Source organism: Amblyomma americanum, chromosome 2 (assembly GCF_052857255.1).
Source record: "Amblyomma americanum isolate KBUSLIRL-KWMA chromosome 2, ASM5285725v1, whole genome shotgun sequence".
Classification (NCBI taxonomy): domain Eukaryota; kingdom Metazoa; phylum Arthropoda; class Arachnida; order Ixodida; family Ixodidae; genus Amblyomma; species Amblyomma americanum.
This window is the reverse complement of record NC_135498.1, coordinates 108723972-108844097: the sequence shown is the minus strand read 5'-3', so window position 1 is coordinate 108844097 and position 120126 is coordinate 108723972. Positions and strand designations below refer to the sequence as shown.

Below are 120126 nucleotides of genomic sequence, written 5' to 3'. Positions count from 1 at the left end.
AACCCCACTTTCCGACCTCAAAGGCGCCAGTTTTCCGAATACATTTGGACCAAAATTGTAGGCAACAGTTTGTCGTACAGCGTTCCTTGTAGTATCATACGATTTCTCGTTGCGTTTAGCTTACATTCGCTAGTCAAGTTTGAGGCTAGCTTGCAACAGGGATTCGAACCGATTACATAAGCGCATTCATTTGTATGCCTTTTTAGACTCTTTACGGGCGCCATTATGGAGCGGTTGTGGTGTCCATCGAGATTTTCGACAAACACTGCGTTATTTCCTTTCCGGAGGCATACGTACCATCCCGGAGAGGGCAGGTAAGGGGCCGGTTGAAACAATAAAGTTTTTCTGAACTGAACTGTAGTATAATTGTGACGCAACCGTCCGTCGTTCTAGGTAGTGTCATACGATTTCTCGTTGCATACAGCGTACCTCTTAGTTTGGAGGCTAGTTAGAGACAGCACGTGAGCACGCTCAAGGGCCCGCTGAAGTTAAAAAAAAATTGAACAATGTGCCACTGCTATTTTTTCAAGACTTAAGCTTAAGAAACCCTCAGTGCTGCAGACGATATGCGACAAAAAAACTCAGAGCTACCTGCATCCTGCAGCTTCCTGCCAAGCTTTTGTCCTCTGTGTTGAGAACAACTCGCAGGAAGTGCAGTGCCTTCCAACGCAGTGCACTTTTTCAGAGTGAGCCTTCTGTTTACTATTCCATAGCACTAGCCGCGTTATTACATGCAAACCGGTCTTTTTAAGGAACACCTCCATGAAGTTAATAAAATTAGGAAGTTTGAAACAGAGCGATATTTTTTTCCAAACAAACTGGTAGTACCATCGGCTGTTAGTTATACACTATAATATTTTTCACCCTTATTTGGCGTGAATGTCGATAATTTTTTGCACCCAAGCTTTAAGCGTTGTGTGTTCACATACTGAAAATTCAGGCTTCCAAAGCGTGACTCACAGAAGGATTAACGCTTGGCAAGTGTGAGTGGAGGCAATTTTTTACACGCTTGTTTTAGCCGTGATGAGCTTTCAGCGCTAGCGCTTGCCATGCGTGACAGGCTATCTCCCGAGCGCTGAACGCGAAATAGAGGATTTTTATTTACTTGATGCAACATTCTCCTGCTCTGTATGGGATAAAACATCATTTAAAAGAGAGCTGAAGAAGGTCATTCTTGTCGTGCGGCACTTATGGGCTTGGCGGCTGCTTGTAGAATACTGATGACTACCACTAAAAGCTAATTACAAAAATTAACTTTAAATTTTAAATTTAGTCATAAGCAAACGAAAACCGGGCGCTGGGAAAACGTAACAAAAGATAGCTAGCTTTTTAGAAAATCAGAGTGCGGTTAATGGTAAAAGTAGAAAGCAAAAAATTAAGACATACTTTCTATAATTCGTTGGCTACTCTTGAACATTTGTACTTAAGGCACATATTGCGTGCTTACGCACTGCTCAAGACCGGCAATTCGTCATTGCGTGCTATGCTGAATGGAACGATTACGGCTTTACAATAACGTGTTTTCTCGCGTATAAACTGAATAACAAGCCGATTTCTAAACACCTAATAAGTGGCCTATTTGCGCTTATTCACTGTCGCATTTGCAATCTTGGCATGAGCCTGAAAGTTCCAAGAAAAAGTTAATCTTTTGTTTCTGTTTAAACTATGTAGTTTCAAGACAACATCTTCCTACATATGGACTGAGTAGCTAACGAAAGTTGTGTAAGAGGAGGTCATCTCATTTCAACATCGTTTAGATGCTGCATTATGAAAATACCCGTACCGTAAAGTTGATAGGTGTTATGTCATGCCAGGAAACAACTTTATAGAGCGCGAATTTGTTAAGTAGTTTTCTGATGAACCCAAAATCCGACGAAGGCAGTGCAAAAGAGAATGTGAGAGCGAGCGACGGACAGAAAGGCAGGGAGGTTAATTAGGCCGCACCCGGTATGCTAACCTACACGTACGAAGGAGAACGGAGGGAGAGATAGAAAGGGGGAGAGCAAATGGAGATCACTTTTCCACATGTCCGTTGGCCAATACTTGCAGGGTATACAGGACACACACTGATAGTTCACAATCCTGCACACAGTCCGCAGTCCTTTAAGAGCTTGAAAAGTGCTTTCAAAGCTGTCCTCTGCGATGGGGGCTTACTACAAGGGCCCAGAATCATAGCTTCGGTAAGAAGCCGAGGATCTAAGCGACGGGCGGTTGCGGTCAGGAGGGCTCAGTCACGCTGAAACCGAGAGCAGTCAAAAATAAGGTCTTCTATTGTTTCGTCGCACCCACAATTTTCACGCGCAGGAGAGTCTGCTATAGCAACTAAGTGGGAGGCATTTGTAAACGCCAAACCCAGCCACAGGCGACAGAACAGAGTAGCATCGCAGCGGGAGAGGCCGGACGGAGGACTGATTTGAAGTAATGGGCCTAGGCGGTGCAGATGGCATGTGGAGTTGCCAGGAGAAGCCATAAAGTTAAAATCTCTTTTCGGCCAAGCATTCGCAGATGTCTTGCTGCGTCGGCTCTTATTTGTCAACGGTATCTGGAAAATGTTGGCACTGCCGTGAATCGCTCGAGCTGCAGCGTCAGCTACGTCGTTTGCGACAATGCCACAGTGTCTCGGTATCCACTGGAAGACGAAGTCATGACCCTCTTCTTGCGCACGGCGTTAAAGACGTCTTAATTCAGCTACGAGTTGATCGTTATCGCCATGGCGTAAAGCGGAATTAAGACATTGTAGGGCTGCTTTTGAGTCGCAGAACACAGCCCATTTGTGGGGTGTTTGTGCACCGATGTACTGCACAGCCGCACGAAGAGCAGCCAATTCTGACCCGGTGGAGGTTGTCCGATGCGAAGTCTGCTGGATAATACTGGTCCGTCTCGCACGAATGTCCACGGCATAGGTTGAACTTGTACCTGAGACCGAACCATCTGTATACACATGAGTGCGGTCACTATATGATTCGTGGAGTAGGCAGAGTGTCAACTGTTTAATGGCCAACGCCGATAGGTTCGTTTTTTTTTCGTTATGCCCGGATGTGCAAGGTGCACGCATGGCTCTCGCAGACACCACAGCGCAGAGGAAAGCCGTGCTGCCGGGGTGAACTGCGATGCGATGGACGACTGGTGGGCTGCTATAACCTTTGAAAACGCTGCGTGTGGTCTTTGACTCGCCACTGACACAAGGTGGTGCTGTGGAATCCTTGTTAGATGCCGTATGCGGTTCCGCAGGGTTTCAAGGGTTATATACGTCGAGAGTGGGTAATCCTGGGCGATTGAAATGGTAGAAACTGTTGATGCGCTGCGAGGGGTACCCAGGCATGTGCGAAGTGCCTGACCTTGTATAGTCTGGAGGGCACGCAAATTCGTCTTGCATGTGCTTGAAAGCACTGGTGCACTATACCACAAAAATCCCAAAAATAGTGCTCTGTACAATTGCAACATCTATGGAATCGACGAGCCCCATGGTTTTTCGCCAAGAAATCTGAGCAGGTGCGTGATAGAGATTAGCTTTTTCGTTACAAAGCTGCAATGCGGGCTCCATGATAAATTCCGGTCTATAACAGTTCCCAAAAAACGATGAGAAGCATGATAGGCAATGGCATGGTCGTCAATAGTTAGCAGATAACGAGTCGTATTTTTGCGTGTCAATGCCACTATAGCGCACTTTACGGCTGACATGCTCAGACCTTTCTCTCGGAGATAGGAGGAAATTATGGTAGCAACTATAACAATATGGTAGCAACCATTGCTACACTCTGAAGTTTTGCTCGCACCTGGAGACGCATCAAAGAGGAGGCCCAGATGCAGATGTTGTCGTCATACATAGAGATATGGACGGTATTAGGTAGGTACTTCGGAAGTCTGATAAGTGTTAGATTAAACAAAGTAGGACTGAGCACTCCGCCCTGGGGCACGTCCATGTAGGTGTAATGCATGGGTGTGGAGCCATCTTCACACATAATAAAGAATGTCCTTCTGGTCAGATAGCTTTGAATCTACCTATACATCCGTACACTGATTCCAACAGCCTCTAGCGCATCAAGAACGGCCTCATGTGTCACGGTATCGTATGCACCTTTGTCATCAATAAACTGTGACGTGCACATGCGCTTCTGGCGTTTCTGTTGCTGTACTGTGGACGCAAGATCAATGCAGTTGCATATAGAGCAGCGACCCCGTCAGAAACCTGCGATGGCTTTAGGATACACGTTATTAGGGTCAAGGTACCATTCAAGACGCGCCAGAAGCATTCTTTCCATGACTTTTCCCACACAGCTGGAAAAGGCTATTGGCCTGTATGATGCGAGGTCGAGCGGGGGTTTCCGTGGTTTTAGTAATGGTATCATGTGGATTTCCACTGGGGAGGAATAACTCCGTCTTGCCACGAGTGGTTTTAAAGGCTGAGTAGCTCTCTACGCACGTCGTGGCCAAGGGGGCACAGCGCAGCATATGTAATACCGTCTGGACCTGGTGCAGACAAATGCTTACTTTATGCAAGGGCAGCATTAAGTTCCTCACGAGCAAAGACAACATCCATCGATGAATCATGCGATGCAGGAGGAACACGCTGAGGACCCGAGGTAGTCACTGCACCCGCGATTGTCGGGCAGAAGTCAGTTGAAACTTCACTCTGGTGACGGTTTTGGTGTAGAGCCAATGCATAGAAAGGGAGTCTTTGCTGTGGCAGCGTTCGGAGCCCCCGCACTGCCCACCAAATGATGGCCATCGGCTTTCGAGGATCCTGAGATTGAGAGAAGGACTTCCAGCGCTCTTCCACCAGCGTGTTCATTTGTCGCTTGATTTTTCTCTGCAAACTAACGCGCCTCTCTGAGGTCCCTTACGCATTTGGTCCGTCTGTAACGCCTTTCTGCACGCTGACGAATAGCACGTAGGTGCTCTAATTCGATATAAAATTCGGTGCGCATTCTAGTTGACGTGACGAAGCCTCTAGCAGCCTTCATTGCTGTTGCTGTAATGTCCTCCAAACTGGAAGTGAGGGCTTCTTTGCACGCTTCTTCCATTCGAGTTTTAAAAGCCGTTCAATCGATGTGCGCGTTTTTAGCTGGGCCGGACGCTCCATTTCCTACAACCAGAGTTGGGCAAATGCCCGCATTTTTACTTTTCCTCCCTCGCTCTTACTTTTGTATCCATGGCCTCCCTCACTCTCGGCCTCATTTTAAAAACTTATATGGCCCTCCTTAATAATCACTTCGAAAAATTTGCTTTCCCTCCTTCGCCCTCACATCGTCGGCCCTCCGTCAGCCTCACCCTCGCTAGCAATCGTTTTAAAACTCAATTTATTTTTGCTCTCGGCAATTTCTGGCGATATTGCTGCATAATAAACTTACAAGACAAGCCCTAAAGGCACAATTTGAAGAGAGACAAGATTCATATATTGTTGTGTGTGTGCCTATGTGTGTGTTATTTGAGCTAATGCGTGAGACAAAACCGAGATAGTTACGAGTTTAGCCCCAAAATATTAGTCTTCTTTTACTTCCTTTACATGTGCCCTGCACTTATAAAATTTCATTGTTAGCTATATGGACTGCTAAGATGAGTCAGTGCGTTGTTGGGTCCGTGTCGTACAAAAACTTAAGTAGGCCAAGAATATTTCGAAAACAACGCACTAGTGTTTACCATGACAATTACAATAAGAGCTAAGCAGGGAGCAGACTCATAACCACGAAATTTTGTAGGTCGCTTAATTACCATTACCCGCTGACACTGCGACCGCACTGGGAGTTCTGAATTTCAATGCTTCTAACCTCTCGACATTTCGTGCGGTTTGCTGCATGCTTGTCGGATGACGCTTCCGTTCGTACAAGTGGAAGACAATGAAGGCCATTATTTCAAACTACTACTCAAAGCACCGTGGCCTATCCCCCGCCGTTTGTTTGTGATATTAAGCCTGAGAAGATCATCATCATTGTGAGAGACTGGTAGTTTGACACGCGTGATGCGGGTATTTGAAGAAAAAGACGACATTGCAAGCAGAGCTAGAGAGCACGACAATTTGTACAGTCAGTATGTTAAGATTTCTTCGAAATTATTGTTCATCTGAGTGAAGTGTATGAACCGACTGACTTTAAACCGGAGTGGCAATCCCTCTTGGTGATGTGCTCAGCCTTACCGCGCGTCTAGTGCTCTGTGGCTCTGGCTTTTTGGGATGTGTCTTGTGGCATTTCCTAAAAGCTTTGTAAACAATTTAATTAGTGTAAATGGAAGATATTTTCAATCCAATAAACACCAAACTTTAAAAAAAGCCGTGGCGATAACATAGTGGTCTGAAGCAGCAGCCAGAGGAAATGATTTTTTAGCGCCGCCGCGGGTTCGGATCCCGCTGCCGCAGCTATGAACTTTTATTTCTTTAGCGTCTTCCCTCGGTGCAGTGCCGGCTTTCCGCTGCAGTGAGGCTCTTAAGCTGTCGCTTGAATTAAAACATTATTCAGCTCACTTTAAAACCAGACTGGTCCCTAAAATGCAGCATTTGGGCTGAATAAATGTAATCACTAACCACCCGAGTCTGGAGTGGACGATTCGTGTGGTTGCCATTTTGGTGTCCAAGCGATTCCACTCCACTGAAAACCGGTTATCTGTCTGTCCGAAGCCTGGTTCTAGCACATGGGCTACCTTGGTCACGTGACGTTGTGACGTCATCACAATCTTCGCACTGGACTGTGAGTAAACTGCCCACCGTGGCTGTTCAATTAATGACTAGTCGCGAGAGATTCCTCAGGAACAAGATGGGTCTCACAAGCCCCAGAGATGGCAGCATCTGCCTTGACAGTGCAGTGGTACGTAGCTTAAGCTACGCGCCACTTAATTAACTGCGGGTAATTAACTGCTTCATCTCTGTGTCAGGAGCGGAATCAGGACTCCCAGGGATTTTTGAATGCATAGATTTAGAGAATGACCAATTCTACAGCAGTACAAGTCTAAAATGTTCCAATATGACGCAAATTTTCATAATATGATATATCAATTAAAGTAAGCCTGTTAAAGTCAAGCAATAACATAGAAAGTCAAGATAAACCATGGAATACCAGGGCTAATGGTGCTACTGCACGATAATTAGTGGTTAACTTCAAGCTGCCGACCGTGATTTCTTGCTTGCATGTCTACGCATTACCCAAACGCTGAGTGTCAATTCCCTATCATTCCTGGAAGAAATTTTCTTCATAAAATCAGGCGGGCGATTAAGTAGTCACACGTCTCACCAAGGACAGAAATAAACGCAGAAAAAAGCACTACAACGTTTTGGCTTGAGCACCTCTTACAATGCAAGGTCTGGCGAGCGATGATTCAGACAAAGGTGGTTGAGGTACTATTTTATTTCCATGGTAAGACTTCAGTGGTTGGCTTTACCCACCTGACTCTGCGACTCGGCGTTCCTCTACCGCAATTCAAGCGAAAAAAAAATGTAAAGATACGACTGCACTGAACTACTCACAGTTGAATGAAAAAAAAATTCCCATCAATGCCGCTAATAAGATGTTCCCTGCTTCGATTTGACAGTGGAATTCAGTAGAAGCATTTTATGCGCTGCAGCCAGTTCTTTGAAACCTCTTTGAGCTGAAATCAGACTTCGTTCGGGAAACAAGGCTTACTTGGAAATTCAACAGCTTTACTGGGTATAATTTCTACATGTTTACTGTACACTCTGATCATCTGACAGACTCGGGGCTGATAATGAAAATGTTGATTGCGGTACCACGGTTCCCGTTGGACCGACGGCCACCCGCACGGCCCGGCTGGTGCCCCCTTGTTAGCACTATATACAGGTTTTTTCACCTAAGACGTCACTCAATTCTTAAAAATAGGCTCGTTTAGTTAGAAGAGCGCTTTTTTCGGGATAGCATTGTCAGCGGTGTCGTGCATCGCGGCGACGGAGAAGGCGTGCGGCTCCCCGCCATTTGTGTTCGCCATTTGCACTTCCAGAATGCAGAAATAACGCCTTTCACAGGGACCTTCACGCTAAAACTAGCACTTTAAAGCAGGAATTCATAACGGGCTGCACAGACAAAAACATTATCCCAGAGAAACTGTTCGGGCCACCACCCTCGGCCTCAGACAGTGCATCTTTCCTTCCCACACTCACCTCATCATGTCTTCCCTCCCATGTCCTCACCTCAACATGTGTTTCCTGCCTCACCCTCGTCCTCACGAATTTTCATGCGCCCATCCTCTCTCATCCTCACCTCATCGACTGAAATCTTCATGAGGTGAGGTTGAGGACGCCCTCATGAGGGCTCGCCCTAGTGAAGATGCCTACCTCAAATATTCATTGAGCAATGCTATTAGGTTTTATGTGTATAAAGTAAAGCTGATTAGCACTATACGAACGCGGAGAAAAACAAATTTTAAATTTGAGTGGAACTTCCTGTTGATAATAAGTTACAAAAATGGTTCCCTAGAAGAACAATCCGAGAAAAAATATAAGATGAAGAAAATAGGCTTATGATAAATCTTTGATGCCGTTTTAAAGGAGCGCGTGAACACTGCTATATGAAGTCAGGCCGGATTGAAACGCGAGCACGCATATGCTGTACTTTTCCACTTTGCAGGTAGATATTTCCTTATTACCATTTTATGAATATATACTTCGGTATACCTTTTGTCCTTCAACATGACTCACGCTAGTTGTCCGCGAGTACACATGCAAGATTCTTTTTTGTTGGCAGGCGATGTTTGACTTTTATTCCTGCCTGACTGCATACTTTTCTCAAAGGGGAGCTCAAGAAAATCCCGTAGGCCTTTTTCGCGCATGTAATTTCGACTATATACCAGTACGTCCTACCATTGTTTAAATAAAGTCACCGTGTACGTGATGCCCTTTACATATTATACCAAAAACAAAGCACCAAGGCATTTTGTTTGATGTGTCGGGTTGCAAGTTGACAATTACATAGGACTCTTGGCAGCATACCGGCTGCTTTCGGCCGCTCCACGAAATGCATGAGCCAGCGATGCCGGCGGGTGAAACCTGACAAAGACAAAATTAACAAAATAAAGTGGTACCTGGTGGAGTGAACCGTTCACAAATCCGAATTAGTGAAGGAACTACAAATTTATAAAAATCATTTATTTGGCGCAGCCTAACATTGCGATTGCGGCGTTAATTGTTCGTTATACATGGCTCAAAAATCAGTAGTGTTGGCAGAATGAAAAGGTTCAGAATAGCGCATGAAACTTCGGTTGTGATAAATGAAGACAGAAGTAGGCTAGACTCGGTGCCTGCACTAGTCGTGTCAGGCACCTCTTTTCTCTGCAGGTGGTCGCATGGGAGCGCGTACTCGGAGCAGCACCATTGTAACAGAACCCAGCACTGCCTTTTGGATTGGCTTAATTGAAGACTGCTGTGGCGGGAACACACTGGTAGGGGGGGGGGGGGGGGTAGAGTCATAATAGCGTAGACAGCTGGCTCACGCTGTTTTGCAATGTGGGTCGCGCAATAAGAATAAAACGTGGTGGGTGCAAAAAAGAGCTGTTTGTTTTATTCCAGTGCGAGGCACTGAATGTCGTGATATGGTTGCAGTCGCGGGTTGCTATCATTGAGGTATATCTGGTGGAGTTTGCCCTCCATTGCTCTGATTTACGCAGCTTCAAGAAGGCGACATTTCTACAGCCTGATTGCGTTGTTTAGCACACGAACCTCGGTGATTAGGCGAAAAGATGCCTGTGTGCAAAATGCACCCAGGACGGCAAGAACCACGTTAGCTGAGCACCACATGTGCCTCGGTACGGAAGATAATGTAGTCTGTGGCCAAGGTACTGCCACCGTACAGCCTCGCGAGTCAAAACTTTTGTTGCGTGCTTCCTGTTTGCAGGCGGAAAAAGGTCCCCTGAATATGACCGTAAAGATTGTGCAAGCAATGTGGTTGTCATCGAGATAAGCGGTATCAGTGCGACTCTAAAGTCACGTTGTCAATGTTCTTCCAGAAAAAAGGTCATTGCGTAACGCAATTGATGCCTCACTCTGTGGGAAATACTATACGACACGTGAACTGCAACCTCACATGCTGTTCAAAATCACACTTTTTAAAAACTAAACACACAGCAGTACTCAAAAACAATTTTCGTACTCACGTTACGCTACCAGATGGATTCAATAAGAAATGATACAGCCGTTGCCATTCACGTAAATAATAAAGTCAATAATTAAAACTTTAGTCAGGCAATTTCGAGTGGATGTTTACACTGACAATTTTGAGGCTGCCACCTATCTGGCGAACTCCACTTAGCCAATTTCTCTTCGCACGTAACATTCACAGACATTCGCCTAAAAATTTCCAACTCTAGCCACGTACTTTATTGATACAAGGCAGTAAGTACTCGCAAAAAACTTCTGCCCAGAGTGATGCAACTACTCCGTATGACATTTTTATTTCTGTTCTGAAAAGCCGAAATTTAAAGGTAAATAAAAATTAGCTCCCTCTGTTACTGCAAAGTGATGTTATCAGGCCTCGCGGCTGTCATTATTCAGCTACAGGCACCATGAATGCAAGCTGTTAGCACTTCGCTTTCAAAACTTACCTAACGCATGACTGCTCCAAAATCGCGTGATGCTTAGCCTCAAGATCAGCCAGGCAAGAACCTCATCCGCTAAAAATCAATAGGAGGGATCCCTTCACTACGGTGCCACCCGCAGCCTACGCGCAGCATTTGTACCGTAAATCCCAAATGCCAACTCATTTTGTTAGTCTCTGCAAACTGTGTGCAAATATAGTTTATGATTTTTCTTTCTGGTCGTTTCGTTTAGTGCACCAAAGCGGCGAGGACCTCTAAATTGATATTTGCACAACGCAATATGCTTCTAGACGTCGCACAAATCATCTACAGTTCTGTATCGGGCTTGCGTGATAACACGATAACAATGTGCCTGACATGCGCAGTGCGTAAACCGCGCTATCACGAAGGCTATATATATATCAATGTCCTGCAATAAACTTGATTCTTCTTGTTCTGGCCTTCATGCTGTCGAGTGCCGTCATTGCGAACTGATACATGGTGTCAGAAGTGGCCAGTTGGGCGTAGCTCGGAGCGCCATGGACCTGCTGAAGCCCCCGGAACCTTTTCAGCTCTGCGGTAACCTGTCGCAGAATTGGAAGCGGTTTAAGCAAAAACTGGAACTCTTCATCAAGGCGACCACGCCAAAGGACGACCCAAGAAGCGGAGCAGCGAAAGCTGCACTCCTGTTGAGCGTTGCCGGAGACGAAGACTCGACGTCTTCAACACGTTTACGTTTGGTGAGCAGGAAGACAAGGAAGATTACGACACCCTGCTCCGGAAGTTTGAAGTATACTGTGCCGAGGTAAGCAATGAAGTGCATGAGCGGTATGTTTTTCGCTCGAGAAAACAAGAAGACGAAGAGCCGTTCGAAAGATTTATTAGAGACCTCAAGAAGCAAGCAGCGCAATGCAACTTCGAAGGACTGCACGATTCAATGATCAGGAATCAGATCGTCTTTGGGACGAATAATTCCAAACTGCGTGAAAAAATGCTGCGGGAAAAGGGCTTAACGTTGTTAAAGGCTGAAGAAATGTGCAGGGTAGCGGAATCAGTGGCACAAAGAAATCAGGTCTGGGCCAGGCCCGGTGACAGCATTGACTCCGTCTCTCGCAGTAGGGCATCGTGCCACCACTGCGTAGACCGGCAAGAGACCAGTGCAGTAAACGGTAGTTCGTACCGGTGCAAGAAATGCAACCGACGGCACGAGCCGAGGCAGTGTCCTCCTTACGGAAAAAGATGCAACACTTGTCGAAAGCTGCATCACTTTGCGATTTGTTGTCCGGCCAGGGCGGTCGTCAACGAAGTCGGCGCACAGTTCAATGATGAGTTTGATGTTCTTGACGTCTGCATCGACAGCTGCATTACTGGTGATTGGACTGTCGAAGCCAAAGTTGGGGGTCGTAAAGCATTATTCAAGGTGGATACCGGAGCACAAGCAAGCCTCTTACCATTTTCGATGTACCGGAAGTTGAAAACTGCCGAACTGAATCCTACGAGCTCTGTACTGCGAGCATACAATGGAGGCATCATCACCAATTTCGGAATAACAGTCCAAAAAATAACCGTTGGAGATGCTGCAACTACAGTGAAATTCTACGTGGTGAAAAATGGACGTCGTGCAATACTGGGGCTTCACGCATGCGAAGCTCTAGGCCTTGTGCAGCGCACAGTGGACACTGTCAGCACTTCTGCTGAGTACGAAGCGATCAAGCACTTCAGGCACGTCTTTGAGGGTTTAGGATGCCTAAAGCAACCATACAGCATTGTACTACAGACAGATGCTACCCCAGTCGTCCAGCCAGCGCGGCGGGTGCCCCTGTCTTTGCGCCAACCGCTTCGCGACGAGCTTCAAAGAATGGAGAGAGCTGGTATCATCACAAAAGAAGATGGACCTACCGACTGGGTAAGCCCTTTGGTTTTGGTCAAAAAGAAAGACGGCAGTCTTAGGGTGTGCATGGACACGAGAAGGATCAATGAGCATATAAAGAGGCAACACTACCAGCTTCCCAGGCGAGAAGATATTGAAGCAGAATTGACCGGCGCTTGCTACTTTAGTTGCCTAGATGCAAACTCTGGATTTCACCAGATACCCCTCGACGAAGCAACATCAAAAATTTGCACTTTTGCCACTCCTTTCGGTCGATACCGTTACTTGCGCCTGCCGTTTGGCATTTCATCGGCACCGGAAGTTTTTCACAAAATGCTGAGTCAGATGTTGGACGGGCTGCCAGGCGTTCACGTGTATATCGACGACATTTTGGTGTGGGGCACTACACGTCAAGAGCATGATGAACGGCTAGTAGCAGTTCTGAAAGCTGCCGAAACAGCAGGATTGACACTAAACGCCGAAAAATGCAAGTTCGGTTTAACAGAGGTGCATTTTCTGGGTGACGTTATCGGACAAAAAGGAATTTCCCCGAAGCTTGTGCGCAATCTGTTGGAAATGCCAACACCAAAAAGCAAAACCGATATACAGCGCATGTTAGGAGTGATCAACTACTTCGGAAAATACGTGCCAGTGTTGTCAGAACGAACAGCGATGCTGCGAGCGCTTATCAAACCGCAAGTCGAGTTCGAGTGGACCGAAAACCACGCGAATGAATGGAAATGCATCACGCAGGCACTTGCGACATCACCCTTGCTAGCAATATTTGACCCCAAAAAGAAAACAAAAATAACTTGCGATGCGTCCAAGGACGGCGTCGGAGCGGCGCTTTTACAGTGTCACGGTGGTCACTGGCGACCGGTGGCATATGCTTCACCAGTCTTAACACCACCGGAGCAGCGTTACGCGCAAATTTAAAAGGAGACGCTGGGCATTCTGTTCGGTTGCGAGAAGTTTCATCAGTTTGTGTATGGACAAACGGTCATTATCGAGACCGACCACAAGCCACTTCTGTCAATCGCTGCTAAAGGAATTTGTGACATGCCCCCACGATTGCAGAGATTTTTTTTAAGACTTCTCAGATATGACTATGTTCTACAGTACGTTCCAGGGAAGCACCTGGTCTTGGCAGACATGCTCTCACGATCGACTACACCCGGGGGTGTCGACAATGCTGGTGCCACAGAAGACGTCGAAGTTCACGCACTACAGCTCCTGAACGGCATGGTCACGCTAACAACTCGGCAAAAACTGGCAAAGGAAACTGCTCGTGACTGCTACTTGCAGACTGTCGTCAGCAACTTATCAGCAGGAAACCCAATTCAAGGTGAGCTGAAGCCGTTTTCATCTGAACTGTCCGTAATCAACGGAATTCTGTTCAAAGGAACAAAAGCTGTCATACCTAGAAGCATGAGACAAGAAATGCTAATAAGAATTCATGCCGGCCACCTTGGCTTAAACAAATGCAAAGAAAGAGCAAGACTTCTCGTTTTTTGGCCAGGCTTGAATAACGACATCGCAGTGCTTCTCCAAAACTGTTCTACATGCAGAAAGTTCGCGTACCAGCAAGCCAAAGAACCGCTGATAATGCGCCCGGTGCCGCAGTGTGCGTGGTACAGGGTCGGAGCGGACATCTTTTGTTTTGGGGGAAATTCTTACGTTGTCGTATATGATGCTCTTTCCAACTTCCCAGATGTCGAGAGGCTTCCAGACACAAGTGCAAGAAGTGTTGTTGCGGCTCTCAGTGCTATGTTTGCTCGATACGGCATTCCTATCGAACTGTGCACTGATAATGGACCACAGTTTTCAAGCCAAGAGTTCGCAGCCTTCGCTAAAGAGTATGATTTTGCGCACGTCACGTCTAGCCCACACTACCCGCAGTCTAACGGCCTTGCCGAAAAAGGTGTGCAAATTGTCAAGCGGATAATGAAGAAAACTCAAGACGCACGACACGACTTCTGGCTAGGCCTTCTGGCCTACCGATCAACGCCACTGATTGATGGTCAATCCCCTGGCGAGCTTCTTCAAGGCAGGCGCCTTCGATCTAATCTTGGCGGTATCAAGACTATCGAAGTCAAGAAGCACCGCCAGACGCCCAAAGGACAGCCGTTGCCTCAACTAGGTAAAGGTCACGTCGTCAGGCTGCGAGACACAACTTGGTCACAGAAAGGAAAGGTGGTCGGGAAAGCTGCCCCGAGGTCCTACCACGTTGTAACTGAAAGTCGTCGTGTTCTTCGGCGCAACAGGCGACACCTGCTTCATTCCAGCGAGCAGTATGCGGAAACAAGTGACGATGACACCGACGACGACTGCGCAGACGAAGCTGACCGAAATGCAAGGAACAGTCCAGGGAGTGTGACACCGCAGCCTTCTGGCACTATAAGTGCAGCACCCCAGCAGCCTCCGGGGCTCTGTGACCAACATCTAGCCCACGGTGCCACGCCTTCGGCTTCGATTACAGATCCAGAGCAACCCACAAGTGTCATCAGTCTGAGGAGGTCGACTCGTACCGCGAAGCCTCCCCAACGTCTTCGTTATGACGCTGCTTTCAATCAGTTATCATGAACTTGAACCACTGTCTTGTGCTAACCTTGGAAGTATGTATCGGGCTTGCGTGATAACACGATAACAATGTGCCTGACATGCGCAGTGCGTAAACCGCGCTATCACGAAGGCTTCTCTCATACCCATGCATAAAAATGAAAGCAAATTTCGAGCGCGCTCTTCTAACCCATTGTGAGATTTTGCGACCGGTTCAAGCACAGGTAATCTGGCCTGCGTGTTACATCATCTGAAGATCTTTACGTTATTATAATGTATAAGTATGTAATTAAAAGAATAATAATAACATTATAGCTTACTGCGATTACTGCACCGGATTGTGTACACTTTTAAAGCACATGTCACTGTTTACTAAGTATAGGGTTGGTGTTGAAATCACTCGTCTCTGCTTCGAAGGAAGGCAACAGACTAGCTCAGTACCATATGAATGTTTAGAGGTTTTAATTTTTCAATTGCAAAAGGTACGTCGGTGCGCTCTGTGCAGTTGGATTGTTGAGCAAGGCGGCCATTATGCTCGCGATAAAGTCCAAAAATTAGATGAATAATTCACTAATACTATGTAATAAATTTTTCCTTTGCATTTGAGGTTGCAAAATAATATTGCGAAGTTGAAGTCCGCCAACACTGAAGGCAAGCCCTCTTTTTGAAATTTTTTAATCGAGAATGTAGTCCGAAATAATTAACGCCAGAAGATCGCATTTGAAACCTCGTTGTGTACGCTTTCCCGAATTACGTGTTTATAAAATGGCGTCGCTGAGCGTGGTACTTTCGCCGGAATCAAAACTTCTACACCATCAAATCTACGAATTGCGTCTGTATTCAATGCATACCAAGGGCCAGTGCCAACATTTTTAAATTTTGCCACGCGGGAAAGCTAACCCAACGCGGTTTGAAGGGCACAATTTTGACGATCGATATTTCGAACCATATTGCCAGCTCAGAAGAATTAAAACCGAGGCGCTCACGTTATATGTTGACGGCCTTCAATTTCACAATATATCTTTGGTATTAAAATTAGGAACATGAAAGTAGTTACTAGATAATATTCATTATCCCTGGAAATATTTATCCACATAAGGTACATAATGTCAGCCTTGCTACACAATCTGCCTACACAGACTCCACCACTTATATTTTAGTATTTGAGATCAACAAAAAAACTCATAGGATCGATACAACCATGAAACTCAAGGTTCATCGATAGCTCTTTAGTCGGGTAATTTTGAGCATATTTTCTGGAGCACTGGTGTAGTCGTCATGTGATGCACCCATGCACTGGCAGGCGGCTGTTCGAAACAGAGCCACTCGTAGGCTGGTGCAACCCAAGTTGACCGGCGCAACCGATCGGTGCTAGCTACCGCACACACCAATTACGCCGACGGAGCACGACTACAACGAGAAAGCCAGGGACGAGTGCTGAACAGCTATCACTGTAAAATCAGTAAACGTTAAAAAAATGAGCCTGTATACTGTGTATTAAATTGAAACTAAAAACTGCAATCGGATTCCGTAGCAAGAGAGGGCGGGTATAGGGTCACTACCTTCAGTTTTATTACCAGAAAATTTCTCGCCGAGTATAGTTCATGCACGAGAATCATCGGTTTGAGATCGGGTTCCTTTTCGATGAACCGTGGGCGCTGCCGTATAAGCGCTGTACCCGTGAAGCATTAAGCAACGCAAAGTCAGACTGTTCTTGTTGAGTCTACTCAGGCAGCCATCACACGATATTAAAGGGCCCCCAAGAGAACACTATCCGATTGGGTCCTAGGTTGTACCGTCCACTTAATCGAAAGCGAGCGCTAAGTTATTCAGACGCCGTGGAGCTGTTTGCGCTTCAATATGAGTAGCCCTTCAAGCAGGTTCGTGGAAATTAAAACTATCTGCGTAAAAGCAGTACTTAATGCCGTCCCAACCAAGAATCTTGCGTGAAGCCTCGTAGTGAGTCAGATAAGCACAGGTTAGTTCTGCTTAAGCATGCAGCCAAATGGAAGTAAGCATGAGGGTGAACTTTGCAAAACCTAGCATAGCAACAGCCCATGTAGAAATAAACATCATCGCGACTGCGTTTCGAGCCCGCGGCAGCGCGAACAGATAAGCTTCGCTGGCCGCTCTGCTATCGCCACAGCTTTATTTTTCTCTTAATTGAATGGAAATAGTGCCGAAAAGAAAAGTCTAAGAATGCTTATGCCACAAATTACCAGGCCACCTTACCCCTGCATGACCCCTCCTTCCAAAACATCAAAAGTCTGGGAGGCACACACATTCATCCAGATAGGGCAGTCAGCTAGGCGGCTCTTGCAAGGCAGCATATCCTCCGCGCAGCAAAGCGCATTGTTCACGAAACAAGACTTCGACAACCGTCGTGATTCGGCGTGGCAGTTCATCATGCGGCTCTTCAAGAGACAAATAGTCCCAGCGACATAAATAGATCACTAGCAACAACGCAGTTTTTCTCCACAGGCAAAAAACGGATACTCTAGGCTGTGACCTCAATGTCCTTTTTAATTGTTCGTTGTAATATATCCCAGAAGAACAGAGCATCAATGCACAGAATAAAACAATGGTCAATTGTCTCCGGTGTACTTCCCAGGCGGCAGTTCGCCGACCATGGCGCAAGTGTCTCCTTAGCATGAAGCCATGCCTTCACAGGCAGCGTAGACGAGCAGTTTAAAGAAGAATGTTTTTTCAACAGAAGAAACGCACATTAGCGTAACACGTTTTAAAAACTGGTGTCAAGGAACTCCAGAAAAGGTTGCCGATACAACGGTACACGGAACAAATACTATATAAGTGCCTGAGTCATCTGCCTTCTGGAGAGGCTATACATGCAGGTAGTCTAAAGAAAGGTGCACAGTGAGGAAATTGAAGGTGTCAGTAATTTCCACAAGGAATCCCCATGAAAGCCCTTCACGAGTGTGCCCTGTCGGTGCGAATATGAAAGGCAAATGAGCACTGAGACGCCTAATAAGCACAGCTACAAAAAAAGGGTGGTTTGACGATTTGAAAAACAAAAAAAAATGCGAAACGAGCTGATGCACGAATAAGCGAACAAGGCCCATTCCACCAGACTGTAGAGAAAGAAATAAGTTATCGCGATGCATGGGTTCTTATTGGGAACGCCATACGAATGTAGCAAACGTTCTGTGCATCACCTGCACTTTCTTCCTCGCAGTGGAGAACTTGCAAGACATAGGCATGTTTTGCAAATAAAAAAATGGTGAAGACTTGAGCCCGAGCAAACTGACCCTTCCCTACCCATTCAAGCCTGGGTTTGTCGCCTCATGGACACAATCTGTGAATTCCAGTAGGAAGACGAAGTGCTTCTCTTGCGGAACGCATCTCGCCCGTCTCTGTGTTTTTTTTGGACTTCTTACTGCACCTGTGGGGTCTACCGCCCCCTCCATCGCGGTGATGGATGTACAACACCCCGAGGATCCTCCCGGTTCCCGTTCACCCGCGGACATCGGTTCGCGGAAGCGAGGATATACGTCGAGTGGTAGCGAGGACACAGAGCTGTACTGCGCATCAGGTGACGAGTCCTCGGAAGACAGCTTTCGACTTGTCCAGTACCGCAAGGCCAAACGATGAATTATCAACTCATCTTCGGCGTCCAGCTCGGACACTGTGAAAACAGCTCCTCAGCGATGGCCTCACTCCATCCTGTTTGTGCCACAGAACGCTACCGACAACCTGCGCGTCCTCAACAGGCAAGCACTCTCCGTGTATCTAGAAAACACCGTGCCAAATGAGATCAAGGATGTTAGGATAAACACTAGGCGAAACATCCTGGCAATCGATGTGATGCACCCGAGCGCACTGACCATACTACAACATGTAACGCAGCTGGGAAACATCCAGGTCCGATCCATCGTGCCAACTAATGGTGCCACAATAACAGGAGTCATATATGACATTGACAATGAAATATCTAATGCAGACCTACCAATTCTCATAAAACCAGCAAGCGAACACAACGTGATTGTACATGTTGGTCGCCTCGGCAACTCACGTTGTGTGAGGATAACCTTCAAAGGCCTACGTGAAGGTCGGCCACTTTTGCTACCAGGTTCGACCATTTATTCCAAGACCTGTGCAATGCTTCAATTGTCAGAAGATTGGACATGTGAAGGGTGTTTGCAGAAATTCGGCCGTGTGCCCTCGATGTGCCGAACCCCACTCAGAAGACAACTGCAGCGCAACCACGTTGAAGTGTCCTAACTGTCAAGGTGTTCACTGCGCCTCTTCCAAAGACTGTCCCCAGATCAAGAAAGAGATCACCATTCTTAAACAAATGGTGAGAGACAACTCTACCCACAAAGAGGCCGCGGTGAAAGTACGGCGAAGACGACGTCACCGACGAAGGTCTTCACGGCCGAAGACATCAAGTTTTCAGGAAAAGTTACCTCTTCAAGCATCATCATCAGCGGACGTTTCCAGCACTCCGAACACCGATGTTGGAAAGGTGAAAACTGCCAGATATCTTTCCACAAAGGAATGGCCGCCACTTCCGCGTACACGACCGCCAGAAGAGCCGCAGAAGAAGCCGCCCCCAGAACAGCAAGGTGCTGTATCCGAGGAGTCGCGGAATACAGATGAGCAAGTGATAGCACTTATTAGGCCTTTAATGAATGCCATTCGCGTGCTGCTAAGCAACATGCACACACCGTCTGCCAGAAGTGCGCTTCAAGTACTGGACGCTCTGAGTCCGGTGCTTGCTACCCTTGAGTAGATCATGGCTCCACAGCCTTGGTCTTTTAGGGAAGAGGTCCGACAAGCAGCTATTTTTCAGTGGAATGCCCGCGGACTCAAAGCGCGCCTTTCGGATTTCCGTCGCTTCGTGTACGCCATTATGTTTCCCATTATCGTCATTTGCGAGCCGAACTTATCGAACAAAATCAGGCTTTCTGGATATGAGTCCTATATGTCGTCAGCTGTTTATGAAAACAGTAAGGTTTTGGTGTTTATTCGCCGTGACCTCACCTACACTCATCAGCCTGTATCTCCTAATGACAGTAATCAATATACATGCATAAACGTAAGGAAAAAGAATCTGGCCTTCACTTTTGTAGGCGCCTACTTATCTCCGTCAAGTCGATTTGATTACAAAAGACTACAAGACATCATTTCCTCAACTTCCAATCCCTGGGTCATCATTGGAGATTTCAACGCCCATCATACACTCTGGGGAAGTCGGATCATCAACGCAAGAGGCAGAGCTCTGGTATCTTTCGCCTCCAGTAATGAACTTTGGCTGCTGAATGATGGAAGTCCTACGTTCTTACGTGGCTCCAAGTACAGCCGCTGTCTTGACTTGGCTTTCGTCTCACGAAGCCTAGTCAGACGTGCAGGGTGGTTTGCGGACATAGAGACGCACGGAAGCGACCACATCCCCACGTACATCAAGATGAGAGGATTGACCGCTTCCAAAACACAGGATACGATCCAAAGAGTGGACTGGCCTAAATTTCAGTCTATTATGGAAGCACACGGCGACGCCAATTCATCTTTCGACTTGGAAGAGGCAATCAAGAGCGTGGTGCAAGACACTATGTGTACTCTAACATGCTCCTCGAAACTTAATGATTTTGATGTGGAACTTGAACGACTACGAGCAATCCGACGACGTGCTGAACGAAGGTACCGACGTACGAAAACAATGGACGATCTACGGACCACCAGGCGCACGCAAAAGAAGATACAGCGCCGGTTAGACAAGCTCGAATCGCAACGTTGGGTTGCCTTATGTGAGTCGCTAGATCCACGCAAGCCTTTATCGCAACTATGGAGAACGGTGCGCGGGCTGCGAACACTTCCCGTACAGCGATTCCCATTCAAGGCGCTTTCCCTCTCTCAAAAGAGATCGGAGATTGACGTGGCAGAGGATTTCTGCGCCAGATTATCCGGCCAACTCACAGCTACCAACATTCCATCGCCTTCGAGCAGCTACCCGCCACCACGTGATTTCCGGTTGGATCTACCATTCTCAATCCACGAACTTCAGGCAGCATTAGCTTTGTGTAGCCGCACATCAGCGCCAGGACCTGACGGAATTTCCTACCGAGGTCTGTGTCACCTGGGGGAGTGAGCGAGAGGAGTTCTTCTTGAGGTGTACAATGAATCTTGGAGAAATAGCATGCTACCAACAGCCTGGAAGACAAGTCGCCTTGTTCCACTGCTGAAGCCTGGCAAGTCGCCGTTGGAGCTCTCATCATATCGCCCGATCGCTTTGGCGAGCTGTGTGGGCAAAGTAATAGAGAAGATGGTCCTAGGACGCCTGGAGTGGTACTTGGAGTACCACAACACCTACCCAGATGCCATGGCGGGCTTCCGACGCGGTCGATCATCGATCGATAACGTCGTCGACCTGGTGACCTACATTCAACATGAGAAATGCCGTAAGCGTCTCTGCGCATCCTTATTCCTCGACGTTAAAGGGGCGTATGACAACGTTACGCATGAAGCCATCCTCTCTGCTCTCGCAGAGGTAGGAGTGGGTGGTCGGATGTTTCAATGGATACGGAGCTATCTATCCATGCGATCCTAATTTGTAAGCACTGAGGAAGGCCATACTTCTCTTCACTATAGCTACCGCGGCGTCCCCCAGGGCGGTGTACTTAGCCCCGTGTTATTTAATCTAACACTAATTGCTCTCCTTGAGCACGTGCCAACCACAGTCAGGCTATCAATGTACGCGGATGACATCTGCATATGGACATCTGCAGTAACACGCCTACAGTTGCGAGCGAGAATTCAGAGAGCCGCCACACAAACTGTTATCTACCTCCGTAATCGAGGCCTGGAAATTTCCTCCGAGAAATGCGCACTAGTGCCATTTACGCGCAAACCCATGGCAAACTACAGTGTAATGATAAATGGCCAAATAAGTCGATGGGTTCGATCGTACAAGTTTCTAGGTGTCATAATCGACAGGGATTTGTCATGGAGCCCACAAATATCATACGTGAAAAAACGGTTGACAGGCATCTGCCACCTGTTCAAGTTTTTCGCTGGCAAGACCTGGGGAATGTCGCCTAGTGCTATGTTATAACTGTACAGGGTGCTTTTACTAGGATTTCTGCGATACAGCTTGCCAGCAATAAACAACACAGGAAAAACGAATCTACGCACAATACAGTCTCCAGGGTCAAGTGCTTCGGATCTGTCCAGGCCTGCCTCAGAGTGCTTCAACAGTGGCTACGACAGCAATCGCTAGAGACCACCTTGTCAAGACCCACATTGAAATTGAAGTACTCAGGACCCATATAAGGCATCTAGCCCGGAATCCTCGTCACCATTTAGCCTCTCTACCAGCGGACAGGCCACACACATCTTTCAGCCAAACGATAACTGCATATGAAGAATCATTGCCAGCTTGTTTCACTCCGGCTGCGATACCTTCGATCCCTCCATGGTGCCTCGCTCAGCCAAAAATCAACCTCGCAATACCTGGTATCTCGAAAAAAGCTGATCTGTCATCACCAGCCCTTAGACAGCTCACGCTACTACATTTGTACGAGAACTACCGTGACTCAACGCATATTTACACTGATGGATCTGTCCTTCCAAGCAGCTCCGCGGAGGCAATTGTCACTCCAGCGAAAGCTACAACAATCAAATTTAAGACGACACACGCGACAACATCGACGGCAGCAGAGCTCGCAGCGCTCTTAACTGCCCTTCATCACATTGGTGATGAACCGTCACACAAACGGACAATATTCTGCGATTCGAAGCCGGCACTGCAGTCTCTGCTGTCCCCTCTACGACGCGGACCGCACGAACAACTAATGTTCCATATTACAGAGAAGTTACACCATATAAGTGATGCCGGCCATGAAATAACGTTCCAGTGGCTTCCAAGTCACTGCGGGATTATCGGCAATGAACGGGCGGATCACGCTGCCCGCTCAGCCCATACTGAGGAGCGCCACGTCCCAATTCCTCTCTCTAGAACTGACGCGGCACGGAAGCTCCGCCTACTTGCTCGGCAGTAAACCGAGTCGCAATGGAATGAGCCACAATTAAGAAATACGCGACTGTACTCACTTGATCCAACATTAAGTCTTCGAGCGCCATCACAGCTTCGCCGTAGAGACGCCACGCTTTTATATCGACTTTGGTTGGGTGTTGCCTTTACTAAAGCCTATGCCTTCCGCATAGGGATGACCGACACCCCAAACTGTGACCACTGCGGCCATGAAGAATCAATTGGCCATATATTGTGCTCCTGCCCGCAGTACAGTCCACAGAGGGCATGCCTTAGCCACGAACTTGACCAACTGGACGACCAACCGCTATCCGAAAAACGAATTCTAAAACATCGAAAGGACCTACCGTCGCAGAAGAAGGCCGTGCAAGCGCTTTTGCGCTTCTTACAATCTACCGGCCTGTGTGAAAGACTTTAACTGGAACGCCTTGTGTGTGTGTGTCTCCATATGTGCACGTTCCTTTTTTTTTGCGTTTTCCTCTCTGTCATCTTTCTAACCCCTATCCCCCATCCCCAGTGTAGGGTAGCAAACCGGAGACTCACATCTGGTTAACCTCCCTGCGTTTCCTTCATTCTCTCTCTCTCTCTCCAGTAGGCTTCTCTGTTGCGAAATTGATGAAGAGGAACCCCTAGGTAGTGAAGGGTCCCGCACTCCCAGCTTATGCCACCATAATGATTTGGCGTTGTACCCCAGTGGCCCAACCTAAACACCCTGGATTTATCTAGATTAAGAGCAGCACCTGATACCTCGCAAAACTATGCAGTCTAATGTAATGCCTCAAGCACACTCATTTTGTCAGAACAAAATAGGGCGACATCATGTGCATAGGCTAAACTCTTAATTTCACATTGTGCCGGGAGAAACCACGGAAAGTTGCGCCGTCAATAACTCGGAGGTAAAGGGGTTGAAGATAGGGGGCAAATAGCAAAGGCGATAATGGACAGACTTTGCAAACACATAATTTCAATGGAATAGGCTTGGTTTGGTCTTGGTTAGCAATTATCCTTGAATAGGAATCCTTATAGCAGTCGTATGCACCTGAAAAAAAAACATCTTCAATATTTGCATGCTCTAGGGCCGCAACTAAGAAATCGTGACGAACTTCATCAAAGGCCTTACCAAGGTCAGTCTGAATTAGAGCTACTTGGCCAGTCTCATCTGATTCTGTCTCTACTAGTGAACGTGAAATATGAATATGGGTTTGGATGCAGCGGCCTCTGATACCGCAGACTTGATGAGTGCCTATGAAGTGAGTGACAACTAGCTGCAGACGACTGCAAAGAACCTTTGAAGAAGTTTGTAATCTTCATTACAGAGGGAAATTGGACGATATCCCCCAACTCTTTTCAACCCATTTGTATCTGTGCTTTTGAGCCGCCGTGATGGCTGAGTGGTTATGGCGCTCGGCGTCTGGCCCGAAAGACGCGGGTTTGATCCCGACGCGGCGGTCGAATTTCATTAAAGGCGAAATTCTAGAGGCCCGAGTACTGTGCGATGGCAGTGCACGTTAAAGAACCCCAGGTGCTCGAAATTTCGGGAGCCCTTCACTACGGCCTCTCTCATTGCCTGAGTCGCTTTGGGACGTTAAACCCCCATAAACCAAACCAAACCGTATCTGTGCTTTTGGGAATTAATATAGTATGGCAATCATAGAAAATAGAGGCATAAAATCAATATCGTAAGAAGCCTGGAAAACCTACATCAAGACAGGCGCTTGGCAAGTGGAAAATGTTTTATGGAACTCGGTAGTAATGTCATCTGGGCCAGGAGATTTATGAGCCGTCATGTCAGAAATGGCAGATTTAATTTCGTCCAAAGTGATAGGTCCCTACACTAGAGCACGCTGCGTATCGTCAAGACGGCGCAAGGCTCCGAATAAACGACTGTAATCTGATCTCGCATTTCTTCCGGCACAACCCCCAAACAGCTCGGGATAATAGTAAAGAAACCATCAACATTACCAGGACCATGGCTGTATATGCAACCATCATGCTGAATTTCCAGTATTTCTTTTGCTAGAGCAGTCTGCCTTTCATCACTCAGGGCCCGACGAGATGGTTGCTCATCCAGAAACCTACGGGCCCAAGATCTTATCAAGGCCTCTTTGTATCTTTCTGTTTCAAACTGCTTAAGCTCTGCTTTTGCGGCAGTGATATCTTCAACATAGGCACCTGGGATAATCCTCTATAACTCATGTAGCTCAACCAAAGTACTGCCGCGCTCTCGACGGTGATGTCTCTTCAAAAACGCGATTCTTGCTGAGGCTTCAATAGCAATGTTTTTTGTTTTTTGTAAAAATAAGTCACATTTTTGCAAACACTAAGATCACCGCGTGACCATGTGTCCTTCAAGCAAGTAGATACAGCACGTTTGAAGATTTCCTCTGAGAGCAGGCAGCTATTCACCTTTCACAGCTCCCTTCGAGGATGGACTATGCGCCGACTGTACCTCTCTATTTGAAGAGACACCATGCAGTGATCACTGAGGAATACGGGCCGCACCCCGTGACCAAAAATGCTGGATAACACGTCTGCTGAAATGTAAATCCTGTCAAGCCGAGCACTACAGTAGCACTGAAAATGAGTGAAATGAATGTTATGTCCTTTATCTTAGAATCCACCAGGTTGTATTCGCATGCCAAATCAGTAAGGCACCACTAGTGTCGTAACACTTCCTTTACACTGCTCGGTCTTCATCCCTACAAACACAATTGAAATCACCCAACAGGATAATTTTACGATAAATGGAAAAATGGTCGACTACTTACAGGAAAAATTGGCTTCTATCACGCTGCTTTACAGGGCATAAACACAAACAATTCGCCACTGTACACCCGAAATTGCGAGGTCACAGCAGATAAATTGCCCGTCATCATCTTTTGTGCCATACGACACTGTAGTAATCGCCAGTGTGTTGGCCAGGAATAGCATGCACGCACCTTATAAGCCTCTTGAGTGACTAACGATAACATGGAATTTTGACAAAAAAGGCTCAACAGAAGCTTCAGTCTCCTCATCAGAAGACAGCTTGGCTTCCTGGATAGCTGCCACACTCACACCCCATTTGTTTAAAAGATGCCGTAACTGATGTTGCCTTCGACGAATATCCAAACCCCTAATGTTAAGGGTAGCGACCTCAAGTGATGTGACGCCCGCCATTTTCGGTGCTTGTCTTATTGAAGGCCATCCCTTGTACATAGGTGGCCGGCCTGCAAATCGGCGGCCTGTAGGACAGACATTGCCCTTCGTTTTGAGGTTACCTTTCCCAATGCCATCACACCAGGTGCCTTCTGCTCATCGCCATCGACACACACCTCGATCACCATCTGCAGGACGCTTCAAAGGTGGGCTGTTATCCATGACCTCTTCTGACACAGCCAAGGCTTCGGCCCATGAAGTCGAGTGGACCACGTCGCTCGCAACCACGCTGACAGCCGACGGGGCGCTGAACACACTAGAAGCTGACACTTCAGGCGACACACTGCTCCACTCCGGCGACGAAGGGGCATCGCCGGCGCAGAAGGCATGTCGCACATTCACTGGCTGAAGAGCCTGCCCTAACTCTGCAGAAGGGGCGTTCTGCTGTTGTTATCGCTGGGCGACAGGTGTCTCCTCAGCAGCACGCACGGGACTCAGACGATGCTATCGCCGCAAACGATCACGCCTCGTGTTAACCTGAAACACCTTGTTGTTGTTGTTGTTGTTACCCTCACACAATGGAACACCTTAGCGCCGTCCATTGCACATCGTTGTCTTCAACTTCTGCTGCGGCCCAAACTGAGCAGGTCAGCTTAACCTCGATCTGAGCTTAACCTGAGCCAAATATTGTCGCCAGACGTGCCGACGACTCAAGAAAGGAAAACCATGAGCTAACCAGGCTAAATACATGCTTTCGCACGCCTACTTGGATTAACAACGTTGAAGCTCTACAACTCTTTTTCCGTTCATTTTTCGCCACATGTAACCAAAATGGGCACAAATATACGATACCCTATGTGAATTTCAGATTTTTTAAAATATTAAGTTTGCTTGTACTGTTGATGAGTATTTACAGTTAACACCGTCGTGAGGTCATCCCAAGGGCGTTAAATAATTAAGGCGGCAATGGACAAGATTTAGTGTCAGCAGATCCACAAAGCCGTGCTATTTTCGTTCTTTTAGATGCCAAAAACCTATGAAAATAAAACTTGAACTGCAGTGTGAATATATATACTAGAATGTTTATTAGAAAAATACCTTTCGAAAACTACTGCACGTGAGCATTGAAAGTCGGGAGATTTATTGATTCATCCGCATAGAACAGAACCACAGTGCTGAGCTATAGCAGTCACTCAAAAAGTGAAAGCTGAGAAAATCAACTTCAATTCATTCCTTCGATGACCTCGCTTATTGCCTAGTACGTTTATGGAAAATAAATACAATATTAAAACCACCGGAAGGCCAGATCTCTTTTCTCTATGGTGATACTAAGATGGTGGTGCTCCGTCGTCAGATACACGCGGAATCCGTGATGCTCTAGGGCCATCAGCGCATTGATTCGCTCGCAATATTTTTCGAACACACGTCAAGAAAAGAAAAGCTTTAAATTTCTACTTGATATTTTAGTATATTTTTGCCACAAGACAGAGAAAGACATGTGGAATATAATTAAATAAAATATCTGTGTTTTAGCTCTGGCTAAAACTGGAGTGACGCGATAGCTACATATGTCTGAGTGCAACTCGCTAGTTGAATTGCAAAGTCGGAGGTCGAAGAAGACGAAGTGTCCCTGCTAAGGTCGCGCACATCGCTCCAGTGAAATATCTCGCCATCCGCGTAAATACAGTATTGTGCGTTTTATTCGCGAATACTTTAAAAAAGTTCCCCACCTCAACCGCTGGCTCATTTGCCGTGAAACTGCACACAGAGCTTGCGTATTATGGTAACTTTTGTATCGTAGCAAGTTTGACAACAGTACTTACTTAGTTGAGCCGTGCATGATGCGAAAACATAACCGTCTACGTAGAGACCGGCAACCAAAACCCGCAGACGACGCTTTTTCGATAAAGGGCGGCAGTGGCGGCTTCTTTTTTCGGCAGTCGAAAGCGTCACGACAAGGCCGCCGAGGCGAGCGTTGCAAGAAGCGCGGGACCTTTGAATACGCCGTTCCGGCCGTTTCGTCTGCTTCAACTGAAGCGCTTACAACATTTTCGGCTAACTCAGAGGGAAAAAAAATCAGAACAGCTGATTTAACGAGGCTTTACCTTTAAAAGAATATTGTTTACAACGCTCGTCCCGGCGGCCTTGTCGTAACGCTTTCCACTACCGAAAACAGATGGCGCTACTGCCGCCCTTCAGCGAAAAAGCGTCGTCTGCGGGTTTTGGTTGCCGGTCTCTACGTAGACGATTATGTTTTCGCATCATGCACGGCTCAACTAAGTAAGTACCGTTGTCAAACTTGCTACGATACAAAGGTTCCCATAAGACGCAAGCTCTGTGTGTGTGCAGTTTCCCGGCAAATGAGCCAGCGGTTGAGGCAGGGAAATTTTTTATAGTGTTCGCAATAAAAACGCACAACACTGTACGTTCCTCATATAAAAAGAATTGACTTATCATCTGAAGAAGCTCCCGAAGCTCATGCGCCGTCTAACTGGGTGGTAGTCAGCAAATGTCCTTCAGTCATCCCGGCAGTTGGTCTGTGCTCTGAGGCTAGGCCTGGCGCCACCGGTGACGTGCTGGCAGAGGTGTCTTCGCCGGCGTCGATCACGGCGGCTTCAGCAACACCTCTTTTGACAACTGAGCCTGGGTCCCAGCTCCTGGTTCCTGCTCCCGCTCAATCAGCGGCAGCGCACATCCCGCCTTCTCCGAACGCACCTAAGCCCGTGGGCGATCTGCCCTCTGGGCGGATCTCGGCAATGGCTGCCCAGCCTTCTCTGCTGGATGGGGCTTCAACCGTGCTGCGTTAGGAAGAGAGCTCTCCGATGGACCTGTCTTAAGCACCTCCATCCGTGCCACAAGCTTCCCGCAGTTCCCAAAAGCGTCCATCAGGGGACACTGCACAGAATTCGTCTTTTGCCAACTGCAGCTCACAAGGCAAGCATTCCTGCACAGAGTATGCCAACCAGGTTGTGGTGCCGACATCGGGATCGGTATCGTATAAAGTAGCCGTTAAAGCTCTGGCAGACAAAAGCCTGACAGACATTCCGAACAAGCTTCTTCTGGCGAACATGGACTCGTGTCTTGGGACCGAAGGTTTTCGTGGCTTCACGGCTAGAACGAAATCTAATACCATCGCTGTGTGGCTCCGGACTTTGGCTGCTGTTGAGCGTCTGGAAACGCTCAAGTGCATATCGAATTTTAAGCGAGATCTCGCTGCCGGTCCAGGTGTAACTAGTAGAAGGTTCGGACCTACAACGCTATGTTGCTTACAACGTCAATGTTGCCGAAGACTCACCGTATCATCCAAGCGCGGTATATGGGAAAGGGGCGCTCGTGCTTCGTCACACTGCAATGTCCTCCAACTCTTCTTGAACGACTTTACTACTATGGCTGTATTCTGCGGCCTCGCCCTTACAAATCGAGTGCTGTTATTTTTCTACAGCTGTTTCAGACCTGGCCACATGCGCCGATCCTGCCCTTTTACAACGAAAAATGAGGCTCGGCCACAAGGCACACCGTCTTACAGGTGCGGACTTTGCAAGACTGATGACCACGAGATCACCTCTCCAACTTGCCCCACAAAACAGAAAGCAACTGAGAAGGTTCGGCGTGGGATCCGTAAGCAAGTGCCTCCGAATGCAAACAGAGCCCCGATACAGACATTCAACAGGTCTGTGGCTCTACAGTGGGATGAAGACGACTGGCCCGAGCTTTCTGAGCCCAGCCCACCTGCAGCACCTGCTGAACAGTCGTACAGTGATAAAGTGCGCAAGAATCGCCGTCTCCTTCAGGCTACACAAAAACACAGCATACTGAAACCTCTGCGTGAGGACATGGCAGCAGTTGACGACCAAATTGCACGCCTTTTAGCCGGGGTCTTTAAGTTACGGCAACGCCGTGAACTGCTTGCTCGCCGTAGAAAACCAGCGGAATCCCACTCCACGCAAATCAACGCTGCGTCGCCTTCGACTACGTCCAGGGCTCATGCGTTTTTCGCCGACTCTACCAGGGCTTCTGTAGCATAACTCAACAACATTCCTCCTCCGATTTATGATAAACCGGTTATCTAACCTTACATCAGCTCTATAACAACGCTTGGAAGCCTAATAGAAAACGGCGAGTACACGTTGTTGTGTTGTGCTCCAATGGAATTGCAGCGGCCTCGCCACAAAGCTGGGAGAACTCAAATCTCCACTTCGCATGAACAAGATCCAGGTGTAGGCCCTGGTACTGCAGGAGAACAATGCCTAATTGCCATCCATTCCAGGCTTTAATAGATACATGTCTCCTTCAGTGAACGACCGTCGTGTGCACACTGCTGCCGCTCCGGGAAAAGCGGCGGTGTACGTTGATGCGCGTTTTCCTCAAGTTCGCATCTCTCTAGAAAACTGGTGCACGTCATATGAAGAGGTAGTCGCAGTGGCTGCGACGCTTCCCAAAGTAACTGTTGTGGTCATCCCATACTATGTAAGAGCCGGAGGTGGAGCTCCCTTCCGCATTAATCGGGGGTGGTTATTATCTCTACGACAACACCCTGTGTGGCCTGTTTTAGTCGGTCGTGACTTTAACGTCCATCATCCGGACTGGAGGTACCCACTTCAAGCCCCCGTGGTAGGCGTGTGCGGGATGCATTCGCGGATGCGCTGTTTGTTTTACTCAACCATCCAGATTCAGCAACGCGGAGTGTGCGCCATGCTCACAGTCCAACATATGCTCCGGACCTTGCGTAGTGGTCAGGACCCGGCACTCCCTCGTGGCATCGGGAGCCAGACTGTTGGGGTAGTGACCACCATCCTACAATCATCGGTGTTCATCCATATAGGACCCACCAATTACGCCGTAGGTGTTCTGTGGTAAATTAGGCCAGCTCTCGCTCCACCGTCGAAGATCTCCCGCTCTGCAACATTTACGCTACTTGTGGACTGTATACAAACTGCGCTGAATAAGGCTACTGCTGTCACCTGGACTGACGTGAATCGCCCAGCGCCGGGTGCGAGTCTGCTTAACCTGTGTGCTGTTCGCCGACAAGTCGAGATGGCATCTTCCCGAGACCCCACTTCTGCGCAAGAACGGACAAGGCTGAATTACCTTACTGCCGACGCTTGCAGATATGAAAATGATCTCTCGTGACGGCAGTGGCATGCGTGGTGTGAGCAGCTCTCGACAAAGTCATCGAATGCTGCTCTCTGACGAGCGTTCCGCGCAATGAAACGTAGTTCCCATCGTCCTGTTGCAGGGGCCACAGCATGCTTCGCAGCTGACTTTTCTCCGGATGATTTCGCCAGAGAGGCAGCGCGGAAGTTTTTCTCCAAGTATGATGTGTTGCCTCCAAGGGTGATAGGAGCCCCCTTGGCTGCCATTCCAGCATATGTCAATAAGCGTTCATTTACAGCCGACACCGAGGGAATTGCAAGCTCATTTTCAATGCCCGAGTTGCTAGCAGCAATAGATGAGGCCCGTCGAAGACAGCGCCCGGTCCGGACTCCATTCCGTACGATGTTTACACGAACTTAAGTTCCGCTGTATTGCTTGAACTCCTCGCATCCATTAACGAGGTTGAAGGATAGAAGGGATCGTACCAGAAACCTGGAAATCGGTTATTGTGATCCCCACACCAAAGCCGGGCAAGCCGCCGACAGACTCGGAAATTTCCGGCCTATATCGCTTACGCCAACTTTTTGCAAGGTTAGCGAAAAAATGCCTGCCACACGGCGTTTGGTGGCTTGAGCACCATGGTTTCTGCCATCCCGCCCAACTGGCTGTCTTGGCGTCACCAGTTATGGCCTCAAGTCGCAGCTACAATGTACGTACCGTACTGGTCATGGACGTTGAAAAGGCGTACGATAATATCAGTCATTCTGCATCCTGGAATCGCTAGATATGCTGCATTTCCTTGTTCGAGCGCGTAATTTTGTTCTTCCTTGAAGGCCGGCACTTTGCTATACGCCTCAGTGGTGAATCCAATGGATCATTTGTGCCTCTTCGCGGAGTTCTGCAGGGATTGGTGTGATCACCAACATTATTTAATATCGCATATATCCCCCTGGCTTGGCGCTTATACGATGTCTCTAAGATTAAGTTCTTGTTGTAATACATGCTGATGACAAAACGATGTGCAGCACTCACAACGACCTGATACTCAAGCAGCAGGCCTACAATCAGCCATAAATATTACGTCAACTTTTGCTTCTTCAGTTGGCCTTTAGCTTTCAGTGAGCAAAACCACGTTTGTGTCAGTCGCCAAACCTATGGGCGCCGTAAGCTCACTGCAACACCAATTCGTCTCCTTCTGTCCGGACCTCTAATTCTAGAAATTTTGACCGTAAAAATCTGGGGCTTAACAATACACGAGTCAGGAACAGGTACTGCTTTGCTTTTCCTGGCTAAAAAGCAAGCAAATCAGGCGTTGGTCTGATGAGACGCATTGCTCTTAAAAAGGCCGGATCCCGCTCTCATGTTGCGCGATAGTTAGTGCGGGCGGTTGTGCAAGCACGCCTCATTTACCAAGCCCAATTCCAGCATTTGATGAGTGCTCAATGGGATCCCCTGGAGGCTGTTAATCTAGAGGCAATGAGGGTCATCAATTGCCTTCCCCGCATTACTCCGATAGTGGCGCTCCAAGCACATACGCAGCTGAATACACTACATGAGCTGGTGCAGCAACGACGCCATGCTCGCCGCCCAAAGTCAAACCTTACACATACAACGTGTGCAGTCAGGGCATATGCTTCATCGCACTCCATTCTACAGCCGCCCCCGCAAGTTCCTCTCTGGCGTTCTGTGCAGCGAAGCGACAACAAACCAACTGATCTACGTCGGGCATCATCTACCCGCGCGGAATTTTTGTTTCGCGACCGTATTACAGAGCAAGACGCCAATCTGCCGGATGGCTCCATCGCTATATACGTTCACGCAAAAATCCAGGCCTGCGAAACAACAATGGCAGTTTACTGTCCTTGCAAGCCTGCCCTGAACAAAACTTAAAGGTATCGCCTCTCAGAAACTCCTTCCTCCTCCTGTGCGGAGATGCTTGCGGTTCAAGAGGCACTTTGCTCGGCGGCCGTGGTTCCCATGCTACCTACGGCCCACATTGTCATGCTTACTACAACGCGTCAGTCGCACCCCAGAAATCTGCCAAGGCATCCATCGTCTAGCGGCACGCATCCCGCAGCAAATCCGTATTGAGTGGGTCCCGCGTGACCTCCTGAGCGCAAAAATCCAAGCAGACTCTGCGACCCGCCTTTCGACCCCAACCTCGCCTTTCCCTCGAGTCCTCACTTTGAATGGCACCACCCTCCTTTTAACAAGAAATGAACACCTTCGGCGCCGCACACGGGCTCTGGTCCCTCAGTGTGCGGTAACCCTCCCCTGAGGTCTTACCTGTGCAGAGGAGGTTGCGCTTCGGATGATACGGGTCGGGGTTGCCCTAACCCCAGCTGTGACACGCAAGTGGCCGCATTTCAAAGATTTATATCCCCACCCCGGGTGTCTAGTCTGCAAGATCAGAGACTGTGAGGTGGATATCCGCCACCTGTTGTCGGGTTTCCCGGCGCTTAAGCCGACGAGAACTCGGCACCAGGGGGCGATGGGTCTCTCCCCGGACAATCCGGATTCCTATATTGCCTAGATACAGGGTCCATATCATCGTTCACTATTTCATTTCATTACATCAGCCCATTTATTTTCATTTATTTAAGCATCCTCCTAATTTCTCATTTCATTACCTTTATGCCCTGAAGCATAAAGGTAATGAAATAATGAAAGCCATAAAAAATCGCAGTCTTTCTTCTTCTTCTTCTTCTTCTTCTTCTTCTTCTTCTTCTTCTTCTTCTTCTTCTTCTTCTTCTTCTTCTTCTTCTTCTTCTTCTTCTTCTTCTTCTTCTTCTTCTTCTTCTTCTTCTTCTTCTTCTTCTTCTTCTTCTTCTTCTTCTTCTTCTTCTTCTTCTTCTTCTTCTTCTTCTTCTTCTTCTTCTTCTTCTTCTTCTTCTTCTTCTTCTTCTTCTTCTTCTTCTTCTCCAAATACTATTTTCTCTGAACTGCGAACCGCCGGCAAGAGAAGAGAAAATGATCTATTGTTTCATCTTGCTCACATGATACACAAAGGTTTGTCGCAGCGAACCCACATCTTCATAAGTACAAATTTAAGTGAAGGATTCTGCATCGCAGAAGCGTCATTGACACCTCACAAAGCCTTTATTTACACCACCGAATATTCCATGGGAATTTCAAGTGGCTAAAATCTAGGGTATTTAGCAATCGATCACTCAGGTTGGCTGAAATATGTTGGAAGCGCTTGAAACGGGAAGTTTCTAACAGAAAGAGCTGAGGGACGGGAAAGATTACAGGAGCGCTGTGAGCTGACCTTCCCAATAAATCAGCCACCTCGTTAAAATAGACGCCCGAATACCCAGGTGCCCAGACAAAGCGGATCTCACGGACTGTGCGTGGAACACAAAACCTAAGCGAACGATTCAATAAAGATTTTCCCGAATTTTGGAGAGAGACTGGAACTGAAAGGCAGTCGGCAAGAATAAGAACCCGTGCCACATGCCGAGGAAGTTTGAGGAGAGCCAAACCAATGGCCAAAAACTCTGCGAAGAATATAGGAGTATAATCTGGGATACGAAGGAAATAGCTCCAAGCCAGCTCCTGCGAATATATCCCAACCGCCGCCTTCTCAGAGCTGTCGGAGGCATCAGTGGAGATAACAGTATAAAGAGAAAAATTCTGTAGGTGTTCAGAAAGGAGACCATTTAGGATATTTGCGGGCATATGTTTCGCATGGGACGGGAAAATATGGTCATAATAGAAGACGGGGTCAGCCTGCGTATCTGGAACTTGTTGCAAGGAGATCAGATTAACCTGAATTGGGGCTAACAGATTCTGCGTGAACCTAACTTGCGAAAGCGGATAGCATGGCCAATTATTAGTGAAAAACAGGTGTGGTTGGGACAGAAAAATGGGACTACGAACGCCGGGGCCGGGTTAAAGGCCCCGAGGAATGTACGCACTGTTAGAAGTTGGAAGCGGGAAAAGAGATCGGGGATACGGGCTTCCAGATAAAGGACAGCGTTAGAAGCTGATTTTGGGAGCCCGAGGCATACCGTAGGGAGCGCCTTTCAAGTAAAGCTAATGGCTTTAGCTTATAGTTTGCGCTACCAGAGAACAAGGCACAACCAAATTTCAGAATCGGTCTCATATAACCCTTATAGAGCAACAGTGACGTGTCACGACGCATGGTAAACTTTTTATTGGAACCTCGTGTCAACCGGCCCAGAGCAAGTTCCCCTTTAATAGCATTATTCTTAATATGTTGTCGCCAGTCCAAGCTTTGATCATAAGTAACGCATAGGTATTTATCGGCTCCACCGGCGGAATTGGAGTGGAGTGGTATACTAGCGAGATGTGCAAAGGGGTGTCGGGCGGAAATACCAGCACGCCACATTTGCTGAAATTAAGTGATAAATTAATTTGGTTCAACCAGACTTCAGTAGCATTCAGGTATGCCTGCTCTGTTTCGCTGGGCGTTCCATCTTAACTTTCGTCCTTCTTGACACAGCGCATGCGCACAGAGCATGCGCACCACTGTTGAAGCTCGGTTTCGCCGGCGCGCCGGGCCGCCGGCAGCAACAGCTGCTCCGCACCACGTTACCAACCTGCGTGACCAACCACGTGATCAACGGCCGCACCACGTGATCAACCCACGTGACCAACGGTGCCGCCACGGAGCTCAAGTGGTGCCACGCTGAAGGGTCGAAGAGGTAGCGTAGTGTAGTTATCACTTCAATAATGCGGTAAACCGAAAAAGTTGACCAAATTCGTCCGTCTGTTTGTCACGACCCCTTATGATTCCCGAAACTAACCACTTTAGTGAATAAAACAGAAACCAACTGGATCTTTGTCGCCAGCTCGATATTTGAGCACCCGATCTCAAGAATGGTTGCTAAAATAGTGTAACATATAGTAAAACACTAAAGCTGTGGTGACGAACAAATATTTAAGGCAACGTTGCAGATTAAGCAGAAAATATCGGTAAGAAACTCTCTGATACTAATACCACCGAGCAAGAAGCAGAAAAGGACGAAAATATTGCTCTACACATTTAGTCCGCTGCCTGTCACTGCTGCTGGAATGCATCCTAATCGATTGCCTATTGAAGCCCCATATATGTTACTTTTGCTGTCATCCTCATACAATGGCACATGCCCAAGCATGCTTTCGAATGTCTGCTCGCATTAACTACGTTGAAACCCTACAACTTTTTTTTTGTTAATTTCCCACAAAATGTAAACATAATTGGCACATATCGTGAATACTGTATGCCAATTTCCGATTTCTTATATTAATATTGCTTATACTCTTGCTGAGTACTTGCAATTACAGCTCAAGTACATTTCACTTGTCTCTGGTTTCACTCTTTGTACAGCCGCGTGTGTGAACTTTCAAGTGAAGCTGCAATCGGTTATTGGGTGTCGTTTTACAGCTTAATTTAAATTGATCATACGAGCTGGGAAACAACGCTCTGAAAAGTGACTAGTCCCACTGACACATTAAGAAGGTTTGTGGAGATGCCATCTTGAAGCGGCCATAAAAGCTATCGCAATTTTTCTCTATTATCTTCTGAAGACTTCTTTTTCTGTTTTTTTTTTACCTTTTATTTGGCCTATAGGACTATAATAGCTATAGTTTTTGTTACCGCATCTTTATCACTTATTTTCATGGCAGGCGGTTGCGTGCTTATAAACAATCTTAAATGTTTTTATTTAAGCATCATAAGGATTCGATTTCGGTCCAATCACACGGCCGTTGACCAATAAATGGGCCCTGTACAAAGCCGATGAGGCGCTGATCGCCATCTCAACCGCGTCGGCAAGAGCCATTAGGGTCTTGGGCTGATAACTCTACCTGCTTTGTTCCAATCACCCGCTTCTTTCCTCTCAGTAAATGTTTATCCCAGCTGGTAAGACCAAATAGCTTTGAGCGTGATAAGTAGGGCGGCATATCCTCCTTCCAATGAACAATGTGCGCAGCGTACGCGACGCGTCGCCATGCAGGCTGCATACGATTTCAAAAAAATGTGTCCTGTTCTTTGACACCAGGGCGAGCTTAGCTGTAAATTATACCTAATTACTGAAGCGCACATGATGAAGTGTCGCCGCGAACCGTAAACGAAAAAGCATTGGCGTAAACTATCAACGCGAAAGATGCTGTGATGAAAAAGGTGGTCCCAAGATATTTTACTTGAACGCTTAGAATCAATTTCGGCGCAAAAAAATCCGGAAGGTACGCACGTTTGATGCAATGAAGTGGACGTTGAAGAAGGAAGCTGCTACAGGACAGTTTGCAAGAAGAACGAAGTCGGCAATGCATTTCGAGGAGCTGCCCGCGGAAGTCGTTTTGAAGATATTCTCCTATCTTTCGCAAGCCTGCCTAGTTATTGTCGCCAATGTGTCAAAGAGCTGGAAAAAGCTGGCGTTCGACCCTTATCTGTGGACTGACGTGCGCATCGACTCACGGATGCAGAGTGCGCAAGATGTCCGTGACGTCCTGGACAGGGCCACCATGATCCGGAAGTTGGACGTCTCGGGAGGTACTGTTCACCTCTCCGTCGTAGCTTCGGCCTCAAAGCAATTCTCTCGATTAAGTCATTTGGCTATTGAGGGCCGTGCGCTGTCACATCCTTCCATGCCAGACATCTTGCGAAACTGTCCATCGCTGACTGGTATAACCCTCTGCGGTGAGAACACTCTGCTACCTAATGAAATACGCGTGCTTGAAAACCTCGGCTCCCTTAAGGCGTTGAGGGCACACCCACTTCACATCCAGGACGAAGGCATCCGCCAGATTTCCGCCAGCTGTCCCAAGCTCCAGCGACTCATGTTCAATTCAGATCGGATATCTCGCAAAGACACGTGGGACTGCTTGCATTGCTTGCGATATCTCACTCGTCTTTATATCACCGAAATCTCAACGGCCGGGCTTCTGCATGCCTCCAAGAGCTGTCCCAACCTCGAGTCGCTCTCAATATGGATTATTCACAACAAGAATGACGTCACCGCAGCGCAGGCACTTCAGGGATTCGTTAAGCTTAAAGTACTAACCGTAAGCGGTGAATGCGGTAGCGGGTGGTTTGACGCCGCCTTCAAGACGCCACGATGGCTCGAGCATCTGGACGTGCCTGGACTTACCATGAAGCGGCACCACTTTAAGGAGATTGTGAAAAGTTGCCGCGATACGCTTCGACACATTGGCATGAACGGAAGAGCGCTTGGACCCGACAGCCTAGGTATGCTTTCCGAATGCAGAAACCTTGAGAGCATCACAGTATTTGCACTTAGCGGCCTTAACTTGCTCCTTTCAAACTTTTGCAACTTTCCCAAGCTCACACGGGTGCAACTCAGCGTCACCGGATCCATGACCCATGTCATACGCCAGTTAACGCAAATAGTGGATATCCTGGACACGTCTAGGCATGGGGGCACTCGGCTGGTACTCACCGTGTACTGCTCTTCGCAGGCTTCGCAGAATGCAATGGTTCGCGAAGTATCCCTCTTCAAAGACTTTCTCGCCTTGAACACGTGCCTTTCTCATCAGCACATGCAAGACATCGAGCAACAATGCTGGCGCATCAAGGACACCAAACTCTTCTGGCTCCCCTTGGGCGGTGAAGTCATGCGTACCATCAAGACCTCGTTTCCAGCCACTATCAAGACGCTTAAGAACCTTTCGATTGCCATACGTGAACACTAAAAGCGCCAAAGACTGATATATCAAACGCGTAGAAGGAAACATGTGAAAAAATTGCGCGCAGTGGTTTCTTTCTTCATTGATAGCATGGGAGTTTTTTGGTGCAGCATAGAAACACTGCTCTGCAGTAGAAAATACGGTTCAAGCAGCTCTTCCAGGTATAATTCATCAACCTGCTATACATCAAATTCTTTTTGTCATATACGGATCCCAAAGCAGGTGCTGATACCATGAGGCACTACCTGACCTTTGCTTCATTTCTTGCAAGTATTCAAGAGCGATTTTCACTGCCTTGGAATTCCTTGCTTCCTGTTGGAAGCGTAACAAAGGCTCACATTTTTGTTTAATTTTTGGTGTTGTCTAAAGGAGTCATGGGCAAGCATGGGACATACGCTGCAGCAGGGATGCTTGTCAAATTTATTTTAGTAGTAGCGATTCCGCACTATCGCTAGAGATTATCTCACTTTGGAAGAATAGAAAAAAACATATTAGATGACTGCTTGAATTAGAAGCCTCTCTTTGGTACGGAATACGAAACAGCACCTGGACCTCACTATTGGCTGGCATTTACTGCGATATGCAGCCACTGGTGAGCTGAATCGCAGCGCTCTGTCAATGGCAAGCAATCGAACCTGCCCACTGGCTGCGATAGGCAACCAGCGGTGAGGTCTGATCACCACTTTCTTTTTTGACGAGCGATACCTAATACCAACACACAAAAAGTATCGAAAGATAGCATCGAAGATACATGTATCTTCGATACTGCCCATGCTAGTACAAAGTGCCTTAAACAATCATTTAGGCTGGACAATAACTGAAGATAGTAGCAGATCTTCGATACTGCCCATGCTAGTACAAATTGCCTTAAACAATCATTTAGGCTGGACAATAACTAAAGATAGTAGCAGATCTTTCTTTAAAACCAATGCAGTGACGTACGGTGCGTTGGAAGTTCGCTCCTCATGGAGGAGAAAGCTGGAGTCCTGTTCTATTTTCATTGAACTGCTGCTAAAAAGCATACAGCTGCCACTTTTACACACTTCGAGTGAATACCAGTTTTAAACGATACCCTCCTTAGGGTGATTACCCATATTGTTCTCGAGACCTTACGGCCGCCTACCCGTTCCTGCTTGCAGAAGAATCCGTTTGGATTCCGTACGCGCCTGAATGAAAACTACTGCACTGGTCGCCAGGGTCGCTTTTGTAGTCAGGCCCCAAGTTATGGAATTGAAAAGCGGTCTGTGTAAATGCAAAAACTGGAGGTGACACTTAAGCTCCGATATAAAGGTATGACGCTATAGCTAATGGGTTAATGACCATATATGCACAATTGGGCACTCTCTACTTTATCTTCATAGACCCGTGGGAGTCCTCATATCCCTCCTGGCGCAGTGGTGCAGCGGTTAAACGATGCGTCACTGCCCCACGATGGCGTGTGCTTCCACTGGTGAGAATTGTGCGATCCAGGCTGGTCTTCGCAGCAATGCCCTCTCGCGACCAATCAGCAATTTAACTGCCACCGTGCGCGGTGGGCACTTTGCTCACAATCCGGTGGGCAGGTTGTGTTGACGCCACAAGTTCACGCGATATACTAGTAGATGACACATCTACCTATTGGATGCTTCTGTGAAGATCTTGGGGAGATTTTTGGCTCACGATCAACGACGCTGACGATGCTGGATTTTCTGCGACACGAGCTCCTTACCGGTATTGCGTTAAAAACTTATTCTTCGCGTGCTATGGGCACGTTTTGGGAATGTGACAAAAATATTGTCGTTTTGGTTTTCTGCTCATGAATATGTTTGTGTAAATGATGCCCGTTCCACAGCAACATTACTTGCATAGCTCAGCTGTGAACTTCCTCTAAGTGCTGTATTTAGCGTAGGCGCACCTCTTATGTGAAGCTACCAGCTCTCGCGCTTGGACTGATGCCTTCCCGGGTAGCACATTTTCCATAAAGATTTCTATACGTGTTGTGACTGCGAAGGTTGCACCGGGGCGGTTCCCCTAAAGCGGTGGTAATGCCGTGGGAAAACGCAAAGCGTAACGAATAGAGCAAAGACGCTCTGAGATAAGCCTATTCAGAGAATCGACTAGTGAAAAAATTTAAAGTGGTGTAGCGTCGGTAAATACCTCCTGTATGGTTATCTCAGGCATATGCGGCGATTTCACTCATCATGCCTTCTAAGGATCCACTCTTCGCTCGATCTCACTGACTAGCCTTACGAAATAGCACTGATTACTGGAGAGATATGAAGGGAAATAAGCAAAAGCAGTTTCACTTTCTTTGTTTTGTTTTTACGGGACGTGGTGCATTACGGAGAAGCGCTCATTAGCCTTGCCGCCACCTCATGATATGACGCAATCGTCGCACCCCGTATGAGGCGCTATAGCGCAGAAAACAAATCGCACAGAACCATCCTAAACACTGCGAATAGAGCGATGGTATTGGCATAATGGTACTTTAGTCAGATACAACTCAAGAAAGAAGATTATCCTCGGAAAAAGACGTTTCCGGCCAATGGCTTCTGCCGATTTTCATGAACCTGCTAGCGTGACAATGCAGGGTGAGGACTATCCCCGACCATGGAAGGAGGGACAATCCCCTTTCGTCTACCACTTCCTGCGCTGTCGCTGGATGGGCGTCCTTTGACGCGGAGAAGCCTCTTCGCTCTTCAGTTGTATTCGACTATAGCTTTCAGCGCTCCAGGACTGCGTGACAAAGGCGCGCTCTTCGAGTGATACCGGCGCGCTGGCGCAGCGCATTAATGGAATGTTGTTTTGCGCCCGGTTAATTTCTGTGCAATTTTGGCAACTTGGTCCCACGATGTGTTTTATAATAAGATTAGATGCACTGGCTTACTCATTGATTTCTCCAACGTCTGCCAAAAGCAAATAGGACTCAGATGAGGAGCAGTAGCCACTTTTACGTGTTTACTTCTATTACGTTCAGGCGATGCCAAGGAGCATGCGAATCAAGTAATTATTCACTTGCGGCGCACCTCAAAATCTAATGCGGGCTTCTGAGTCTATGGGCGTTGCGAAATTCGGGTGGCTCTCTACCACTCAAGCCGCGTTTTTTTGGTACGCACGCTTATGATTTTAGACGATTGGACATGCTCAGCAGGTGCTTGACACTGTGCTGATAGGAGTGGTCTTCAATGGAGCTCCTATGTCAACCATTTCAGCCCCGAATGGTTTTCTAGATATCGGGTGCATGCGCTGGTGCGGCAAAACTTTAGCCGTTTCCTTATATGAGGACACTAGGGAGGAACGGAAAAATGTGGAAACGTTTACTCTATAAATATGAAGCAAAAATGTGTAATAATAATAATAATTGTTTTTTTTGGGGAAAGGAAATGGCGCAGTATCTGTCTCATATATCGTTGGACACCTGAACCGCGCCGTAAGAGAAGGGATAAAGGAGGGAGTGAAAGAGGAAAGGAAGGAGAGGTGCCGTAGTGGAGGGCTCCGGAATAATTTCGACCACCTGAGGATCTTAAACGTGCTCTGACGTCGCACAGCACACGGGCGCCTTAGCGTTTTTCCTCCATAAAAACGCAGCCGCCGCGGTCGGGTTCGAACCCAGGAACTCCGGATCAGTAGTTGAGCGCCCTAACCACTGAGCCACCCCGGCGGGTAGTAAAAATGTGTAAATTACATATTTTACATCCCGCCCGCACTCATTAAGAGGGCACAAAGGAGGATTCTCCTTCTTATAACTACCATTTATAAATAAAGTTTCTTGGTCTCAATGTACCCTGACTCCTCAATGGAGTAAAAAACACCATTTTTCGCCATGCGCCCCGCCACTTAACGTCTCGTCTGCTTCTGGTCAGTCGTCTGATACTGGCGATGTGTGACGACCTCTTGGTTGCCATCGTTGCAGGATATCTGCTCACTTCTGCTCCTTAACGGGCGCCTGTCGCGGCACAAAATATTCGCTTTTTGCCGTTTTGCGGTACAGTAAGCTACATAACTGAACTGCTCCGGTGAAGCCTCCAGCACTCTAACCATTCCTGACCTTCCTTTTGTTAACGTCGCCACCTCGTTATAGCCCCGCTTAGGCCTAATACTCAAAGCTTTTCGCAGTGTGGTTCTCGCGGTGTTTTGCAGCAGATTATAGTGTGTGGCATGAACATGGAACTGTGATAGAACATAGTTTCAATGCAGAGCTCTTGTTTGAACTGCTGGAGTAGCATGCCAGGCCGACAACCAGGCAGACCTCTCCGGCTCCATTAAAGTTCTTCTCCTCCTCCTCCTTGATTGAACTGATGAGGCTGCATTTTTTCTTAGTCATATTGAAAAGTCAATCCTTAAAGAAGTCCATATGAAAGCAAACATTGCCACACTAAATTACCTTCAAGGGTGTTCTGAATTTCACTTTATTCTGCTATGATTTTTACTGAACTGTAGCGTAGTGCATGACCATGAAAACTACTCCGAGACTCCTCTCCAGCTCTGGTTTTTTTTTTTGTAATGTTGAATTGGTTTGTTTACTATCATAGCCAACCAAACGAGGTCGTACAGCAAAAGTAGACCACAAGCAGCGGAGTCCTGCCGCCTCTGCTGGGTCTGGAGACGGAGAAAAGAATGCCTGACGCGGGGTCACATAGGGCAGAGCAGTTTCTCGTCGGGTTGTCGGAGGCATCTGCAGCTACTGCCCGTTTCCCTCCGCTGGCACTGTTGTAAGAATAAGTCGGAATGAGGAGAGACATGACACCATTTGGTGGGTAGTAGAAGTTTTATTTCCTTCTACTCCTAAATGCGCCCGTTTTATAATGCTGTGAACAAAATACTCCATTTGTGTGGAGTAAATAAAACCTCTTTTGGGTGTGCGCTAGAGGACAAGCATTTAGTCTCATTTGGGCTTTTTTGTGTTAAAAATGTAGTCGCAATGCAGGAATGTGACTGGAAACTTTTCTGGAAACGATCTGGAAGCCCTTCTTAGGTGCACACATACATTGATGTGACGAAAGTGACTTCTTTGTCAGAGCGCAACTGAAGTTTAGTGCAGGAAATAGTGTGAATGAAAAACTTGAAGCAGATTTGTTCAAATCCTCAAGTTCCCTGCACCATCAGTCGACAATTTCTTTAGCAATGATCCTGAGTTTCTCAGTACAACCTTCTCCCTTACGGCATTGCCGCTTTCTGCCACAAATAACCAGTAGTTTATCAGTTCTTGCGAGCAATCTTTGACCGTTGACAGCACAGAAAACCTTGCTTCTATAAAGTCTCAAATAGCTAGCCATATCCTTTGCATGCTGTGTACGTATTATGGTGTCATGCTTTTGCACTTGTCACTAATCCCCCAGCGTGCCGCCTGATTAGGAACACGGTCGAAATTTTCAGTAAAGCATTAATCGACAATCGCCGCACTGTTATTCAACCTAGTGACATAAAAAATTTTTTCTACCGTTTCTATCTTGATCCCATGTAGTTTTCTCAGCATTGTGTGACGGTACTGGTACCATGTCGGTGAGGCCAGAGGCATGCGGCCGATTTAACGTGTTTTCCGTATAGCCCAATCCCTCACCACATATACCTGTGTCTTCTCGTTTCGGCTTCATAATCATTTTATTTGTTCATCATTACTGTCTCTCATATTTTTTTGTTTCAGCACTGAAGTGCAATAGTCTTCACATATACCTTGTCATTTTGTTTTTGTTTTCTCGTCTACGGCTTTGGTCATTCTTTACTCTTTATCTTCTTTCTCCTGTCCTCTTATGTTATTTTTTGTTTGCGTGGATTTTTGGCAGTAGTGTATTGTCCCAACAAAACCTCTCGTTTTTTTTTTGTTTTTCATCCCAAGTTTCCGGCGCTTTATTTTAATTACTTTTTATTTTTCAGCCATTGCACCTGCCCCTGGCTTTCATCTTTTTCTGGCATTAGCCGACAATCTGTTCCCGTTACCCCTGCCTTCGTTTTGGCGTTCCACTCAAGGCGTACCACTGCACTTCTTTTCCTGTTGGCGGTTAATTTAGTTTACATTTTGGCTTTCTTTCTTTAATTGTCATCTTTTTTTATGTTTCAACATGCGATAGCTAGGCTGCGGCAGGTACTTTTTATCCAATTCTTTATTATCCTGTTCGCTTCTGGCCGTTAAAGAGGCTCAGAAACGAAGAAATGGCTTTTGGGGGAAGGGGAGGGGGAAGAGAGAACACGATGACTCTCCGCTTTTCTGAGTTGCCAGAGAGTTCTACGTTTCAAGACTTCGTCCACTGCACTCGTCTTTAATCCGATTAAGTGCTGTTGTTGACTTTTTCTTCTTCTACAAGATATTGTGATTCTCTGTCCTCGTTTACTTCTGCTTCTTTAGCTTCCTCAGTATAATCAATCTTCTACGCACTTCAACTTCCGGTGCCGCAAACTCATGCTGGAACTTTTTCACAAAGAGCAAACTTTTTAAGAACAATTTTTTGCCTTTAAATGAAAAGCTAACGCAATGTCAGAAGCAAGCCTTTTCTAACTAGCTTCGTTTGCGCGATACGCTAACCATCCGACTATGTCCTTAATTGAGGTAATACAAGGAATGGCGCGCTACATTTATTATAGGTATCACGGCAAGAAATATTTCAGGTGGGTCCATCTTGCTAACAAATGTTAAAAAATTCAACAATATCAACATGCCAAATCTAGAAGTTAGAAAAACAAGTTGAAAACTTGGGCTTCTCTTTATACCTATATTTTCACTCGTTCTATGTATTGTCCCTCGTTTACAGCCTCAGAAGAAGCCAATAAAGTGTAAAAAATGTACCCAATGTGTCAACTACAGGCATTTTGCAGAAATTTGAGGATTATTATCTGCGGGGTCTTTACAAAACGTTCAGCTATATGGTTTACGTACTTGGCTTCATTTGAAGACACCAAGAGTGGAAGGGTTACCACAGCAGGCTTTCGAACGAGTAGGAAAAAATTGTTAAACCAGCGCTATCAAGAAATTCATAACATAAGAACAATGTTAATAAAACCTAAGTAAACATTTTGCGACAAGCGCCGCTGTTTTTTGCTCATCACGAGGAATAGAGTGGCACCTGTGCGTGTTCCGCTGTTATTATATATACAACTACTGCCATGCCATTTGCAAGATTTCGTAGGAGTGAGTGCAGCCTGGTGCAAACAAAGAAAAAATATACAAATGACCACAAAAAAAATACATATATATAACTACGATGGCATGTGTGCAAAAATTACTTTCATCCTTCTTGTTGCTCGCCTTCAGAAGCCCTAGAGGATGGGCGCCTATAGGAGTAGGGGTTAGAACAGTGCTACATATGGACAACAAAAAATCAGCCGCTGTTTAACTGCTGCTGAACCTGTTTAGAGAGCGAAAGCTGTGGTATATCGAGGATGTAGACGCGGCTTGGGGCCTGTAAAGTTGAGTGCGCTACGCACAGAGGACAGGCAGTACGCCTACCCGGCCACCCTGGCAGGTGGAAGTGAAATTAATGGTTCATAACAAGAGGTTGGTCACACAATGAGCTTGCGGCCTATTCTACTGCCCTCTAGCAGCGAATCAAAAAGTCAAAGGTACAATGGTGCGACACCATGGTAGACCACATACGGTAAGGCCTAGAGCCACAATTGCCCTCTGGCTCACTTCAAGGTAAACCGGCAACACATGGCGAAATGGGCTTTACATAGCGTAGTGAAGCTTTCGCTTCAAAAGAATTTTTGCATAGGAGACCGATCGGGTTCTTGCTCGCTGCCGCGTCAAGGAGCGGTTTTTCACCGTACCTGCATGCTCCTTTTCTTTCATGCCTGTTGTTCATGTGTTTTTTTGTTTTCATGTTATTTTTTTCACTCTTTGGCTACGACCCGACTTACCAGAGAAAACCCTTTTTCGTGGTCCTCTTACTCTTTAGAGGTAGTGTGCCATCAGGGGCGTACCACCCAGAGTGCCAACTTTGACCTGGACGAAACCATGTCCACGAACGGTATCATGTCAAACTGTATACGCGGACACCAAAACAAAAAAATAAAGCAGGACAAGAGCAACCCTGCTCTCGCGCTAAACGTTATTTCTTTTTTTTTTGTTTTTGATGCACGCATCTTTTTGTGTTGCTTGCCACAATGTCTACTGTTCAGGATATTTCCCGGCTACATAACCTATCTATGAGAATAACTTTCGAACGGAAATGCTTTTTGGACATATGTACTTTCCTTTATATTGCTTCCGCCGTGTTTAAGGCGTTTTAGGATGCTTTAAGCTGTGAAAATAATGCATGAAAGGAGCGCTCTTTTTTTTCCTTAATGTTCCCAAGAAGACATTTGATGTGACCTGCGGCGTTCCACCAGAGTAACGTTCCAAAACTTTTCTTCTTCTGCAGGAGCGCGGGCCATCATCTCGCATTTCTGTGAAGCAGTTTAAAGCCAACTGAACAAGAGCACAAAGACAAAATTTCTGTTTAGTGTATACGTCAATAGCGGCTCCCTCGCTTATCAGATAACGCCTTTCTCTACTGCCTCTGCGTTTACGCGTGAGTGTCGCGTGTTGTCTTAAGTGGAGTCATTTTTTTTCTTTTTTATTTCAGCATCAGACGAAACACAGAGCCTGATCCAGGGACAGAGGCTAAAGGCTGGTGGTGCCTGACCAGGCCACTGACTCTAAAGAGCCCACAGTGGTACAGATACAATACAATTCCTAGAACAAAATAATAAAGTTTGCCTTCTGTACTCACAAAGGACGACAAAAAACGTAACATTTGACACTTGTACACACACGTAATGCACATACTGTTGGACAGAAATGACACATAACAAATCACACATAATAGGACGCTACGCAAATTACATGAATAAATCAGCACAAATAGCAGTTGTACAAAATCGTACAAAAAGATATAATTGTCAGCGAAACCGAATATTATTGCTTGAAACGACACAAAAGCAAGATAAGAGCTTTTTATAAGGTCATTTTGTGTTATACAGAGTTTTATGTTTCTTTTGTAAGTCGACAGTAAAACATGAAAAACACTGTTCAATTATGACTATACTTAAATTGGGAAGACAACAATAGCTGATGCACTCATCATCGCGCTGCAACACCCACATGAAAGGTACGAACGTTTCTTGTCCTTCTCCTTTGCTCATGATAACGTTTTACGATACACGCTATACTTAGGAAAACATTCTTCTTTACCGTTTTTCTTTAATCAAGCCCTAAATTCGGCCGCACAACTCCTGCATAAGAAACCATATTATTATTAGAGCATATCACGTCAAACAGTCTGTTTACTACAGTAACGACCCGCGAGTGCAGGCCTCAGGGTTGAGGGAAGATGACGGTTACTGGCACAAATAAACGTTTTTTTCTTCTTCAATCCTCAAAGTAATGCTTTCTTTGAAAGAGGGAGAAGTAGTTAGGCCTTTTATTTAAACATAGCACCTAAATAAGTGCAATGAGCTGTTTTTGTTAGCTTCTCTGTCTGGCACTATTGACGATTAAATTTCGAGAGGTTCTAAATGATACGTTGTGTTTATATGTAACTTTCAATGCGGTAGACTAGACGGTAAAATTGGAGAAGTGCTTGAGGCTTAGCTAATGTTGGAATTGTACTTAAATGTTACCAATGAAAATAAGTGTAACATCAGGAGCTTTCGCGTAACGCGCTCGAGAAAAGTCACGCTGCAGCATGATGTTGCCGTTGTGCAATTTACACGCAAATCAGTGCAAGCATTATCTCTGGAGATGTACGAAGAAAGGGTTGCAATACTTTTTGACTGGTGTAAATTATAATCTCGCCACGCAATAACCAAGCCGTGTACAACAAACCCAAAGCTGATAGTTGAAGAATGCGGCCCATTGAAGACACACCGTCGAAACAGAATGGCTGGCAGGCCTAAGTGTCAAACAAGAATTGTGAAACACGGTAAGAGAACCCCATTATAAAGGCGACAGACAGGGCTGAGACTCAGGTTTGTTGAATGTTATGGTAGACAGAGCCGAGGCGGATGGTTGATTGACACACACAAAGTTAACAAGGGAAGGAAAAGCCTCAGGGGTCTAGAAAACGTTTCGAAAAGAGGACTTGTCTTCGTTAGGTTAAAGCGCTCATCATAGGCGGGGTTTCAAAACAGGCCTTCAATCCGAGGAGGAAGGCCCGGTGAGAGGGAGGAGGGGGCTTGAATCTCGTCCACGCATTATGGCTGCTGAAGCGCCGGTTGAGCTGAAAATCAGTGAAAAGAAGCAGGCCAGCTCCGCAGATCGTAATCCGGGGCAGTGGAGCGTGGAAAGATAGCGAACATGGACTTTAAAGGCTGTGTCCAGCTGCGCCAGGAGGCTTGGTGTGATTGGCTGGGTTTACCTGAACACCCAGTATATGGGAATTAAGCAGCATGGCAGAACGAAATACAGGGAGTGAAAAAAGAAATTAAAGAAAAAGAGAAATAGGGGACGGTGCAGATAAAGCGCAGAAGGAAGGGACGGGGGGGGGGGGGAGCTGAAGCCAAGGGTTCCTGAGAAATGATAGCAGGAGCTACAAGGCATAATTTAAATGTAGAAGGTAACTTAAACGAAGAGAATAGAAGGGACGACAGGGAGGCGGGGGGGGGGGGGGACAGAAACTGAAGGAGGGTGGAGAGGGTGAAAGAAACTATAAAGTGGCGATAAACGATAAAACGTCGCAAAAGAAGTTTGCACATTACACTGTATGTGGTATCTAAAGGGGTGTACATGCTGTTTCACCTAAGACTTTGCGCAATGTTTAAAAATAGGCTTCTGAGTTAGAAGAACGCGTTCTTCGGCATAATAATGTCAGCGGTGTAGGACGTCGGAATGTAGCTAGGATGTGCTAAGTAGCAGACTGGTTGAATAACTTTGAACAGTTAATTTTGATTTATTACTCTTGAGTTCTTTATTTATTTTGTGGCGTATAGCCCACTGCAATTAATAACAATACAAGTTTTTAAAATTTCGAAAAGTGCTTACACTCGCGGCTGTGGCCCAACAAAATATTGACCACTTTGCGCCAACATGCATGCTCTTTCGAGAAGCTTGCAGGCAAAGCAACCTCTCCAGCGCACTAACTGGCCGAAATGGCCATGATTTGTTGGGCCACAGCGCCGAAGGTAACCGCGTCTTCGAAATTATAAAAACTGATAAGCGAAAGCACAATCCCCCTCTTTTTTTTACGAGACGTGGTGCCGTACGAAAAAGTGCTCATGAGCCTTGCCAGCGCCTCATGATAAACTGTAAGTTGCCGAACCCCTTGCGAGGCCCAGAAAACAAACGAACTGAACCATCCAAAACAGTGCTGTTGCGAAGCGAGCGATGGGACTGGCATGAAGGTACTGTAGTCGGACACAACTGAAGAGAGACGATTTTCTTCGGCAGAAGACCTCCTTCCAGCCAATGGCATGGGCCGATCTTCTTGAAGCTGCTAGCGTGAGAAAGCTGGGAGAGGACTTTCCCCGACCATAAAAGGAGGAGACTATCCCCTTTCATCTGCCACTCCCTGCGTTGTCACACTAGCAGGCTAATGAGATGCGGCCGACGAAATTGGCTGGAAGGAGGTCCTTTGACGGGGAGAAGCCGCTTCGTTCTTCCACTTTATTCCGCTTTATTTTTTTCACGTCTTTTTTTTCTCCTTGTATACCATACGACTTACCAACGAAAAGCCTACTCTGTTGGCCTTTGAGCATTTTTTAGGCAGTGTGCCATAGTGGTGTAGTACCCAAAGTGCCAACTTTGACCTAGACGAAACCATGTCCACGAAAGGCTTCATGTCAAACTGTGTCAATACACGTAGACAGCAGAAAAAAAAAAGCACGACAAGCGCAGCCCTATGTTCCCGCTTAAGCTTTTTTTTTTGTTGCGCGCATCTTTTTGTGTTTCTTGCCACAATGTCAACTGTTCACGAGATTTACCAGCTATATAACATTTTTTCAAGAATGACTTTCGAACAGAAATGCTTTTCGGACAAATATGCTTTCTTTATATTGCTACCGTTGTGTTTAGTGCGTTTCTGAAGGTTTTAAGCTACAAAAATGAAGAATGCAAAAAGCGCTATTTTTTTCCCCAGACATTTTATATGGCATATGGCGTCCCTCCAGAGTGATATTCATGATAAATAAAATTCTGATAGTTTTCTTGTTTTTCAAGGAGCGCGGAACGTCATCTTGCCTTTCTCTGAGGCAGTTTAAAGCGGACAGCACAAGACCTCAAGGACGCATTTTCTGCTTAGTATGCGTCAATATAGCGGCTTCCTGACTTATCAGATAACGCCTTTCTCTACTGCCTCCCAGTTTACGCGCGGGTGTCGCCTGCTGTCTTCAGTGGAGTCATTTTGCACTCATCATCGCGCCGCGAAACCCACAAGAAAGGTACGCGCGTTTCTTTGCCTGCTACTTTGCTCAGCAAAAGTGTTAACGTTGGCTACAGGCTATAGTTACGAAAACATTCTGCAATACCTTTTTTCATTAATATAGCCTGAAATAAATACTGACAAATAATTTCTGATTATTGAAGCATATCACGCCAACAGAACCAAGCACTACAGTAACGACTCGCGCGTGTAGGTCTCAGAGTTGAGGGAAGTTCACGTGCATGGTTACTCACAAAAAGGAACTTTTTTTTCCGTCTTTCATCCTGAAAACATTTTTAAAGCAATGCTTTCTCTGAAGGAAAGAGAACGATTTATGCCTTTTGTTTAAACATAGCCTCTAAATAACTGCAGTGAGTTGTGTTTATTACCTTCTCTTGTTGGCACTATGAACTATTACATTTCAAGAGGTTCTAATTGGTACAATGCGTTTAGATGCAAACTTTACAGCGGTTAATGCGTGTAACGCGACTAGGAGTTAAGATTGGAGGGCAAATTCTTGAGGATTAGCTAATGTTGGGAGTGTACTCCTATATTACCAATTAAAATACGTTAAACATCAGGAGCTTCCGCGTAACATGCTCCAGAAATGCCCACTCTGCAGTATGATTTTGCCTTAGTGCTTTTTGCACGCAAAAGAGTAAAATCATTGTATCCGCAGATATACGAACTTAAGGGTTACAATCTTTTGTGACTGGGGCAAATTATAATCTCGGCACGATAGTTGATGAATGCGGCCCATTTATGACGCACCGTCGAAACGGAATGAGTGGCAGACTTATGTGTAGAACAAGAATTATGACACACGGTAACAGAGCCTCATTAAATTGCGATGGACAGAGCTGAGACACAAGTAAGCTCCAGTTTGTACAATATCATGGTAGACAGAGGCCACGCAGGTGGCTTCCTGGCCCACACAAAGTTAACAAGGGAAGGCAAAGCCTCAGGGTGCTCGCCAACGTTTCAGCAATAAGACTTGTCTTCGTGTGGGCAAAGCGTTCATCACTGGCGGGGTTTAAAAAGGTTCTTCACTCCGAAAAGGAAGGCCTGGTGAATGGGAGGAGGGTGCGAAGTGGAAATGGCGTTATGATTTGGAGGGTGCATTTTGACTAGGCATGATAGCTGCTAAAGAGGGCTAAATGGCTGAGATGAAAAGTGCGAAAATAAAAAAGGGAGCTCCAGAGAAAGAAACCTATGGGTGTGGAGCGTGGAGAGGCTGCAAACGTGGGCTTAATGGGCTGTGTGTCCAGCTGCTACAGGTGGCATGGTATGACTAACTGGGTTGACCTGAAAAACTAGCATATAGGAATTATGCCGCATGGCAGACGGATGTACCGGGGACAAAAAAAAGTTACAGAGAAAGAAAATAGGGCGGGTGCGAAGAAAGCGCAAAAGCAAGGGATGGGGGGAGGATGGTGGAAATCAAGGGCCACTAAGAAATATTACAAGGAAGTTTAAGGTTCTAGCGAATATGGTAATGGTAGAAGGTAACGTAAGCAAACAGAAAAAAAAATCAGAAAACACTGTGGGAAAATACGAATTGGGGCGTAGGACAGGGCTGGAGGGTAAGGAGAAAGAAACCATAAAGCAGTGGTATAATCACGGAACATATTGAAACTACAGATATCCAATGCATTCTTTGCCTGGACGAGCTCTCTGTTTGGTTAAACGTTTATAGATTCCAATTAAATATCAATAAAACAAAGTTTGCATACTTTAAACCTAAAGACAATGTTATAAAGATGGAACAAAGCGTTATTTTTAGAAATAATGTGATCCAACGTGCTGAGTCTGTGCGGTTCCTCGGAGTCATATTTAATGAAAAGTCGTTGTGGAATGACCACATAAATACTTTGCGATTCAAAGTCGCTCGTTCTATTGGCATGATCAATAAATTTAGGTCTATTCTTCCAATTTGGTTACAAAAAAAAACTTTACTTTGCGCTTGTACGATCTCATCTTCACTAATGCCTTCTAGTTTGGGGCAGCCAATCGGACGCAAATTTGAAATGACTCTTTGTTACAAAAAAGAGCGATTAGACTCATTGCAGGTATTTCATATCTAGAGACCACAGTGCCACATTTGGGTAGCTGAAAGGCATTAAATATTTATAAACTAAATACACTACGGCTTCCCAGTCATGCTCAGCACTTGTTTTACAGAGGTACACTTTCACACATCATGCACACTGATCAACACCAAAAATAGCAGCTAAGAGATTATTTATTTATTTATTTATTTATTTATTTATTTATTTATTTATTTATTTATTTATTGTACCCTCAGGGCCAAAGGCATTACAGAGGGGAGTGGGTTTAGGATAAACAACAATGAAATAGAATACAGTGAAAATAGGTATTACAAAATAAATTTCCTCCAGAATAAAACAAATAACAAGATCCAGAAAACGTAAACAGTATAGATACAATGTATACAATACAGTGGAAGCAGAAGTGGAAGCAATACTAGGTACCAGGCCGCCCAGAATAAGAACAAATTATGGCTCTCAAACTACTCTATACCAGATAACAGTTCTTCTAAGTTCTAGCAAACACAGAAAATATCTCATCAATAAATACATTTAGGAAAACATTAACAGAAATGCTTCCCGTAGTACCTTCATAAACTTACACTCGTGAAAAGTGCCTAGTAAGTTATGCAAATGACTACTTATTTTGTTTCATTTCTTGACGTGCCTATGGTAATTTTGGCATTGTAATTCGTTTGTGCTAATTTATATGTTACATTACTGTTACACATGTTACGCTGTGTTGCTGTCTGGTGCACCAGGGAGGACGGGCCTCGTCAGACTTTTACTGTTCCTTTTGCCGTCCCCCCAAGTATGTGCACACGCTTGGAATAAAAAACTTCCTTTGTTCCTTCCTTGACAAAAAGACGACAAAGTGGACAGTGGCGCTGCACGCAGCGCTCGTGGTAGGCTCGGCGCCATTAAATCATTCCGTCGCCATCTGTCATGTAGTCCTCTGTTCAGCGGCTTGCGCTCACGTATCAAGATGGAGAATTCGGAAGAACGGCGAAATGTTTTTTTCTTTTTTTTCTCTGCAATGCCTTTTTAAGAATTACGCCATAGCAGGAATGTTCCTGAGAGATTTTAAGTTTCCTGTGGATATGTTGATCCTTTTTGATTATAAGGTTTTAAACTTGTGGATTAGGAATGCCTCTCTGTATTTGCTATGCCCTGCAGATTTGAAGCTGCTTTGAAGAATTAATAGGTTAAGGTCATCGAAGTTTTAATTACGTTGATTGAAATGTTCCGGTACTGCCTTCTGTACCTTCTGGCCATTTAGTCTGGCGCTCGAGGATTGCTCGGTTTCTGTGATATATTGTTTCCGACAAGATGGCCACTCAACCAAGCAGGTAGCATTTGATGGCGCGCAGTTAAAGCAAGTCTTTATATCGAAGACGAAGTCGCTTGTGTTGCTTTTAAATGTAGTGCCGCTTTGTAAATTCATGCATGCTTGCATCTACGTCGAGAGCATGAGCTTACTGTAGGCTTGGGTTTCTTATCGAGCCTGGCGAGTACTAGAATATCTCTAAATTTTGCGTTACGTATGTATGTTAGATTTAGTGCATCGGCAAACCTTCTCATGAGACGATCGTTGCTACTTAGAAAAGGGTGGTACTTCTGCAAAATATTGACTGTGTTCGGAAGTGCGATTGAGTATTTCGTTATAAGTGCAAGGGGGCAGCTCTCTGTTACCTTTTGGTCGTTTTTTTGTACATCGCTTTGTTTTAGAGTAGTGGCTCGTTGGAAAGCATTTTAAGCGAGTTCTGGAGATGGTCCTTTTACATTAGGGCGTTTCTTAAACAGTGGAGGGGTTTCAAACATCGCCGTCGTAGGAACATACCTTCTAAGGTGCGTTGAGAGTTGCCTGTCCTAGAAATATGCCTTGCTTACAGTGTCTAGGATGACGGCTAGTGAAATCTAAATATTGATGTCGGCCCGTAGGCTTCTTGTAGAGTGTAGTCTTATAATGGCTATCTTCCAAACGAAATGTGGTGCCGAGAAAACTGAAGCGTTTTAGAAGAGTAGAAGGTAAATTTAATGCTATAGTGGAATGAATTAATATGTGAGACGAGACCTCTTAGACTCACAGAACAGTTTTCCCATTTCATAAAAATGTCGTGTATGTAACGCAGGTACATGACCGGTTTTTTAAATTGAATTTAGAAATTTAAGCTTGAAACCTGTAAGGGATAGAAAAAAGGCAGAGCCATTCCTAAGCCACAAATTTAACACCTGACAATTAATGAGCAGAGATCAACGTATTCAGGAGGAACTTGTAATATCTCAGGTACATTCCGGCACTGGCTTAATTATTTAAAAGGGTGTTGCAGATTGTCAGAGGAAAAAAAGAAAAAAAAACATTACACAGGTTTTCCTAATTCTTCGTATCCCTGCTTTATCTTTTCTTTCACCATACACTCCCGCCCGGTGCTCTCCCCCTTCCCCCAAATCCCCATTTCCCTCAGGTTTTCCTTTTTTTATCTTTAAGTTATCCTTCTACCCTTACCTTGTGCCCTGCACCTCCTGCTGTGATTTCTCAGGAACCTTTTGCTTCCACCCCCTCCCTCCTTGCTTTCGCGCTTTTCCGCCCCCGCCCCCATTTCTTTCTTTTTTTCATTTATTTTTCTTCCGCGGTCTGGTATTCTAATCTGCCACCACTTATTTTTGCATCCACATGGAGCTCAGGGAAAAGTTCGTGTTTGTCAGTGTAATGAGGCTATGTATTAAACTTTGGCAGTTCGCAAGAACTTAACTCTGTTTGGAATCGTCGGTCCAACAGGGCTTTCTTTGTGACATTTCTGCCTGTTGTGAAATATGACCTCTGTCTGTTCAGAAATATGCTACAAGATCTTATGACGTTTATATATTTAAATACACCCACTGCAAAGTATAAATTTAAATCATTATTTAAGATAAAACATGACGATGAGCGAAAAACTGTGGAGTTATTCAGACAATGGGAGCTGGAAGTTGATTAAATCAAAGAAATGAAGATGCAATTCTTGCTTATGTGTTCCTATTGCTACATTAGACTAGAAATCCAGGTGGTCGAAATGTCCCGAGCCCTTCACTACGGCCTCCCACACCGCCTGAGCCGATTGGGGCCTTTAACCCATAAACCTGAGTAAATAGTACTTGGCCAGCTTTCTACGTGGGAGCACAGTTAGTAATGGATATGGATTTTAATGACACTTAGGCTGCAGAACAGATGTTTTATTTTCTACAAAAACGTCGCAAAAGAAGAATGCGCATTCAACTGTATGTGATACCTAAAGAGGGAATATATCCTCGGATACCAGTGTTGTGAGAAACGGGAAAAAACACGGCGCTTATAAAAAAAAATTAGCTGTGGTTTAAACTTTGGTTAATCCTGGTGAGAAGCAAAAGCTTCCTTTGCATGGCTACGTTCACAAACATCGCACGCACTGCCGAACAGATTATCTGTAAAGCGTCGATTAAATGCCCGATGCCCGGTGGGGCAGTTGCCGCCTGCCAGGGTGGGCAGATTGCGATGACGTCAGTAGGTCATATGACCTGCCACGTGACACCACGTGACACCTTTCACGTGCCTGCATTGACGCTGCCCTCTTGAAAGCATAGCGTAGCGAAGCTTTCTCTTTAAAAAACACTGCTCAAACTAGTATAACGCCGTAAAACAATACTACCATCATGCCTGGCTTCTTTAACGAATAAGTGGTGCTACGTAATCAGCATCACTGTCGCTTTCATATCGAATTTGTTCAATTTTGAATGAAACTGGCTGACTGTCGTTTCGAGTCTTCCTACAATGTTGTTCATTCATGAAAGCTTTAGCATTCAAGCAAAGAATTCACGTCGCTCACCTACAGCGTCTCTCAAAGCCTGAGCCGCATTTGGACGTTACACCCAAAAAACCAACCCCAAAGTTCAAAAAACGAATAAGTAATCTTACTTCTGTGCTACTCTTTTTTGATTGAATAAATTGCTTTTTCATCGCACATCATTTAATTCCCGATTTAAGGGACCATGTGCGAGGAACCCTTAATGAAAGGTAAGTAAATTAATGTAAAAGAATACGCGGCAAATAAGGCAAATGGCGTAAACCTCGTTATGGCGGTATCCTCATTCATGGAAACAATGCTTCTATGTCTGTGATATGCACGCAGCTAATGAGGGGACAAATGCATGCACGAAAGCAAGCTTTCAAAATATTATATAATTTTTGGAGCGAAGATGCAAGCTTCCTTATCTCAGCAGCTATGGAATTCTGTTCATATTGCTGCTGGGTACGTTGTCCAAACAACAAGAAGCGCATGTTCAGAACCTGAAAAGCTGATAAATACGTCATGGGAACAGTGTGTGGCTGTGTGCTCAGAACGAAGCTCTTTCGAGAGTTTTCCCAGAACCCAGTAAAAAAACACATGAAAATTCCTGTAGCCACGCAGATTTTCTGTATTGTTTTTGGTAATGAACTTGCACTAACAAAGAAAGTTTTCGTCGTAACAACAAAATTTTGTGCAGCTGATACAAAAATGTGCTTCAGAAAATTACTACGAAGCAAGAAAAAATTGGTCGCTACAAAAAAAAGCAAAAGTTTTCTGGCATTTTTCACGGTTCTGCCGTTCTTTTTTCGCAAGCGAATTATATACGTTTGCTGTCGACGCAACCCGATAGGAATTAAACTTGGTGGCCACAAAAAGCGCTGTTTCTTCTCATTCCGGTGCACGGCACGTTATGCCATGATGCGGTCGCAAGCATGGGCTGCCCTTCTAGAGAATATCTACTCGTGTTTACCTACTTTTGTATGGAATCCTGCAGCTTCAAGAAGGTGAAATTTCATTTCTACAGCCTGAGTGCGTTGCTCAGTTGAGAAATGACGGCGCATAGAACAACATATGTCTTTGTAGAAAATGTTCACAGAAGGGCAAGAGCCGCTTGACATAAGCACTGCAAGTGCCTCGGTAAATAAGAGAAAGGAGACTGTGGCCGCCAAGCTATTCCCGCCAGACAGCCTTCCTCAATCGAAACTTCTCTTTGTTGCATCCTGTTTACACCCTGAACGACCAGGACACAACGTCTTGTAAATGTGGCCATAAAGATTAAGCAAGTAGTGGGGTTGCCTTTGAGATAACCAGTATCCGTGGGGGTGCAAAGTCACGCTGGCAATGTTCTTCTCTAAGAAGGTCGTTACCTTACACTCCTGCTGCCTTACTCTGTGTATGTACTTTATCGTATAGCACGTTAAACACAGGCTGTTTTAAGTAAGATTTTTTAAAAAAAGAGCAGTACTATTTCAAATATATTGATTTTTGAGAGAAGGAAATGGTGCAGCAATTGTCTCACTGCTCTGTGGACACGTGAACCGCGCTGTCACGAAAGGGAGGAAGGTGGGAGTGAAAGAAGGAAGCGTTGCCGTAGTGGAGGTCTCCGGAACAATTTCGACCACCTGGGGATATTTAGCGTGCACTGACATTGCACGGCACTCGGGAGCCTTTTGAATTTCGCCTTCATGGAAATGCGGCAGCCGCCGCCGGGTTCGAGCCCGGGCACAACTCTAAACCCAATTTCGCACGCACGTTGCGAAGCCAGATGTACTGAATGAGACTTGATACTGTCGTCGTCAGTGCAGTATTTAACGAAGTCAATCGCTGAAATTTTACTCACACACGGTATAGTTCAGATTTACAATGTAAATTTCGAGGCTGCCGCATTTCTAGTGTTTTCCACTTAGCAGAACATTTCTAGTACGCAACTGTTGCCTGATAGTCGCCTAAAACGTTCCACACCCATCCGCGCAGTTATCAGTGGAAGGTAGTAACTACTCGCCAAAAGCATGTACTCTCAGTGGTGGAGCTAGTCCTTATGACTTTTCTTTGGTCTCCCATGCCGAAATTAAAACGAAAATGGATATCAACATCCTCTATTGCTGCATATCAGTGGTGTTAAAACGCCTTGCTGCTGTCATTATTCAGCCATTCGTGTTACGAATGCAGTATGCTAGTCCCTGGAATTTAAAACTTGCCACTCGTATGATGGCTCGTAAATCGTGCGAAGCTGGAACCTCAGGAGCAGCCCACCGAAGGTTTTGTCAGTTCATTCCGTTGCTTTCCGTCTAGCTGGCCGTTTGTAGACAATATATAATCCTCAGATAGCACCACACGCTAAGCTCCGTAATTCTCTTACAAACCATGTGGTACCTGTGCGGTCGTTTTTTTCAATCCTCTCCCAAATATTGGCGTTAAGAAAATCGCGATTATATTGTCTCTTTGCATACCATACGAGTGTCGTCAGTTCGCAAGGTCTAGTCAGAGACGTTGTAATGCATACCGTTTTGTCACAGATAGCTCACACGCGGGCAGCCGACACAAAAATTTATGATCATGCTCAAACTAGCGTAAGTAAATACTCCAAGGCGCCTACGGGGTACTGCTCGAATTGCAACAATTATGCCATTCTGCCTAAGAGGAACAACAGGCAGCAGTTGACGCCGCATAAACATGAAGCGAACCAAATAATCAAAGTCCATGACAGTTATTTACACAATCTTAAGCATGTTTTTAAGCTTCGTAAAAAACAACGACATAATTTCAAAACATTCACCTCGCGTCGCTTCTCTAATGATGGTAATAATCTCTCAGCACGCAACAGCACGGAACGGCGCCAACCTTGACTGGCCGCAAGACAGGGAAGGGTAAAGGGGGTGTCTTGCATTTACCGCTGACCTTTCTTTGTAACGTCCGCTTGCCTTACTTGGCATGACGCACAGGGCATTGAGATAACAAGCACGTTGCCTTCTGAGAAGCTGCTGAACTGTAGTATCTGATAAGCACACCTACACACCTAAACTAACTTATCCCTATTTGTCCTCATTAACAGTTGCTTCCCAGGTGAGTGCACCAGGAAAAGAAAAATTAAGAGCGCCTTTCGTCCCGGAGATTAGCTCTAAGCATAGAACACTGCCGCACGCACTCTACGCATGCATTTCAAGAGAAATGCTTCTTGCCCAATATAGTAATACCATACACCAAAATTTTTGGAATGAATTATAGTACTGCTGAAGGTCAGTCCAGCGTCGTCCGGCTGCGTGCGATCAACATATTGTTATGGCCACAGGGCCACAGCAGCTTCAAATCATATACGGCGCGACTTTAGGTGAAGCGTGCATTAGGAGTGTCACTCTTGTTGTCAGCAGTACTAGATAAGCGCATAGCTGCTCTAAAGTACACGAAGCGTCACAGAAATCAGCCGCTATTTAGGGGTATCGACATTTTCTTATTTTTCCTAATTTTTGTGGCTTTTCATTTCACAGCTTACCCGCAAACGGCGCTTCTCGCTTCAAGTCGCAGCCTTAACACCCAATACGTGTGGACCGACTCAATTACTCGATGAACACTCTCTTAAGACTCGCCGGTTACCTTACCGGTTTTGGGGTCTGACTGCTGAGTAAAATGAAGAAGGCAGGGGAGGCGGGAGGAGAGGGAAATCTTGGTGTAGGTAACCGCACTGCGGTGGCGGCGGAATATAAAAATGACTGCGTGCTCTGCTTTCCCAGTGCACGTTGAAGAACCCCGGCGGCGCCGTACACTCGATGCAACACTAATTCGTCTCCATCTATCCGGAACTTCGAATCAAGAAAGTTCGACCACAAAAATCTTGGGCTTGACAATACACGAGTCAGAAACAGGCACCGCTTAGATTTCTCGGAATAAAAAGCAAGCAATTCAGGCGTTTGGTCTGATTAGACGCACTTCTCCTAAAACAGGCGGAGCCTGCTCTCATGTTGCACGACAGTTGGTGCGGGCGGTTGTGCAACCGCGCCTCGTTTACCAAGCTCAATTCCAGCAGTTAACGAGAGCTCAATTGGATCGCCTTGAAGCTGGTAATTGGGAGGCAATGAGGGTCATCACTTTCCTTCCCCGCATCGCCCCGATCGTTGTGCTCTAAGAACATGCTCAGCTGAATACACTAGATGAGCTCGTCCAGCAACGACGCGATGCTCACCGCCTAAACTCAAACCTTACACAGACAACGTGTGCACTCCGGGCATATGCTTCATCGCACTATATTCTACAGCCGCTCCTGCCAGTTCTTCGTCACTGGTGTTTTATGTAGCTAAGCAACAATAAACCAACTGATCTACGTCGGCCATCATCTACCCGCGCGGCATCGTCGTTGCGCGACCGAATAAGAGAGCAAGACGCCAATCTGCCGCATGGCTCCATCGTTAAATACGTTGACACAAGCAACCAAACCTGCGAAACAACAATGGCAGTTTACTCTCCTTGCAAGCCCGCCCTGCACAAAACGTCAAGGTTTCTCCTCTCAGAACCTACTTCCTCCTTCTGTGCAGAGATGCTTGCTGTTCAAGAGGCACTTTGCTCGGCGGCTGTGGTTCCCATGTTACCTACAGCCCGCGTTGTCATTCGCACCGACGCCCTTTACGTCACACGCCTACTACGACGTGTCAGTCGCACCCCAGAAATCTGCCAAGGCATCCATCCAAATTTGTATTGAGTGGTTCCCGCGTTACCTCCGGAGCGCACAAAGCCGCGATGGTTCTGCGACCCGCCTTTCGACCCCAGCCTCGTCTTTGCCTCGAGTCTTCGCTCTGGATGACACCACCCTCCTTTTAGCAAGAAAGGAACACCTCCGACGCCGCACACGTGCTATAATACCTCCGTATGCGGTAACCTTCCCCCGTAGTAGACTTACCCGTGCAGAGGATGTTGCGTTTCGGAGGGTACGGGTTGGAGTTGCTCTAACTAAAGCTGTGACACGCAAGTGGCCGCATTTACCAGATTTATATCTCCGCCCCGGGTGTCGAGTCTGCAAAATCAAAGACTGTGAGGCGGATGTTCACCACCTGTTGCGGGTTTGCCCGACGCTGAAGCCAACGAGAATTCTGCACCTGGTGGCAAAGGGTCTCTCACCGGACAATCCGGGTTCCTATATTGTCTGGACACAGGGTTCATATAATCGTTCACTACTTGATTTCATTATATCTGCCAACCTTTTTTTCATTCCTTTAAGCATCCTCCTCATCGCTCATTTCATAACCTTTTTGACCTGAGGCAATCAACATCGCTTGCAAAAAAAAAACTGTACCGCCAAAAAGCCCTCCTGAATACACCGGTATTCTGTCAGCATATCTACTCCACAAATATGATAATGTTGGCTATCCTAAGCACCGTTCGAAAAAGCATTTCAAACGCTTAAACAATCCATTCATGGCCAAGTGAATGCCTTCGGCCTTGAATGCGAAGTCTTCTCATGTGAAGTCCGCAGCAAGCGGGAATGTCGGGATATGTTCGCATTTTCGCCAATAGTCGAGATCACCTGCTTTTGGTTTTTCGGCATCCTTCTCTTCGGAAAGGGTTCCAGCAAGAGGCAGTGTTTGTAGGGCTTAATTTTGCTTACGCAATTGCGCGGATATTCGCCTCGCTCGTCACGTTAACTGCGCTGCCCATTTTGAAGAAGTCTACGGAGCTACTATGGTAGATTAAGCGGTAAGATCCGCTAGCAAGGTACTGACACTATCTTGCGAGAAAGAAGCTCAGCTTGCGTTAAAGACGCGCAGTCAGTGTCAGATTCTTGGATCCATACCGTTCGGCACTGCGCCACTGGGAATTATTTCAGGATTTTGCTAGTGGGGACTTACAATGGATTGGCAGTGAGTTCGGAAAGCACTGTAATTATTAGATTGTTTTTAACTTGTGAATCCCCCTATGATGGTTTGGTGATGTGTAAATATTGATTTTTTTCCGCAATAAAGCGCGCACAAGAACTATAAAAATAAATGCGATAAGTGGTGTGCCTGATTTCATGCACAACTCTCACATCTTTTTCTTACCCCGCAGATAGAAGCGCGATGAAACTAAACGCAAATATTAGACAACATTACAGTCTTTTTTTCTTACCACCCATATAAAACCGCGAAGAAAAGAATTGCGGACAGTGTTCACGCTCTCAACAGGATGGCTGTCCAGGAGGAATGCCGAGCTGGCAAGGCCAAGGCGGCGCTACAGGAAACACGAGGAATTGATCAATGCTGGTACGTGGCCGTCATCTGCGCTCTGACCACCCTCTTCGCCTCTGCCACCATCAGATCGTCGGGATTCCTCTACGTCGGAATAATGAAGGAGTTCAATGTGGACCGGGGTCAAGCAGCCTGGCCCATATGCCTCATGGGAGCTATGGGCGACATGGTCGGTGAGTTTCCTAGTCATGAGGGCGGCTTCGGTTCTGATGTCGAAGTGTAGCCAACAAGCTATCGCTTAGCACAATTGCGATGGATGCGAAACGGAGCTACACCGCACGAGACCATAGTCCTGAGAACATAAGTGAGGTCACGCCTTCAGCCGCATGTAGCAGAAGGCGTCAAAGTGAGTTGGGAGGATGAGGAGAGGAAGTTGGTTGTGGTAACGTGGACGCCGCTGAAGCTGGACGAGGTTAACTGAGGGCCGTGAGGCAGGCCTTGCCCTGCAATAGGCGATGCTGAATTGGTGATACTGATAGTTCCAGCAGCACATCATGGCCATGACATGATGGTACACTTTCGAGAGCGTTTACTTCTTGGTGACTATCAATGTTATGAGTTGGGTTCACGTATGTACAATCCTACATGAGCCGTAGCACTCTAGACAAATTACCGCCCCAGTGTCATTTAGCGCAGAGAGAATATGCCGCACTCATTATAACCTCTCATGAGCTAAGAGCTGGGAATATTCTATGCCGTGACCAAAAAATGTACTTTCTAAAAAATAATTTTTCCTTGAAGCATCATTAAATCATGACATTTTTTAAATATTGCATTCAGGTCCTTAAAGCTCCCGGAACCACGTACAATTAATTTTACCCTTGAGGTTCACTGCAAAAGAAGACTATTTCGGGGCATCATTTATGAGAACCTGGAGCACTTCATGACACCATTTGGGCGGGGGTGATACAGGGCGCTTCGGTACAAGGTGCATCGTAACTGTGCATCCCCATCGACGTTGGAAGTCTCAGAATCTAATCCGAGTTAAGAGCTTTTGCCGGTGGCAATATCGTTGGGGGGGGGGGGGGGGGGGTTGTTGACTCGTGAGTAATCACCGAGAAAGAAAGCGAAAACCAGAGCTTTTAACACCCCCGTCATCACGTCGTCTTTTTTGTGGCTCCGATTTTAGGGCATAGAAAACGCGCCATGGAAGACGCTGAACAGTCGGATCAGCGACAGTCAGCAGGCGAGATTCGGCGTGGTCCTGAGCGTGAGGAGCTGCGTAGGTAACGCAAAATATGGCCGTAAAGAAGGAGGAAGGTTTCGCTGTCAAATAGAACATGGTCACCAGGCAGAGGCAGCACACTTTCGGTAGCATCCCGAGCATAAGAGGGAAGCGTCTGGCCTTGCTGCGCTCTTCGGATCGTCGACGAAGTCTCAACCTGCTAAACGTTGAGTTACAGATGAATGATGTGTGCGGAAAGTCGAACAGGAGTGGAAACTCCACCGCGGAATGAACTTTTCGCTTAATTGTTTCCTTTCAGCAGTAGCTTAGGCGTTGTCTTTTCTTGCTATTTTATCTTTCCGCGGAGAACGCGCGGGGATGGCGAGCACGTCACCGAAAATTGAAGACAGTTATCGTCACCGGAGTTGGGTATTGTATCGGCGTTGGTGCAATCGTACTAGAAAGGAGTGTGGGGGAACACGAAAGCAGTAAAAGGTAATAATACACCAGCGTTTATAGGTTTGGTGCGTCGCTACTGCATTGCATATCTTCCCGGAGATGCAAATACGAAAATGAGCGGCGGGGGGGGGGGGGGGGGGGGCGCTTTTTCAAATGTGAGTTGTGTTTGTGGGTCTGGACGGGGTGATACAGTATTTTGTCAGTTTAGCGTTACTCTGTCATCTCAGATACTCGTGCACTGCGCAATTTATAGCAATTGATGTACGTTTATATATAGCAATTGCTGTGCGAGGGACGTAAGACGCCTGCACAAAGTTCGATGTCCACGCCTATGGACCTGTGCGCACGATCAACAGAGGCACAGTATAGAGGTAGATTGTGCCTCCCACGCTCCTCCAGTCACACTATGACTCTTTCATTGATAGTACGTTTGCCCAGAAGGGGGCTGGCCCATTACCGGTCGCTATACTGTGCCACGAAAGATGGGCGAAGTGAAGCGAGTTCCATCGAGCATACATTTGCGACGTCTTTGGAGACCAGCGAGTAATTTCTGCTTTTGTTTCTTACAGGCATAGTTTCAGGTCCTCTTTGTCAAAAGTACACGGCGCCACCGTTCATGTTCGCCGGGAGTATCTTCATGGCAGGCGGCATCATAGCGTCAAGCTTCGCTCCTACCATTACGTGGATTGCCGTAACTCAAGGAATTATATTCGGTGAGGCAGAAATTTCTTTACCAGCCAGGATGGAGAACGTTGGAGTAAATTATATTTTTGGCTGCAATCTCACCAGCTGTGTCAAGATTTTAAAATGAGAGTAGTCGTCCGGGCATTTACTTTCGGTCCTCCATATAGTCGCGGGAAATTAAGGGCTACATATGTTTTAGAACGTTGAGACATGCAAAAAGGTCTTCACTCATGTGCTCCGCTTTCTGACGAATGCCTATGCAACACTGCATGCTCAGCATGAAATAATCTATGGCTTTCATGCCTGCTTTCTCTTTTTGATTTTTGTATTGATATTAGTACCTGTGGGTCGAGCACACATCAGAGAGTGCTAGGCCAGGTTCGGATATATCTCATAAAGACGCGCAATGTGTTGATCGGTTGCTACGGTTATGTTTGGAAAATTTTTTACCTATATTCAAAACAAAAAACCGCGAAAGTTCCAACCGAATAGAACAAAGATTATCAACATAGCCGTTGACCGAACAAACGAAAGCGCACTACGCAGGTGACTCCTGCAATGTTATCTATTGATTCTCCTAATTGACAGGCGACGCCTTTGAGTAGTTTGTTTCCCTGCGGCATCTCTCTGGTGTGCCGAATGTCAGTTTTGGGTGTAAAGAAAGAATGTAGCAGCTAGAGGGAGTAGGAACGCATTCGGAACGGATGTTGTTCGCTCTTATATACGTGAGAAAAGCACGAGTGAGTAATTCGTCTCGCTGAGCCCGTAGGTTGAGTACAGAAGTTCTGAGTTTCTCACCTTCTTGTGTTTCCCGTCGAAGGGTTGCTACGCTACAAAGTGCGCTGCCCATATTCTTACAGAGAACGTAGTCTAGCTGCAATATAATTCCAGTCCTCTTCCATCGCCACCCTCCACAGATATGCTGTCATAATCATTTTTCAGCGCAGCTCGCTACTCTGTTCTTGTACGCTGCGCCTACGTAACAAGTCTCGGCCCACACTTGCCATGGCGCAGACTGGGCGCGTAACATATAACTTGCGCATAACTATGTGCCCCCATGAATAGGGCGCGAAAAAAAATGGCTGGGGATCAACGTGGCTTGAACCTAGTTACACGACTGAAAGCTTTGTTGAGCATGGTCTCCACTGTTTCAAATCAAAGTCAAAGGTTAAAGCTAAAGGTCAGGTGGCCCCTGTCTCAAATTAAATTTCAAGGTCAAAGTCAGGTACCCAGTGGTCATAGTCATATGATCAGGCGGTGTATTACCATAGCTTGAGCCATACCACCATGCAGTTAAGTTCGATTTCACATTGTGAGGCATTGAAGGTCATTGTCTCATCCACATCGAAATCGGAAGTTGTAGTCCGAGGACCGGATCTCTCGCTGTAAAAAATAGAAAAAAGTTGCTCGCCGAGGGTAGTCGCCCAGGCGTACAAGGACTATCGCCTGTAAGGTGGAGTGCGTGTAAGAAGCGTGGCCAAAGCTGTTGATCGCAGCAGCTGTAGCTGTGCTGTTAATAAGTCACTCATTGGGAGCATTTGTGGCAGTGCATTCCTTGGACCATGTCTCATGTCAGTGGAATGCAACCAAATCAATCAGCACAGGGTGCTGAAGTGAGCTGTAAAGTATGACGCCACACTGTTGGGAAAAAGAATTAAAATTAGGTACAAACGATACCGCAGGGGTCTATCTTGAACACGGTATCCTTTTAATCAAATCGAACTGTGACATCAGTCGAAAAAAACTTTATGTTCATATTAGAAATAAAAACATAGTAAGTATACCACAGGCTCGAGCAATCATAATTTTGATTGTGTAATAGAAAAGCAAAGTCTTTTCGCCATTAAGTACATAAAGAGATGAAGAGCGCATTGAAGAAAAATAATTATGATACCATGAATTGAGATTGCATAATAGTTTAATGACGAAAAAAACGAATCTTTTAATAAATGTACAATAAAAACAAAACATTGTTGCTATTTTACTTATTCTGCTTGATTGCATAGCTGGATATCTGACATTTTTGTACAACGTCTCATTATAAAATCTTCTAGGGGAATAAAGTCAAAATTGCTTGCGCAAAAGGGAAACTCAAAAAAAAGTGAATTTCTTGAAAAACGGCAAAGATTCAAAATAACTACATTTGTAATAAATATATCTCTGGGAGGGTGCAAATCCTCAAGATTTATAGCTCAGCTCAGACTTGCTCTTGCTTTGTCTTTTCTTTGCTCGTGCGGGTGCTAACTTCCTTTTTCCTAATGCTTTTTTTTGTTTTTGCTACATCAGTACGACAGCAATATTTCCAGATACGCCCTCCGCTACCAGTCAGGCAAGCATTCAGTGCCTGCAGACGAGGTTTGACCCCACTGTCCTTCCAAGTTTCTAGCGTCTTCAGGTTTGCTATTCTTAACGTGGCATACGGCGTCATACCAGCCAAACCCGGTGCTGATTGGCTCAGATGAGAATCCAATGTGTTTCAGACACCTTACGTCCCTTTTGTGAGTGGTTCAGTTATTAAATGCATTACAATGTAGAGATAGCTTGTTAAAAGCAATTATTTTTATGAGCCAAATAACGAAGAAAAATACCATACGCTGAAAAATTAGTTAACCATTTTGATATAATACTTATGTTTTCTATTTCAGCAAGATGTGCGGGGAGTTACAGCTTTCTAGTTAAAACTTTCGCTGTATCTTCGGAATGGTCTTGATTATATACATAAATTTTGCTGCAGTTCTTTTAGAAATAAATTGATATTTTGATGAAACAAAGTTTAAAGACTCGAGCTGAACAAAATATTAAGTATACACAAAGACCTCATACCTTAGGTTAATCAACTTCACGGACAGTCGCCTGAGCTCAACGCTACAGCAAACCAGTAAAAGCTGTTTGTGCTGGTGGTTTGGAGAGATTTTATATTTTTCAGTGTCACTATCCACAAATGTGACTTTAACTGCCTGCAGTAATAACTGAAAAAGAGCATAGTGCGTTGAATGACACAATTCAAGCATTCAGCAGCACGTGACCTACTTAATACAACTTGCTGCATACGTGCAAAAAAAGTGAATAAGTTATACATAGTTGCACGCACTACTTGTCAGCGGTTTGCCGCCGACATGCTTCGGAGTCGAGCGGTGTACAATGGAAGCCGCAAGGCACCTAGAAACTACAAGTACCTGGAGTGTAAGGAGACATTCCTTGCGTAGCCCTGCAGTATTCACGGGCTCTCTATGCATCTCAATACACGGTTGCACAGAAAGCGTTGCGGTCCTGGACACCATTGACAACTACTACACACATTTAGCCAGACTAGATCACAATTACTGTCGTCTGTTTGTAAGCGACTGCCATTTACTGAAAACATCGACAGTGTGTGCCGCTAGGTCGCAGATGTACGTCAACGGAGAGGACTAAAACTGGGACAAAGGAGTCGCCCTCGAGCATATGAAGTGCCTGTCACACAGCGCTGGAACACGCAAATTCGTGATTTTGAAGCTCTTGCCTCGTCAAGTGCAGCTGTCGTCCAAGCGAAGCAGAACCATGCAGTACGAGTGGATTCAGCGGATCAGTGCTCCGCCTGCGCGATGCACACACAGATGGCGTTGCGCAAATGGCAGAACCCAAAGAGTTAATATACCGTATTTTCGCTATTCTACGCATCCCCTCCCCTCTTTTTGTAAAAAAAGATTTTGAAAAAAAAATACGGGGGACACTTAAGCGCCGTCATTGAAGGTATGATGCGACAGCGGTTCGTCTTGCCCACACAGACATGGACACTGTTTCCTCTTTCATATTAACAATTATTCGTAAGACCACACGACATACATATAAAGTCCCTCTTTAACGAAGCAGTGCGAACGTTTCTGTGTGGCGTATTATCGGTAGCGTGTGTCAAACTCGCAACCAGAAGACCTCAGGGTGAGGGGTTTCCGATGCGCCACTGGTGTGGCTGCTGCCATCTTTGGGAGCCTGTTGTAATTGACTTGTCCGAAGCTTTCGGTGACCTCGCCGGCAACGCCGTCACTGGGTTTTCTGCGCTACATGGCCTTAAAGCTTTCGCGTAAAAGTTTCCGAGCGGATTTATATCCGTTTTTTTTTTGCGAAGAGGAGCGCTGGCGACGCATTTTAGGGCGCATAGCGTACTGGCGCTGTGCCAAGCTCGCCCAGCGTGCCACCACCACAGGAATTCCCGCCACAGATAAATACGCCGTGATGTTTCGCCACGCAGAATGGCGGCACGCTGCCGAGGTATGCGCTGCGGTCGGCGCGAAACTGAGGAACGCGCTACGAAAAGCTCATGGTTAAAAAGATACAGACACTCCACGATAAAGTATACGCGGGTGTGTTCATTGTGCTAGTGGATACAGGGGTTAATTTTATATTCTAAAAAATGACACCCTTCCCCTCGCCCTCCACACACACACACATTTTGCGCATCGTGATAATGAAAAAAGTTGTGGCTCAGAATCGAGTAAATACGGTAGTGACTCATAGGGAATGTTGCGCATTCCGCCACTGCGTTCCAGTGGGCAACGAATGAGCTCGGATACAACTGTTTTGTTACGTCACTGCGCGTTCGCATCTGGCAAAAAAATACTTTCCCGCTGCGCGGCTTGTAAACAACTATACTGAAGCGTTCTGTTTGATGAGCATTTCACGTGGCATGTGGCGCCTACTTTAGGCGCGTATCCACTGCAACGTGGTCGACTAGTGTATTGTATACAACCTTCGCCCTGATTGATCTGCGTATAGCGATGGCATTGCATCAGTCCAGGGTACAAGACTGAGTAGCGTCAAATCGTCTTAGTATACCAGTTTTTGTGCACGCAAAAAGGACGTTCTGTAAACAAAACTGCCGCCACTACTAGGGAAATAAATCTAGCTCACTGTGCAGCTTACACTGCACACACCAGTTGTAAAGTCCCGATTGTGACGATAGCCGAGTTACTGTGGTAAGCTTCATGCGTATATCTTAAGTTGTATACACAGTGAAAGAAGGGGTTATTTTTTACCAGCAGGGAACGAGCCCCCAACGTGAACGTAGATTCACAGCGGCGCTTCGGATTCTTTACTGTACGGGCGGGTAAGAATATATGCGCAGTAGCCCTGTGCATGATATGATTACGAAGAAATTGCGATGAATCTTTCGGATCATCCGGCTAAGAAATAACTCATTACATCTACTTACTGGCATCAACACAGGCGTAAAAATACCTTGGCATAGAACTTTATCTTTAACGCTACCGTTGTGCTGAGTCTCGGAAGAGAAAGAAAGCATTGGTGCTTGTAATAAATTTGACACAGTAACAGTCACTTTGCGCTCCTGTGCTTGTTGAGTAATTCTGTGTTTGATTGAACCCAGCAAATAAAAAGATTGGTTAGTAAACGTGCTGTCATCCTTCTTTCTTGGAAGGGCGGGAGAGCAGTCGGAAAGAGGCTGTTGCATTAATCCTGCCTTCTTCAGATCTGTGCTTAGGCTAGCTTTATAGTTACGAAAGGAAACGAATCATTTGTTTCGAAATTTTAAAAATGAAGGTGTAGCATTGTGTACGTTTCCGATCATGTGCAACTGAGAATGCAGTCAAAGAAAAATGCTGTACTCAGAACAAGAAGACCGGAAAGGGGAACTTCAAAGGTTTATGCTGAATCGACGCGGTAGTTGGGCACTTGCTTCAATTAGAAACCGAATTCTTACATGTTTTGGGCATATAGACATGCTCTAAACTTGTTTGTCAATTGCGTGTCAATTACTGATGCTTATTTTGTGCGCGACGTTTTGAGCAGCCAGAGCCTTAATTCCGACCCTTCAGAAGAGAAGTGTTGTGGCCATAATGTGAAATCTAACATGTCAGCGAGCTGGCTCGAATCACAACTCGGGCCCAACTTTACCCCCTGACAGAACCAAGCCCTGACATATTCCGAGTATGTCCGATTACCGCAGCACTACTTTATGCTATGCTCTCTTTGTTCCAACATTAAACCTAAGAGAGAGGGGGAGAACGTGCGCAGGCATATTCGCCAACTGCAGCCTTTACAGCCACAAGGCTTGAAACTCTTTTCATGGACAATGGCGACGCAAGTAACAGTGGCGCTTGCCTAAAAGGATAACAAACCCGAGAGGGCAAGTGAAATATATATCAAGAAGGTAACTTTCATCTTAAAACAAAAATCTGCTCCGTCAACCGTGTGACCAAATTGTATTGAAAGAAAGCAGAATGCGTTCAACTGAGAGCCTCCAAAATGACGTTACAAGCCATTAAGTATCCCTGTTTAGGAACCAAGAGGTTGAACGCCCCCAGGGATACTTGTGATTGAAAACAAAAGAGAAATTTGTACGGCGGAATGCGGACTAGAACAGCCGTCTCCCACCTCCAAGACGCGGCTCTAATTTATTGTCACTACTCCACAGCGCCGGAGTCGAGACGCAATTTTCAGAGCATTTCGAAGTCCACAGTTTTGATGTGGCTCTAACTCTCCGCTAAGCGGCGCTGCCATTGCTAGTGGTACGGCGGCATTTGGCAAATAGGCGGTGCGGTGCAGCTTTTGTTGGCGTTCCCTCGCCTCTGCTGGAAGTGGGAGCAAACAGTTCGGCTGGTTGGAACGAATCTCTGTTAATATCACTTCTCTTCTGTTTGCTTTTTCAAGGTTTGGGATCCGGCCTGGTGTTCATGACGCTCCCTATATTCGTCAACCAGTACTTCGACAAGTACAGAGCCTTTGCCGTGGGCATTATGTACACAGGATCGACCTGTTCAGCCTTTGTCTTCCCACGCCTGTTGCTGTTTTTGGAGCAGACGTACAACTTTCGCAGCAGTGTTATGATCTTCGGCGCACTCATAGCCCACATCGCTGCCATTAGCCTCGTGCTGAAGGAACCTATATGGATACGTAGGAAGCGAGCTGAAGACGGCCGGGCCTCGAAACAAGCCAAATTGGTCTTCACTATCCAGAAAGAGACAAGCCGATCAGTATGCCACGGCACGCAGCAAGACCTTACCGACATGGAAGGAAAGAAAGGAGATGCAAAAGGGAACGAAAAGAAGCCAGTGAACCCCTGGGGCCTGCGGCATGCCTTAACTGCATTCACTTCTCCAATGTTTTATGTGGTTATGATGACTTATATTATTTTCTACTACAACTTCGACGTCTTCATGGCCACGGTTGTCGACTATGCCATCGACAAGGGCACTGCGTTAGAGGCGGCCGTGGGACTAATACCTTTGTTTTCAATGACCGATATGTTCGGCCGTCTGTGCATTCCGCTACTCTCTGACAAAGGGTACGTGTCGCGCAGCGGCCTGGCCATGCTGACGTATTTTTGGATGGCCGTTGTGCTTCAAGCTTTCCCCCTGGTAACCGGTTACTATCAGGCTCTTGCTGCTTGCCTGTGCTTCGCAATGGGTATCGGCTCTGGTGTTACCCTGTATCCGACCCTCATGGCGGACTACATGGGCATCCAGAGGCTACCACTCAGTTACGGCATCGTTGGGGCGGTGGCTGGCCCACTCTTCATACTCAAGCCTTTCTTCATAGGTGAGTTTTTGAAGAAAATACGTTTACTGGTGGTCAGTTTTGAAGGCAAGTAATCAAACATGCAAACATGCATGACATTTTTTTTATTCATGTTTGAGCAAGCATAAACAAACAGCTACAAAATTGCTTTGGATCGTTGGTTCCCTTCAGCGGTTTCTTTTAAGTGCTCGAAGAATAAAGAAAATTAAGGAAATGACTCATCAAAAGAATGAGCGTAGTCCACGTTCTACACTCTACCTCAAGAGTTCCAAGGCTTCAGTATTTGCTTTAGTTTTGTAGTTTAGTACTCAAGACACCAGTCAAGCTGCAAATGCTTGTAATGTGAAAAGCTCCCATCTTTTTTTCATATAAAATTTCTTGAGCCTTTAAGGGTATCTTCACTCATCTCGTATGTCTCTCAATAGCAGAACGTATGGCCTGAAGACGTTTGACCAAAGATTGTGAATGCTCCTTTCGTCTTTCTCGTGCAGTTGAAATCAATACTTAAGGCGGAATTTACATTGATGCGCTCTTAGCTGATTGGTTAATTAAAAAGCAGCCATTAACTACAGCCCTACGGTTACTCAGTGCAAAAGTAATAGCGATGACGAATATAAAACGTAGTTATGATCATCGGTGAAAGAACCAATCACAATATCATTATATCTTTGTTTCCGAGTTCTTTCTGGCCCCGAGAGTTATCTAACGTGACCTGATCGGTGCATATTACAGGAAGCATACGAGTCGTAACGGTATGAGTAAAAGCGGAGATATTTCTTTTGTTAACCGAACCTCCTAGCGCAAGCTAAGGAAGGCTTCAGGAAGAAGGTACACAATGAACGCTGCCGTATACTAGCTCATTGGCACTGTGAAGCAGTCCGTAAAGGTAAGTTCTTTTGTGAAAATTATATAAGCACTAAAAAACCTCTGCATTTGTCTTTATCTATTCGAAAAGGCGTTCTAAGTGCTTTACTTTTAAAATACTTTCGAGAGCTGGCCTTGTTATGGAAACAGTAAGGAAGCAAGGCTAAATGAGAAGCAATCTAACTTTTCTATTCAAAGTCAAAACACGGGCTCATCAGATTTTTGCGAACGGAGACGAAGTGCTCGTGTTACTAGTCGCCCTATGTTTCTTGCAAGTACGTGAAACACTCTGAGCCCCGTTTTGTAAAATATTAGATAACCGTAGATATATATGAGAATAAGGGTGGGAGCACCATTATAAGCCCGTGCATTACACCACGCCTATCTCCCCGTCGAACCTTATGGATTGTACTCTTTTTACCGAGGCCGCCTGAAAAAAACATTGTAGTCTGTTGGAACTACACTTTACAATCAAAATGTGCTACGGTTGGTCCTGCATAGACGGCGTTCTTTGGCGCAGGCTACTTCAGGGACTACGTTGGTTCCTACGACAACATGTACCGATTTCTATCCGGCGCTCTCATTGTTCTGGCCTTGGTGTGGTTGGCTGTGGCACTCAGTGAGAGCCGTAGAAAAAAGGCATGGAGACCAACATCGGTCGGAACAATCGGGGCCTTCGTTGCTGCTGACGGCGCCTTTTACTGCAACCCAGGCTTTCCAGCTACAGGGCCAGGAGGCAGCGACGACAATATCCTCGATACCTAATGCAAAGAAAGTTCCAGTCCAAGTGTGGTAAAGATTGCAAATAAAGCTGCGAAGAATGGAAAGACGTTAGGTCTCATAAGAAGGGAATGTGCTTAAGGCTTATGTCTCGAAAAAAACATCGCGAAAAAAAAATGATGGTTGATGTGCGTATTTAGGCCAAATGCGATTTAGGTGCATTTGGTTTTTCACTTCGGTTCCGGTGACTAGATACAGTGCTCACGGAAGGCCGCTGTTCGGATAGCGATATTGGCTTAATGTCCAGATAGGCGGAATCGGCTATTCTCTCCATTCATAGATCCCCGGGAGTCTTCCTATCACACCCGGCGCAGTAGTGCAGCGGTCAAGCGATGCGCCACTTCCCTGGGATGGCAGGTGCTGCCATTGGTGGGACTTGGGTTGGTTGAGTTTGGTTGCGATCAAGGTTGCTCTTCTCGAGCAGCCTCTCACAATTAATTTAGCTGCCACCTTTCGGGTGGGCAGATCGTTCGCCTGCCCACCATGTAACTCTGTCAGCGTGCCCACCGTGACCTGCGCACTGGCTGTTCAGCAGCCTGCCAGAAAACCGCCTTCAGACAAACAGACAGACGAATAAACAGAAAAACACACGCCGGATAAATGCGGGGAATAGTCATTAGAAGTGCAAACGCAATAAAAATCATAAAATGAGCATTAGCTTTATTGCTCAGACTCAATTATTTCGATCCTGAAGTCGCCTCGTAGCACACGGTAGAACGCAGTGAAGATGGTGAATCAAACTGCCCCTCTAGCGACAAGTGGGTACAATTACATAATAAATATTTGCTCTGAAAAGACCCATTGCATATGACTGATTTCAACTACCTCATGTTTTTTATTGCCTGTCACAAACTCTGCAGTCAGTTTTGCATTTCCCCTCATTAGGAGAGGAAGAAGGAAGTGCGTCTCATACTAAAAAAAAGGCTCAAATGAATTTGATACTGTGAAATAAACAACTGCATTACTCAAAAACGTCCACTTTCTTTGCTTGTTACAACCGATAATGGTTGTTCTTTCGTTATTTTAGCTTTAGCTGCGTTTCTTTTGAGCCTGACAGCGGCACTGGCCAGTGGAAGAGCACTGGTCGGCTGCGAATTCACACCCAGAGCATAAAACCGAAATTGTGGCCTCTTTTTATGAAAACAAGAAATCCGCTGCACAAAAGCAGTAGCAGATTCTAGAATGGCTTCCTTCTGAACGTTGGCTCTCAGAGTAGGGCCTGCTCCTCTGCTGGTTCGAGGCTTTTTGCGGCACTGTATATTGTAGGCCCTACAGTCATGCGGTAGCGTTAGTGTGACTACAATGATGGACCCACTCCACGGGCTCTTTAGCGGTGTATAGCACGTTTCTGCACTAAAATTACAATATAGAGTAGAGGAGTGGAAAGTTTGGCAAGCTGGATGAAACGCATAGCTGGAAAAAGGCACGAAAGAGAACACACGAACTAAGAAAGCAGTCACAAGGACAGCAACTGTCCTTGTCATTCCTTTCTTATTCCGCGTGTTCCCTTTCGCGCTTTTTTGAACTGCAATATATAGCATCTGTACAGAAGCCATAGTTCAGCGTTTGTTCTCCGTGCGCTACTCACGATCAGATGACACCAATCATCCACTGCGGAGGAGCCAAATCCTCCGCACAATCCTTGCACCATTTTGCACCGACCCCTGCCGTTTTACCTACTGTTCTTGCGCTTGGTGGGCTCTCCTTCTGACCGAGTGCATATCTTGTTTGGGAAGTTGCTTTTGCGCCTTTCCGAACTCCACCTCAACCGTTCAAAACAGACAACCGGAATGTTTGATCAACCGCCCCAACCAGTGTGCCAAATATTAGCGGACTTTAGACAATGCCCATCTTGGCCTGTGATAGCACAATGGGCCGGTCGAGGCATTGTCGGAACATTTCCGGTACGGTGACATTACTTCCGCTAGGCACTCCCGGCTCGTCGCTCCCCGGTGGCTACGCACTTCAGGCCGTTACTTTCAGTTTGGTCAAGTCACGTGATTAGTTATTTAATGCTGGCTTGGTCTCTTCCATGAGACATGACTACGGCTCCGTATGACCACGGGATATGTCTGGTCAACTGACATGATGCGCTCCGACAGAAAAACCATATTGACATCTAGTACCGATTAATGCAACTTTCATCGATTAGTTAGGATGTGTTATGATTGGTCTTAACTTGTCGTGCTTAGTCATACACACATACTGAAGATATCGCGCTGAAGTGATACAGACAAGACGGAACATGCACAGAACGGAAGTTAGGCGAAGCGGGTATCTCCGCTATGAAGCAACAACTTCCTCCCGCTGTTGCGTTGTTCGTCATACACACAGCGCACACGTGCACACCCGCCCACCTTTGCATCCATATCAAATTTTACCTTCTTGGGTGTGACTCCGGATACCACTAAACTAGCCGATGTAGTCATGTTATCGCGTAATAATGGCCCTTGCACGCAACAGTAGCGGCTTTTCCTTATAATTTAGATGCTTTGGCGAGGAAGATGACAACTCATGCCGCGACTCTGCATTCGTAGTTAGCATATAAAGATATTCTATTATATAGCCGCAACACATTCGTTCGTTGCTGAGCGCAAAGATGGGGAGCACACAACTACAAATTGCGTAAGCGTCTTACCCTAGCGTCGGTACACGGGTCATGAAGTACCGCGGACTCAAGCGGTGACGCCATGCGGCCGTTCGGGTGAAGAGGTGCTGCCGTTAACCTGAAGAATTTTCGGTCATTCGAGACCTTCGAAGGACAAAACGGAGCTCTTGTGATCAGGTCGGAGGGTTTCTTTTAGCGTGCGCCTAGTAGCATACCATTCGAACGGAAAGTTAAGCAGAGTTAAGCTGCAGGTTCGGAGTAATGTTCGTACAACGATCGCCTAAGTCAGCAAAGAAGGGGAACTAAAAGTACTTTATGGTGCTTAATAAGCGAGAACTTGGTATCGGCTTTCATGATAGGACCGGCACCTCGGCGGCCAAAGACACTGTGACAGGCTCCAAGTATCTTGCTGAGGGCCAAGAATGTTCCCCCTTTTATTACCATTTTATACATACAGTGTGTGGTGCTTTCTATATGACAACAGTGGAGCACATATTTAATCACGGGATCTCATTTATGTGCTGTGCGGCAATTGTGCTTTTATTTGGTGTGCATGGTCAAAAAAATTAAGGAAGCGGCTCAGTCCACCAGGGGGATGCAGTGTTTTTTCTATTTTGAAAGCTGTCCCAAATACTTTTTCTTTCTTAACTATTTTTCAGTTTTCTGTCTGGTTCTCTAGGCTATCTTCATGTTTTCCTGCACGGTTTCTGCTTTCAAAATGCCCTTATTGTATTTTTTTTCGTACATATAGCATGCACAAATAAAATAGGCAGACAGTATGTTTTATACGCCATGCCATACATCATCAACCTTGCGTGGCGGAGAGTAAAAAACTAGCAGAGCTTTAGTGCTTGTTAAACCTAGTAAAGCAAGCAAAAGCTCTGTTAAGCATGTTTATCCCTGATTTGGCGCCGGAGTCATTCCAGCGCAGCCTGGCGCGGCAGCGATTGAGTGCCAGTGAAGCAGCAGTTATACTATACCCTCCACTAGTCACGGGGTACAGCAGCAGGGACTCTCCGAGGAAGCGCAGCCGCGGCGCTTCTCCACAGCGAGTCACGTGGCATGACATCACTTACACATCTCTGATCCCCCGGATCAAGGTGAAACGCGCTCCAAACTCTGCGTGGGGAGTTGTAGTGCGAAGAGTACAGCTTTCGCTCTAAAATATGACCTACGCTTATTCGGCGATGCCGCGAATGTCAGCCGCTCTGTATCCGCGATGCTCAACACAAATGTTACTAATGGTTAACTGAAATGTTTCAGCTCATTATTCGATGATCACGGCCGCTTTGTGGCCGCCCGCGCTTTCTCGTAGCGTCACCTTCTTGCCTTGCATGCTATCGAAGGTTTGATAACGAGCGCACTTCCCCCCGAGGGCCAGATTGGCCAGGCGCAGCACATTTCCAAGTCCGTGCGTCGCTAACGGGCAGCATCCCGAGCGCACATTATTTTGCGCCGCCAACGAAACTGCTCTCGTGGCGATACACATGCCGCGTCGGCGAATTTACTTTTTATTAGCGTAAACAAGAGCACGGGCTCGCCTCTCTCCCCTAATCTTTTTTCCCGTCTGTGATGGGTCGTCAGCAGCAGCGACACATGTACACTCCCCTCTCCTGGTACCACCAAAAGCACGGTGCGCGCGCTGCCGCACTCTATGATACCACACGTGTGCTCTCTTGCTCGCAGTTGTAACCTTGAATCGCTGGCTGTCGGCAGCGCTTGAAGGTGCTTTGATGTGAGCGCTTCCGCTTTCATGTTGGAGACAGGACAATGTCATAAACCAGATTACTATACTCTAATACCAACATAGTTTGCCCCGCACGTTTTTCTTCTCAGCGTTATAACGGGTCTGCCTTCGCGGGCTGCTAGGTGCGTGCTGTGCGTGCATTACTGTCTCTGTGTAGTGGCGAGGGGATTGAAAGCGTGACTGAACTGGAAAGAAGCAGCGGATATTTTGTTTCGCTTATGCGGGCAACGTTCCAGCTTCGTGCAGTCAGGGCATGTTGTATAAATAAAAATGCAATTTAATTGACCGCAACAACGCAAATGATCAGTTAAAAGGAAAGGGCGTATGCCTGAACGGTCAGTTCAGAAAAAAAGGTTTTGGGTTATGGAGGTTTAACGTCCCAAAGCGACTCAGGCTATGAGAGACGCCGTAGTAGAGGGCTCCGGAATAATTTCGGCCACCTGGGGTTTTTTAACTTGCACTGACATCGCGCACTACACGGGCCTCTAGAATTTTGACTCCATCGAAATTCGACCGCCGCGGCAGGGATCGAACACGCTTCTTTCAGGCCAGCAGCCGAGCGCCATAACCACTCAGCCACCGCGGCGGCTTAGTTGAGAAAAGAACTACCCTGTTATTACCCACGTGATCCAATGAAACAATGTGCGTACTTCATTGAATGTATTGTTGGGCGCGTTCCCCTCACAGCTGTATAATTCCAAAGGGAAAGGACAATGGTTAATAAGCAAAACAACGCGTTATATTGAACAGTTGCTGAGAGTCGCCAGGTCATGACCGAAAAAAAAAATTCGCCGAGAAATCATCGAAAAAGATTATTCGAAGGGACACCAAAGGGGAATACTGAGTAGGTCTAGATTTATAGGTTAGCATCGCCAGGTAGCAAATTCATGCATTTTACGAAAAACAATATCTTTATATGCCACAAATTGCGTAAAAGCGAAGTACATGTGACGCCGCTACTTCAAGGCTTGTGCAGCGAGACGAGTGACGTAGTCTTCTGGCGGAACCTTACTTCGCCGTTGCGATGGACATTTAGTCTCTAAATAAGAGGAAGACAGCGCGGCCAGCATAGCCCGAATGTCTTTTAATTACAATAGGGCAAAACAGACGACGGAGAAAAAGGTTCATCGCAAACCGGAGGGCTGTCTTTCGCCTAGCATTGCGCACTGCGATCAGTGGAACTGGCCAGGCAGAAGATCGCCGTCAGCCGGGCCGCTTACATCATGCACCATCACAACACGAACGTTTACATTGTAAGTGGGGTGTGCGCAGAACAGGAGGCCTTCGGCCCTCGAATTCTCTTGCCAAATAATGTTTTACCACCACCATTCTGAGCACTCCGGCTGCGAGTAATCGTTTGACATAAGTTAAAGACCGCAAGCTCCAAACTGCGTTCATGCTCCGTTGTGCTTGCTACACGGCCGGTGATACGGTTTGGTTTTGTTCTCACTTCAGCCGTCGTATCGGCTACTTTATGCAGGCTGCGGGCGTTATTAGATTAAAAAGTGCTTGATTCTTTTTTGTTTTAGTTGTCGATCATGCGGAAACATGCATGCATACACGTCGTCATCGTGTGGAGCGCGATGTAGCCCCTGGTCTTGCATGTTGTCTGCACAGTCGAAAGGATTATATGCGTTTAAATGTGCTGCAAAATATTTGAAAAGTGCCACATCCATATACTATCACCTCTCATTTTGCTCACTAAAAAAAACGTTTCCCAGAGCGAGTAGCCATACTTGCTGTATTACGTGTAGTGCCGACGCGCAAGAGAGGGTTTTCGCAGAGAGCAAGGTTCAACAAGCTGATGCGTGTTCGCCAAGATTATGCGCGGATACATTGCCGAGCTATAGCCGGCAGGCGCCAGGGTACAGTCGGCGGGAACGTATCCTGATTCGTTTCCGCTTATAACTGATAGGAAGCACTTCAAGAACGTAGAAATCATAACCGCAGCAGAGTCAATCACAAGGGTCGTCTACGATCATATTGCATAGCTCTACAAAAACGCGCAATGATCGGCAGCACAGAGTGCCGTTTGGCGAGAAATGCGCTCGCAATACTTCCCCCAGAGGTCGCGCTCACATCCAAGTGAAAAAATGCAAGCGCATTTCTCGTTTAACGGCGTCAAGAGTAAACGTTGTTAACGTCTAATTCGCGACAACGTTTTTTATGGCAAAAGCCTTAATGCCCCATTACGTAAAAAGCCGTCGACGCTTGTGTGTGTACGGAGATGGTTAAAAAAAAGAGGGAACGCACGACGCCGCGAGCGGCAACATCTGGCGTGTGATAGCATCGCCACTCGAAACGGCGCAAACAGAACGCGTAGGGGGGCGCCACACGCAAGACCAGGTAAAGAAACAAAAAAAAATTGGCGGTAACTTAGCTCTGGTTAAACCTGGAGTGACGCGTTAGTTACAGCTAGCCGAGTGGAACTTGGTTATGTGACCAACCACGTGATGAGCCACGTGATCAGCCATGGCGCCGTGCCGCCGGCACCTGCTCCGCACCACGTGACCAACCACGTGACAGCGTGGCGGCGCAGCCACAATTTGGTGCGCCCTCACGCTGAAGGCTCGAAATGCTACCATAATGTAGTTTTCGCTACAAAAGTTTTTGTATGCTTCTTTAAGTGACGTATTGATAACTAAAGAAAGCTCAATAAGCTTGAGAAAGAGAGTACAACGAGCCTTATATAGAAAGAGAAAGTTGAAACAGATCGCATTAAGATCTAAAGGCCGCTAAAGTGATATCGGTACTGCTTCGAATAGCAATCCATGCTATCAAAGATCAGTTGCAAGGTTGGAGTGAAGAGGAGGAGACATTTGGAGAACTGCAGAAAGGATTCAGAGAAGGACGTTGATTAGCCGACAACATTTTAGCAGTCACACATAGTATTGAAATTGGTGCGAGCGAAGAACGACCCCTGTAGATGGCGTTTTCAGACAATGTAAACAACTCCCAGTTATGTAAATTATTAGAAAAAGAGGCTTTGTGCGATGAAACAATGTTTATTAATAGAAATGTACAAGGAGAACAACGTATACCTGTGAACTGGCAAGAAACTGCAGATGCAGAAAGAGTTGTACTTAAAAAAATAAGACTTTGGCAAGAATGTTTTTATCGCCCCTCCTATAAACCCTCTGAATCGGGGTGATAGGACAGCAGGTAGAAACTAATGAATTAGGGTTCACAGTGTCGAAGTAACGAAGGGGCCAACTGGAGAGAAGTCACATAATGAAATTGATATATGCCGATGACATCGTTCTTGTAGTAGACGGCGCGAGAGGTCTACAAGACTTGGCAGACATTTCTGGAAAAAAGGCGGAGGCTCTAGGACTGAGATTTAGCACTGAAAAATTGGGGGTCATGGTTTATAATGATGAGCACGGTGCGCTCACGCTACAGAAATTTGAATTACATATAGTTATGGCGTGCAAGTATCTTGGTATTTGGAAAATTGATGGCAAAGACTACATGCGAGAACAAAGGCTGGAAATTGCAAAGAAATCGAAAAGCAGCGCATCTGTCCAGGACAATCGCGTGCTCTGGGAATATAAAAAAATATGAATTTATTCAGGGAATCTGAAAGGCAAATGGCACCGGGCTTGATGTTTGGACGAGGCTGCGCAAACCCCGCTAAGCCGCTTCGGGGCAAACCCAGTTTCGAACAACTCAGCCTGCAAAGGTGGTTCGTGTTTCACTCTCAAGTGGAGAGTTCGACTCTAGGCTCGTACGCTCTAACCAGCGTCAAGTTCAACACCTACCCACCGACCCACCCGCCTGCCTACCTGCCTGCTTGCCTGCTTTCCATGTTGCGCGTATTTTCCCAATTTTCGTACGAAAACTGCGAAGCAACCGCTCTTCGTACACAGTTTCAGGTGGTGTTATACGATTTTCGTTGCTTGTAGCATAAGGCTCTTAATCAGGTTACAGGCTATAGCTTGTGACAGAGATTCGAGCCGCCGGCATAACATCCTTGTTTGGATTAATTTCCATGATTTTCGTTCCAAAATTAGGCGGCAACCGGCGTTGTACATCGTTCAGATTTGTGTCATAGGAATTCTCTTTGCGCATAGGATACATCTGCTAGAGAAGTTTGAGGCTACCTCGCGACAGGTATTCGAACCAAGTGTTTCCGTTGGAACTTTGTGGATTCAGAATTTGTGTATTCAGCGTTCGGAGGCTAGTCTTCGTTTCATTTCTCAGTGCGCAACCTGCGTCGAGGTCGAACACTCGCGATGACACACTAATGCTTTCACCTTCACTGCATGTAACGACTCTGAAGAGCCCTCTGAATTTTTCTGCTTTCACCTGGTACTGTAGCTTATGCTAAATATAACGTAAAATAATTCAACAACGTCTTTAGGAAATTTGAAATGAAATTTTGCAGTAAGTGACTGTATACTGATGCACATGTAAATTAAAGTTTAAGGCCTCATAGATAAATGCGTACGTGAGATGGCTCACAAAGCGCACCAGTTTCTTTGCTTGTAATCTAGAAATTTTATTTGGAGTAAATTAAATTTGCTGCAAACTGAAACCTGCAAACAGCCTCACAGGCAGGTCTGCAGAATGTGTACTACTGTGCTCAATATGAGCGGCAAAGCACAAGATGCGTAAGGAGTTCAGTTCTCTAAGCAACACGAACCCAGTGGAGCTAGGAATTGTTGGAGATAGTTTACGATGCGAACAGCATATTGCACTGAACTTTCGTGCGAGAAAGGAACTCTTTTACATGGGGCTATGATTCGCGATGAAGCGGTTACCATATAATGCGTTCCAAGCTATGATGAGCACAATAGTACGTGCCACGGCATATTTCTGTTACTAATATGCACTGTGGCTCTCTGCAAAAGGAATAGCTACTGTCTCGCTTGATGTCAGTATATATACATGCGGAACACTGCAGACACCTGCGTGCTCCGCGGGGAAGACACAGTTCGAGATTATGTACCGAGGTGGTTGGTTGAGGATTTCAAAATTTCCTTATTCGCCCAAACAAAATTTACTCGAATTAAACTTTTTATACGAACTCAGTGTGTATTATGAGCCATCTCAAGTATTTCAGTCTTGAAGGCCTCGATCCTTAATTTTAGTCTGAATCTTAGAAAAAAGCTAATATTTGCGAACCCTGGATATCATTTGTCTTAAAAAAACTCTGTTTAACAGTGTGACATTAATTTTGTACTAACCAGGAAGAAGAAAAACATCAAAATATTATTGTGAGTGAGACGTTAACGACGTTTACGAAAAATAGCGTTAAAACGACACATTTGTTTTTCTTTTTTACTGAACCAAGCAAACACAGAAAATGCTTGCATGATGACATTATTGAATATAGATGAAGTAGGAACGCAGGTGAAATACTCTAAACTACGGATTATTCCTTGTTCTCTGTTTTTGTTTTCCTTTAAACATTTTTTAGTCTGACTAACTATTGCTTCTTCGCGTGAGAAAAGGAATTAGTTTGATGAAAAATACTTCGTTGAGACTGCTTTTACAGAATGGCTAGCTAGCTCAATTTTTAAAAGTAATTAGTGGTGGTATGTTTCGCATGTAATAACCCATATAGGAAAACATGACTGCCGGAATTCTGGCCCGAATTTTTATTTCGAGACACTTGAGTTCTATGAATTAAGTTAACAACGCCTGGCAATGAATCGCTCCGTTTTTTTCTTCACCTGATGACATAGAGACATCAACGTCCATGAAAACAATCCTTGCCTGTTTAAATCCTCCCCCCCCCCCCCCCCCTTCCTCCTTGGTTAGTTAACTTTTGTTTCATATACGACGTGTTAAGCCTCAGAGGCTGTGTGCGTGTACAAGTGGTCTTTCAGCCATCCTGGTCATATATTGCAGTGTGCAGAACACATGATGGGATCACACTCACGCGCGTGTCAATAGCGCTTCTATTCTTCTACGCCTGCTCTGCACAGTGTAACGGAAAATGTTTTCACCCTTACCTCTTTCCTGCTATTCTGCTGTTCGGCTTAAGAGAAAAATTCCTCTTTTCTGTTACTTCGGGAACACCCAGGCCACGTAACGACAGTGGGACACTGTTTAGCCTTTGTCCCTGTAGAAAGCATGTCAAGAAAGGCCTCTGTACGGGAAGCGTTTCTCAAGTAATCTAGCTTTATAATTGTCATTTTTTTACTGATTCACATATTATTTGGAAGATCACGAGAATTGAAATATCAGTTTGTCTCATTTAACACGCTCAATTCATTTCACTTCCTTAATTGTGTTACTAGACGCATTTAGCATACCGTGTATCGTTAACGTGTATCGTGTTACCGTTACCGGAGTACCGGAAGCCCGCCCACCATCGGTGAGCACACGCTATGTGCCGAGGCTTCAGCGCCCGCGCAGTTGCCGGGTGCCTAGCGCCATCTGGCGCCGTCAAGGCGATTTGCGCATGCGCACTGACTGTGCGTGGGCTCCGGTACTTCGATACCGGTAACGGTAAAATGGTAGGCGCTATGTTAAAGGTGTCTATTGTAGCATACTACGCTATAGTAGTATCGTGATGCACGGTGCCCTTGCTAGGTGACGATCAAATTCCCTCGAATGCCAAAGGTCGCTAATATCAGAAGGAACACGCACTGTCCCCTGGCATTGCTCTGAGCCGGTTGCAAGTGGGCTGCGGAAGACCCTAAAGCGGCTGTTTCTACAACGCGCACGTCAATTACAGCGCCAGAGCGTATCAGATAACGCTGTTCTTAGCTGCCTACCAGGTTACACACAAGCGTCACGTGTCGTCATCAAGGGGAGCCCTTTTACAGTCAACGCCGGACTCGGGCACCAACAAGAAAGGTACGACTACTCCTTGAACTGCTTGTTTCGTGCGTTGAAATTTTAAATTATGGAAGCGAGCTGCCGAATGCCTCCGCCTTGTGCCCCCCCTCCCCCGTTTGTAGTTAGGGGAAGAAATTCGGAGGTAAAACTCGTGAATTCTGAATCATATTATTATGGTATGCCATGTCACATCAACTGTGAATGTGCTAAGCGCTCGCTGAAGAATCTCCCATGGCTGGCTGCAGGAAAATGGCATTTATACCTTCTCGCGTCGCAAAACATGTCTGTTTGCTTTCAAGAAACCCTTGCTTTCAAGAAAAACTCGCCGTCGCCTCTTCAAAATACCCTCCAGCTTTCTACGTGCACGGCTGGTTCATTCGGAATGAAACGATGGTATATCTACCCGATAGGACCACGGATCTGTTTTCTTTGACTATAATAAGGCTTCCGAAGCGATCAGTCGGAGTCGCAGTTTTTTTTTACGTTGCTGTGCTGAGGTCATGAGCGATAGCCTCTCGAGTATTTTGAGTCGGCGCTTTGCGTTTCCTGGAGGCTTCAATTTTGCTAACGGGCATGGTGGAAATTATAGTTGTCCTCTGTGGGCCAGCTCACGGACACTAACGGACCCTTATATAGGCTCCCTTACTAATTTCTGGCAAAATAAGTTCATAATAAGAGTTTTTACCTAGTTTACCATATATCTGGCGGCGCACCTCTATGTTACTGCGTATTGGAGCTCACATGGTAATCGGTGAGTTTCACTGTAGAGAGAGGACAGGAAGTTAGGGTTCTTAAAAACCTCATAAGCAATCCTGCATAAGGACCCTTCAAGTACTTTTATAAGGGAACCTTCATAACCTTCATAAACCTTCATAAGCAAAAGTTATCGCCACAAGAATTAGAGAACAATGGGCTGTAACGCGAAATAGAACAAACTATGGAAATCAGACACTACACGTTCTCGTGCCAACTATTTTAAACAAGTATAACATATGCAAAACACAAGTTGACAGTTGCGTCCTAAAGAGTTTTAAATGCATTTTGTTCAGGCGGTGTAAAAGCTAATACTTGTGAATTTAAACCATTTTAGAGTGCACGTGCAACAAAATTTTTTTTTTACAATTTTGTTGAATTGCCTCTAGTGTGTGCGTTGGTGCTGTCTCGCTCCGTGGTTGTACTTGTGTCGCGTACCTGATCACATGCTGTATGACATGTCTACGTGTAGGGCTTCAGACAATCTCAAGCAGCTGCTTTATAGCTTTTCGCCTGGGGTCCCTTTTCCTTGTATTATAATGAAAATAAAGACTTACTATTATAAAACTAAAAGAAGGATGAAGGGGAAACTCCAACACTACTTTGTTTTGTGACACTGATGATTTTGACAGCTATATATGCCAAGACTTAGCCATATGCGAATTGCTTGCAAACTTAATTTTCTATCTTAGCTCCCTTTCCTCCTTGATCTTTCCAGCCCCTCACCCATTCACGCAGTGCAGAGTATGACATTGGTTTCTTCTGCTCCTCACTACCATATCTTTTTGGAATCCATGATTTCGGTTCACTAGGAGGTATGCTGAAGCTAGTTTTTCAGTGGGGCTGGCTATGACTTCCTTATCTGTCTTGAAAGCTGTAAAAATGTGTTAGAAAATTAGGCGCATGTTTTGACTTTGAATCTTGTGGCTGAAGAATGAGGCCCTAAAATTGGACACAACGAAAATTCAGGCTTCTACACCAAGTGTCAAGAACTAATGGCGGCATACAACCATATTTTTTTTCCTCACTGCACAGAGAAATGAGACACAGAAATGTCTATTCTATAAAATGTTCTTTTCTTTACAATGCGTAAAAGCAGAAATTCGGCTGTTTTTGCATGGTGTCCACCCGAATTACTTAGTATTTTAGAGTTGCTCACCTAATCTTGCATAGAACGATGATAATTCTCAAATCATTATAGTTGTAGGAGCATAGTTTTTTTGTAGGCAATTACATTTTTGCATAAAAACTGGCCAGTGGAGCTCGAGAGCTTCATAAACGGTAATTTATTTTGCTCCGCTGCGTAATGAAACAGGGGTATTTTGTTCTAAATGAATAATCAGCTAGTTTAATCGTTGAATGCGCAAGCTGTCCGTAACGTGACCTAAGACAAAAATGATGTGCTACTTTAACGATTGGAAGATACGCCGGTTAGGTGTATGTTTTTCGGATACACCACGCAAATGACATTGTTTCGTAACTGATATAACGTGTACACTCACATTCATCGAAAAACACTCATATACAGTCTTGGTTACGGTTAAGTTACTGTAAAAAGTGAACTCAATGTCCAAAAAGTCATGTAACACAAGAACGATCTGCTACTTTAACGGCGGCAACATACATCAGCTATGTGAATGTTCTTCTGATAGGCCAAGTAAATTATATTGTCTTGTAATTACTATAACCTAGATACTGTAACATTCTCCATATATACAGTTGGTTATATATACAACATTGGTTACGGCAGAAGAATTTGCGCATGTAGCTTAAAAACACGCTATTTAAACATACTGTGCATCGGTACTCTCTGAGAAAAAATAGGAAATGCTATACATTCTGTATATATACATTTGGTTATATATACAGTTTTGGTTACGGCTGAATAAATTCCGCATGTGGCTTAAAAACGTACTTTTTAAAGGTACTTTGCATCGGTGCTCTATAAGAAAAAAAGGAAATGCTATGTGCTCCGCATTGTTCAGAGCTTTTACAGTTACGGGAAACTTTCAACTACACTGACAACGAATATAATTTTTATCCGTGCTCATACGTTCTAACAATTTCAAGCCTTAAACTCTAAGGGTACCTCAAGATCCCAAGCAAGAAATACTAGCAGTTTTATAGTGGAAGTATCTCAAACAGACTTGAGAAAGTACGAAATTTTTAAAGAAATATTCAGTGTTAAGGATGGAGTTAAAAAACTATTAAAGAAAAGGAACGAACACTTCTATGTAGAGATCATATTTGCACTAACAAAATGATTTTGAGAATGATGTTTAAAAGGATTTGATTAAACAAAAGGTTTTGCATTCCTTTTTATTATCCAAATTCAAGGTATTGCAACTGTAAAACTGCAGAGCTGCGCTTAAAGGGTAGCCGATTTTTTTGATAAAAACGTGCGGCTTACTTGGAGAACTTGTGATCACAGTACCTTACGGATGATTTTCCTTTGCGCGCGGAGATTTTAATAGCAGAAAAAAGAAATATCGCACTATATAATTACTCTTATGCGTGTAGATACCCTATAAATGACCCTAAAGAAATTGTAACTGTGATCAAGTTATGAATTCAAGAAACGTTTTCGTAGTGCGCTGTTATGCTGATATTATAAATTCAGGACAGCTCAGGAAACACCGTCAAAAGGAGAGAATAGACAACACAAGCCCTGACTTGAACTGAAATTTATTACGGGAAGGGAAGAATATATACATATTCTAATCTTTGAAAAAACAAGCATGAACAGAATCGTCATAAAAGGCCTGAAATAATGCGCACGTGTCCAAGAACAATAAAAAAACACTCTTCGCAGAGGAAGATGACACTTGGACGCGTCCTTAATCACGCTATCGATCAAGATGGACACCCTTGAGGAAATCTAGTTGATTCTGTGACACGACTACTGAAGGCCGGCTGACGGAAGTGTCTCCAGAATTACGGATCTGATAGGCTTCCATTATTTCTCTAGCCAATTGGTCCTGACGTCATGCGGTTCCACCGCGGTATTTTCTGCTGCAACCGTTCTTTTTAGACACAAGGACCAATTGGCTAGAGAAATATTGTAACCCTATCATATGCATAATGCTCGAGACACTTGCATCAGTCAGCCTTCAGTTTGTGTCACAGAATCAACTAGATTTCTTCAAGGGTGCCCATCTTGATTGATAGCGTGATTAAGAATGCGTCAAAGTGTTATCTTCTTCTGGCCAGAGTGTTTTTGTTTTTACCATTGGACACGTGCGCATTAGCTCATATCTTGTGTGCGGATTACGTTTATGTTTGTTTCTTTTGGAAGATTAGAATATGCCTATATTCTTCCTTTGCGGTAATAAATTTCAGTTGAAGTCAGCGCTTGTGTTGTCTATTCTGTCCTGTTGTCCGTGTTTCCTGCGCTGTTGTGTATAATGAATACGTACCAACTGGCACAACTTTTTTCACTCATCAATTTATGCTGCTACTCGTATTTTTCTCCAATATTAATAAATTCACTTTCTTCTAGCAAATAATTTCCTCCTCCTGAATGGTTTCTGCGTTCCTTCCTTCATGTCAAGCACGCTATCACTTAGCTTGTGACACTTTGGTACTTCGTACTTTATGGTGAACCGCTATGTTCTCTTTCGAGCTTTTATTTTTCGTGCCTTGGCATGAAAGAAGAGGCTATATGTAGCAATCGAACTTGCTCATTAACTTTAGAAGCATGAAATGATAGGTGATATGTTTGCGCTTGATCTATTCGCTCGTAATAAGAACAGATTGATGAGATGCCAAGGATTATTGAAATAATGTGTAGCGTATTTGTAATAGCCAATGCATAATAACACTAGGCCAGCAGCACAAAGTAATTAAGGTGGCCTAATAACACCATTAAAATAGTCCCAAAAGTTTCTAACTTCTACTCAGGTTGTTTACGCTAACCTATTGCATCGCATTACTTGCGACGAGACAATTTGTAACGAATTCCTTCCAAGCTTCAGGGCTAAAGATGGCATGCGACCAGATTATTATCGGCCTGTTTTATTAAATTATTCCGTCTACTGCAACTGGCTGACGACGATGAAGAGATCCACCATGCCATGAGTCAGCGACGGACGAAGACGACGAGGATCTCTCGCTTGGTCTGCTTGGTGAATTTATTACTACTAGAAAAAATATCGGTACTACCTTAACACCACACAATGAAAGTGTTTCTTGAATTCACAAATTGATTAAAGTTACATATTCTTTATGGTAATTTATAGGCTATGAACACATATAAGAGCAATTTATAGCGCATTTTGCTTCATAGGCTAGGTAATGCACAACTTCCTTTCTACCTCTTCCCGTGGATAAGGAAGTTCACAAAGAGTAAATCGCTGGCTTGCACTAAGGAGACGTTAGATTGTAACACATACGCCCAGTCTAGACGTGTCCCACGAGGCTCCGTTTTTTTCGCTGTTATTGTTTAATATACAAATGCGTGATATCCCTATTCATGCGGTTCTCAAAGTTTATGAGCATCCGGATGATACTGCTTTTTCACTTCTACCAGAAATATTCATATCTTGTATCAATTGTTGCAAGAGTATTTAAATGCCCTGGAATTTTGCCCGGACAGCCTGAAGTTAAGTTTAAATATCAACAAGTGTTCCGTCCTTGTTTGCCCAGAGGTTTTTTTCTATTTGCGTTTCTTTGTCGTGTCACTATCGTAATCCCGCAGGTTGGCTCTATTAAATACTTGGGTGCAATGTACGACTCGGTGTTGGACTGGCGGCCCCATATTAGAAGCATTCTCCTTACAGGTTAGCGTGTCGTTGGCCGGTTGGTGAGGATCAGCAACAAAAAATTCAGTATTCGTCGCGACACTGCTCTTGAATTCTGCTCTGTTCTCTTTTCCGGGTGCTCAAAGTACAAGCTTGAGACCCTGTTGGTATGGAGTGACGCGCTCTGCACCTTTGCTTATGTCTGCCTAAAACAGTGGCTAATCCTGCGCTGTACATGGAGGCGCGAATACCTGAACTAAAGTTGCGGGCTGAGCTTTTCACTGTGTGGACGTTATTAAGGTCTTTAGACCCTCTTACTGCATTGGCTGAGCCTATATTTACAACGAACCAAATTCTCTTCTTTGGTACAATAAGTCTAGGTTAAGCTCCCTCAGGTTGTGTTACCTAATTCACTGCTGTTAAAAATCTGCGTATAAAAAAATTCTTTAGTATAAGTTAACCGCCGTCGAGCTGATACTGTAGTCTCCTTTGACTACACCCTCCCAGGAAATGCTAAGATTATGCCGGCCAATTTAATAAATGGGCTTATAGAGCAGTATCTAGATACTATTTCTAAAAATGCCGCGTTTTTACAGACGTCTTTTAGCAAAATGAAAAAGCAGTCATTGGAATTCACTCAACGGCTCAAGGTTGGAGTTAATCATTTCGGGCTCCTGTCTATACCCTTATTTTTGCCGCTGAGTTCCTGTCCATTGCGTTAGCCTTAATAAGGATTCCCTGCAGTATCTCTCAGGTTATTATACTTTCAGACAGCCTTTCCGTCATGACAGCGCAAGAAAAATCGAGGGATACTTCTATGAGCCTTTGCCTGAAATTTTTTTATTCCACCGCATATTTCTGAAGAACGCTTTCACTGGGTCCCTGGGAGATGAGGCATTGCTTCTAATGAGAGGGTTGATTTTCAGCAAAAGTCCGTCCTTTGTGGACTTATTCTCCTGTTCGTCCCAAATTCTGTCTGCTTTACTATAGCACCCTTTCAACGGTTCCTGGGTCTCCACTACTTGAGCCATAAGCCTGTCTTTGCTGTAGGGATTTCAGACACCTGGAATTTCCTTGGAGTTTGCAGATGTGCAGTTCAAGCCAATGTGAGGTATACATGACTTTGTTGCGCTGCAGAATACCGCGACTAAATCTTTATTTACATTGACCAGGGTTATCTCTGATCAACCTCTTTGAGTCTTGTGGCAAAATTGAGTCAATAGTGCACATTTTCCTCTTATGCCGGCGCTTTCCTCCTCTCCGTAGAATTTACTTGGAGATCCTCCTTGCTCGACTGGGGCTTCCTATATTCCGATTCTACTCTATTTCGAAGCAAGCACCAAGGAATACGCCCTGAAACCGGTGTGCGAATGTATTCACGCCTATATGTTTACATCAGGTGGATTTCTTTGCCAGTATGAGAATTCGCTGCTTTTCCTTCTGTTTTTTTCTTTCATTTCTTTGTACAAATGCTAGTCTAAGGCACAAAATTATTCAAATACTCCACTCCTTGTCCATGAGTGCGTTTGTATCAGCAGTGCACCCTGGCCAATCCCCCGCCATGGGCATGTGCCTTAAGCCTGAGGACCAACATTATTATCACCGTCCGCTCGGCGTTTCTCGCTGCTATCCCGGCTGCTGGTATGTCTCCATGTAAATTCTTCAAAAATATATTTTCCCTAAGGAACGTATTACGAATAAGGAACGTCTTACAAAGCACTGCGTCGCGAACAATCAGCGGTACAGTCCAGGTACAGACAAGAGGCAGCGGTCAGTCCATGGCACGCACGAGGGACGGAGCGTCCGGTGCTCGAGCTTCGGAGCGTTCGGCGCTTCTCGTCGTCTTCTTCGTTAAGCGCCAGCCTCTGAAGATTCCAAAGCCGAAGGCCAGTCTTAGAATTCCCCCCGGGCGAAAGGGCGCCATCCTGGCCGCCTAGGGCGATGTGACGACGGTGGGGTCGTAGTATGGTTTGGACAATGGCGCTGCCTCGGCGACGATGATCAGAGGATGGTGTAAGGGGTTCGCTGAGGTAATTGACGGGGGATGTCTGGTGAACAACACGGTAGGGTGTCTGGTACTTGCTAACAAGTTTTGTGGAAACGCCGGGACCTCGGGAGGGTACCCAGAGCCAGACCAAAGAGTCAGGAAGGTAAGCGGGAGGAAGTGCAGGGGGATCACGGGTGCTTTTCTGTAGCTGCTGGGCGTGAGAAGTGAAGGATCGGGCAAGCTGCCGGCAATCTTCGGGATAAGTTGCGGCTTGAGAAAGAGTTGTAAATTCGGAAGCATCAGAGCGGTAAGGTAGAATGGTGTCCATTGTGCTAGAAGGCTCACGGCTTTACAGGAGAAAGTACGGAGAGAATCCGGTGGTGGCTTGAGCAGCGGAGTTATAAGCGTATGTGACAAAAGAGAGAACGCGGTCCCAGTTACAATGGTCAGAAACAACATACATGGCCAGCATGTCGCCAAAGGCGGGGTTAAAACGCTCAACCATGCGGTTTGTCTGAGATGGTAGGCGAAGCTGGTGCGGTGAACGATGTTGCATTCCTGAAGGAGAGCTTCTACAACTTCAGAGAGGAAGGCCGGACTTCTATCACTGAGCAGCTCTTTGGGCGCACCATAGCGAAGAAGGATTCGATGGAGAATGAAGGATGCAATGTCGTGGGCTGTAGCGGATGGTAAAGGTGACGTTTCAGCGTAGCCTGTGAGGTGGTCGATGGCAACGATGATCCAGTGGTTCCCGGTTGATGTGCTGGGAAGAGGGCTGTTAAGGTAGATGCCAGCATGCTCGAAGGGCTGCGATGGGCAAGGCAGCGGCTGCATAGGAGCGGCGGGTAGATGAGGTGGATGTTTTTGTCGCTGGCATGCAGTGCAGGACTGAAGGAACTGGCGGACATAACGGGCTATCTCACGCCAGAAGTACCGCTGTCGTTTACGCGTGAAGGTCTTCAAGAATCCGGCATGGGCACACTGGGGATAATCGTGGTAAAAACAGGAAATGAAGGAGCGCAGATGTGTCGGAGCGACGAGGAGCCACGTGCGACCACCCGGGAGGTAGTTGCGGCGGTAAAGAAGCTCGTCTCGGATGGCGAAATGGTGGGACTGACGACGGAGAGCACGGGAAGGAGGTCGAGACAATTGGCCAGATAAGAGATCTAAGAGGCAAGTGATTCACGGGTCTTTGCGTTGCTCAGAAGCCATATCAGCGGACTCAAGCGTAACAGAAGGCAGGGCGGATATACAAGGCACTGCCTCAGATGGTACAGGGGAACGTGAGAGTGCATCAGCATCGGCAAGTTTGTGGCCGGAACGGTAGGTAACGCGAATGTCGTACTCTTGGAGTTGCAGAGCCCTGCGCGCCAGTCGACCACAGGGATCTTTCAAAGAGGATAAACAGCAGAGTGTGTGGTGAACGGTGACGTCAAAAGGACGTCCGTACAGGTAGGGGGGAAATTTGACGATCGGCCAAAAGAAGGCTAGACACTCCTTCCCGGTGACAGAATAGTTGGCTTCAGCTTTTGTGAGTGTCCGGCTAGCGTAAGCGACAACGTATTCGTCAAAGCCTTGCCTGCGCTGAGCGAGTACTGCACCGAGGCCGACGCCGCTGGAATCAGTGCGGATTTCCGTCGGAGAACGAGGGTCGAAGTGACGCAGAATTGGTGGAGTGGTCAGGAGGAGACGGAGTGTCGTAAACGCTTCATCACAGGCTGGCGACCAGGCCGAAAGTTCGTGGCTGGAAAGGAGCTTGGTCAAGGGGTCATTGATAGTGGCGATATTTCGTACAAAGCGGCGGAAGCAGCAGCAGAGGCAGACGAAGTTGCGGAGATCTTTTACAGAAGTGGGCTTCGGAAATTCAGCCACAGCTCGCAACTTGGCCGGGTCCGGGAGAACGCCATCCTTCGACACGACATGTCCGAGAATAGTGAGCTGCCGAGCACTGAAGCGGCACTTTTTCAAATTGAGGTAGTGGCCAGCGTCGGCCAGGCAGCCAAATACACTCTCAAGGCGCCGGAGGTCAGACGGAAAGTCCGGGAAAAGATCGCAACGTCATCTAGGTAACAAAGACATGTGCGCTATTTGAGCCCTCGGAGAATGTTGAGCATCATGCGCTCGAATGTGGCGGGTGCATTGCAGAGGTCGAAGGGCATGACATTAAATTCATAGAGCCCGTCGGGTGTGACGAATGCAGTTTTTGGGCGATCAGCCTCTGCCATCGGCACCTGCCAGTTACCGGAGCGCAAGTCTAATAAAGAAAAGAACTCATCGCCTTGCAGGCAGTCGAGGGCGTTGTCGACACGGGGGAGAGGGTAAACGTCCTTGCGTGTAATCTTGTTCAGACGACGGTAGTCGACGCTGAACCGGATGGAACCGTATTTTTTCTTGATCACGAGCACTGGCGATTCTCACGGGCTGTGCGACGGCTGTATCACGTGGCGCTTGAGCATGTCGGTCACCCGCTCGTCAATGATGCGGCGCTCAGCGGCTGACATGCGGTACAGACGTTGGTGCAAAGGGGTATGGGTGCCAGTGTCAGTACAGTGGGTAACGGTGGTGGGGCGGCCCAAGGAAGGTTGCTGGTAGTCAAAAAACGCTCTAAAACGGTGCAGAACGGCGACAAGCTGGCCTCGTTGGGTAGACGTCAGGGCAGCATCGACAGAACGGTGAAAAATACCGAGAGAAGACTGATTGTTGATGAGAACAGGCGTAATGGCGCTGACGTGATGGCCGGCCGTGCTATCGACGAGGGGGTATGCTGAGGCGGGATCGAGAAAGGCAACACTACCAAGCGATTGGCCACGGAATAAAGTGGTAGGGCAGAACGGGTTGGCCACATAAATAGCGCTGGAGCCACGAGCAATTGTCTGTACGGCTTGAGGCAGCAAAACAGATTTCTGGTCAGCGCATTGTAAAGAGGGGGTATAAGTGACAGTTGCATCTGAGAGAGCAACACAAGAAAGAGGCACTAGCACTAAAGAGAAAGGCGGAATACATGTGTCCTCTGAGACGACCACTGTAACGGCAGCAGCAACCGGGTATGCCCAAGGGAGCGTCACTGTAGGGCGACAAGTCAAGCTGAGAACTGGCGCAGTCAATAACGGCGTGATGTGAAGAGGAAGTCCCAAACAAGGATAACGTCGTGAGAGGAGTAGGCGAGGACGATGAACTCGATTGTGTAGGGAACATGGTCGATAAGCAGGCGGGCGGTGCAGGCGGCTAACGGTCGAATGTCCTGAGCGCTGGCGGTGCGGAGAGAAACGGCAGGAAGGGGCGTCGTCACTTTTTTGAGTCTGCGATAGAGGGTGTGACCGAGAACGGAAACGGCTGCGCCAGTGTCAACAAGTGCTTCGACGGCAACTTCCTCAACGAACACGGTAATAATATTGGCAGGCACAGAAACAGGTCTTGAGTGAGTCGCTGATGACTCAGTTCTTGCCTCCGGAACAGCGGCCATTAGCTTTCCGAGTGAACGGCGGGGTGGCGGCGGAGCATCGGAGAACGGGAACGGCAGCCAGGAGGCGGCGAGGGGTGGGAGAGGAGATGGTAACTTGAAGAAGAAGAATCAGGAGGTGGCTCGTGTGACGCAGGCGACGACAATGGCAGAAGGTCGTACGTCGGCTCACGCCTATAATCGTAGGGACGGTGGTCACGACTGCAACACAAACGAGCCACGTGGCCAGAGACGCCACAGGCGTAGCAAATAGGGCGGCGGTCTTGTGTGCGCCAGGGGATGAGTGGCTGCGGCTGTGATCAAGGGCGGGCAACCGGACGGTAAGGTGGGGTTGCAGGTCGCTGGGGTTTTAACTGCCGGGTAGGTGGCCTAAAGACAGGGGCAGCAGGTGAGTGCCGCGACCGCACCACATATACGGCGTACGTTAGAGGAGCCGCGATCAGGGGTGGCTGAGAAGGAGGCGGCAAGACTTCAGCGACTTGCTCCTCGATGACACGCTGTAGGTTGGGAGTGAGCAGGCGTAGGCGGGCAGGTAGACAAAGATAGCTGGCGTGCGACTTCCTCAGGTACAAACTGCTGGATGCTCTGGAGGAGCGACTGTTGGTCCAGAGCACGGTCCCCTGGAAGAGCTAAGCTGGAAAGTGTGTCCTCCTGAAAGCCTGCACGCCGGGTAGAAAGGCGCTGTTTGCGCAGCTCACCAAAGCTTTGGCAGCAGCCGATGATGCAGGAGACAGTCTGGGGTCCTTGGCGACGAGCATCTGGAAGGTATCATCCTCAATGCCTTTCATAATATGTCTTATCTCGTCGGTCTCGCTCATAGAAGGGTTGACACGCTTGCAGAGATCGACGACATCTTCTATATAACTGGTGAAGTTTTCACTGGTTTGCTCGGCCCGACTTCGCAAGCGTTGCTCGGCGCGAAGCTTACGCGCTGCGGGACGGCCAAATACTTCTGTCAGACTGGCTTTGAGAGCTGCCGAGTTTGAGATGTCAGTGTAGTAGTTTTGAAACCAGAGATTGGCTACGTCGCTCAAATAAAAGATAAGGTTGGTGAGCTTGACGCTATCGTCACACTTATTGTATGCGCTTACTCGTTCATAGGAGGCCAACCAATCCTCCACATCCCTGTTATCTGTGCCGCTGAGGATGGCCGGGTCACGCTGCCGCGCGGCGGCGGAACAGAAGACAGCCGACGGAAGCGGTGAAGCGGTTTGGGTGACGGTCCCAGGCATTGCAGAGGCGGTAGGCAATGCACGGGTGAGAAGCTCCAGGGCGAGGGGATCGTGGGCACCTCCACCACTTGTAATAGGGAACGTTTTACAAAGCACTGGGTCGCGAACAACCAGCGGTACAGTCCAGGTACAGACAAGAGGCAGCGTTCAGTCCAGAGCACGCACGAGGGACGGAGCGTTCGGCGCTCGAGCTTCAGAGCGTTCGGCGCTTCTCGTCGTCTTCTTCGTTAAGCGCCACCCTCTGAAGATTCCAAAGCCGAAGGCCAGTCTTGCAAATGGAACATGATAATAATAATAATAACAGTAATAATAATTGGTTTTTGGGGAAAGGAAACGGCGCAGTATCTGTCTCATATATATCGTTGGACACCTGAACCGCACCGTAAGGGAAGAGATAAAGGAGGGAGTGAAAGAAGAAAGGAAGAAAGGGCCGCCGTAGTGGAGGGCTCCGGAATAATTTCGACCACCTGGGGATCTTTAACGTGCACTGACATCGCACAGCACACGGGCTCCTTAGCGTTATTCCTCCATAAAAACGCAGCCGCCGCGGTCGGGTTCGAACCCGGGAACTCCGGATCAGTAGTCGAGCGCCCTAACCACTGAGCCACCGCGGCGGGGCGTAAAGGAACATGATGCGCCATCTCCAGTAATATGTTGCTTTAAGAAGGTAGCCTATTTCAATACCGGCACTCTATTCGCAAAGCTTGTTATGTGAGAACAAGATAGGGTGGTTCCTATTGACTTGCACTCAGGTGTAGAAGGTGGAATGGAAACATGCTTTATACCGCAATTTTTCCTACGAATTTGACTAAATACCCTCCTGAAAACTATGAGTAAAACTATCACCCCTAAACGTTCGCCAAAAAGACTTTAAATGCTTTAACGATTTTCTCGGAAATAGAACACAATTCATATTATGTCTGAAATTAGAAATCATTGTTTTTGCCCATTGAACAATGCCTCGAGCCATCTTTGTTGCCTGTAAAGTGTTATACCAAAATGACCCTGACGTTCGTTTGTTCGCCAGTGATTCGGTAACAGCATTCTTACTGACTGTGGAGATTAGTGCAATGCAAAATTGAGGCTGGAAATTCAGCTGCAGGGTGGGGGGGGGGGGGGGGGGGATGACGGTCAATAATTCTAAAACAAAATCCTTTTCATGCAGAAATATTGCCTCAGTTTTTTCTTCGTTTTAATAACAGTGAACTATTGCTTTCAATACAAAATGAGCGCTTCGAACATAATTTTGAGCATGATTCAATATATATCGCCGTCATCTACACTGTCTAAATATCACTATAAACAAAACAAAATCAATAATCCTTAGGCCCAAGTCTAAGCAAATAATCAGTTCCGTCAACCATGTCTATGACGATGTAAACATAGAAATTGTAGATAGTTTTAAAATACATGGAGTTATTTGCACACAGAATATGCTGTGGGACATGCACATAGAATTCATATTGGGCAAATTATCTCGTGTAGTTGGCATGATGGTGCGGCTGAGACCACTATTACCTTGCAGAATCAAGGTTCTTGTTTATAACACCCTATTTTTCTCTACACTTAATTACTGTCTGCTCGTGTGGGGTACCAGATCACGTACGAATCTTGAAAATATACATATACTTCAGAAAAAGTATTTGCGAGTACTATTTAACATGCCTTACAATGCCCACACATCAGACTTATTTCCGAAAGCAAATATGATACCCGTGCTTAACCTTTATCATTACAAGTTAAGTCAAGCTTTCAAACGGGAGGTAAAAGAGAATTTACAGTTCCTTCATGAGTTATCTAATCTCACCAGGAACACACATTCTTACATCACAACGCGTACGGAACAATGGAAGGTAGTCACTCCGCGTGCCAATTATTCTACACAAAAGATATCATACACACTACCAACACTTTTAAATTTGTTTTTGAAATCAAGTCTTGATATTTATATAACTGATGCACGAGCTTTACGTCAACACTTTGTCACTCAATCTTTCTTAAATAATTGAAGAGCGTTTTTCAGGTAATTTGTGTTTTTGCGTTTATTTTTTGTGCAAATTTCGCATGTGGTCAATTGCTATGTATATCTCCTGCTCAATCGCTGTTTGCCTTGTAAAGGAGGCTGCGGGCTCTAGTCAAGTCGCTTGCCTCTAAAGCGACTTTAACTCGCAGTCTCCTCCATCACTGATGGAAATAAAGTTATTATTATTATTATTATATTAACTTCACTCCCTTTTCTGATTAGCGACGGCCAGAAAAAACATGCGCAAAATAAGGCACCCGATGACTAAACACCACATGCGGTCTAAGATCGAACCCGCATTCGAAATTCCGAATCCCAGCCACGAATACGTCCTGGATAACATTGAAGCGCTGCAGATACGTGCCATTTGATTAGTTTTCTTTGACTACTTACCATACATCTACGTTTTCGTGTCTAGAAATAGTGCACATCTGCGAGCCATACACTCACTGAGATGCACGCCTGTCATGCTATAAATGAGATACTGTCTTATAAAGAACATATGCGTCGTTTCAACTTCAAACCACCGTGCATCACATTTCCTTGTGCTAAACATTTCAACCCCTGCATGCCTCTTACCATGTTAAGTATACTAATACCACCACCATGCCGAATGGAGGTACTTTGCCCGGTGCGCTGCCACCAAATACCTATATCGACCAACGATCGATTGGCAAGTAAATACGATAATAACTGAAATAACAGCTCTCCGTTCGCATTCAATTGCGCCACATATTTCAAATCGCGGGAAATTTCTGGACGGATACCTCTTCAAATCTGTGCAAAGTTGCACCAACTTGCAAAGCTTTTAAAAGGCGAAATTTTTACTGTTTTTGTTCCGAGCAGGAAATTGCAATGCGTTATGCGAAAGTACCACAGTGAACGAGCCCATAATTTGAGCATGGAAGCCTTCGCGATTGAAAGCAGTGAGCGACTAGAACACCGGCGCCGGACAGCCGTTGTGAATCGTAACTTTTCATGCGTCCACATGGCTGCCCGGCAGAACTGCCGCGAGACAAGGTCCTGTTTATAGGGCTATAAGGGTTGCGCTTGTAAAGCAGATTCTTTTGAGATAAGGTTGTTCGGGCCGGTTGTAGGTCGCGGGGTGATTTATTTTCATGCAGTAGATGTTGCTAGGCTTAACTGACGTCTAACTGCGTCAAAATTTTCATACGGCACTCAACCTGCTGTATATAGGTTCTACTTGCCTAGATGTAAATTTATTAAGAGTTTGATTGCTTTCGAGCAGTAAACAAACATTTTTATGGGCCTTCGCGATTTTGTTCATTGATCGACTGATATTTTGAATGTATCAGCTCAGCCAATTGATTAAAGTCCCAGCTTCATTTTATGCTCCTTGAGGTAGGAGCTGTGGCGCAGTGCAGCTAATTCGGAAGGCGTGGTTACTTGTTGGCCATGGAGGGAGGGAGAGGGGGGAGAGGTGGGGTGGGTGAAGAGTGACGCGGAAACAACAAATGTAAACTACTAAATTTGTGTGGGCGAGGTTATCTATGGGTATTCGCAATAAGAAGGTGGTGGGCCTCCGAAAGTCCCTTCCGGCGATGACCGCAGTGGACTGCCACTATTAGCAGCAAACTGAAGTCATACCGACCATCACAGGTGCTAAAGCATGGCGGGTGCGTGCTAGGATTCGCAATTTCTGCAATCTCCAGTGCCGCGAATGCCGTCCTGAACAGCGACTTAATGGAGTAGGGCCGCAAAGATGTGAAAATAACTTGTGATGCGTAGCCGCTGCACCGGTCACTTTGGGAATGGTGTTGCCATGCCGAGGCTCTCGGGAAAGCTGCTCTGAATTCAACGGCGCCCACGGAAGCCCAGGGCTGTGTGGAACAGCCGAAGCACGCTGGTATTGGAGCGCGAAAGGCCGGGAACTACGCGCCAGGGTGCTCAATAGGACCGCCATGTAGCGCCGAAGCCGGGCGGGCGGCGGGAGGCCTACACTGCACCTCTGATATGCAGAAGTACAGGCAAAAGTTATTTTGGGAATAAGAAGGAAAGTTAAGAAAAAAAAGAGTGCCGTCCCGTGATGGCTACAGATGACCTCAGATGCGTGTATCAACCGCCACATCATGGGAAATTCGGGTAGCAGCAGGGAGCCGCTAGAGGACGAGCACGCTAGTGACCGCCGTTTCCAGCGGCGCGTTGAGCCGGCATGCGAACGAGTGTGCACGGGATGGCCGCCAAGAATCAAAAATGCAGCACATGGGCCGAGGATCTCCGCAGTAGGAACATACGCATACAAGGGCACTCTGACGATATGAGGCATTCAGCGCTGTTCGGGGCAGGCATGCGCTTGGAAAAGGGCCATAAAAGGCAGACTGTCGTTGCCCGCCTGCGGCAGGAAAACGACGGCTGGCGTGCCAGGGACACCGTGCGCCGAGAGAGATGCAAGTCTAACCTGTGCCTTCGGATGTTCGAACCAAACTTTTCGGCCGAACTTTCAAAGCGCCAAGTGCAAGAGTAAAACCTTCTTGCTTAACGGCTTGTGGCGCGAACTGGGTTTTTTTTATTTGTTGTCAAAAAATCATTGGCGCAGGTATTTACATCTTTGGAGAGAAAAATGTTATAATTCGCACAGTCCCTCCCGAAAAAAAGGGTTGTAGACTCTTATAGGGACCATTATATTTCTGATTTTTTAATCTACGACCTGACTTTACAGTCTCGAGAAGTTTCAGAAAGAGTTTGTGAATGATTTTAGTTACCTGAGAGATTCCGTAAACTTCGGATTATTTTCGTATATACGTTGCTTATTAAGGAGGAGGTGCAAGGCGGGTGGACGGGGATACATGAAAATAGACTAATACTAGCAGCTGAGAGACGTCCATTGAGGGGCATTTGCCGCTTCGCTTTTGAGTTGCGCCTGACCGCTAGCACGTGTAAATCTTGATACTACATTCGTGCTGGACCTATACACGTCAAGGTAATGCACGAGTTGATTATCTGGTTCATGGTCTACAGATATGTCAACAAAATATAATCAAACCCAACACAGATTCTTTGAAGTTTACGATAAACAAATTGACTCAGTCGGAATCTAAGCAGTCATGCAGGCTTTGCGGAGCCAGGCTGTTCATGCTGCATATATAAAGGTACCGAAAAATATCTGCAGTAGCTGTAAGCCACTCCAAGCCTCTAATGGGAAAGTGATGAAATGCCGAACAGGAAACACTTGAGATAGGGAGACACTAATTTTGGAGGGCTATATACGGCGTACTTAAATGAGGTATTAAGAGGATACGGCTCAGAGGTCTTGGGGATAAAAGTAGATTGAAAATACTTCAGAAATTTCTGTTTTTGTGACGACATTGCCTTGGTGAGTAACTCTGAGAATAATAGCATGGTATGATCGATGATGTGGACAGGAAATTAGGAATGGCAGGAGTATGAACCAATAAAAATTATTGTTTAACACCCCCGGAAAGGAACAACCGTTCAAGATGAGAAGCCAAGCAGTGGAAGTGGTAAGGAACATCATGATATTTGGGCAGGTAGTGACAACAGATACGCATCACTAGAGATAAATAACAAGAATATTAAGATTGGGATCAACTGCATTTGCAAGGCATTCAAAGGGCATGAATAGCAGTTCAAAAATATTTTTAGAGAGAATTAATACACAACTTTATTTTACCGCTACTTACCTATGAGGCAGAAGTGTGGGGGCTAAGGAAAAGGCTTGTAATTAATTTGAGTACAGCGCTGTGAGCTATCTAATGAAAGTTTTAGGTGTAACTTTGGGAGGCTGGGTGAGAGAGTAATCATTCAGAAATAAAAACGTGAGCTCATTCCTTGTCCTTAAGGGTAAGGGAATGGATTACACGAGGAGGCAAGCTTAACAGGGGGCGGCAGTAAGTCCGTTGACCGGATAAGATTCTGGAGTTGATGGCAATAGTTTGCCCGCAGCTTGAGTTTTAACCGCAGGAATATGGGAGACTCCTTTGTGGTCTAGTGCGAACAGTTTGCCTAAAGGTGTATGCGCGCTATCCGTGTTAAAAGCGTGGAATGTGACTGTGAAGAAAAATTTATTTGCTTCCGAGGCGCATTACATGAGATTTAATTTTGCGCAGTATTTTCAAAACAAAAACACAAATACGCTGTACACCGAGAAAGGCGGCCGTGAATTTTTTTTTTCTCTGATTCTGCCTACCTTAAATCTTTGAAAACGGTTGTGCCGTGTTTGTGAAAAGCAAATAGGCAACAAATTGTGTTTCTTAGCCACATATTCGGTAATCGTGGCACTCCTTAAGCTCTAAAGCTAGGCAAGGAGAGCCCTTGAACTCACCTATCTCGATCTTTTGGCCTTTGGAGCACAGTAAGAGCTCCACTAACTGCTGAGAAACAGAGACCGGTGCCTAGGTAACTGTGGAAAGCCTTAGCGTGCCGGATATAATGCCTCAGTTGGAGCACATTTTGCGAGATGAATATTAATTGGTACACTTTTAAGAGCACGTGATTCCCCGTAGTCATCCTCGCAGCAGGGCCGGCCAGCCGAGTTAGCTGCTCAGGAAATGGATCCAAAATTGATCTTCAGGTGGCATACAGTGCAGCCACTATAATATCGCACGGAACCCGTAATGCAAAACATACAGCTACAAGCATGCAAAACGTAAGTAATTGTGAAGCTTATAGTGAACTGTAGAGACATGTCAAAAGTTTTTTTTTCCGTTCCTATGAGAAGTCATCTAGCGCGGACACTGTAGATTGAAAATACGATGTTTTCGCAAATATAGCATACAAGGACCGTATGCTGCATTGATGCCAGACTCAGATTTTATTGCGCTAGAGAAAAGAGAGGCCTGCGCGAAACACCTCTAGACCTATACCGATTGCAGACTTTAGTGCGCGATTCGGACGCGCTAAAAGAACATTGCACTGAAGTGATCAAATCTGCATGAAAGGCTACTAATCGCGATTAGCATTTATCTCAACGGGTTACTGCAGTGTTACGAGGCTCCATTATGAATAAACATTCATTAATAGCACTCATGTGTTAACGTGCATTAAATTCTTACTTTCTCAGCAGGATGGCTGGCGAGGAAGGACACACCGCTGTCAGCGCGAAGGCCCCACCGAAGAAAGAGCGAGGCGTAGACGAATGCTGGCACGTGGCTGTGATCTGCGCTCTGACCACCTTCCTCACATCCGCCACCATCAGGTCATCGGGTTTCCTGTACATCGGAATAATGAAGGAGTTTAATGCAGACCGAGGTCAAGCAGCCTGGCCGATATGCCTCATGGGAGCAATGGCAAACATGGTCGGTGAGTTTCCAACTCATCCCGGCGGCCGCAGTCACTATGGCATGCCCTTACTGAGTGCGGCATCACGGGGCCTCATTTTCATGGCGGCGCACTTCCCCAGACGACATCGTCCTCTCCCATATGCTCATTGTATCCTAGAGACCACGTAGAACACATGACGACAAAAAACGGGATATATCCGGTCACATGTCGACACATACACTACGTCTCGCTAAGGCCCATTCGTGCTATAATCTGCCTTAGCAATAAATTCTCGAGCAAGATTTAGTTCAAGACACACAAAAAGGACCAAGCTATTCAAGACAGTGACGGTCCCTGACACTCCTAAACACATGTGTGATCAACCTACATGACGGAAGTTAACTGTCCGAATCAAGGAACGCAGGAGATTTTTTTTAATGCGGTGTTCGTTAGTTAGAGATTAGTAGGGTAATTATTTAAAGATAATTGAGTGGAAAGCAGAAGAAAAGCGACCACATCCGAACCAACGTTGTTGTTATTCTGCTTTGCAATCAATAATGTTTGAATAATTACGTAATTATCTATAATTAATTAACACCCATGATTAAAGAAATAACAGCCCCTATGCTCCTTGGTTTCGAAGACTGTTGGCTTCCGTCATGTACGTGTATTACGTCATTGCATACTGCTAGGTTTGGCAGGTTTTAGAACCCCTAATTGTTAACACACGGAAAGCACAGTCCAGCGATTCAGCGAAGGCCCGCTGGTTCAACTGAGCGAGTTAGAAAAGCAAACGTGCAGGGAAGGGTAGATTGACCTATGAGTTTCCCGCGGAGAATTCGCGAATGAGGCATGTAGCGCTGAAACGTCCAATACTCTCAACTCTGCCGCCACCAGCCACTCAATCGCGCGGCGGCTGGTTAGAGTACCGCCAAGGAACCGTGTGTTACTACGACAGAGGGGACGCATGGCGCGAAGGGGGTGCCAGCGCAAGCTGCAACATGTATAGGGTCTTCGATGGCAGTGAGGCAATGTTTGTTCTGCTTTCTTACAGGCATCGTGTCCGGCCCTCTTTGCCAGAAGTACACGGCCCCACCAGTTATGTTCGCCGGGAGCATTATCATGGCCGGTGGCATCATAGCGTCTAGTTTCGCCCCAACCATTACGTGGATCGCTATAACTCAAGGAATAATATTCGGTGAGGCAGGCAACATTCTTTTCCCCGTAGCTGCAAGTAACAGCCTAAAAAGATGAGGCCGGTTGTCCATTGCATTCTCCACTTATAAAATGGCCTATAGACAGTCTATACACTTCTTAAAGGCTCTGTTGCCTTTCTGAAGAAAATAATTTTTGTATATTCGTAGTCTATAGACTGTCTATAGAAAAAAGTCTACTAATTGTGTGTGGCCATAAATCTATCCACTGTCTATAGACTGTATACTACAGCTTTTGTATTGCCTATAGACTGTTCTCTAGGAATTGGCTATAGACACTCTATAGATTTTATAGACTGTCTAAAAAATGCTTGTAAGGGTTTCCTCATGCATAGGGAAGCCAAATGTGATTTTGCCTACCCCATCAATTCTTTACGGCCATTATAACTTTGTGGCGAAGTGAAGAACGCTGACGATATATATATATATATATATATATATATATATATATATATATATATATATATATATATATATATATATATATATATATATATATATATATATATATATATATATATATATATATATGCAGTTGATCCAAATTCTGAAGCTTACAAATGGTACAGTATCTGAAAATGTCCGAACCAGTACTAAGAAATTTTTGCTGAACATCACGTAGCGCCGAGCTGTACGCGGTAACCGAATGATGAGTTGTTTTAGCGACGCGACATCGAATGGCGCAGCCGTCGCCTACCACTGCCGCGGGTACACCCGCACGAGGTGACGAGACTTAACGGCAGAGTGGCGCGTTTCAGCGGTGTTAAATGCTTTAGTGTTGTGTCACGCCGAGTTATCAGACGAGTAGTCGTCCGCTAGCACCGTGTTTTAACGCGACAGCGTGAAGCCTCCCGCTCGGCGTAAAACACGGAGTCGCCCCGGTGGCGGCATTGTGTCGAGAAATCCACGTCACACGTAGATGCATGGAATGATAATAATTGAAAAGAGTACCTGTGATGTAAATTTAAGGTCGACGCACGTGTCAAAATATTTAACTTTATAAAGTACTCAAGCTTACTTCTAGAAACATTTCCATTAATATATTCGTGATTGAATTCTACGACGCCTCGTCTCGACAGCCAGGCACCTTATTGATTAGGTCAAGCAGACGCGTTCACTTTGCTGAGGTACAAGGAGGGAAGAAATATTGTGGGTGCTAATTTGCGGAGAAAGCTAGAGACACGCAATTTAGTGAAATACAAATCAGAGAAACAACTCATGCGTAAACTGCAGAGCTGAAGAGTTCAAAGACAAGAATTTGGAAACTGTGTTTTGATAACTGTGGTAAATATGGAATAATGAACAAAGAACAGTAACGGTGTGCGAGGAAGAGACGCTGAAGGGAACCATTAACACTATCATGTCGTACCCTTAAATGAGGACTCTACTGTCCCTCTAATTTTTTTGAAGCCTTAAAACAGAGTGAAGCACAAAAAATGGTGCCATGTACCATTCTTTTCTCTCCTTAGCTCCTGCCAGGCTATCAGTGAACTGCTGAGACGCAAGTGTAGTGACCAAGAGAGCGATGGCAGCGTTTTAGCTGATAACGCGCTAGTAAAAACAAACTTAGCTTGCAAAAATGATTGGAAGCAATGCATGTACTCGCAATGCCTTATGCTATTGGCTAGCCTCGCGAGCCATTTCCGGGCTATGGGCATGGGCACAATTTTCCGGAAACCCAGAACATGAGCGACAGTGGTTCTGCAGCCCTGGGCCGAAAGCGCGGAGCGACCCCGTGACGCGTGGCTGGAAATTATCTCTACATGCTGTTAGAGCATTAGGCTCGTATTGCTTTCGGCTTTTAATTGAAAGTCGTTGCTGTGCGCCGAGAAGACCTCAACGAGCAAACGACCGAGTTTGGAGACCTTAAATAAAGAAGCATATTGGGCAGATCTACCGGTTGCGCTCAATTTTAGAAAATTGCAGGTTCATGAGTTGCGCACAACGAGCGAAAAATTCAAACCAAAGACAACTCGTGGTCCCCTAGACATAAGTGAATTCTTCATCATTGGTGGTGACGACAAATGCGTAACATCGCCACAGGAATAGCGAGTCGCCAATAATTTACACATGAGCTTGATCAGCTGTTCACATGTTTTCCTGATGTTCCAATGCAAGCGTTTTATGGCTGTTGTTTCTGCAGTTTTTATACTCCGCTCCTTAGCTTTCTCTCAGTAGAGCGGAGTTTGCCAGCGTGACAGGACGGGATAGCAACTCTTGTGGTAGAGTAGCAAGCAGATGAACAGAAAACACTCCGTCACATTGAGCTTGTTGCTTGTCGTCCTAAGTGAGCAAGTTTTCAGAAGTATAACAACATGACGTTTGCTTGAATCTTTGCTTCTTCTCACATGTTTACCTCGCTGGGTCCTCACCGATGGTGCATGCGGAGCCGTGGTCTAAATCTGCGACTCTGGCGTCACTGCGCTCTGCAGATCTCGTGTGATAATGAGTAGAGCTTCAGAGAAAATACATGGCCGTGGCATGGATAATAAAATGTTAGTATAATGCACCGCATTATTGTTATCTGCCGCATCTAGACGAGTGGTGGCGGCATTAACTACTATGACATACACTGGATGCATTCCGTCGAATTGTGACGTGTCTGTGCTCATCCGACTTGAGCTGACGGCAACGTGAAAATATTGCCGCGAACGCGGGATGTAACGAGTTGCAAGAGAAGCTGTCATGAATTGGGCGCAGATGAGAGGTGGATGGAGAAATTGTATAGTTGAAAACGCATGAAACGCCACCATTAAAGTGTCTCAATTGACCAAATTTCTGGGAGCGCGTGCCTTGTACGATGCCTCTTACCACTCGTTTACTACAAAATTATCGATTACAGGTCCTGGCAGAATTTGTAGGAGCACGCTGCTTGCATGACACCCTTAAGTGCAGGAGAAATACAACGAAATCAGTGTCCGTCTCTTTGATCCAACTAAGTTAGCTGCTCAATATGTGCCAAAAAACGGCTGCTTGTGCTGACGAATAGATTCATTTGATTATGTTTTCAAAGGCATTTTTACAGGTTCATGAAAATTATAATGAACAATAAGCCGAATTTAAATTTCAAATATTCAAAAACGTGCTGAAACAAACATGACGGACAGAATACCACATACGCAAAAGTTTAAAAACTCACAGGGGACACATCAGCTCTCGTTGAAAGGTATAACACGACAGCTGGTTTAATGGCCAAAAAAGCGAAATTGGTTATTCTCTAAATTGCATGCCTAGATGCCTGGGATACCTCATACTCCTCCTTACGCAGTGGTGCAGCTGTCAAGCGGTGCGCCGCTGCCCTGAGATGGCAGCTAGGTGCTGCCACCGATGGAGCTTGAGTGACCCAGGTTGCTCTTTCCAAGCGACACCTTGCAGGCAATCACTAGTTCAACTGCCATCTGCCACGGTGGTGACTTAACTCACAATCCGGTGGCGGGTTGTATTGACCTAACAAGGCCACGTGACCTATCTGTCGAACCTAGTTTTTCCTTACAACGTCGATGACGACGACGATGACGCCAGATTTTCTGCAGATTGGCAGCCTTACCGCTTTCGCTCTAAAATTCATAAATCTACTACGCAGTCATTGTCTAACTTTGCGGGCCGCTATATTCGCAGCGGGCTGGTACAGCAAAGCACTTAAGGTACACCAGCACCTGAGATTTCTGGACGAGGAGAACCTGTCTTGCCCACCCCACCAGAGCTGCCACTAGCAGCTTCAGGTGTTGCCGTAATATCCGAATACAAGGCTCGACATGAAAGGTTGTGAGCTTGAGGCTTCTATTTGAGCCCGCGCATTCAGACATGGAAAGTGTCTGTGACAGACACTTGACGCAAAACAGGACATCGGGGCATTTCATTCATGCTTTCAATGTCTGAAAGGAAGCAGCGGCTAGCTCGACTTCCCATTCTACTGTGTGTACCTCTGGGTAATGCAGACTTAACCTTGACACCTGTCTGTTACGAGCGCCTTCATTTCGAAAAAAAACTCCACAAGGTGTGGCAGTCCGTATGATAAGCAAATATGACATATGAAGTAGGATTGGATTCTGGTATTTGCGCAATTTGGTTGTGTAGCCTGAATCTCTTCTGCATCGGTTTCGTATCATATGCATGGTGTTGCGACGGAGTAGGTTTTAATATTTTGATATTAATTTGCAACATGTGTGATACAGAGAAAACCCAGAACACTGTCTGACCCCACAGCCGGTGTGCAGTCCTTGGGCTCAGATGCGAAATATAAATGACATTCGTTACAAGGATGCTTGAGGCATTACACAGGGTTAAATATATATATATATATATATATATATATATATATATATATATATATATATATATATATGTATATATATATATATATATATATATATATATATATATATATATATATATATATCTTGAATTTTCAACATATGTCGCCTGCTTAATATATATAGGCTACTGACTTTCACGGTCTTCATATGAGCACAAGAAACAATATAGAACATTCTTAGGGAACCTTTCAGCAGAGATGAGGGTGGAACAAAATAAACCCCAATGGTAACTACCACCTCGAACTTCTACTAAGCGCCCAAGGTTCGGATCAGCATGCAAGCGCCATGATGAGAATGAATTTCAAGGTACTCATCTATCCTTCATGACAAGATTAAATCAGATTAAATTATACATCGATATAAAATGATCCTTGAAATTTCCCTTTCTAATAATGTAAGGTAATTAGTCCAACTTCGAATTAATCATCCTCATCCACCTGACTATGTCCACTGCAGCACAACTGCAGCAAATTAGCAGAATGTAATCCGCGTTGCGTTGCCTATACAGCAAATGCCGCGAGCCAGTTAACAACTAGGTATGTGCACATGCCATTAAATATGGCTGTCGGTTTCGGCAGCTGAATGCTTTGATACTGCTTTAAATGGGACAGCTTAACGTGCTCCTCAGACGTGTCTACGATTGTGGTACAAAGCTACTGCCATCGCTGATGCTTCTCCGCACTTTGGAAAGAAAGAACGAAACCGACATAAAATTCTAAGTGGTTTGAACGCACCTCTGATAATTGCCCTAAACAGTTGCTTCTTCCACTTTTTTTTTCTCTTTGAAGGCTTAGGATCCGGCCTGGTGTTCATGACGCTCCCTATATACATCAACCAGTACTTCGACAAGTACAAGGGTTTTGCCCTGGGCATTACATACACAGGCTCGACCAGTTCAGCCTTCGTTTTCCCACGCCTGTTGCTCTTTCTGGAACAAACGTACAACTTCCGCAGCAGCGTTATGATCTTCGGCGCACTCATAGCCCACGTAATTGCCATCAGCCTGCTCTTGAAGGAACCGTCATGGATACGTATGAAGCGAGCCGAAGACGGCCGTGCCTTGAAGCACGCCAAAATGGTCTTCACTATCCAGAAAGAAGCGAGCCGAGAACTCGCAAACGGTGAAGGAAAGAAAAGAAATCCCAAAGAGAAGGAAAAAAAGCCAGTGAATCCTTGGGGTCTTCGGCATGGGCTTACTGTGCTCGAGTGTCCAATGTTTTATGTGGTGATGGTGACTTATATTGTTTTTGGATACAACTTCGACGTCTTCATGGCCACAGTGGTCGACTTCGCCATCGACAAAGGCACGGCACTGGAGGCGGCTGTGGGTCTAATACCATTGTTTTCAATGACTGACACGTTCGGCCGTCTGTGCATCCCGCTACTCGCCGACAAAGGCTACGTGACGCGCAGCTTCCTGGCTATGCTGACTTACTTGTGGATGGCCGTTGTACTGCAAAGCTTCCCGCTGGCCAGCGGCTACTATCAGGTTCTGGCTGCCTGTCTGTGCCTCGCAATGGCGATAGGCAGCGGTGTCACCATGTATCCGACCTTAATGGCGCACTACATGGGAATCCAGAGGCTACCGCTTAGTTACGGCATTGTAGGGACGGTGGCTGGCCCCCTCTTTATACTCAAGCCTTTCTTCATAGGTAAGTTTTCATTGTAGCTGTTTAGAACACACTCGATCGAAATTGTAGACTTGAAAAGCGTATTCTTGTATTTAGCGTTGAATTACGAGACCGACGGCGATAGTGACTACTTCTAACATAATATAATTTGAGGAGATTCACAATTTAAAGCATTTTTTACATTTCCATGCAGTTGTAAGTTCATTAAAGAAAACGATCAGAAAGCATTTTTTACATTTCCATGCAGCCGCAAGTTCATTATAGAGAACTAATAAGAATGATAGAGATATCACGAATGTTTTCACGGTAGTAAGAGGAGCCTTAAATATTGTAATAAGGTTCACGTCGCAAATACTGCCAGTTTGATGATAGAAATCTTGATCCTCCATGCATTATTCGCACTGCAAATATTAATGGCATTTGGTCGCGACGAAACATATGGGAATAGAGATTTTTTTTTACCCGAAACTGCACCTTTAGATTTTAGCCTGCCACAATGGGGCAACCGGCACACATTCCGTGCTGCTTTAGAAGCAATTCTGTAAGATGTGACAAAGTAAGGCAGATCACACTGTCAATGAGGGCCAAAGCAGAAGTCCTAGGCAATACAGTTTTCAATTGATGTTATGTCCATGAACATAGATTGGCGCAATAAAAAAGTGATGGCCTAATAGCAATTTTTTCATTGATTGTTTACATACAAATATTGTAATCTTTAGTACTACGTCTCACGCAAACGGATGTGTATGTATATGAAATGAACAATAACTCACAAATCAGAACATGCGCAAAAAGAAAGGTTGTGCAGGAAATAAAAAAAAACACATAGCACTCAGCATCTCGTTCAATATAAAATATAGAAAAAAGATTTGATTAAATCGCTGAAGCAATAGATGAAATGCCCGATACAAAAGAAGGCAAAAATTGTATTAAGGAGTCAGAATCAAGAGAGTTGTAAGGACGCAAGAAGCAATAGCACAAGGCGTTACATTACATACTCTTCAATAGAATTATGGCATCAGCATTGCATACGCTCACTGCAATCAATAGTGGTTACCAGCCGCCGATGTATGTTTTTCTCATCTCTTTTTCAAAGCGGAAGAAGAAATTTTAATACATTAACATCTGGTTCAATAGCTTAATATAGAGTGAGCGTTACGAGACCATGGGTGTGGTGCCATTGGCGGTCAATAGACTCAGCAGTGAGCGCAATGCGGTTTCTTAAGACGAAAAGGAAATTTTTTCCGCTAAAAATTTCTTCTCATATGCAGCAATAGGGTGTTTTATTAGCGCAGTCAATCATTGACGCGGTAGATTGAAAAAAATTGTTTTCAGCTTTCCAAAGGGCGCCGGCATTTCGCAGAATATTGAAGGTATTAGGAAATAACTGTTCATCTTAACACCAGAGGCCAGTTTCTAGCCAGAAAAACAGAAATATTTCAGCACACAAGGAAGGATATCTGATTCAAAACTGAAGTGTCGGTAGAAGTGCATGCATTGCCTTGATTCTATCGTCGTGTAGGTTTCTCTTCTGACAGTTCCTGCAGTGTACATTCATTGCTAAAAATAAATCCGCGGACAAAAAAGAAAGAAAAAGCACTACCGACTAGCCCGAACCCTGGAACTACTCAGGTAGAAAGCCATGTATTTAACGAGGCTGACTTCTGCCGCTACCTTATCCTCACTTTGTTGGTTTTTGTGATACAAATTGCATTGTGTTTTAGCGCGATTGCAGCGCAAACAAAAAGATTGTTGAAGTTCGCTTTGAGAAAGGGTTTTCATTTATTGATTTCTCCACAAATTCTGCAGCAGTAAAATGACCACCACCTTGTCCTTAAGAGTGGACGCCGTGTGCGTGATAATTGCCGCTGATTTTTTGTCGTCTTCAATGCGAAAGTTCAGTCAGCATCTTCTCATTGTATGCATGGACGGTGTTCTTCTACACAGGCTACTTCAGGGACTACGTCGGTTCCTACGACAACATGTACCGATGCCTGTCCGGCGGTGTGTTCATCCTTGCCTTGGTGTGGTTCGCAGTCGTTGTGAGCGAGAGCCGTAAACAGAAGGCATGGAGGCCGACATCAGCCGGAGCCAGCGAAGCCATCATCGTTGCTGGGCATGCCTTTTACTGCAACCCGGTCTTTGGGGCTACAACGGAGGGCGCCAGCGATGGAAATATTCCTGAGCTCGAAACCAACAAGTCTGGCTTTGAATGTGGCAAAGAGTGTAAATAAATCAGCCACAAATTCATAGGCACTGTGTCGCACTATATGAAGCTAAGAATTGAGGAGTTAGCTCTCGTTTTTTTTGTAAATAAAATTCTCTTTCTCAACCTCGCACAGGAATCCTTTCCGGCGCTCTTATTATGCGGGAATAATCATCTTCGTCAGCCACTCGTCAGTGCAGTCAGCCGGTATTATTGTCCGGACCCATCGAAGAGCGCAATGCACACCAAGTGTCCCTAAATGCTTGCTTCAGCTCAAAGTGAGCCAAAGTTCATTGCAAACCTAGCCATGGTGGCCACCTAAAGATTTTTTTGTATAAACAAAGGCGCACTGCCACTGAATAAGGAGTAATGCATCTTCGTACGTTATGTATTGATTTAAGACCTTCATCAAAAGCCATCTTATCCATTCATACTTTTTTGACAGAAGCATGCAGGCAAGGGGCACATGCACATATGCAATTGTACGGACGCCTTCCCTGGACAGACGAGGCAAAAGGCACGCTTTAGTCTCTCACGACGTCTAGGAGCTCTGTAATTATACTTATGGCGGAAGTCCACAGTACCACTGTCTGCAGGATCATGTTTACATAACAGTTAAACACTGAGAATGGCGCGAATGAAGTCCAAACGCGATTTTATAGCGATATCTGTTAGTTCCTCACCATCGGGATAGCGCGCGTGGAGAAACAGCCTCGCACGCGCGAACGCAAGCCTTTAATAGTAAAAGCACGTGCAGCTTTTAGTGTGATCTTTGACGACGGTTTTGAAAAGAGAATGCATGAATGAAATCAAGAAAAAATGTTCGCACTGAATCTGAACATGGTAATCTTGTGCAGAAAACATTTATGTACAAAAAATAAGTGCGCGTTGCTGCTACAAAACGAAAGAGCATTTAGTCCTCCAGCGGAGTGTTTAGAATCTTTAATATTCGTCGACCCGTTGATCAAAAACTAGAAAAGTGCAGATAGCGTCTCGCATCACAGAAGACAACCGCGGTTCTTTATAGTATTACTTGCAAGAAAAGCGCACAAGGGAAGATACATGAACCGCTTAAGCCGCTAATTGTATAGGCACATATGGGGGTTTGTCGAAGACATCTTTGCAGTGCGTAAATTCTCCGCTCTTCAGGACTCTTCGCGGAGTGAAACGGCGTGTGCTCCGTCTCATCCGAATAAAGCGAGGCTATGTGCTCCTGGTCCAAAACTAAAACCGTCTTGGAAAAAGAGCAGTGTTGTTGGTCTCTTCCGCATTAACGGTTTTGACCACCACTGTACTGATGACATCGCGGAAGCGAAAGTAAATTCAATACTACTAAAGTAAAAATTAAACTCAGCTTGGCAGTCATGAGAGCATTAAAGTTGTACGACAGTGCGGTAATCGCCTTATATTTTAAATATTCAAAGTTACACCAGCGTGTTCCTTCTCTCCATCAGGTGTAAAATTTCCACAGTTGTTTTTCGTCTAGGTCTCCCCCTCCAGTCCACCGCTACAGAACCACAATGCCTTCGATGATCCCCTCCTTTCGATAACATTGCCTTTTCGTGGCAGCCGCCGCAGACAGACCGTGCTGCACACCTCCGCTCTTGCCATATTCTGCCTCCTCTTTCCATGGTAACCATGTTCCGGACGGTTACCATATTATGCCTTCCTACAATCACGCCATTCCGTCCTCCTCTCCCTATATCGTTCTAGTTCCACGGTAATATTCCTCTAATGGGGGATTTCTCCGCCCTCGCCACATCGTCCTCCTTCCATTGAAACCAGTTTCCGGACGGTTGTTTTTATAACCCCCCTCTCGTTACGCCTTCCCACGCTCTCTCGCTGACCCTCCTTCTTCCACGGTAACCCTACTTGTCCTTCCAGAAGAACTACCCTTAGGGTGATTTCCATAGCAACTACCGACCGTTTGCAGCTTATGCTCTCGCCGCACCCTCCTCGTTCCAGGGTAACCGTCCTCCGGTTCAAGATTCCTTCGCTCTCGCCACACCACCCTCCCTCCGCGGTAACCACCTAGCGTTCGGTTTCCATGGTAGCCACCCTCCGGTTATGTCTGTCAGCGTTCTTGCCATAAAGCCTCCTTCTATGGTAGCTATCCTCGCTCTTCCACGGTAACTACCCTTCGATTGGTCCAGTGGTAACCACCCACGCGGGTAACGAATATCTCCGCTGGCCTAACATCTTCCCTCTTGCACGGTAACCACCCTCTGAGTGGTTTCCAAGGAAACGCACCTGAAGGTTAAGCCGACGACTACGACATACTACCCCTTCTTCTTCTACTACTACTACTACTACTACTACTGCTACTACTACTACTACTGCTACTACTACTACTACTACTGCTACTACTACTACTACTATTACTGCTACTACTACTACTATTACTACTACTACTACTACTACTACTACTATTACATTTCCTACTACTACAACCAAAACGCCAAACCCACCTATGACTATAACACAGTGCACCAACGCGCCGGTCTCCGGCCTTCTAGCAGCGCGCCACTCGCTAGCAGTTGCCGTTGCTAAGTCCACCATGCTTCACATCGAAGCTGCTGCGGACGGTGCTTTGGAACTAGCCAAGCTTATCGCTAGATGTTTAACCTTGTTATCAGCACACATGAGAATAACGTTGTTAAAATTAAGGTAAAAGTGGTTTCTGGTACGCCTTCAGCATCCAGGCAGTCCAATGGACTGCCGCTTGGCTTTAGTTAAGTATGGTTAATGACATGACAGCGACGCGGAATTAAAAATGAGGACTGCAGACAGAAGGCCACCCTAAAGCATACCCGATATCCTCCTCATGACGTCGTTTTACAGTGCTAGCACTAGGCGAATGTGGCCAAGGTACAAGAATCGGCACAGCCGACGGCTCTTTGCCCGATAAATTAGCTCGGGGAGCGCCGTTAGAAGTACCGCTTGCAGGGACGCAGCGCGCATATAGATATATTGAATGTGCCGCTAAACACTAGTTTAATAAACGTGAACAGCGTTATACTTATGCATGAAGTTTTCAACGTGATATGCTGAACGCTCGATATAAGCAACACTATTTGAGAATCCTTTATGATATTTAAACAGGTACTCTACGAGATTTATTATGGACAATCTACAGCATTTACCTGTATTTCAGGAAACTCTTGTATGCACAGAAGAGTCCTGTATTATTCATGATAGTCCTGTATTATACAGAATGGCCATATTTTACACAAGTAGGTAAAAATAGTGTTATGCTTAAAGTATATTCCACTTGTATTATGCACAAGGTGAGGAATTTCTACAAGTGGCACAAGTATACAAGCAAAATGCTGCAATACACAGCCTCAGAAAATGATATTGAGTGATTATCTGTCAATATCCACAATCTGATATCGACAATTCTTTGCATACCGCAGCGGAGGCGAAGTGGTATGAGCATCCGCCTCGCATGCGGTAGGTTCGGGTTTCAATCCCCAGAGACGCCGGGCACCCACCAGAGATAGAATGAGTGCAAGATTTCTCCTCGTGTGGTGCTTGGCTTATTTATGGCGAAATGTTTTTGGAATAGGGCATTGACCCCACCTTGATTAGAAGAAAACACCTTGTGCCATGGCGCTATTTTGCCACAGATGCCCGTGCGCAGTAAAAATCAATCGTCATCATCAGACAATTTTTGCAATCAGTGTTACTGACTGGAATGCCCATCCTGAGAGACTGGTGTCCACTGGTGAGTTTTGAAGGAACTTAATCATGCATTTTACACTCTATGGTAGCTTGCTCTACTTATTCACGGCGGTTTAAAGCAACTAAAGCGACCGAATGCACCACTATGGCAGAAATAGAGCGGATTAGTGCTACGTCACGCCGAGCAGTGAAAGCGACAAGGGGCGTTGATCGAGCTGCGGGGCTCATCGAGTGCTAGGTGTGGTACGTAAAGCTGCAGAAGCAGGGAGAGGGGTCCAGCGCTCTTCCGTCTGGAAGAAAAGAGGCTGACGGCCCCGGTGTAACATTTTACGTGCACTTCTTCCGTCGAATAACAAAAAGCGGGAGCAGGCGCAGACTGCCCAAAAGCCAAAGAGCTTATCCGATAACTTAATGTTCCTGCCACCATTTATGAACTGTCCCATCTTAGAAAATTTTTCGCGAGGGATATATGGGGAACACGGAATCCATCAAGCAAGGTGTATTAGGCTAACGCGACAAATGGTGGGACAGTGGGATGATGGATGGCGCATTGTAGACATTATGGGGGATCGAATACAAGCCATAATAAATATAGAGTTGGCTAGCATAGATGGTGGAGTAGTGGTCGTTATGAATAGTCGAACATTGGTTACAAATGACGAATTCACCCTCATGCTTAATGGCGGAGGTCGCGATACATTGGACATGAAGCGGAAGGATAGTAATAGACATGACAGCTGAAATTAATGAGAAAGGAAATTATATGAGCATATAAATTAGCGCACAGCAATAAAAAGCGCTAACTCTGGATGCGGTGCGTGCTGCAGCTATTAATTGTCATTAGTGCTCTCCTCAAATTTTTTACTCAGAAATGGCTCAGTTCAATACCCAACACACGAGATCGAAGAGGCGGCCCTCACTAACGATAGCCTGGGCGAGATAGCAAAATGGCTTCTCTGCGCGTGGTATCATCGCCGAAACCGAGTTCACTTCTTCTAGATTCGCATATACACGAACTGCGTCTGTGTTTGATGCGTGGCCCGTGTACTGTGCAATGTCTGTGCACGTAAAAGAACGCCAGTTCGTCTAATTTTCCGGAGCCCTTCACTACAGCGTTCCTCATAGCCTGTGTCGCTTTGGGATATTAAATCCCGTAAATCACAAACCACGTAGAGTTTACCACATGTCTGCTGTAAGCCACCAGCGTGTGTCGGCGTCTCGGCGCAAGCATTTGTTTTTGTTTCATTTGGTTTTGAACTGTGCCACGCATTCAAAGTGAGGTCGGCCGGTCGGATGCATGCAATGAGGGCGCTAGCCTACGCACATGCATATTTATAGACATTCTGTGCACAACACGACGAGCCACTTAGTCAGAGAAAGTATGACGCTTGAAAGAGCAACGCGTGCCCTGCAAGCATGTGCGAGGGCGGACAACAGCACGTACGCGGGAGGCTATGAACGTGTGCTCGAACGCCGCAGCGAACGTAACTGCAGCCTTTTTTATGTTAGCTTGGAAAAGCAGTGTTAATTTTCCTGACGACTTAGTTAGTTCTGTTACAAAAACTGATAAGCTTTCGCGAGGATTACAGGTACTGTTTAGTTGGGAACTGCTTTTTAAGTATTCGTGAGAGCTTTTCAAATGAGTAATACGATTATTGAAGGATGAAGGCAAAATCATTGTAATGGCAGTCTGTGCATGCAAATAAAGAAGTGATACGCTAAAAACAGTGAGCACTGCCCGATAAGTATGGTCAGCTTTGCTTGCAATGCGAACAAAATGAGGTTTCCGCATTTTAGAAAATCCATGTGCCTTTACAGAAAGCACCCAAA

The 120126-nt window shown here is 45.9% G+C and overlaps 2 protein-coding genes across 3 annotated transcripts; both read left to right on the top strand.

Moving 5' to 3' along the window:
- Nucleotides 1-51078: 51078 nt before the first annotated feature.
- LOC144121739 (monocarboxylate transporter 9-like) lies at nt 51079-75619 on the top strand. Its single transcript, XM_077655108.1, has 5 exons — nt 51079-51155; nt 63137-63372; nt 65393-65536; nt 72153-73040; nt 74404-75619. Exons 2-5 carry the CDS (start codon nt 63138-63140, stop codon nt 74646-74648), a joined length of 1512 nt encoding a protein of 503 aa, XP_077511234.1. The 5' UTR covers nt 51079-51155; nt 63137; the 3' UTR covers nt 74649-75619.
- Nucleotides 75620-85695: 10076 nt separating this feature from the next.
- LOC144118951 (monocarboxylate transporter 9-like) lies at nt 85696-114744 on the top strand. Of its 2 annotated transcripts, none has more exons than XM_077651712.1 (5): nt 85696-85828; nt 105049-105284; nt 106300-106443; nt 111564-112427; nt 114354-114744. In XM_077651712.1, the coding sequence occupies exons 2-5, from the start codon at nt 105050-105052 to the stop codon at nt 114638-114640; spliced, it is 1530 nt and encodes a 509-aa protein (XP_077507838.1). In that variant the 5' UTR covers nt 85696-85828; nt 105049; the 3' UTR covers nt 114641-114744. The 2 variants fall into 2 exon arrangements, with proteins under 2 accessions (XP_077507838.1, XP_077507837.1); XM_077651711.1 differs by having other exon boundaries at nt 85716-85828; nt 105046-105284; nt 114354-114738.
- The last annotated feature ends 5382 nt before the right edge of the window (nt 114745-120126 follow it).

Excerpts from the sequence above, each read along its gene's own strand:
- LOC144121739 (XM_077655108.1), top strand. The coding sequence starts at position 63,138 with ATGGCTGTCCAGGAGGAATGCCGAGCTGGCAAGGCCAAGGCGGCGCTA. Across the intron at positions 63,373-65,392 it reads AGCTATGGGCGACATGGTCG|GCATAGTTTCAGGTCCTCTT; the intron begins GTGAGTTTCCTA and ends TGTTTCTTACAG. Across the intron at positions 65,537-72,152 it reads AACTCAAGGAATTATATTCG|GTTTGGGATCCGGCCTGGTG; the intron begins GTGAGGCAGAAA and ends TGCTTTTTCAAG.
- LOC144118951 (XM_077651712.1), top strand. The coding sequence starts at position 105,050 with ATGGCTGGCGAGGAAGGACACACCGCTGTCAGCGCGAAGGCCCCACCG. Across the intron at positions 105,285-106,299 it reads AGCAATGGCAAACATGGTCG|GCATCGTGTCCGGCCCTCTT; the intron begins GTGAGTTTCCAA and ends GCTTTCTTACAG. Across the intron at positions 112,428-114,353 it reads ACTCAAGCCTTTCTTCATAG|GCTACTTCAGGGACTACGTC; the intron begins GTAAGTTTTCAT and ends TCTTCTACACAG.